At 44.5% G+C, this 117,516-nt stretch overlaps 1 protein-coding gene and 1 non-coding gene across 2 annotated transcripts; both read right to left on the bottom strand.

Annotated features, from left to right (window-relative positions):
• Positions 1-28,368: 28,368 nt before the first annotated feature.
• Positions 28,369-28,441, bottom strand: trnav-aac (transfer RNA valine (anticodon AAC)). Its single transcript has one exon. It is a non-coding gene; the product is annotated as a tRNA-Val (tRNA).
• Positions 28,442-29,473: 1,032 nt separating this feature from the next.
• On the bottom strand, positions 29,474-113,058 carry LOC132896173 (solute carrier organic anion transporter family member 4A1-like). The gene is made up of 12 exons (XM_060936888.1): positions 112,648-113,058; positions 112,164-112,539; positions 101,376-101,466; positions 100,743-100,864; positions 98,178-98,289; positions 94,951-95,105; positions 87,661-87,892; positions 81,744-81,909; positions 79,569-79,744; positions 79,410-79,474; positions 51,230-51,378; positions 29,474-29,626 (listed from the first exon to the last, which is right to left on the bottom strand). Exons 1-12 carry the CDS (start codon positions 113,056-113,058, stop codon positions 29,474-29,476), a joined length of 2,208 nt encoding a protein of 735 aa, XP_060792871.1.
• Between the last annotated feature and the right edge of the window lie 4,458 nt (positions 113,059-117,516).

Here is a 117,516-nt window from a genome sequence, read left to right as displayed (position 1 = left end):
ATGCTATTAATATCAAGATGTGAGTCATGAAACATGAAATTAGGATGATCAGTTCACAAGCACAATAACATTGTTTTCCCTTTGGTTGCTGCAGCATGCAGCCCACCTGCTAAGAGACATAACACCTGAATAAATAGAGAAGAGAAGCTGGGGTCAGGTTTCCACAAACTTTTATATAAACCTGATTCTATAGGAAAATAATTTCAAAATTGTGCCTAGAGCAGACAGCATTTGATGAACAAATCCATCTACGTGTAACACTTGTGAAGTAAATCCATGTAACAGTTGTGAGCCAGAGGCCATAGGCAGTTTTTTTATTTCAGCATTTGGAATTATCATGCTCAGAAACGACAGCAGGGGCCAGATGACTGATAGAAAATAACAAAAAAAAAGTGGAAAAATAAGATACAAAATAACCTTCAGAACTAGACAGTCTTGTCAGAAAAAAGTGGATGGATGAACAGGAACACAATGTGTGAGACAGAGGATATCAGAAAGCAGAAGCAGAAAGCATTTGATGAACAAATCCATCTAACGCTTGTGAAGATACACCCTTCCTCTCTCTTTCTCTCTCTCTGCATGTACAGTGGTGCTTGAAAGTTTGTGAACCCTTTAGAATTTTCTATACTTCTGCATAAATATGACCTAAAACATCATTAGATTTTCACACAAGTCCTAAAAGTAGATAAAGAGAAGCAGACAGCAATGGTCCAGTGCACCATTCCTTCCATCTCCAACGTTTTAGGCAATAAAATTAATAATGAATAAATTACATCATTATTAAAAGGAAAAAAACATGCCTTGAGCCTTATATCAATAAGACATTTGGTGAGAGGCACAACATTTCTGGTCATTAATAAATGTATGATTGGATTCTCTGATCCTTAGATACTGTAGGCATAGTCAGACTTATATCTACTTAAAATGCAATTTTCCAGATTAGTCAGCCTTTACTAAAGCTCTGCAGACTATTTGACTACTCTTCAGCTCACACCGGCTCTCATGGTTTGACTGCATATATTTGAATGTAAGCTAGTTAGGTCATTGAATTGTACATCTGTATTGTCTACAATTGCAATGCTTTCTGCTTTCTGATTTGTCTAGTTACTATAGTTATATCCTCTGTCTCACACATTGTGTTCCTGTTCATCCATCCACTTTTTTTCTTTTTGTTTTTCTTTTTCATCCATATTCAATTACTAGCCCATAATGGGTACCACCCCATCCTATAACCAGTGTTAATCACCCTATAACAAGTGTTTAAATGATTTCCAATCACGGAAAGTCAATATTTTTTACAGGCCACACTTCTTCTGCAAAATTGACAGTTCACCACTATCCTTCCAAGTTTTAATTAGAATTAGCATTAATTCCAGCAATCTCCTTAGTTGTTTTGCTTTGATGCAAGCCAATAATTTGCCCCTTCTGAAACAGGAACATTTTTTCCATGACCACAGGACACATCCTCCCACACGAAAGTTTAAGAAATGAGGATCTCATTGCATCAGTTAGAGTTGTCACGGTTCCAGACAGATACACCTTCCTCTCTCTTTCTCTCTCTCTGCATGTACAGTGGTGCTTGAAAGTTTGTGAACCTTTTAGAATTTTCTATACTTCTGCATAAATATGACCTAAAACATCATTAGATTTTCACACAAGTCCTAAAAGTAAAGAGAAGCCAGTTAAACAAATGGGACAAAAATATTATACTTTGTCATTTATTTATTGAAGAAAATTATCCAATATTACATATCTGTGAGTGGCAAAAGTATGTGAACCTCTAGGATTAGCAGTTAATTTGAAGGTGAAATTAGAATCAGGTGTTTTCAATCAGTGGGATGACAATCAGGTGTGAGTGGGCACCCTGTTTTATTTAAAGAACAGGGATCTATCAAAGTCTGATCTTCACAACACATATGTCTGGAAGTGTATCATGGCACGAACAAAGGAGACTTCTGAGGATCTCAGAAAAAGCATTGTTGATGTCCTGACATTTTTCTTTAGGCTTGAACGAGTGAGCAGGTGTCCCCTGGATCCATGGATGGTCAATACATTTTGTCAGGGCTGGTTATAACTGTCAAACCAAAAATAGAGTCAATAGTGCATATTTATTTACAGTGCAGATGAAGCAGGGTGAGGAGAGAGTGACTATTGGAGCAAGGATCAAACCCAGGTTGTAGCAGGAGTTGAAGCTGTTCTGTATGGAGGAATGGGCTAAAATTCCTCCTGCACATCAGGCTGGAAAAGGTTACAAAACCATATCTAAAGAGTTTGGACTCCACCAATCCACAGTCAGACAGATTGTGTACAAATGGAGGAAATTCAAGACCATTGTCACCCTCCCCAGGAGTGGTTGACCAACAAAGATCACTCCAAGAGCAAGGCATGTAATAGTCAGCGAGGTCACAAAGGACCCCAGAGTAACTTCTAAGCAACTGAAGGCCTCTCTCACATTGGCTAATGTTAATGAGTCCACCATCAGGAGAACACTGAACAACAATGGTGTGCATGGCAGGGTTGCAAGGAGAAAGCCACTGCTCTCCAAAAAGAACATTGCTGCTCGTCTGCAGTTTGCTAAAGATCACGTGGACAAGCCAGAAGGCTATTGGAAAAATGTTTTGTGGACGGATGAGACCAAAATATAACTTTTTGGTTTAAATGAGAAGCGTTATGTTTGGAGAAAGGAAAACACTGCATTCCAGTATAAGAACCTTATCCCATCTGTGAAACATGGTGGTGGTGGTGGTGGTGGTATCATGGTTTTGGCCTGTTTTGCTGCATTTGGGCCAGGATGGCTTGCCATCATTGATGGAACAATGAATTCTGAATTATAACAGCGAATTCTAAAGGAAAATGTCAGGACGTCTGTCCATGAATTGAATCTCAAGAGAAGGTGGGTCATGCAGCAAGATAACGACCCTAAGCACACAAGTCGTTCTACCAAAGAATGGTTAAAGAATTATAATGTTTTGGAATGGCCAAGTCAAAGTCCTGACCTTAATCCAATCAAAATGTTGTGGAAGGACCTGAAGCGAGCAGTTCATGTGAGGAAACCCACCAACATCCCAGAGTTGAAGCTGTTCTGTATGGAGGAATGGTCTAAAATTCCTCCTGCACACTGGCTTGTACTGATCAACAGTTACTTGAAATGTTTAGTTGCAATTATTGCTGCACAAGGGGGTCACACCAGATACTGAAAGCAAAGGTTCACATACTTTTGCCACTCACATATATGTAATATTGGATCATTTTCCTCAATAAATAAATGACCAAGTATAATATTTTTTGTCTCATTTGTTTAACTGGGTTCTCTTTATCTACTTTTAGGACTTGTGTGAAAATCTGATGATATTTTAGGTCATATTTATGCAGAAATATAGAAAATTCTAAAGGGTTCACAAACTTTCAAGCACCACTGCACACCATCCAGCTACCAGCCTGCCACTCCCCACCATACTCACTCCTTGCCGGATTGCTGACCTTGCTCCAGCCTGCTTTCTGTCTCAGGTCTCCACTGGTGCATTGGAAAAGTGTTACACTCTACCTGCTACAACCTGGGTTTGATCCTTGCTCCAATAGTCACTCTCTCCTCACCCTGTTTCATCTACACTGTAAATAAATATGCACTATTGACTCTATTTTTGGTTTGACAGTTATAACCAGCCCTGACAAAATGTACTGACCATCCATGGATCCAGGGGACACCTGCTCACTCGTTCAAGCCTTTTCCAGGATGCCACGAACAGTGCCTTCAGCAGGTCACTGAGAGCCTCTGCACTCTAATTGTGAGTCAAATTCCCCTACGTGCCATCCCAGGGAACCAACCACACCAGACCAGCCAGCTTCCCTTCCTGCTGGTGTTCCAAACCAGGGAGCCTCCAGTACCAGCACCAGCCACCTACTTCAGAGAGCTGGGAAAGTGCTGAGGCTTCCTTCTAACCTTCCAGCAGCAGATAGAGACCTTCCACCCAGACCTTCCACCCAAGATCACATTTATACTGGGGGCTTCTGGGTGGTCAAACCTTAGATTTGGCCACAGCTGTTTGGGAGAATCAGTCTGATGTGTGTACCACTTTCCAGGATTTGGTTCCTCCTTTCACAGAGAAGCAGAAGGTCTTTGACCTGTCAAAAGCAAGATGACTGCTTACTCTCTGCCAAGGCTCTGGGATTGTTGCTGAGTATGATGTGGATTTCTGGACACTGGTAGCAGATTCAGGGTGGAATAGCAAACTCCAAGTGGTCTTTCATAATGGGCTTTGTGACCAGATCAAACATAAATCATGATCAAGATCAAGGATGAACCCAAAGGGCTCAACTACCTAATTTTCCTGTCCATCTTACTCAACAGTTGTCATAATGAGAAGCAGGGTCATTTTCCACAGGCACAATCAACCATGCCTCCAATCTCCCTCTACCCTGACTGACTCTCATCTCTCTCTGTCTCAGGTCTCTGTTGTCACCTCACACAATGTGGAACCCATGCAGCTCAATCGGTCCCGTCTCTGATCCTCAGAACATTCCTGGAGACTCAAGGCCATGTTGTGCCAACCAATCCATTTCCAACTGTCCTGTGCAGCTTAAGAGGGCAGGCAGACCAGGAAGTCTGGAGAGTCCCAAGGTCCCCAGCCTTGCATCCAATTCCCAGGCACACTCATTGGACTGGCATTTCTCGGGATCCTCTCCTCTCACCTATGCAGGTGAACATAACTGTTTGAGCACGTCACCAAAGCGAGCTTATGACCGACCTTGCAGTGAGTGCTCCTCCTGATGCTGCTTCTGTCAAGGAAAACCCACCTTGCAGCTCAATAGCTCCTAGCCCCAAATCTACTGGAGTATCCAGACCTGATGCAGGCTATTTTCACTGGAAGAGACATTCCAGCTGGCAGAAGACTATTTGGTGGTGTTTCTGGGAACAGGCACCCTTGCCCTTCTCTCTCTCTTGCTTTTGCTTTGCCTGTGCAGGGCATTGGGAAATGCACAGTTGGTGAAGGTGAGGTGTGTACATGGGGATGAAAAACATAGTGTCGAGGTAGCGGTTAGTCCTTGCCTCAATCATCCACTAATTTTGGGAACCAATTGGCTTGGGTTTCAAGCCTTAGTGAAGCATTTATTTGTGGATGGGTCCTACTACAGCAAAACTCAGAGGGATTCCTATGTCAGGGGGACATGGAGGGTAGGGAGGTTTCCAACCCTCCATGGACTTCCCTTTGGGATTTCCCTTCGGGATTTCCTGTTGGAGCAGTCGAGACAAAACCCTGAGGCATGCTTTTAAACAACTGACAGTAATCAGTGGTCAAAACCTCAAAACCTAACATTGCACTTTCCTACCCATAGTTTTCAGTTATTAAAGATAAGTTATATCAAGTGACACAGGGCACTCAAACAGGAGAGGTAATGACCTAGTTGTTGGTCCCAAAGAGTTGTCGGGACCAATGCGGATCATCATACTTTTCCATGTGGCTCATTATAATCCCATGGCAAGGCATTTAGGATGGGATAAAACACTGAGCTTTCTCATGGCCCATTTGTTTTGCCAAGGCATTCATGGCAGTGTTTGCAAGTGAACCCACTGGCCACCTCAAAAGTGCCATTGTGCCCTTTACTAATCAAGATCCCCTTCAAAAGAATTGGTATGAATTGGTATCTTGTCAGGCCAATAGATCAGACTGCATAAGAGCATCGCTTTGTTTTTGTCATAATGGATCATGCAACACGACCTGGAAGCAGTGCCTCTATGCACCATTTCTGCATGCAGTGTTGTAGAAGCACTCTTCCACGTTATCTCCCAAGTCTGGATCCAGAAAAAGATACTGATTGATTAAGGCACAACATTCATGTCATGCACACTTTATGAACTGTACAAATTACATTAAATCAATTGACAGAATGGTGTTTTCGTGTTTTTTGTGTTTTAAAACAGTATCTGTTCGTCTTTGTCGCGTCCATCAGTGTCAAGGCGCACATACTCCCATGAGTTTCTACTCAACATCCGCAGAACTATATTCATGGATATAAATCCAGCAGACATGGAAGTGCTATGCAGTTATGGTTTGCTCCGGAGGCCTGCTCAATCACCGACCCCCACTCCTGCATCCAGCCCGCAGTGGAACTGCCACAGGCGGAACATGCGGAAGCAGAAGAGAGGCAAGTGTGGAGGTATCCGAGCTAGGCTAGCGGCTAGCCCTCACCGGCCGGCTATCCCTACCATCACTCTGGCCAACGTACGCTCGCTGGACAACAAGCTGGATTATGTCCACCTACTCCGCTCATCTTTTAAGTCTGTGAGTGAGTGCTGTGTCCTTGTGTTTGTGGAAACATGGCTTAATGACAGCATCCCGGACTGTGCCATTCAGCTAGCCCGGCTAACATGCTACCGGACAGACAGAGCGCTAGTCGAGGGGGGGAAGACTCGCGGCGGAGGATTCTGTGTTTACATCAGTGATGCCTGGCGCCGTGATGCTGTCGTGTTCTGCAAACACTGCTCACCACTGGTGGAGTTTATGATTATTAAGTGCCGGCCATTCTACCTGCTGAGGGAATTTACAGCCATATTGCTGGTAGCATTATACATCCCTCCTGGCTTCAATAACAACAAGAGTGAAGCACTGAATGAACTCTATCAGCACATCAGTGAGCAGCAGACAGCCCACCCAGATGCTTTCCTCATCCTGGCTGGGGATTTCAATCATGCAAACCCCAAAAGCGTGTTTCCAAAACTCTATGGACATATCAACTTTCCCACACGTGGAAACAATACTCTGGACAATGTTTACACCATACATGAAGATGCCTACAAAGCCCTACTCCTCCCCCACCTTGGGGCCTCAGATCACTCCACTGTTATGCTAATGCCAGCATACAGGCCGCTGGTTAAAGTCACCAAACCAGCTACAAAACAGATACGTGTGTGGCCAGAGGGGTCCTCAGAGGCACTCCAGGACTGTTTTTCCACCACTGACTGGAGCATGTTCAGACAGGCGGCCACCTACAGCAACATCACAGATCTCCAGGAGTACATGGAGACCATCACTGCCTACATGAGGAAGTGCATGGATGACGTTACGGTCACCAGAACCATCTTCATTCGGGCCAATCAGAAGCCATGGCTGACAGGGGAAGTCCATAGGCTCCTGTGGGCTCGGAATGGCACCTTCAGAGCTGGGGACGAGGTGGGTCTGAGGACAGCTAGGGCCAATCTGTCACGAGGCATCAGGGTGGCCAAGAGACAGTATTCCAGGCACATTGCTGACCATTTCAATGACAGCAGAGACACCAGGAACCTGTGGCGGGGGATTCAGACCATCACAGACTACAAGCCCTCGCCACAGACCTGTGACAACTCCATGTCTCTGCTGAATCAGTTGAATAACTTCTTCGCTCGCTTTGAGGCAGACAACAGCACCACAGCACAGAAGACCCCACCACCTCCCGGCGACCAGGTGTTGACACTGTCCCCAGACAGCGTGAGGAGAGCTCTCAGGATGACAAATGCACGGAAAGCCCCGTGTCCTGATAACATTCCTGGTCGTGTCCTGAGAGACTGTGCCGAGGAGCTCACAGATGTCTTTACAGACATCTTCAACATCTCGTTGAGCCAGGCTGTTGTCCCCACGTGCCTCAAAACCACCACCTTCATCCCAGTCCCGAAGAAGCTGTCTCCATCCTGCTTCAATGACTACCGCCCTGTCGCACTCACTCCCATCCTCATGAAGTGCTTCGAGCTGCTAGTCATGCGGCATATCAAGTCTGCCCTCCCCCCCCCCCCCCCCCCCGCCCTGGACCCATTCCAGTTTGCATATCAGTCCAACCGTTGACCGATGACGCCATCTCCACTGCCCTCCACTCAGCCCTCACCCACCTGGAGAAAAAAGACTCGTATGTCAGAATGCTGTTCATAGACTTTAGCTCAGCATTCAACACAATCATTCCTCAGCAGCTCATTCATAAACTGGACCAGCTGGGACTCAGCACCTCCCTGTGCAACTGGCTGCTGGACTTCCTGACGGGGAGACCACAGACTGTATGGGTCGGCAGCAACTCCTCCAGCACCATCACACTGAACACGGGGGCCCCCCAAGGATGTGTGCTAAGCCCCCTCCTCCTCACTCTGCTGACCCACGACTGCACACCAACATCCAGCTCAAATCTCTTCATCAAGTTTGCGGATGACATGACTGTGGTGGGTCTCATCAACAATGGCAATGAGACAATCTACAGGAGTGAGGTGAGCCGCTTGGCCGTGTGGTGCAAAGACAACAATCTCCGTCTGAACGTGGAGAAGACGAAGGAGACTGTTGTGGACTTCAGGAGAGAGCACACCCAGCATGCTCCACTATCTATCGACGGTGCTGCAGTGGAGAGGGTGAGCAGCACCAAGTTTCTGGGTGTGCACATCTCTGAAGACCTGTCCTGGAGCAACAACACCGCATCACTGGCCAAAAAAGCCCAACAGTGTCTGTACTTCCTCCGCAAACTGAGGAGAGCAAGAGCCCCAGCCCCCATCATGCACACTTTCTACAGAGGCACCATCGAGAACATTCTGACCAGCTGCATCACTGTGTGGTACGGCGCCTGCACCGTGTCCTGCTGCAAATCTCTGCAGCGCATCATGAGAGCAGCTGAGAGGATCATTGGTGTCTCTCTCCCTTCTCTAATGGATATTTATAACTCCCGCCTCACCCGCAAAGCCATCAGGATTGCAAGTGACCCCACCCACCCATCTCACAGCCTCTTCAGCCTGCTGCCGTCGGGGAGGAGACTGTGGAGTCTCCAGGCCAAAACCAGCAGGCTCAAAAACAGTTTCTTTCACCAGGCGGTCAGGAGGCTCAACTCCCTCCCTGTTCTGCCCCTCCTCCTGCCACAGATTCTGCTCGCATACCCCCCTGCCCCCCCTTCAGCATCTGACATGTCATCCTCACAGTTCCCCCCCCAAACACACACACACACACACACATACATCTCATCGTTCATTAACACACTGAACTCAGGGACCGCACATCTCACTTTACCATGCTCATTTGCACTATTCTGCACTACCTCATCTTAACAGCTGCTAGTTTGTATATACTGCTTATTTCAGTGTTTACCTGCTATACCTCAAGTGCCCTTGACTGTTTGTTTATTGAACCAATTTATACGTATATATATATATATATATATATATATATATATATAATCTCATCTCATTATCTCTAGCCGCTTTATCCTGTTCTACAGGGTCGCAGGCAAGCTGGAGCCTATCCCAACTGACTACGGGCGAAAGGTGGGGTACACCCTGGACAAGTAGCCAGGTCATCACAGGGCTGACACATAGATACAGACAACCATTCACACTCACATTCACACCTACGGTCAATTTAGAGTCACCAGTTAACCTAACCTGCATGTCTTTGGACTGTGGGGGAAACCGGAGCACCCGGAGGAAACCCATGCGGACACGGGGAGAACATGCAAACTCCGCACAGAAAGACCCTCGCCGGCCACGGGGCTCGAACCCGGACCTTCTTGCTGTGAGGCGACAGCGCTAACCACTACACCACCGTGCCGTGCATATATATATATATATATATATATATATATATATATATATATATATATATATATATATGAGTGTTTAGTCGGGGCGGCACGGTGGTGTAGTGGTTAGCGCTGTTGCCTCACAGCAAGAAAGTCCTGGGTTCGAGCCCTGGGGCCAGCGAGGGCCTTTCTGTGTGGAGTTTGCATGTTCTCCCCGTGTCCGCGTGGGTTTCCTCCGGGTACTCCGGTTTCCCCCACAGTCCAAAGACATGCAGGTTAGGTTAACTGGTGACTCTAAATTGACCGTAGGTGTGAATGTGAGTGTGAATGGTTGTCTGTGTCTATGTGTCAGCCCTGTGATGACCTGGCGACTTGTCCAGGGTGTACCCCGCCTTTCGCCCATAGTCAGCTGGGATAGGCTCCAGCTTGCCTGCGACCCTGTAGAAGGATAAAGTGGCTAGAGATAATGAGATGAGATGAGTGTTTAGTCTACGTCTAGTTCTAGTTCCTGGCCCGTAGCCAGGGGGGATCGGAGGGTTCGTTCGATCCCCCCGCGACACCGCCCCCCGGACACACACGCCCCTCAAGATTACTCAAGATTTATTCATTTGTTCATGTCCGATGAATATACATTGATTCACATTTAAATTTACAATATCAAATCCAGACTAATCAAAAAAGAAAAGTAGACTAAGTGAGGACGAGTTAGAAAAACGGGTTAATTTCTCCTATGTTTATGTTTACACGTTTTGTTCAGACTGCTTTACACCCCAATCCAGTGGGTGGCGGTAATGCCCCCATTAGACCCCTTTCACTGACGTCACCCGAAACCGGAAGTAAACAAACCCTGTGCCATATTGGAAGACCAACAAACTCGTGATTAGGGGGAAATAACGGCAGCGCGCGGTATGTGAACCCATGAGGCACTTGGTTCATCATAAACCTACAATGGTAAACTTTTGTGCTGTGTTAGGGTGTTCCAACAAAGCTGATGGGAAAGGTGAAAAGAAGTCTTTCTACAGAATACCAGCTGTGATTGAGACACAAGGGGAGCAAACTAAGGAGCTTTCTGCCAGGAGACAGAGAGAGGATTTAGCTGCTTTCTGCAGAGCGGATCTGAATACTTCAAGTCTATTTTGTTACTGGTAAGTCACTAGGCTAGAGTGTTGTAGAACATTTTTTTAAATGTTTACTGAATAAAAACATCCTTAATTTTATCAAATATACTCTACTCTATATTTCATTTCTTTCTTTTGTTTTAATTTTCCTCCCTCCATCCCTCTTTGGATTTTAAATATAGTTTTTCCCCATGTCCAAATAATTCAAATATATATAAATAAAAACAGATAAGTAGTAAATTAAAAATAAATTATGAAATAAAAAAAATCCACTCTCCCTTGCCCCGAGTCTTATCATATGGGTCAAACCCATCAATCACAGCCAGTTTCTCCACATACCGTGCCCTTTCTGCAGCTGGTTACTCACATAACCGGAATTATCAGCCATCGTGTCACTTTACTCTCGCTCGTACTTTGTTTTATATTGTGAGTATGTATGTATGCATGTACTTGGTCTTCCAATATGGCACCCTAGCACAATCTCGCGGTACGGTGACGTCATGCAGTAGCCCTCTATAAAAGAAGATAAAGACAGAAAACGCAAGAAATCTGCTGCTACTTTGTCCCAAAATATTGGCGCCATGTTCCAAAAAAGGGCCAAAATGGGTAAGGTGCTGAGTGCAGGACTTTGTTTTTCTTTTGTTTACAACAGTAGTGGTAGATCGATCTGTCAGAGTGATCAGTGGGGGTGGGGGGGGTAGCGTCAGCCCGTCCGTCAGTCTATGTGTGTCAGTGACACGCACACACAGAGATGAGTTAGGTGGCTCGATGGCTAGGTACTAGTAGCGTCGGACCTGGGGCTGCTTTTATTTTTTTTTCAGCTTGGGAAATCGGAGCTGTGGTGTGAAGACAGTAAAATGCGAGACTTTAAGAGCACGTGTTTTTCAGTCGTCATGGTAACATGACGCCCTGTCAGTGGTTTGGCATTTGGATCAGAGTGAAAAGAAACGTGTGCACTAGCTGAAAAATGAAAATGTTCAGACCAGTGTGTGTGAAAACACCCACTGTTGCTGCATTTGGGCATTTTTAAATCAATTGTCCTTATAGGGCTGTGCGATATTATTTCAATCTCAGGATTACTTGAAACATTTATCTCAATTAGAAATTATTGTTGTTTTTTATGCTAAAGCATGGGCAGATCAGGAGTGTTCTGATGCCATAAACAACAACTGAAGTGAGCAACAGAGACAGACAACAACAGACAGACAATGAAGGAGAGTAACAACAGACAGACAATGAAGGAGAGCAACAACAGAGACAGACAATGAAGGAGAGCAACAACAGAGACAGACAATGAAGGAGAGCAACAACAGAGACAGACAATGAAGGAGAGCAACAACAGAGACAGACAATGAAGGAGAGCAACAACAGAGACAGACAATGAAGGAGAGCAACAACAGAGACAGACAATGAAGGAGAGCAACAACAGAGACAGACAATGAAGGAGAGCAACAACAGAGACAGACAATGAAGGAGAGCAACAACAGAGACAGACAATGAAGGAGAGCAACAACAGAGACAGACAATGAAGGAGAGCAACAACAGAGACAGACAATGAAGGAGAGCAACAACAGAGACAGACAATGAAGGAGAGCAACAACAGAGACAGACAATGAAGGAGAGCAACAACAGAGACAGACAATGAAGGAGAGCAACAACAGAGACAGACAATGAAGGAGAGCAACAACAGAGACAGACAATGAAGGAGAGCAACAACAGAGACAGACAATGAAGGAGAGCAACAACAGAGACAGACAATGAAGGAGAGCAACAACAGAGACAGACAATGAAGGAGAGCAACAACAGAGACAGACAATGAAGGAGAGCAACAACAGAGACAGACAATGAAGGAGAGCAACAACAGAGACAGACAATGAAGGAGAGCAACAACAGACAACTGAGGTGAGCAACAGAGACAGACAATGAAGTTACAGCACAGTTGTAGGAAGATAATAATAAGTTAGACAACAGAGAACTTATAACGAATAAAAAATGTCTAAATTAGAAGATTTGAAGTGTGCTCGTGTATTTGGGGGGTACGGGAGTAGAAGTCCACTTTTGGGGAAAAAAGATCCCCCCCCTCCACAATGCTGGCTACGGGCCTGAGTTCATATCTATATCTAGAGTGTTTATACTGTTTATATTGTCTGTTTGAGTGTTTAGTCTTTGTCTAGTTCTTGTCTAGTGTTTACACTGTTTATATTGTCTGAGTGTTTAGTCTATGTCTAGTTCTTCTTATCTAGTGTTTATACTGTTTATTTATACTGCTTATATTGTTTGTCTGAGTGTTTAGTCTATGTCTAGTTCCAGTGGTGGCTGGTAGCCTTTCAAACAGGGGAGGCTGGTCGGTTACGATATTTCCAGATTTTAAAAGAAAAAACACATCAATTTTGCCCATACTCTTGCGTCTGATCTGGCTGATTGTTGGCAGGATCACAAACTGTGAAATAACAGGTTCTTTTGGCCCATTAGCCTACTGTCCAATATACATGATGGTGGTGTTGGGGGGAGGGGGGTATATTTTAACATTTTATATTTTAAAATTGTGGCATGTGGCATGTTGTTTAAAAATTGATCATGATTGAAAGCAGCTCTTTGTCAGGAACCTCAGCAGTAACAGCAGAGTGTTCTGGAATAGGCACAAGCACTGACCTTGGGGAGCCAAACACAGAGCTGGGTGCCGCACATTTCATTCAATGACACTTTCCCTATATTTTACTTATTTTGACTGAGAAATGTTTTATTGACAATTTTGATAACCCTTCACTTTTAATCCAGGTCTGTAGTGTGAAATGTTCTCGGCTGTGTTTTTGTTTAAAAATGTTTTCCAAATTGTAGCTGTGTTTAATTCATACCCAGAAAAATATATATTCCAATATAATATACTCAGCATAAACATTTTAAATAGATTCTATATTTTTGGTCCATCCATGACATAAGTAGCCTATTTACTGTTGTTGATGTGGGTCACGTATTATTCCCTACCTTTTTCACCAAGTCAATTTGAGGCGTTGGTCCACCCTGCTCTTTAATTTGAATTTTTTCCTCGAAAGGAAGACTGGCAAATGGCTTCGCCAAAATTAAATCAGCAATGCTCGGCATCCGTGCGCAGCTTTCTTGCTAGCTGACTAGCCCCCTCAAGTTCAAGTTCAGTCACTCAAATAAACGAAATTTCTGGAACTAAGATAGCAAACTTGACAACACTATATTTACACTTTATTTACAATGAAAATATATACAAACTAAAAAAGCTGGTAGAAACCGTATGTAATGAATGAAATCGAAATGTAAGCTGATCTCTTACAATACGCCACACCACTTGCGAATCCTCATGGGACTGAACTGAAATTCACCGCTGCCTGTCTATAGTTGAAACGAGCTGTCAATCAAAGAAAATATCCGGCCGCTTTCACCAATCACCAGTCTCCTCGCAGAAAGCTTTGCCGTGTCCCTCCCACTGTGAGGCTGGGAGTCCAGGGGCGGGTGTTTTCGCAGTATTTGTCCAATAACCATCTTGCATTTTGATATTGAAAAGCGCATAGCTCCCAAATGCTATTGAAGTCCACTGAGGCTGGGAGTCCATGGGAGTCCGTGGGCGGGCATTTTCGCAGTATTTGTCCAATAATCGCCTTGCATTTTGAGATTGAAAAGCGCATAGCTCCCAAATGCCATTGAAGTCCACTGAGGCTGGGCTGCATCGCGTTGTCACGAGGGGGAAAAACTCATGCACACATTAGGCGAACTGGGGAAAGTTATAACGGAATGATTTTGCACTGTAGTTGGGTTGAGCACATATATTTCTATGATTCTGGATCTGAAATAGCAATATTATAAGGTCGGCTATAACATAAGCCTAGCGCAATTCATCCTACACAATGTTCGTCATTTTTAGAGGAGGCTGAGCCTCCCTCGTTGTCTTCGAGCAATCGCCCGTGTCTAGTTCCTATCTAGAGTGTTTATACTGGTTATATTGGTTTTTTTTTTCAATTATTCTATTTTTATTTTTATTTTTATTTATTGCATTGCCTGTTTGCACCGTGGCTCAGAGAGGACTGAAATTTCATCTGTGCTGTAGGTCGAGCATGTATAGCATATTTGACAATAAAGTTGACTTGACTTCACTTATACCAGCATATATCATCTGGGGGTGGCACGGTGGTGTAGTGGTTAGCACTGTTGCCTCACAGCAAGAAGGTCCAGGTTCGAGCCCCGTGGCCGACGAGGGCCTTTCTGTGCGGAGTTTGCATGTTCTCCCCGTGTCCGCGTGGGTTTCCTCCGGGTGCTCTGATTTCCCCCACAGTCCAAAGACATGCAGGTTAGGTTAACTGGTGACTCTAAATTGACCGTAGGTGTGAATGTGAGTGCGAATGGTTGTCTGTGTCTATGTGTCAGCCCTGTGATGACCTGGCGACTTGTCCAGGGTGTACCCCGCCTTTCGCCCGTAGTCAGCTGGGATAGGCTCCAGCTTGCCTGCGACCCTGTAGAAGGATAAAGCGGCTAGAGATAATGAGATGAGATGAGATATATCATCTGCAAACAGATGGGCTGGTCAACCAGTTAAAAACATGATCTGTAAGTTTGTTCACAGGAACACTAGAAATTGGGTTAGATGGCTGGAACACCTCTTATTAGCAGTATGAAAGGTCCCGCAAGCCTCCACAAGCTTGAATTATTGTATATTCACAAGCCTCATGGCATCTTGAATGTTATTAGGGAAAATTGGGAGGAGGGACGCAAGTAAAAATGAAATTCAGTATGTTCTTGACCTGAGAGCAATACTCCACACACTAAGTCACCTAACCCAGGAGAATTCACTACAGGAGCAAGAATGGCAATCCCATCTGTATAATGGGGGGGGCTCAGCTATGGGAATTTGCACTGAGAGATAAAGTGCTTGTTTTTCTACCCATGTTGAGCTCTAAATTAGTCACAAAGTAGCAAAGACCCACTGAAGTCACATGGCAAGTTGAAGAAGTCGACCATGAGGTCAATTGAACAGATTGAGGTGATGCACTTCAGATTTACCACCTCAATCTCCTGAAAGTGTGGAGAGAGGACGCTCCTGTGGCTCCAGCAATGGTGTTTCCTGAGAGTGAAGAGCTGGGACCAGAAGTAAGTCTAAAAAGCATGGCCCAATTCACCCCGGGCCCTGTTGACACCACCTTTTGCTGTCCCAGAAAACACAGGTTTTCAGTTTGCAGGAGGAATTCTCTGATGTGTTTTTTTCATCTACCTGGTTACACTAATCTCATAGAACACTACATTGAGACTCCTCCCAGGGTGGTGGTAGGCAGCCACCCGTATCAGCTACCCGAACACAAAGTGGTTCAGGATAAACTCAAGGCTAAATATGGGGGAAATTGAAGAGTCACACAGCAAGTGGAGCAGCCCAGTGGTTTTGGTTCCCAAAACTGATGGGCCGGTTCTGTGTAATCTTTACAAAAGTCGATGCAGTGTCTAAGTTTGACACATATCTAAGGCCTTGCATTGATGAACTGCTCGATCAGTTAGGCACGGCTTGCTTTGATTCGACACTGGTCTTAAACAAGAGATATTGGCAGACATGTTCCTATTTAAGTAGATGGTAAGTGTATAGGCCTACTCCTCAATATTCATGAGTTTCAATACCTTTTCATTCAGTTACACCTTAAAATGCTTGGTAATATGCTGCATTAATTATTTATACAGTACATAAGGGATATCCTGATAATGCTAAACAGACATGTGAATGTCTTAACAAATTAATTCTGGTCATCTCACACAATATTCCATATTCATAAATAGGAAAAAGACTTGAGATATGTTTCTTTCACATAGGGTTTAAGCTTGGTAATTGGTCAGAGTGTTGAATCATTCAGAGGATGCTCAGAGAAGCTGAAGAAGGCAGCTGTGTATAATCACTACAAAATTATAGTGTCTCAGTGATGGTGGCAGATAGCATAAGAAGAGCTCTTGTACACTGAAGTGGAGACACAGAGTTGATTATTAGAGACCATACCTACATCCTTTCTCTAACCAACCTCTCCTATACAATTTCATCTCCTTTTTTTTCCACCCTGCTTTGTTCCGCTGCCCTGAGATGTAACGGATGCAAATGAAAATGCAAACCAAGTACAGACTACAAGACAGTTGCTCCTTTGATGCTTTAGTTTGGGTCTTAAGTGCACTGAGATAATATCAGTCAACATGTTGGGGCTTGCTTTAGAATGTTTGTCAAAATTTGTGTCTGTCACAGAGGTCTGTGGAGGTTAGCCACTAGTGTTGCGCGGGTCAACCCAGAACCCGCGGGTCGGGCGGTCCGGGTTGTTTTTTAGGAGGAAAATGAGGGTTGCGGGCGGGTTGGGTCAAAATCTCAATCATTTTACCTATTCGAGTTATGTATCAGTTCCTTGGTGTGTGAGAAAATGTTCTCCCCATCTCTTCCCTGCTCTGTCTCACATGCATGCAGGCTGCACATAAGAGACTGCATCTCCCGCCCATAAAGGCTGGTGCCCACTGAACACAGCGCTTCAGATAGCGGCTATGGAATGCATCTAATGTTCTGATATTTCCATTCACAGTGCTGCCATCAAAACGTAGCAAAATGACACAATTTAGCGATACTTTAAGGCATAACAAAGACAAAAACACATTGTTTTAATGCTATTAAGATAGACATTGGCTTTGTGAACGTTACTATGCAATTAAATCACCATTTTTATCAGCCAAATATGAACTAGATCATTGATATTGCATTAGTTACTTTTGTTTACTGATGGCAACAGCTGCTAAGGGAAGAAAAGTATTATTTAAAACAAACGGTATTATTAGCTTCAGCCTAAATGGTCGGAAATGGCAAATATACACAAATTTGTTAGAAAACCAAGCCATTTCTATGGGCTTGACACGCAGGTTTTAGAACAGTTTTCTAAACCTCTGCAGCAGACGCGCGACTGACGTTTCCAGTGGGCTTTGCTCCATTAAAAACGATGGAGTTCTAAGTAGTGTGCTTGCCAAAGGCAAGCACACTATTGTTCTTCTTAAGTTTACTTATTCTGCCTTATTCCGACACGTTTTTGGATCCACTCCTCCTCCTAGGGCGTTCAAGATAGAGACACCATTCCAACTCTGAGACGTCTGGCCCGAAATGGTGTAGTGTGCTTGTATACAGCTTTTGGATCAACGTGCCCATTTTCTTATTCTTGTCGTTTTTCTTTTGTTTTTTTTTCCCATAGAGAATGAATAGAGCTCATGAATCGAATCGTCCTCCTCGGACATGCTCCATCGCAGATGCACCAAACCTCATGTGATACTTCAGGCCAACTCCCCCGACACATACATGCAATCGGTTCTGACCCGCACTCATATTTTTCCTTTCTTTTTGCTCATCCCTTTTTCCTCCATAGGCTTGCATTGATTTTTGGCCCCATTGAAAATGAATGATGTTTCAGGAAAAAAACTTTCACTCTCCATCAATTTTTTTAACCAAGTGACCAAACTTCAAGAAACTTCACTTGATGCCTCAGGCCAAGTCCCCGCACAGATCCATCCCTTCATCTGAGACCTGCACTCGTCTTTTCCTTGGTTTTCACGCATCTCTTTTTACCTCCATAGGCTTCCATTGATTTTTGACCCCATTCAAATGAATGGAGTTTTGCTCAGTAACACTTCACCACACATCCACCAAACTTCATATGGCACCTCAGGCCAAATCACCCATCACACACATGATATCGGTTCTGACCCGCACTCGTCTTTGTCTTGCCTTTCATCCGTTCATTTTTTCTCCATTTTGCCGCTAATCAATGGAAGCTTGACTGAGTCATTCCTCCCGTCCCCCATAGGTGATGATGCATTTGGCAAGGATCTGCTCATTTGAGACTTTGACAGCAACTTCAACTCAATGGCCACTTTATTAGGAATACTTACACGCACACATGATAGCAATTATCATATAAGCATTCACATGTTACCATGCTAGCTGTTAGCATGTTACCCATTACGATATCATGCCTGCTGTTAGCTCGCGAGTTGTTAGCATGTTCACCATTAGCATGTTATCATGAGAGCTGTTAACATGTTAGGATTAGCATGGTAGCATGCAGAGTTTGCATGTTTGCTGTTAGCGAGTTCGCCTGAGCATGTTAGCATGCTAACTGTTAGCATGTTAGCTGTTAGCATGTCACCCTCAGTGTGTTAGCCTACTAAAAGTTAACATACTAGCCATTAGCATGTTAGCCTGTTAGCTGTTAGCATGATAGCTGTCAACATATTAGCCTTAGCTCAGCAAGCACACTTTGCATTTTCTCTGCGGAAATGCAGTCTAGTTTTTTTTTTTTGGTCGCGTTGCGCTGCATAGCCTACATGTCCAGTGGGCGTCCGCCTTCAGTCTCCTATCAATCATTTGTATAGCGAAAATAATAGCCTGTCATGCATCTCCTAAGACTTATCCTATATCTGTCTTTTACAACGAAGTGCAATAAACGAGTAAAACAGGATATAATTAGGCAATATATTCGTTTCCCTCTCTCTCTCCCTCTCACACAAGTTCACAGAGGAACAGAGTGATATTTTCATTAAGGTCAACATATGGCAAAAACTTTAATGTTTTTTGTACGCTCTAAACAGCAGTTCTCAATGGGAGATTCTAGCAAACAGTGGTGTAATAATGAGCTATCATCACCTTGTAACTTTTAAATATAGTTATGGTCTGGCATTAGGCCTAATTTTATATTTTTCCATAAAACTGCATTTGCATTTTAGTCATTCGTCATTTTAGAATATAGTTTTCCCCTTACTGATATCCGTACCGCTTTTGTTTACACCACCAAAACTTGACAGTTTCTTCAACAAACAATATGGTTGAGCTAATAAGACAGAAGCTTAAAGCTGGTGATGCCAAGGTAATTAAAAAAGTAGACCAAAAACGTAAAGTCTGGGAGAGATTTGGGCAGGTTGTGCTATCCGATGATACAGTAACAGATTACGTCAGCTGCTTCAAATGCAACACACTCTACAAATATGACAGTCGCAAGACAGGGACATCCAACCTGAGTCAACATTCATGCCCGGAGCCAGCTGGATCTTCCTCCAGGCAAGGTCCATCTACCCAGCAGCCCTTGATGTCATCATTCCTGAAGGGCAAATTGCCACTTGCCGCTAAATCCAAACTAGTAGATGTAGATTTCTGCTGCACTGATCTACACCCATTTGATATAGTGTCTGGAAAGGGGTTCAGTTGTTTGGCACAGGGGCTAATAAATATTGGTGCACGTTATGGAGCAGTGGAAGCTGATTCTGTCATACCTCACAGACAAACCATCTGTGACAGAGCAAAGGGTCATGCAAAAAAAGAAAAGGCAAAGCTCTGTGAACAGATGAACAAAGCTCTAGACAGCGGCATTGGTATCACTACCGATATGTGGACAGATAGTCACAGTATGAGGTCTTACACCATGCTGACGTGCCATTTCATTGATGAGAATTGGTCTCTCACAAGCAGAGTAATTTCCACTCTGGAATTTGACAGCTCGGTCAGAAAGACAGCAATAAACATCCATGATCAAATTAGTAAGGAGCTATTGGAGGTGAGCATATGAGCTGACAAACTGTCCAAAGTGGTTTTTGTGAGTGATCAGGGCCCTAACATCAAAGCTGAGCTAAAAAACTATGTGTGGATTCCGTGCGCAGCGCATGTAATAAATACAGTCCTAAAACATGCCTTCGATGATAAAGATGTGCCCACATTCATGCAAGAGGTGACAGATCAAATCACCCAGTGCAAACATCTGGTCACTTATTTGAAAAAGTCAGGCAGCACACTCAGCCTCCCTTGCGCTGTCATCCAGGAGTGCAAGACCAGATGGAACAGTAAAGCTGCGATGCTCTCCTCCATCGCCAAACAGCACCAGGAGATATGGGAGCTACTGATGGACAAAGGACAAGAGTACCGTATGGAGGGGATACAGGTGGAGGTCCTGACAACACTTTCTGAGTTTTTGGCCCCCTTCAGATGCTTCGGAGGACATGGAGAGTGACCGTTATCCCACCATAAACACTGTACTACTGTGGCATCACAGACTCAGTGCACTGTGAGCCCTGATACAGTGACCCCAGCTATATGCAACACATTAGATCTCATGCAGAGGAGCTACTGAAGGAAAAGTTCAGCATCACCCAGACACACAAGATTGCAACCTTCCTCTCCCCACGCTTCAAATCCCTAAAATTGCTCTCCCCTGAGGAATGTTTTGCCGTTCAAGTGGAAGCAAGAGCGTTGACCACAGCCCTCATCCCGAGCCTACAGGCCCAGTCTGTGGAAATGATTGAAGGTAACGTTGAGCGTATAACCTCCAACCATGTTTTAACAATTTTAAATAATTAATAAGCATAATTAAAGCACAACGACAACATCATAATAAATAAAGATGATGTACATCCTGATTCACACTTCATAGACACAATGGAGGACAGGAACGTGACAGATCAGGAGGAGGCTCTGGAGGGTATGTCCCGAGCTATCACCTGGCCAAACATATTAGGCTATTTAAAAAGACTAAATAAACTGAACCTCATCGGCCTTTGTTTAATTCATTGTATTGACAGATCATGCAGTAAAAAGGAGAAGGACATTCCTGGAATGGGAAGACACTCCTGATCTCATCGGGCCAGATGAAGTACAAAGATATGCACAGTCACACTTCAGTCTGGAGGACTGCCATGACAACGTCCTTAATTTTTGGAGGGATCACCAATTTGAATATCCTCTACTCTCCATGCTGGCTAAAGCGGTCCTTTTGCATTCCAGCAACGAGCGCATCCAGTGAGCGGGCCTTCAACTCGGCTGGTCGTGTCCTGGAAGCACACCGTAACCGATTAAACCCTGACAGTGTTGATTCCATTTTCTTCTTACAGTACATAGTGCGGGCAAAAATAGGCCTACATAATGGGGAGGGAGTCTATTTTGTTGGTTCGCAAATGGGAAATTTAGCCTGCCATGTTACACCATTGACCTGTTCTGATATAGTCTAGCCAAATGTTTGTGAGATTATGTTTGGGAAAAACTGAGCATTCGGCTTCTTCTGTGTGAAACATTTTGCGCCTGCCTAACTTAGGCTAGTTTGTTTTCTGTCCTATAGCGGAGCAAAATTGTAAACCCTTTCGGGTTTTTTTAGTATTTGTGTTCACAAAGCGAGTGCAGCCAGCCAACTGGTCAATGTTCTTTGTGCTAAAAACGATGGTTTTTGATGGTGGTGATGACGGATGAAAAGTCCAGACCGGTGTTATTATATGCGCGTGTTGGGGGTGTTCATGTGTGCGCTCATGTGTTTGTGTGTAAGTGAGTGAGAGAGATACTGTACTGTACATTTATTCTCATGTTTAAAATGTTTAGTTTGTTCCCCTATGTATTTCAAGAATAAAACAATCTTTTTGGATCATTTTGCCGTTCCTTGATAACTAAGTTAAGATTCAGTAGAATCGTGGAAGTTGCGTGAGTAGGCTATCCACCTATCATATAAAAAATTATGACCACCAAACAGCAGTGCAAGGTGAGCTAATTCCTCTTGTAAGTAGGCTAGGACTAGGTTACCATATATTTTTCTCTAGGCTATCGCAACTCACAACGTAGATTCACTGGCTTCTTTTTTTCTTTTCTCTCTCCATTTTAGCGGGTTGGGTCGGGTTGGGTTAAAAATCAGTGCATAATTTTGCGGGTCGGGTGGTTCGGTTTGGCTGTCATGACGGGTCGGGTTGGTGTGGGTCTTAAAAATCCTTGACCCGCGCATCACTAGTACCCTATGTTGTCGCAAACCTGTCTTCCAATTCCTCATTCCCTGGAGCTGCTAGTGTGTTACAAACACATTTTAATCATTCAACTAATGACACTTTTTAACTTCTTATTTCTTAGGTTCTTAATTCTTCTTGAATTTAGGATCTCTATTTCTAGGACTGACCTCTTCCTGTGTTGTTTAGATTTGCATTTGTTTACCCATTTGGCCTGTTTTGACACCTCCTAGGCATCATAACTACAGTGCATACAAAATACCTAATAACAAAATAAACAATGTGCTTACAGCATGTCCAACTGCCACTGAATCCAGTACAAGAGCCGGATTTTGCCAAGTTAATTCAGTCACTATTATTCTTTTTACTAAACTTGACTAGCTCCGAAGCTTCGTATTCCCTTTTCTGAATTAAAATCTTGTTAATCTTGTGAAAGACACATCATGACTGTATGTCTTCATGATAGATATTGTGCTTACTCTTGTAGGATAGCACTTGTTATTTGTTATTTGTAATTTCTGGAAAAAATGAGATGACAGATGTTGGCTAGTGACTTGAATCAGGTGACCCAGAGTATCCTATGCGTGTCTGGCCCTAGGGAATTAAAGGCATTGTTAATGATCTTTAACCTTAATCACACAGAGCCATGAAGCCTGTCCTCTTTCAGACCTGACCTTTAGAGCCAGCTTCACAACTACTATAGAGGACTAACACTGCTAAGAAAGAACTGTTCATTCACTCCTCTAAGTGAGAAGTGTGTGTGTGTGTATGTATATTCATGTACAGTATGTGTGTGTATGGCCATTTTTTTTTTAAAAAATCCCTTAATAGGAACCAAAATATTTGTTTAATGATAGGATTTTCAGACAGGTTTGACCTTTTTGGAACATTTCACAAAAATTTCCAATTTTTTTTTTTTTTGTGTGCGTGTGTGTGTGTGCAGATAAGTTGTACATTGTTCTTCAATGAAGCCTCTATTTTTCTTCCTCTTTATCATAAGCCTTCCTTGTACTTATGGTTATGGAGAGTCATCATCATCATCATTGGCACCTCAGTCTCGGAAGACCATACGGGTAGCGCCCTTGGAGTGTCGTCTGTCTCTGGGTTTCTGGCATTGTCTGCTGTGACTGAGCAGGCCAATGCGTGAGTTGCAGTCCCTCTTGCAGTTGGTGCAGACGTACTGGGATGTCTGTGTTGCTGGGGTTGCTGCCGCACTCTTCTGTCTCACTCGTTTCTCTGCAGCTTGCTGGCCTCTCCTCACATCGGCATCTGCTATGCCCTTTCGTACAAGCTGTCTCCAGGTTTCTCGGTCCTTGGCCTGCACTTCCCAGCTGTCAGGAGGAATGCTGCATGTCTTGAGGTCCCTCTTACACACATCCTTGTAGCGGAGTGAGGGGCGGCCGACTCTTCTGGTGCCGGTGGCCAGCTGTCCATACAGGATGTCCTTTGGTATCCTCCCATCCTCCATATGCCGGACGTGTCCCAGCCATCGAAGGCGGCGCTGGCTCAGAAGGGAGTATATGCTGGGGATGTTTGCGCGCTGCAGGATCACACTGTGTGGGACGTGGTCTTGCCAGCTGATTCTCAAGATGCACTTGAAGCACCGCGTGTGGAAGGAGTTGAGCTGGCGTTCTTGTCTCATGTAGATGCTCCAGGTCTCACTTCCATATAGCAAGGTGCTGAGAACGCAGGCCTGGTAGACACGGATCTTGGCGTGCTCTGTCAGCACGTTGTTTTCCCACACTCTCTTCGTTAGCCGAGCCATGATGGTGTTCACCTTTCCAAGCCGTTTGTCCAGTTCTACGTCCAGCGAGAGAGTGTTGCTGATGGTCGACCCCAGGCATGTGAAGCTTCTGACTGCTTCCAGGGTGACACCATCAATTTTGATGAAAGGGTTAGTAGGTGTATCCTGTGTGCTGACGTTGGTCTTTTTCAGGCTGATGGTGAGCCCGAACTGCTTGCAAGCATCGGCAAAGTAGTCTCCGAGTCTCTGGAGGGCATCCTCGGTGTGGGTCACAAGGGCTGCATCGCCCACGAAGAGCATCTCCCTGATGAGCACCGACCTCACCTTTGTCTTTGCGTGCAGTCGTGCCAGGTTGAACAGCCTCCCATCGAACCTGGTGTGCAGATAGATGCCATTGGTGGACGAGTCAAAGGCATATGACAGTAGCAGGGAGAAGAAAATCCCGAAGAGGGTCAGTGCCAACACACAGCCCTGGTTTATGCCACTGTTGATGGGGAAGGAGTTCGAGGATGAACCATCATATAAGACTGTTCCTTTCATGTTGGCGTGGAAGGAGATTATCATGCTGCGGAGTTTTGGGGGGCAGCCGATCTTCCTGAGAAGTTCAAAGAAGCCCTTCCTGCTGACCAAATCGAAGGCCTTGGTGAGGTCAATAAACATCATGTAAAGTGGCTGGCCTTGCTCTCTGCTCTTCTCCTGTAGCAGTCGAAGGGAGAAGATCATGTCTATTGTTGACCTGCCTGCCCTGAAGCCACACTAGGATTCCGGATACACACGGTCTGCCAGGAGTTGCAGCCTGTTGAGGAGGATGCAGGCATACAGTTTGCCAACAATACTCAGGAGCAAGATCCCTCTGTAATTGTTACAGTCACTGCGGTCACCCTTGTTCTTGTAAAGAGTCACAATGGTGGCGTCGCGCATGTCTTGGGGGACTGCTCCTTCCTCCCAGCAGAGACAGAGCAGCTCGTGCAGTGGCTGAAGCAGTGCTGGTTTTCCACGTTTGATGGCTTCAGGTGGGATGTTATTGCTGCCAGGTGCTTTGTTGTTCGGGAGGGAGTCGATGGCTTTGCTGAGCTCCTCCAGGGTAGGCACTTCGTCCAGCTCCTCCATTGTGGGCAGTTTCTGAGTGCTGCTAAGGGCCACATCTGAGACTGATGTTTCTCAGGAGTACAGCTCTGAGTAGTGCTCCACCCACCTGGCCATCTGCTGCTCACAGTCTGTGATCTTCTCCCCTGTCAGAGTTCTCAGGGGGGCAATCCCTTTCACTGTGGGACTTAGCACCTTCTTGATGCCGCTGTACATTCCATGGATGTTTCCGGACTCAGCACAGTGCTGGATTTCCTCACAGAGTTGCTGCCAGTCCTTGCTTGCGCACTGCCTGGCGAGACATTGTGTGTTGCCGCGGGCGCTTCTGAGTGCAGCAATTGACTGTCCGTTTGGCAGTCTCTTGTAAGCCAGGAAGGCTTCCCGCTTGGCCTCAATCACTGGTTCCATCCTTGGAAGGTATGCATTGAACCAGTCCTGGCTGGGCCTCTCCTTCTTGCCAAACGTGGACATGGCTGTGCTGTATATGGCATCCTTCATGGCATCCCACTTGGCTGTGGCATCATGCTCTGGCAGGTCCTGGAGAGCCTGGTCCAGGGTGGACACGTACACTTCCACCTTGGAGGAAACCGTCATCAGTGCGGTGTTGATGCGAGGGTGACCTCTTGTCTTGGCGTGGTGTAGCATGCGAGGCTGCAGGCACACTCTGCTGCTCACGAGGGCTTGGTCAGTGTTGCAGTCAGCACTGTGGTAGCTGACTAAATATTTGCTTAATGATAGGATTTTCAGACAGATTTGACCTTTTTGGAACATTTCACAATTTCCAAATTTTTGTGTGCGCACGCAGATAGGTTGTACATTGTTCTTCAATGAAGCCTCTATTTTTCTTCCTCTATCATAAGCCTTCCTTGTACTTATGGTTATGGAGAGTACACAGAGCAATACACTCATATACAATGCTTTCCGTGGGCGGCACGATGGTGTAGTGGTTAGCACTGTTGCCTCACAGCAAGAAGTTCCAGGTTCGAGCCGTGTGGCCGGCGAGGGCCTTTCTGTGTGGAGTTTGCATGTTCTCCCCGTGTCCGCATGGGTTTTCTCCGGGTGCTCCGGTTTCCCCCAAAGACATGCAGGTTAGGTTAACTGGTGACTCTAAATTGACTGTAGGTGTGAGTGTGAATGGTTGTCTGTGTGTCGGCCCTGTGATGACCTGGCGACTTGTCTGGGGTGTGCCCCTGCCTTTCGCCTGTGGTCAGCTGGGATGGGCTCCAGCTTACCTGCGACCCTGTAGAACAGGATAAAGCAGCTAGAGATAATGAGATGAGATGAGACAATGCTTTCCAGAGATGGGACTCATTATTTTCATGATTTTAAGCACAATGTAACATGTAACACACAAATTTAAGATTAACTGGTAACAGCTTGTGCAACATTACAAAACAAGAACAAAACAAACAAATAAAAATGGACTAAACTGCTAAATGGACTTGGGCCAAGCCTGTATCTTATATGTTTTGCCATAATTTCAAAATTGACAGGAATTTCTCCCTTGGATCACCACTGGCACTGTGGTATGTGGTCCAGATGAGAACACACAGTTGGGGCATCATATGGCTTGTGAATGGAATCAAACATGGTGTATAGTTTATAGCTAAAAATCTACTTAGAAATCTTGTCAAGCTACTGGTATTTTATGTTAGTTAGAAAGTTAGTGGTAATTACTGCATAGGATATCACAGCAGTTAATAAAGTGTACTAAAGCAGTATATTATGTATCATGTACTGTATGTTCCATGTATATTTGGTGCAAGTTAGTTCTACTGTGCAAAATTTGTTACATTTCAAAACTATTCTATCATCCTGGTGTTCCTAAATATCTCAGTTGTCCATTCAGTCAGTTATTGAACATGTTATCACTGACTAGATTATTTATTTATGCAATTCATTCATTAAACTTCAGTAATTGCTTTATTCTGTTCAGGGTCATGGTAGATATACACTCTTTCCCAGGAACACTGGGCACGAGGTGAGAATACATGGCCTGTATTTCATCTTAAAAGTTCTCCAAATAAACTGATGTTTTCCATCTTTAAATTATACATTCTTGTATTCAAACTGTCAAATATTATATACTCACGAAAGATGCATTATACATACATGAGGATGCGATTCAATGAAACATAATATACGATATTATGTGTGTTCATTTTCAACCACACAGTTCTTTTTGTCTTATGAGTATGTGGTGGTTTGCTATAGGGGGACAGGAATTACACCAATATTATTTCATACTTTGCGAAACTGACAATAACATTTGAACAATAAATGACACATTAGAGGCTGCAATAACAATTTCCCAGCTTGGGATCAATAAAGTAAATCTATCTATAGAATCCTCATTGTTGTGCAAAGCTGTCAACTAGTCTGTATGGTAGGGGGGAAAAACAATAGTAAAGCAGATAAAGAAATTGCCAGGTAGATGCTGGAAGCAGATGCAAATACAGTTTAGAGTGTTCATTAGAAACAACAGACAGATCCAAAACATGACTGAAAATCGTGGTCAAAAACAGGCATACAGTAGATTCAGACAATAAGCAAACAGGATATCAAAGGCTAAAGACAGAATTCGTGAATCAAAGAATCAAAACAAAGTCAAACCAGGAATGTACATGAGAAACAAAGGCTTGGTAAAGTCAGGCAAACAATGACAGTAAGCGTTTACTTCCCAGTTTGTGAATGGAAGTAATGGAAGTCCTGAAGTATTATGACTGTGATTGTGTAAAATGTGGAACAGGGATAGATATGCCTTGCATGATCAGAAGTCTGTTGACCGTGAACATGATAGTGAGAAGAAACCTTTATTTGTCACATGCACACTTCAAGCACAGTGAACGTGCGCGCACCCCCCCAGAGCAGTGGGCAGCCACACACAGTGCCCGGGGAGCAGTCAGGGGTTCGGTACCTTGCTCAAGGGCACCTCAGCCCAAGGCCGCCCCACGTCAACCTAACTGCATGTCTTTGGAGTGTGGGGGAAACCGGAGCACCCAGAGGAAACCCATGCAGACACGGGGAGAACATGCAAACTCCACACAGAAAGGCCCTCGCCGGCCGCTGGATTTGAACCCAGAACCTTCTTGCTGTGAGGCGACCGTGCGAACCACTACGCCGCCAAAATAGAGATTAACTTGTTCCCGCCTGGTTTCAAACCAAGGACCTTTCACGTGTTAGGCGAACATGATAACCACTACACTACGGGAACTGAGCATCATGTACAGTATGTGTGTTGTAGTCTGTGACAACCATATTTGTAGACCACAGTATGTTTTGTTCATTGCAGTCCAGAATGACTGGGCACAAATTACTTTCTTGGGTAGTCCCAGGATGGACTTGGTATGTCTAGATGCAATGTGTGGCATTCTTGGCAGAGTAGCATATCTATATATACCCCCCCCCACACACACACACACATGTACACAGTACTGTGGAAAAGCCTCTATTTTTTAGTACATTTTTTAAAAATGACTTCTACATTCTCTGGTTTCAGTCTACAGTCCAAAGACGTGCATTAGGTCAACTGGCTATTCTAAATTGCCCATAGATATGAATGGGAGTGTGACTAGTTGTTTGTCTCTGTGTAAGCCCTGTGACAGACTGGCGATAGATAGTGTCTTTAAAACTATAGTATGTACTACACTATAATAAAATAATTTCCTGCAAGAATAATGGCTATACTGCTTGCACTGGCTCAAAAATATAATTGTATACACTGTTTAAAAATATATATATATTTGGTTTGGTGCCTTGGGTCCCTTCTCCCTGCTCCAAACACACTCAATCCAACTCATGAGCAATTTATTAAGCCTGGCATAAGTTCGACTTGCTGTGTGAGGTGGTGGGCCCCTAGCACTGTGCTTAGAATCACTGCTTTATGATCATTTGGGCTGTCCAAAACAATCTGAATAATTAAAATATATTGATCACATTAGGTTATTCAAACATGAATATTTAATATATGACCCATGTCCCTTCTTTTGCATCGTTCAGCATTTCTCAACAGTTCATTAAATGTGATCCATCTGCAAGATGTTTGCAGTATCAGATGATCTTCATGTATCAAATGTATCATATTTGTGCAAGGCATATCAAGCCCAATTTGTCTGCAACTGAAGAAAAGACATCATACCACATCATGTGTCTGGGGTTGCGATAAAGTTGATGGACACACATGTATTCACACACTCATGCAGGTGTGCGTTTGGAGTTGGAGGTCACAACTTGGCATGTACATTGGCTATGATCTCAGGTGGGAGGTCTGTGCCAGGTATCCATCCTCTATGCGTCTGTCTGTTGCACTGTAATCTGTGTTCTCACAGCTATTCTGAGGAGATTCTGGAGGAGGCTTATACATCACACTTGCCAATATGAAGAATACAGCACCCAAAAACTGGGAAACAGAGAGAGAGAGAGAGAGAGAGAGAGAATAATATGATTGATAAATGTACTAACTACTGTTTTTAAATCCCTCAGAAATGTATCACATCTTATTCACCGTTTGGCAATATATTTCCTCTTAAGATTAGTAATCCTTCTCTTTTCATTTTATTGCAGTAAAACAAATGTGAGGCAGTTTGTAAAAACCTGCCATGGCTGAATTATGGAAAACAGAAATTGCACCAAAATTCCTCCAGATTCCTTGAATTGTTCAATGATTTTATGCACTGTAGAGGGTGAAATATCCAAATTCATTTGTTTTTTTCTTGGAGGAAGATTATTTTTAAACATTTCAATAATTTTCTCATGCAATTGTTGACAAACTGGAAATCCTCAGCCCATGTTTGCCTCTCAAAGACCTTTCCTGGCTACTGATTTTGTTCCAAATCATGTTTACAAACGCCTATTGACATCACCTGTTTCAAACTATATCATTCAAATTGTTTTACTTCATTACTAGCCCTAAATTGCCCCATCCCAATTTTGTGTTGCAGGCTTGAAATATAGGAATGGATGTATATTATCAAAAATGAATTGAAGTTGACCAGATAAAACATGAAATATCTTGGGTTTGTACTGTCTGCAATGAAATAAAAGTCAAAGTAAACTTAGAAATTAATGCTCTCTTTTTTATTTGCATTTCCCATACCATCCCAACTTTTTTTGCTTTGGGGTGTAATTGAAGTAATAAAAATGGCAGAAATTGTTTTTCCACAATAGTTTAGGTTACTAATCAAAAAGCAGGATGACTTACAGTGGAATTTTCACTTTATGGGATAATCAAACTAAAATGTGGAGCAACAGCTTGAGAAAATACCTGCCATCTCTCTTTATTGCTGCGCACACTACTACTCTGATGGTGCTTAAGCCACAGCATCATTTCAACACCTGTTTTGGACCGCAGTATCCAGCATAACCATAGGGCAGAGCCAGCCAAACACACACACACCTGACTCCACTTAAGTGGCACCACACTCTGCCCTCCTCAAGCAGCCAGGGGAGTATAAATAGGCATCACCAACAGTCCAGGGATGGGTTTCCTGAAAGCATCTTAAGGCCAAGAGAGTCTTAAATGGCCTCTTAAGATCCATCGTCAAGCTAACGTGGTTTTCCCAAACATCGTAGCCCTTTAGCCCTTCTGAATTTATGAGCGACCCGGACCACTCATTCAAAACAAAGAGCAACTTGCTCGCCAACGAATACACAGAATGTGCATGCGTCTCCAAGGGACTCTCACAGTCAATGGGGGAAACTAGTGTTGAATCTGCTGCCAGTGTTCAATTATTTTCTTGTACATTGTAAGTACATCGAGTTAATTATTAAATAAATATACGCAAAACACTATCAATATATTATGGAATTAGGTATGGATATTGGAATGTCACATTGATATTCTCATCTCATCATCTCTAGCCGCTTTATCCTGTTCTACAGGGTCGCAGGCAAGCTGGAGCCTATCCCAGCTGACTATGGGCGAAAGGCGGGGTACACCCTGGACAAGTCACCAGGTCATCACAGGGCCACATTGATATTGCTACATTTTAATCAAATCTAACTCTATAAGGTGAGTGATTAACTAATTTAGTGTCATAAATGAGACATTTCTGCACCTCTAATGCCGCTTTTCCACTACAAACGCGGCTGAGTCGGGCTGAGCCGTGCTGAGTCGGGCTGAGCGGGGCTGTTGGAGTTGCATTTCGACTACAACCGTGCTGAACCGTGCTGGCTGGAAGTGGGTGGACACATTGGGTGGAGTTAGCGAAAGTGGGTGGACGTCAGGTGATGTCGTTAAGCAGCGCAAACAGTGACATCAGTGAGCTTTTAAGCGGTAGTCTCACGACCCGAATAGTAAACAATAAACATGGAGGACATGGAGTCGTTAGTGTTGCTGGTCTTGGTGCTGTGGCTTGTTGTCACCGACAACGCGGACAGATACTGGCAAGAGCGTATAGATGAGGCGAGACGCATAAGGCTTCAGAAATCCTCGTAATTCGTAATTCTTCTCCTTCCGGGTTTACGGTGTTTACAGATCCCAGCGTGCTCGCGGGGCGTGTGTGGGCATGTGAGGACACTCCTCCTCACCAATCAGTGCACAGGGGAGTGTCTGCTCACGCCCCCAGCCTCACTCGGCTCGCTTTGGCTCGCTTCAGCCCTACTCCAAAACGGTGCGAGTTTTAGGGGCTAAGCAGGGCTGAAGCGAGCTGAGTCGTGCTGGTTTTTGGTAGTCGAAACGCGAGCCGTGTCGGGCTGAAGTGAGCTGAAAAAGGGTAGTGGAAAAGGGCCATAAGTGTGTGTGTGTGTGTGTGTTACCCCCGCGTGTGCGAGAGAGAGAGAGAGAGAGAGAGAGAGAGAGAGAGCGAGCTCCTTAGGCACACACCACACAGGTCAAAATCTCTCTCTCTCTCTGCACACGCGCACTTATAAGGGAGAACATCATTGGGGCGGGGGGGGTTATGATGGGAGTCCTTTGACTACTTATGGTACAAGGAAGAAAAGGAAAGAGTAGTGTGAATAAACAGCCCACTGCATGCCTTTGTTTTCCCTTATTAAATCCTGCTGCATTCCTTCATCCTGGCACCCCGGTGGCATCCCTTTGTACTGTAGGTGGGTAGCACCAATTCACACCAAAACTGATGCAAATTAGCCTGGCCCTGACGTCACCGATTGCCTCCGCTTTCCGGAATTTTCCTTATTTGGCTTATGCAGAACTGCAAAACCCATCACTTTTAGTAGACAAGCTGATTTATGAATATTCTGTAGACTAATTAACCCATTGCTGTGGTAACTGTCTAGACATGTCTGGTCTCTTTGGGTACTCACACCAAAGCAGGGACCCTGTGACAGCAAGGCTATGACAGTGTCACTACATTTGTACCTGCCTGATAACTCGTGTCCTGTCTGGATGGCTAGATAGCGTTCACGAGGTGTACAAGCAGTTTTGGGTGCCCAAAAACTTGATGCTGCTCGAATTCTACATGAATTCGCTTGGTGCCCTGACCAAACCCGTGGTAAGAGGGTATTATCCTCTCAACGATACTAAGTAGACGTAATTATATGGGATCATTGGTTCTGTTTCATATAGAAAAAAAATACATGGACAAAATGTACTCTAATAGAGACATTAAACTTCGCTTTACTCCACCAAAATGTGCCTCTCAAAATGTGGGAAATAGCGTTTTAGAGAGTTAAAAATTCTAAAATTTCCTTGGGGGCATACCTCCAGACCCCCCTAGATTTGATGCGCGATACGTCACCCCCCATCCAAAACTTCCTTCTGCCACCTCTGAACATTGCCCACTTGGCATTGTGGATAACAGTTGAAATAATCCTGACTGCATGATCGGGGGATAACAGTGAAATGAGCAGGCATGGGGAATACATTTACCTAATTATTTAGCTTATTTGCTCAGTCTTTCATGTACATGTTTGTTCATTTAATTAAAAACACCCTTGGAATAAAAAAAATGCCAAAAACATAAAATAGTTTAATTAATTAATTACCACATTATATATGCAGTGCTTCCAGATGATACTATATATACTCTATATATTATCTTATTTCATTAGATTTTGGTTAAAAACGAATACCATCTGACTTTATCAACTGGATTTAGGAACTACTAATGCCTTCAGCAACAACAGTAATGACTGCCTTTAGCAACTACTAATGCCTATATCGGGGAAGTGCATTGCAAAGATGCTCTTCATCCTGTTGCTCTTTAGAGTCCTTCTTACAAGGGAGTTTGGGAAAACCACGTACAGAGACATTTGTTGCTTAAGAGAGTCTCTCAAGTCTCCCTTTAGAGCTAAAGAGAGACTTGAGAGACTCTCTTAAGCAACCCTCTTTCCCCTGGTAATGGCGATGCTGATGACAATGAAAAATAAATTTTACTGCCTGTGAGAGTGCTTGTGGCTCGACTCTCCTGCTCCAGTGTCGGATTAAAACCTAGCCATTCCCAATATTAAAGGGCTGATGACACGAACATGACTCTATGCAATTTCTTAAATAAACTATACAACACGGCAAACATGTTAGATTTCTGTTATAATTACGTGAAAAGAAGCTGTTGTTACGCGAATATCCAACTTTTAATTGCACAGCGCAAGAAAACTGGGTCCGTGGCTCGCGGCCATGTTGTGACGTCAGCGGAAGAACACGCTGCGGTTCACTGGCTGTTCTACTCAATGGAAATGGCGCATGAAAACGCCAGTGAACTCTCTAGTGCTAGCTCTTCCTCTTCTGGGAGTCTAGAATTGTGTTGATCTCTTCCGAATAGAATCTATGATAGCCTACCCTCTTTACCCTTTGCCTCTCGTTGCTAGGCGGCAGTTACATGAAAGCCACAAGCTTTCACAAGCAAATACATGACTGATATCATGCCGACTTTATGATTACATTTATGATTATCATGTAGAATCTATAGCTCTACGTACCTTTATCTTATGTCGTTTCACAACACATGTTCTGACAGGAGGACTGTCTTTTGGATCCAGCATAGCTACTAGTAGACCCCCCTCCGGAATACTGGCAGTGTTGCCAGATTGGGAGGTTTCCCGCCCAGTTGGGCGGTTTCAAGTGCATTTTGGTGGGTTTTGAACATATTTTGGGCTGGAAGACTTCAGCAGTATCTGGCAACAGATACTGCTGACGTTTTCCAGCCCAAAATATGTTCAAAACCCACCAAAATGCACTTGAAACCGCCCAACTGGGTGGGAAACCTCCCAATCTGGCAACACTGTGTAGGCACTGCTGATGGTAGTAACACACGTTTGTGCTGAACTGAACACCCAAGAGATTCCTTTAAGCTGGGAAAGGTGTCAAAACAATCCAAATCGAAGTGTTCAGAGCACAGAATGGATGTTGGTGAGGGCTCCCACTTGTCACGAGTGTGCCTGACTTGCTTCACCCACTTCGCATGCAGCTCGGGATCTCTGGGAAACTTGAATAAACTTACCCCATCCTTGTGGGTTTTGGAGCAAAAGCCAGCAACAGAACGCAAAGGCATAATAACTATATATATAATTATTATGCCTTCGCGTTGTGTTGCTGGTTTTGATATAAAATGTATAATAATAATAATGACAAACTGAACACCTGTCGCATCAACAACAAACTGGTAAGTTAGGAGGAAGGTTCTTTCGCTGACGTCATATAGCTCCTCCTCCTCCTTCATCTCCTGGGTGCTCTAACCCTGTCAAATTTGCCCAAATGGCCGCGTTTTTTTATCATAACTTGTAAAATAGGCACCTTCGTGAATTAATATATGGATCATCGGGAATTACTTTTTATGTTATAAAACATCGCCAAAGATGTCAAAAATGTGTCATCAGCACTTTAATATTTCTAATATCATTTTAGACTGAAAAGTCACCTGTCCCTCAGACATGCCAGAACACAGTCTTATCACCCAGACTGCCCTTCCAGAGGTTCCAAATTGCTGAGTTGGAAGGAAAAACACAACCTCCTTTGTTTCAAACACCATGCTGATTCCTGCAGTCTTTTTATCTATACCAAGCTAATTTACAACTTTGGCAAACACAAGATGTTTATGTTAAACCCAGTCTGAATGGCACCTTCCTTAGTAGATGTTCTTCTAGAGACAATGATTTATAGCCCCTACTGACCTCAAGCTGATGACCTCTGGACCCTCACAAAAACCTCAGAACAAGAAATATTTTATTCTTATTAATGAAACAGCCACTTAATCAATTCAACTGACGTTTTCAACTACCTTAGCATTTTATGCTGAAATGATCGTTACCTCAATGAACAATTATTTGCATGAACACCCACCCACACACACCATGAGGTCAACATGTGCCAGGACAAAGAATGCTTTTCCCTGGGTCAGAGAAATGTGTTTAAGAATGAAACTAATCTGTATTCTTCATCTGTATGTTTGTCTAAAGGTTATAACAATTAGCATTTTAATTAATGTGAATGTGTTTTGCCCATTTTTAGTCTAAAGTATTTTTATGCCGAATAACTAATAATTTGTGAGTGGATATAAATTACTAAAGTGTGTTTGATGTCATTGTGAAGGTCTGAGTCTTCCCAGTATAAATCTCATATGTAATTTGAATGTGTGTTTATTGATAAGTTTTATAACCAAGTATAAAACTAGTTAAAAAAAAAACGTGCCCCTGGAATGGCTGGATCACATACCCCTAGACCATCTCCCAAGGGTGGGGTCAAAAGCCCATTGGCCAGATCACTGTTTTGCATTATTAAGTATGCATGACTAGCTCAGAACAAAACTATCATGCACACTCAAATCTTTGAGCTCATGTTTCCATGTATGAACTTCCAAGCTACAATCAAAGAAACTTGGAGCTCTTTGTTGTTTACCATCGAGACAAACCTCCAATGCTGCAAATGCACTACCTGCAGCTACAATATAAAGATTAACCATCCAGGAAACTTGGAGCTCTTTGTTTAATGGAAGCCTCACTGACCTATTCTATGAATCTCCAATTCAAGAAACTTTTAGCTCTTCATTGTTTACATTGAGACAACCCTCCAAGCTGCAACACAAAGATTCACTGCTGCCACCTGGAACACAAAGACTCACTCTTCAAGAAACTTTAGACACAAGACCCATGGAACTCTTAAAACCTCAAGATGACATTAAATGCTCCAGCAGCAAGCTCCTCTTCAAATTAGCATGAGAACCTCCAGACAAAAATGCACAAGTAACAAACTTCCACACAATCATTTGATAACTTGGATGCTTTTTGGTTGTTTTCTCTATAAATTCCTCTACATAAGTTGTTACTCTGTTTAAATCTACCAGCATTGTGCTGTGTTGGGTCTCAGGCTTCTAACTGGTAAAAACAGTAACTTAGCCTTATCATAAAATCGAGCTTTCATAATTTCATTTTCACAATCGATCCATTCCTTTCATATTTTTGTGTTTGTGCTTTTTTTTTTAAAGTGTTTGTGTCTTACTTGTTTCGTAGTTTAGGAATGTTATACTGTATAGGTCTTAAATATTTGTGACTCAGTGTCTCATGATTTTAGTCCCTAGATTACTTGCTTTTCAGTATTAATTTTTCCCCTAAGTTACAATGGAACTCTCTTTGACTGTGCAGTTATGCCGCTTTTCCACTACAAACGCGGCTGAGCCGTGCCGTGCCGAGTCGAGCTGAGTCGGGCTGAGCGGGGCTATTGAAGTTGCATTTCGACTACAACCGCGCTGAACCGTGCTGGTTGGAAGTGGGTGGACACATTGGGTGGAGTTAGCGAAAGTGGGTGGACGTCATGTGATGTCGTTAAGCAGCGCAAACAGTGACCTCAGTGACAGTGGCGGAACAAGTCAGAGCCGGGCCGGGGGCGGGGCAAATGACCGGGCCCTTTATTAAAGCTTATCATAACATCATTTTAGGCTACAAAATGTCCGCAACTGCGGTGTTTACCAATTTCAACACTACCGGGTGCAACTATGTTATTTAGTACATCAAGTCCTTCAAACGAACATGTAACTCAGAAACAAAAAACATTAGGATACTGTACATGGCTCATAATAAAACATCAATAGCCTATACTGCGCACATTATTTGAAGGGCATACGAATGAGCGCTCAGAGTGGTGACAGGAAGAGTCAGAAATAAAAGGAGGGCGGTGCAAACCTCACTGAATGCACTGTGTTTACCAATTTCAACACTACGGGGTGCAACTATGTTATTTTGTACATTAAGTACTTCAAACGAACATGTAACTCAGAAACAAAAAAACATTAGGCGACATACTGTACATGGCTCATAATAAAACATCAATAGCCTACTGCGCGCATTATTTGAAGGGCAAACGGCGAGCCTTGCGCTCCGCGAACTCGTCCACGATGCTCTGACTGATTCAGTGAGCTTTTAAGCGGTAGTCTCACGACCCGAATAGTAAACAATAAACATGGAGGACATGGAGTCGTTAGTGTTGCTGGTCTTGGTGCTGTGGCTTGTTGTCACCGACAACGCGGACAGATACTGGCAAGAGCGTATAGATGAGGCGAGGCGCATAAGGCTTCAGAAATTCTCGTAATTCGTAATTATTCTTCTTCCGGGTTTGCGGTGTTTACAGATCCCAGCGCGCTCGCGGGGCGTGTGTGGGCATGTGAGGACACGCCTCCTCACCAATCAGTGCACAGGGGAGTGTCTGCTCACGCCCCCAACCTCAGTCGGCTCGCTTTGGCTTGCTTCAGCCCCACTCCAAAACGGTGCGAGTTTTAGGGGCTAAGCAGGGCTGAAACGAGCTGAGTCGTGCTGGTTTTTGGTAGTCGAAACGCGAGCCGTGTCGGGCTGAAGTGAGCTGAAGCGAGCTGAAGCGAGCTGAAAAAGGGTAGTGGAAAAGGGCCATTAGAGGAGTTTTGTTTCAGTCTTATTTCAGACACCTATTTATAATTAATTTCAGTGGACAGAATAGCTCCCATTTAGAAGATGTAACAATTCTGTGTTACTATTTGAGTTCCCCTTTAATTTGAGCTAAATTTATTTACACCAGCAACAGCCTGTGGAGCTCTGGAGAAATGACATGCTCACCTCAAAGCCCGCCTATGACCCAGCATTCAGACAACTCAACTCAGTGTTCATCTCCCCGCACAAGCTTCAAGCTTGGGGCTCCTGCCCCTCACCAAATGTACCTTAAGATCCCTTCACAACCTTTTTTACCTACTCTGAACAAAACCATACATAAAAGAGCACTATGCATGCCTTATTCTTGGGTCCTGTGCGTGTGCAGCCGTGAGTTGCCACACATTTTATAATTTCACTTGTGGTTGAGATACATGCAAAAAAAAAACATTCCAGGTCAGAAAAGCTTTTATAAGTATACATAGTAGAAAATATCAAACTTTTATAATCTGAATGGTTTTCCCATGCTGATACACAAATGCTATGTCAGTCTTAATATTTTGCCATTAGCTATTCTTGAACTATTTGAAGTACAGTCATGGCTTTGGTCTTTTCTTAAACGTAACACTGAAAATGTTTTTTTTCTGAAACTTTTTCTGAAATGTTTTGCCCTCAACAGTCGGAATCACCATAAGTGCAACTGGCATTAAAAGGGCATATTCTGGACCAATTTCTTTTTTTTTTTAATATGAAAGTATGTCCCTTTACACACTCATCCAGAAGGGTAAATTTTGCACAATGCCATCTGTCTACAGCAGAAAAAAATAAAACAACAAAACGTGTCTGGAAAAATCCCAAGGGAGTCTAGAGCCAGAATCATGACGTTATCTGTGGAAGCGCCAGCAGGCTGCATGAGCTTTGCATGGTTTAAGTGCACAGCCTGTGTAGACCAAGCTTCTCTCTAATTGTCTGGTCTTTTGGGAAACAATGAATACTAATCCCATCAAGATTGGTGTTGCTACACCCTCCTATGATACATCTGTTAACCATTTTAATAATTATGCGATAACGTTGAAGAAATTTGCAGAAAACCACCAGGTCGTTTTCTCAAACAAACTGGTGCTGATGTAGGATTCAGAGGGAGGCATCCCGCACATGACGTCACGAAAATCAGTGTTTGCCGGGAAATCCAAATGCCAAGTTTTTTCAGAGGTGGACCAATTCGCCTCAAATGGCTTGATTTCAACTCAATTTTTCTGGTATTGCGCAAGGTAAAAAAAATTGCACAAAATGCAGAATGTGACAGATATTTGACCAAAGTTTAATATAAAATAGGAGAATTACATTGATCTTGCTCCTGAATTTACCCGTGATATGCCCTTTAAGTAATAGAAGTTTGAACATGCTAAAATAGGTTTTTCTTTGCATCTTTTATATATATATATATATATATATATATATATATATATATATATATATATATATTTATTTTTTTTTTACAAATAGATGCCTGCAGATGGCTATAGCTGGGACTTTTTAGCTGGAAAATACACCCGGGACCTGCTGTTCATTCCTCTTACAGTGCTCCTTAACCATGGAACTTCAGGCATCTGCCTTCCCATCTGAAAGCTTCTGTGTAGCTTTGGTCATCACACTCTTAACAGGAAAGGCATGGGAGTAAGGAACAGCTGTTTGGGATGCCAGGGCACCCTGCTGTTCAAGTTTCAGGGAGTTCACTGAGGAGATGCAGAAAGTTTTTGACCGTTCCACTAAGGGCAGGGAGACAATGAGACAGCTGATGGGGCTGAAGTAAGGTACTCATTCAGTTCATGATTACACCATCAAATTCCCGACTCTTACTGCAGCAGTTGACTGGAACATTAGTGCCTTGTATGACACCTGCTTTCTTGGGCTAAATCATGCCATCTTGGATGAAATTGCAGCTCATGACCTTCCTGACCACCTGGACGGCTTGGTAGACCTGGCCGATTGGGTGGACGCTTGCCTTCTGCTGTGCAATCAGAGAAGGGATTGGAAGTGGAGCTGAAGGGTGGAACTCAGGACCATCTTCTCTCCATTGAATGGTGCCATCCCCAGTGAGTTGGAGCCCATGCAATTAGGCAGAACCTGGGTAACCCCAGAGGAAAGAAGATGCCATCAAGAAACTATTTCCTGTTTTTACTGTGGACAGTCTGGACATTTCATCTCCCACTGCCCAGTGGCCACCCACAAGTAGATGCGGGGATACAGGTGGGTGTCTCTACACACACTTCCCCTGCTGCAAGGTCAATGTTGGCCATCCATCCATTATCTGTAGCCACTTATCCTGTGCAGGGTCGCGGGCAAGCTGGAGCCTATCCCAGCTGACTATGGGCGAGAGGCAGGGTACACCCTGGACAAGACGCCAGGTTATCGCAGGGCTGACACAGAGACAAACAACCATTCACACTCACATCTACAGTCAATTTAGAGCCACCAATTAACCTAACTTGCATATCTTTGGACTGTGGGGGAAACTGGAGCACCCAGAGGAAACCCACACAGACACAGGGAGAGCATGCAAACTCCACACAGAAAGGCCCTCACCGGCTGCTGGGCTCAAACCCAAGACCTTCTTGCTGTGATGCGACAGTGCTAACCACTACACCACCATGCCGCCCAATGTTGGCCATTGAGATTTCATTCCAAAACAAGGTCCAGTCTGTTCAAGCCCTCATTGATTCTGGTACAGACCAGAGCTTTATCAGGACTTCCTGGGTGGAGGAATTGGGCATCCCCTTGCATCAGCTAGGTTGCCCCCCTGTTACCAGAGCTCTGAATGGGGCTGAACTCAGTCCCATGCCTCTGACCCAGTTACTTTGAAGGTTTCAGATAATCACATCGAATCAATTTCGTTCTACACCATGAATGACTCCCTTGAGTTTATGGTCCTTGGCCTTCCCTGGTTACATCTCCATAAGCCCCACATTAACTGGAATGATGGGACCATTCTCTCTTGGAGTACTCGCTGCCTGGCCTCCTGCTTATCTTCCACTCAGACTGCTCTGGCCCCTCTTGTCACCAGTCCTGATGAGACAATAGATCTTTCCAATGTGTCCCCCCAAATATATGGACCTTCATTTGGTGTTCAGTGAGGCTTGCGCCACCTTGCTTCCTCCACATTGGCCTTATGATTGCGCCATAGAGCTATTACCTGGAACCACTTCTCCCAAGGGTTGTTTCTACTGTATTCCCTTTTCCCCCTGGAGCAGGAGGCTATGGACAAATACATCTCAGAATCTCTAGTGGCTGGCATTATTCATCCATCATCCTCTCCAGCTGGGGCAGGGCTCTTTTTTTGTGGAGAAGAAATACAAATCCCTCAGGCCCTGCATTGACTATTGGGGACTTAATGCTACCACTGTCAAGAACTGCTATCCCCTACCACTCACATCCACTGCCTTTGAGTTACTTCAGGGGCTCAGTTTTTTTTTACCAAGTTGGACCTCCGCAGTGCCTACCACTTGGCGCAAATAAGAGACGGAGACGAGTTGAAGATGGCATTTACCACTTCTATGGGCCACTATGAATATATAGTTCTTCCATTTGGGCTCACTAATGCCCCTGCTGTCTTTCAAGTCCTGATCAACAGTGTCTTATGAGATTTTGTTAACCGGTTCACCTTTGTTTATCTTGACGATATCCTCATCTTCTCCCCCACATTGGAGGTCCATCGGTTTCATGTCAGACAGGTCCTGCAGTGACTTCTTGAGAACCAACTCTTTGCTAAAGCAGAGAAGTGCAAGTTTCACAAGTGCACCTTGTCCTTCTTGGGCTTTGTGATTTCCCCTGGGATGGTCCAAATGGACCCCAACAAGGTCAAGGTGCTCTCTGTGTGGCCTGTTCCCTCTTCCCATAAGGAGCTGCAGTGCTTTTTGGGGTTTGCTAACTTTTATCAGAGGTTTATCATCAAGAACTACAGCACCATTGCCGCTCTCCTGACCAAACTCAAATCTTCCAAGCACCCCTTCTTGTGGACCGACCATGCTGAGAGTGCCTTCTCTTCTCTTCTCTTCTCTTCTCTTCTCTTCTCTTCTCTTCTCTTAAGAGCAGATTCACCATGGTGCCAGTTCTCATCATCCCAGACCTTGCCATTCAGTTCATCCTCAAAGTGGATGCGTCAGACACAGGCGTTGGGGCTGTCCTGTCCCAGAGGTCAGCCTTGTATAGCAAGGTGCACCCCTGTGCATTTTTCTCTCATTGCATGACTCCAGCAGAATGCAACTATGGCATTGGTGATTGAAAACTACTAGCTATTGAGCTGGCCCTGGAAGAGTGGAGGCACTGGTTGGAGGGGACTGATCATAAGATCATCATATAGACTGATCATAAGAACCTTGAGTACCTCAGGTCTGCTAAACACCTCAAAGCGTGTCAAACCAGGTGGTCATTGTTTTTCTCCCACTTTAACTTTGTGCGCTCCTTTAGACCAGGCTTTAAGAACATCAAGTTAAATAGCCTTTCCAGGCAGTTTCCTCTGAACTCTCAGCAAGGTACTGCTGAGCCCATCTTCCCTGCCCATTGTCTCATGGCCACCACCCAGCTTGACATAGAAACTGCTGTTCAAAATGCCCTGCCCAGATCCAGGACCAGGTAATGGTCCACCCAACTGTCTGTATGTGCCTCCTTGCGTATGCTCCTAGGTGCTTCAGTGGGGTCACAGCTCCCCCCTAGCCTGCCACCCCAGGGCAGCCTGGACCCTTGTCATCCTCAGGCAATGCTTCTGGTGACTGACCATGCGGTGAGATGTTAGGACCTTTGTGGCAGTCTGTGATGTCTGTTCCAGAAACAAGATAAGCAACCAACCTGCTACTGGACTATTAAGACCCTTACCTGTACCTCGGCATCCTTGGTCCCACATTGTGGTGGATTTTGTCACTGGCCTTCCCAGCACCAAGAGTAATACTTGCATCATGACAATTGTCGATCGTTTTTCTAAGGCTACTTACTTTGTTCCCCTCCCTAAGCTGCCTTCAACTAAAGAGATGGGAGAACTGTTTATCAACCATGTGTTCTGGATTCACGGTCTGCCTATGGACACTGTGTCTGACAGAGGTCCTCAGTTCTCCACTCACTTCTGGAAAGAGTTCTGCAAGCTCATTGGGGCCACTCCCAACCTCTCTTCAGGTTACCACCCCCAGACTAATAGGCTGATGGAGCATACCAATCAGAAGCTAGAGGTCGCTTTACAATGTCTAACATCCCATGATTCTTCCTCCTGGAGCCAGGTGCTTCCTTGGATTGAATACACTCACAACAGCCTCTTCCCATCATCCACCAGACCGAGTCCCTTCCACTGTTGCCTCGGTTACCAGCCCCCTCTTTTCCCCAAACAGGAGGAGGAGGCATCTGTTCCTTTGGCTCAAGCCTTTAACCAACGCTGTCACAGAGTGTGGGTGCATGCCAGATGTCACCTGTTATGCACCAATCACGTATACAAGAGGATGGCAGATCGACATTGCAGGCCGGCTCCTGTCTACCGCCTAGGACAAAAGGTTATGTTGTCCATGGCCAATCTCCCTCTCAGGGTTCCCTCAGGTAAGCTGGCCCTCCGGTTTGTTGGCCCCTTTCCTATTTCTAAGGTCATTAACCCCATGACTGTGAGATTGGCATTGCCCAAGTCTATGCAGTGCCTCCACCCATCCTTTCAAGTTTCCCAACTGAGACCCATGGTCTCCCCCCCCCCCCCCCAAGGCTCCTCCCCCTCCCAAGATTGTTGATGGAGGGGAGGCCTACACAGTCAGGAAACTACTAAAGGTCTGTCAATGTGGTTGGGGGTTACAGTATCTGGTCAACTGGGAGGGCTATGGCCCAGAGGAGAAGTGTTGGGTGTCTGCATGTTTCATCCTTGACCCTGTGCTCATCAGGGATTTCCACCACAAGAACCCAGGATTTCTGTCTAAGACGTCCAGAGGTGTCCATGGGGGTGGGGGGGTTTATGGTCACGATCCAGCCCGGAACTTCCAAATCCTGACCTGCACCTTTGCGCTCCATTCCATGTTTTCCCTGTTCTTCCCGCGCTGTGCTAGCACACCTGCTACACATTTGCCATTAGCCACTCTATAAACACACTGAAGAGAATTACACAACTCAGACAAATACTCGCCGTAAGTTTTATGAAGTTCACATTCAGTTTCCCGACTTAGATTACATTTTTTGGACTAAGGTTTTTGCCTACCGATTTTGGGGATTTGGGACTTTGACTCAGGACTCTGCTTGTTCTAGCTCCATTTTTCTCCTGGGATTATTGTCATCTGTTACTCTACTCTGTCTTCCTGGGATTTTGCTAATAGATTTTCACACTATGATGCTGTGCCTACTTCCTGCCTGTTCTCCTCATGAGCTTACTCATCAAGTACGCCTCAGTTCATTTCTAGTAGTTACTCATTGGGTTCAATCTGTTCCTGTGGCCTCCAGGTCGTGACATGAAGGCATGTATTGGGATTTTAGAGAGACATATGTTGCCATCAAGGCAACGCCTCTTCAGGCCAATTGAGAATGCAAGGGCGCAGATGGCACGGGGGACGGGGGGGGGACATGTCCCCCCCAGATTTATAGTGACCCCCATCTGTCCCCCCCACCCACCGTCCCTATGTAAGGCGCCACACATAGGTAGAAAAAGTGAGGATTAATGTTCCGTTAGTTAGGCTAACTTACACTGCAGCACAAAGTTGAAATGGCAGCAGCAGCAGCCTTGTCTGTGATCAATCCACATTTTCCCCTTCTTGAATCGGTGTACGCTGGAGCAGATCCTTGCAGAGTTGGGAAAGCAAGGTGTTCATTTTCCACGTGATTCTGGGTTAATAACACTGCACAGCTCATCCATTTGATAGCAGCGGTGTTTCTGCTACGACTAATGGTGCGTTCAGTTGTACTCGTAAGTCGGAAGTTTGAAGTCAGAAAAGCATTGAAATCTAACATCTACCAGCATAAACGTTGGGGTTTTCGTTTCATTTCATTAACTGTCCATTTTTTTAAATTCCATGTTTCATGATGTCCCAGTTTTTAAACTGGGAAGCGCTCAGTTCTGAGGTTATGTTGTTCGGAGCTCCAAATTCCGACTTCCAATATAAATGTAACGCACCATCTCGACCCCGGGGTCCTAAGGGGAGCTGGGGACTTTGCCTGTCGCGGTAACCATAGTGATCATAAACAACTGTCTAATGACCAAGCTGGTGATCTTTCTGCCACATTAAGCCAGAGAAGAGGGAAAAAAAATCACAGCGTTTCAAGAGCCAAAAGATGTAAATATCCTTTGCCTGTTGCCTTTCCCAGATGTGACAAATACTTGTTTTGTAATGTTGAGTAGCTAGTCTGATAATAATAAGAAGGAATTTGGACTTACCTGAAGTAGGCTAAATGTAAAATAACAGCATTCTAGGCTGTAGGTGAATATCTTTTAATGTTGTTATTTTTATGTATAGTTATTTTAGTAAGCAGCAACTGTTAACTGAAATTATGAGATTCAAGATGTTAACATTGTCCTCCTGGCCTGCAGGCAATCCCTGGTAGGGTCAACAATGAAAAAACAAAAAACAATTACAGCGTTTTTTTCAAAAACCGAGCAATGTTGACCAGGTAGGCCTTTGTCTACCAATGTTCATTCAGTTAGAAAACTCACAGTTCGAATGTATATTGAAGCTTCAGTACACACACACACACATACATATATATATATATATATATATATATATATATATATATATATATATATATATGCATTTACACAAAATGGAATCATTTGCTGACAGCTCAGTCCCCCCCAGTTCAAAAATCCTATCTGCACCCCTGTGAGAATGTATGGTGCATCATGAAGAGGAGAAATAGACAAAGGTGACCATGGACTTTTGAGCAGCTGAAGTCTTATATCAAGCAAGAATGGGTAAAAATTACAATTGCAAAACTTTAGTATCCTCAGTTCCCATATGACTAGAAAGTGTTATAAAAAAGAAAGGTGATGGAACGCAGTGGTTATGATGCCTCTGTCCCAACTTTGAATGTGTGGCAGGCATAAAATTCTAAATTAATTTATATTTACAAAATACAATGAAGTTGTTCAGTAAAACTATTGAAAATCTTTTCCTTATACTTTTGTCAGTTATGAAAAAAGTTCACATGAATTAACAAACCACAGATTTTTTTTTTGCATTTTGGAAAATATCACAGCTTTTCTGGAAATGGGGTTTGTTTGTGTGTGTGTGTGTGTGTGTGTGTGTGTGTGTGTGTGCATACACACATACATACACACACACACACACACACACGAGGGTAAGTCAAAAAGTTCTAAGACAAATGAAAAAAATCTTTATTTATGAAAATAAAGCTATTTCTCTACATATCCTCCATTTAAGTCTAAACACTTCTGTAAGCGATGTTTCCATCAGATAATTTGTATTCCTTTTTATGAATTCCTTTTGAAATTATAACATCTGTCTTAGAACTTTTTGACTTACCCATGTGTCTCTCTCTCTCATATATATATATATATATATATATATATATATATATATATATATGAGAGAGAAATCCTTATGGAAACATAGGACCCTTTGGACCCCTGGTGGACACCAGAGGCTCTGCACCTAGGAGGAATATTGCTGAGATGAGTGAAAAAGCAACTGTTTCTGCTGCCCGATGGTGCCACTGGTTGCCTACTGATATACCAGTTTACTTTCCTGAACCCCAAACCCTCATTTTCCGCTTTGTGTACACTTTGAAAACAATTACAATTTCCAGAGGTGGACAGTAATGAAGTACATTTAATTGAGTACTGTACTTAAGTACACTTTGAGTATCTGTACTTTACTTGAGTATTATTTGGTTTTTTTGTTTTGTTAAACTTATGACTTTAACTTCACTACATTTGAAAGGCAAATATCATACTTTTCACTCCATTATATTTCTGTCAAAGTCCTCGTTACTATGAAGCAGCTTTGAAAGTGGATGTTTTTTTCTTTTCTTAAACATGATTTTTTTTCCACAGGTGATGCTGAGGCAGCCTATCAGTAATCACTCGGGTCACGTCATGTCCATAGACTGTATAAAATCAAGTTCAGTGATTTCTCAGCAGCATTATTTGAACACAATCAGTTGATGGCAGAATGAAAGGAGGCGGTTCTTCTGGAGAATGCATGCACCTATGGCCATACCTAGAACCCATGTTTCAATTTTCTGAAAGAAATAAAGATTTAAATGTTTGCTTTGTTTGCTGAAAACGAACCACATCACAGCCTACAAAAACTTGACAACCAACCTGCGGAAGCATATTGAGGTATATAAATGTTTTATTCCAAGAGAAAGCTTGCAACGATGTTGTCTGTGCTTTTAAAGCTAGTGATAATGTTGCACTAGCTATGCAGTCTGGTTAGTCGAATGACTTTCTATGGATTTGCCTGTCAAGTTGCCATGGCCTTGTCCATGGCTAACGTTTACACATAGCTAGTTAACTTGTAAAAACGGAGTTACGCTAACATGAATAATGTTAACTTATCTGAAGTTCTTTCAGAAATATGTTTTAGCATAATCTTGCCAAATAAACAATGTAGAGATCTTTCTTTTCTAGTAGCATTAGCAACCCAACATGATTTCGAGTTTGAAAAGAATTTGCTAGCATGTCACGTGGAGTTTCACTGACTAGTTAGCTTAACATTAAACCACCATGATGGCACAGTGTGTGTTCATTTTGTGAATTCACATTTCTGTCTTTGGTAACAGCATTAGGTATTGTAAGTGTTGTGGCAATAATACAACGATGCATTGACAGAAAATTCACTTTTAATACCAAGTATTTTTAAAAGCAAGTACTTCGGTACTTTAACTTCAGTAAAAAATTTGACTGTACAACTTTCACTTGTATCGGAGTGACATTTGACCAGTGGGATCTGTACTTTGACTTAAGTAATTAAGTTGGGTACTTTGTCCACCTCTGACAATTTCTAGGCATGCTTTACACATGTGTTTCATGTATTTCCTAGGTGACGCAATGTGTATTCTTTACATGAAAAAAGAGGGGCATGCACTTCTTTTCAGCACAGACTCTCACTGGCTATTTTAGGCTGTGGACAGTACATGGAAGCCCGTACTGGGTCAAATGAGTTGTCAATTGAAAGGTCAATGTTCAGCCACCATTTTGATGCCAAGATACATAATTTGTTTTCATGCAAACTGGAGTTATGACTGAGAACATGTAGAAGATTTGGCATGTCTTCTGGCTAATCTGAAACGATACGATAGCAGTCCATTGGTATTTATTGATATAACAACATGTTTTACACTCAATATTTTACTGAATTGGACTTTCTGGACCTTTCCCAATGTAATAAGACTGTTTTTATCAGGATGTTATAGATCGGTGGATTACTATGAAACTTATAGATGAGTTACCCAAATTGTTACTATTATAGTTTAGTGACTGGTCAGCTGACAGAGGCATTGATTGTACCTCCTGTTGTGATTGTATCTTGAAATGGTTTGCATCAATTGAATCAAAAGAAACTTAGCTTTTCAAAGATATAGTGCATGAGTACCTACTTAACATATAATTTTTGTACTTTTTCTGACAACCCACATGTAGCCCCTGCGGGCCGTCAGAACTTTAGTCAAGTCAAGTTTATTTGTATAGTGCTTTTAACAATAAACACTGTCACAAAGCACATACATGTCAACCTTTGGTCAATCAAACCTGTATAACCAACCTCCAAAATCCGTATTTCCCTTATAAAATCCTTATAAGATGTAAATTAAAATAATTTACCTAAAATTTGAATGATAATTAACAATGATATATCCAAGTTACTTTTTATTCAATATTAATAACAATAAACCTTCAGAATGAATACAAAGCTCCAATGTTTGACAAAAACACAAAGTGTCACTCTAATGTTCTGAATTGTACTCCATGACAGCTTTTTAGCAGTCTGCACCAATACCTCACTAGGCTGCATGTCACAGCAAGTGTCTGTGTTGATCTTGCCGGAGTGCCCATTCAGAATCTTTTCAGTCGCTAGTGAAAGTCGCTCAGGTGGAAATACGCGTTTCAAACAAAATGTTACTTCCCGGTTGGCGGGATTCTTGCAATGCGGTGTGCCCATGATCAGAAGTGGAACGAAGTCTCGCTACCACAAGATAACGCGCGATTTCATAAGACTCTTTACTGGCTGTTTGTGCTTTCTGTGGTGTACAGTACGTTTGTAAATGTTATGCGCTCTTATCATCGTGGGAATTGATTATAGCTCTAAATAAATATTGAAGTTTTTTTTAAAGAATCCGTATAACTTTATTTGTACGCCCGTATACAACGTTTATTGAATCAAATCCGTATAAAATACGGACATTCCGTATAGGTTGACATGTATGAAAGCAGCTTTTCAAAATTTGAACGACTTAAAATATGAGCTAATTTTATCCCTAATCTATCCCCAATGAGCATGCCTGTGGCGATGGTGGCAAGGAAAAACGCCCTCAGACAACATGAGGAAGAAACCTCGAGAGGAACCAGACTCAAAAGGGAACCCATCCTCATTTGGGCAACAACAGACAAGATGACTAACATGAACAGTCCTAACATAAAGTCAGCTTCATTGATGCTATAAACCCCCCATGGACGGAAACCCAAGCGCAAAACCGTTCATGACAACCGCAGTCCCAAAGTCAGCAAGTCAACTGCAGTCCCCAGCCACAAAAGCACCACTGCAAGAGTCCAGAGCGTCCTCCAGGCGCGACCCCCAACTGTCAACATGGGGCCGTCCTCCACAGGAGTGATGCGATGAGACTCCAACCAGACACAGGGCACCAGGATGAATCAGACAGGTCCGAGGAGCAGAAGAGGTCAGCATCTCGATCCCAGGACCGACATGTAATTCAGAGGGACACATTTGGGGGGTGGGGGGGTGGAGGGGAGAGATTAAAATACAAAACAAAACACAGGTTGTTAGGTATGCCCAATATCATCTGAATAAGTAGGAACAGTATACATATTGCACTGAGTACAAGCAGGGACTCTGGCAACTAACTATGACAGCATAACTAAAAGGGGAGAGCCAGAAGGTAACACTGGCATGAGGAAGCCCCAGGACATAAAGCAGCAGCCACTACACCGTCAACAAACTCGAGTGAGCAAGTGAGTGGAGGACTGACAGCATCCATACATCCCAGTTTACCAAAACACTCTGTCTGAGGACCCTCCAGATCTACACCTTTACCTCATAAAACACCATTAACAAAAGGCTTGACTAAACAGATATGTTTTCAGCCTAGACTTAAACACTGAGACTGTGTCTGAATTCCGAACACTACTTGGAAGGCTGTTCCATAACTGTGGGGCTTTGTAAGAAAAAGCTCTGCCCCCTGATGTAGCCTTCACTATACGAGGTACCAGCAGATAGCCTGCACCTTTTGGTCCAAGTAGGCGTGGTGGGTCATAGAGGACCAGAAGTTCACTCAGGTACTGTGGTGCGAGACCATTCAGTGCTTTAAAGGTCAATAGTTGTACTTTATAATCAATACGAAATTTGATTGGGAGCCAATGCAGTGTGGATAAGACAGGGGTGATGTGGTCATATTTTCTAGTTCTAGTAAGGACTCTTGCTGCTGCATTTTGAACTAACTGGAGCTTGTTTATGCACTTATTGGAACATCCAGACAGTAAAGCATTACAATAATCCAACCTGGAGGTAACGAAAGCATGAACTAGTTTTTCCGTGTCATGTAGTAACGTTAAATTTCTTATTTTAGCCATATTTCTAAGATGATAGAAAGCTATCCGGGTAATGTTATCAATGTGAGTTTCAAATGAAAGACTGGGGTCAATAATCACTCCGAGGTCTTTTACTGCTGCACGTGAAGAAACAGAAAGGCCAACCAGAGTTACTGTGTAATCAGAAAACTTACTTCTAGCTGCATGTGGTCCTAGTACAAGTACTTTAGTCTTGTCAGAGTTAAGCAGAAGGAAATTAATAAGCATCCAGTGTCTAATGTCCTTTACACATTCCTCAATTCTATTAAGCTGGTGTCTCTCATCAGGTTTTGCAGAAACATACAACTGTGTGTCATCAGCATAACAGTGGAAACTAATACAATGTTTACGAATAATATCCCCTTTAAGGGGTTAAAAGATATTATCAGGTGTGATGAACCCCCACTCATCCAGTTCAAGTGTCAAAGTTGATTGTGCTACCTTGTAGATGGCGCCAGTAATGAGTGTGTATCGGCTCATGGCAGAATTCTGGTAAAGGTAACAGGACCCACGTTCTCCACACTGTTCTTGCCACAGCAGACATGAGATGTCAGTCATTGAACCAAATGCTATTGGACCTGGGATGCTACCTGCAATGACACAGAAATGAGTTACAAACCAGAAAGCTTCACCACACAGAGTTGAAAACATTAACAAAAGATGACGACATTAGCAGTAGATTTTCATTCAGTTTACCTTTCTTGTTGTTAATGCTCTTTTATTCTGCCAAGTTATGCAATTTAACTTGCTGCTAATTTACCATTTTAACATGGATTCAGAGTTGCCTATGTAAAATCTAGCCAAATACCTCATCTCATTATCTCTAGCCACTTTATCCTGTTCTACAGGGTCGCAGGCAAGCTGGAGCCTATCCCAGCTGACTACGGGCGAAAGGCGGGGTACACCCTGGACAAGTCGCCAGGTCATCGCAGGGCTGACACATAGACACAGACAACCATTCACACTCACATTCACACCTACGGTCAATTTAGAGTCACCAGTTAACCTAACCTGCATGTCTTTGGACTGTGGGGGAAACCGGAGCACCCGGAGGAAACCCACACGGACATGGGGAGAACATGCAAACTCCACACAGAAAGGCCCTCGCCGGCCACGGGGCTCTAACCTGGCCCTTCTTGCTGTGAGGCGACAGTACTAACCACTACACCACTGTGCCACCCTAGCCAAATATCAACAAGACAATTTTCAATTCATTTTTATTTGTATAGTGCCTTTAACAATGGACATTGTCACAAATTTTCCAGAAATATATAAATTATGGATATAAATTTTAAACATTAATTTTTAAATGTATTCCTAATGATCAAGCTAGAGGTGACAGTGGCAAGGAAAAAATTCTGAGGCGATATGAGGAAGAAACCTTGAAGGAACCAGACTCATCTGGGTGACATCAAATTATGAGATTGTTTTTACAGTGCTCTCCATGATTACTGGCACCCTTTGTAAAGATTACTAAAAAAAAGGGTTAGAAAAAATATCAACTTTTTGGTGAAGTAGCTTCATCTCACACTGAAAAAAAAATGAGGAGAAACCTTAACTATGTAATAGGCGAGAGACCCAGGGCTACTAAAATGGAGATTGGCACCACCTGATGGGCTTTATGGCATGGGAAGGACTTTGATTTGAATGTAACTGAAGCATGTTTCCCATTTAAATTGTACATATTTTAGTTGATTGGAGTATGCAGGAATGTTCAAGCTATAATCCATGAGTTCCTGATTAACTGGGGTATAAATATGAGGTGAAACAGAGGCCAAATTCCTGTAGTCATTCATCAACATGGGAAAGATAAGAGAACACAAACCAAATGTTAGAGACATATTCCAAGAGACGTGTTAGAAGTGTGTTGAACTTCATAAGACAGGGAATGTTTATATAAAAATAATAGATACTCACCTGAAAATGACCATTTCTCCTGTTATGGCAATAATTAAAAAAAAAAAAAGTGGACACAAACTGGAACTGCTACAAACTTGCCTGGAAGAGGACTCGAGTTTATTTTGTCCCAATGGTTACTGTTGGCGAAATCCAAGAAAGACTAAAATCTTGGGGTTTCCAAGTCTCCAAAACCACCATCAGATGCCATTTCCATGCCAACAGATTATTTGGAAGGTACAGTGTCTTGCAAAAGTATTCATCCCCTTGGTGTTTGCCCTGTTTTGTCACATTACAAACTGGAATTAAAATGGATTTTTTTGGGGTTACCACCATTGTTGTTTGATTGTGACACAAACAATAATTAAGATGAAAAAACACAAATCTTGAGTGTGCATAGGTATTCACCCCCCAAAGTCAATACTTTATAGAACCAACTTTTGGTGCAATTACAGCTGCACGTCTCTTGTAGTATGTCTCTATTAGCTTAGCACATCTAGCCACTGGGATTTTTGCCCATTCTTCAAGGCAAAACTTCTCCAACTCCTTTAAGTTAGATGGGTTGCATTGGTGTACAGCAATCTTTAAGTTATGCCACGTTTTCTTAATTGGATGGAAGTCTGGACTTTGATTAGACCATTCCAAGACATTTAAATGTTTCCCTTTAAACCACTCCAGTGTAGCTTTAGCAGTATGTTTAGGGTCATTGTCCTGCTGGAATGTGAACCTTCATCCCAGTCTCAAACCTCTGGCTAACTCAAACAGGTTTTCCTCCAGAATTGCTCTGTATGTAGTGCCATCCATCTTTCCTTCAGTCCTGACCAGCTTTCCTGTCCCTGCAGATGGAAAATATCCCCACAGCATGATACTTCCACCACCATGCTTTACTGTAGGAATGGTGCTCTCAGGGTGTTGGGTTTGTGCCACACATGGCATTTCCCATGATGGCCAAAAAGATCAATTTTTGTCTCATTTGACCAGAGAATCTTCTTCCATGTGTTTGGGGAGTCTGCCACATGCTGTTGGGAAAACTCCAAACATGTTTTTTTATGCAATGACTTTTTTTCTGGCCACTCTTCCATAAAGCCCCACTCTGTGGAGCGTAAGGCTTAAAGTGGTTCTGTGGACAGACATTCCCATCTCTATTGTGGATCTTTGCAGCTCTTTCAGTGTTATCTTTAGTGTCTTTGTTGCATCTCTGGTTAATGCCTTCCTTGCCTGGTCTGCTAGTTTTGGTGGGAGGCCTTCTCTCGTCAGGTTTGTAGTGGTGACATATTCTTTCAATTTTGCTATAATGGATTTAATGGTGCTCCATGGAATATTCAAAGTTTGGGATATTTTTTATAACCCAACCCTGATCCATACTTCTTCACAACTTTGTCCCTGGCATGTTTGGAGTGCTCCTTGGTTCTCATGTTGCTTGCTGAGTAATGTTACAGAGTCAGGGTCCTTCCAGAACAGGTTGATTTATAAAGACATGTAACAGATTGTGTGACACTTTGCACACAGGTGGATCTTGATCAACTAATTATGTGACTTATGAAGTGTTGGTAACTCGCCAGCGCCCCCTATAACGATCCCACAATTTCCTTGCGCGCTCCACCCGGATGTGACGTGAAGTGGAACTGCTTTAACTGTATCGAGAGCGCCTCGATTCGCTCTCTCATGTTCTGACTACTGGAGTGGTCGGACGGACTGTAGGCACGCTCGCCTACAGTGTTGAGACTAACCGCTATTGTCTGAGAACAGCCTGTTCAAATTAGTTTCGGCCGAACTTTTGAACGACCCGCTAAGTTTCAGCGATATAGTGGTTTCGATTCTAAACCTTTGCAAAGTTTAACTACAGTTAAGTAGTTTTCACACGCTAAGAGGCATTTGCGGACAGCTTCGCTCCTCTCAGCCTTTTTCTCGTCGACGCATCACCGGAGGTTTCTCCTGAAGCACCGTGGGCCAGCTAGGCCTTCATCTCCCTGCTTCGTTAGCCGCGGTTGGACGCAACGCGCCGCTAACCTCCTCTCCTCGGACTGCGACCCTCAGCGCGGACATCGGAGAAAGAACTTCCATCGCATTGAGTAGGCACTTGGGCAAATTTTTAATTTGTAGCTTATTCAGATGGTTGTTAGGGTCATGTTTAAGCTTTGAGCTATTTAGCATACCCGCTCAGACACGGAAGGTGTTTGTTTGTTTTTATTGTTTGTTTGTTTGTTTGTTTTTATTGTTTGTTTGTTTGTTTTTATTGTTTGTTTTGGTTCTGTTTTTTTTTTTTCTTTGAACTTGTTAGACAGGGTATCTTGCATGATATCTTTCCTTAACTCCATTGCTAGCTTCCCTATCTGATTAGCAGCGCAGCGACAAGTTTGTTATTTTAAGCTCCGAGGCTAGACCGCTACAAGGCCTAGTTCTCTCCATCCAACACATATACACACTCTCTCACACTCTTTCTCTCTCTCTCTCTCTCTCTCGCGTTGAGTTCTTTGCCTAGATAGTCTGTTGGAAATTGTTGTTAAGTGCAGTGTTTGGATCCAGCTGTAGCGTGGTCAGATTCTCCTTAGCAACTTATTGCTAGCTACCTCAGGGTGATACGCTAGCTGGTAGGCTTGTGTTCTCGACTAGGCCTGCAGGCGCCATTTTTCCGACGCCATTTTGATACCTTCCTCATTGAGTTACCTGTGATACGACACCTAGGCACTGACCGCCATTTTGTTTAAGCATTGCCAGAGTGGCTAGCATTAGCATCTGCCCACAGATACCTACACAAAGCACACATTAGCCACAGAGCTAATCCTTTGTTCTATTTAGCTAACATTCCTTTGTTTTAGCTAACATTCCTTTGTTTTAGCTAACGACAAGCTAGGTCACACACACACACGCATCGGCTTGCCCTAGCCTCACACACACGCACACACAAGGGATTCTTTTCTTTTTTTTTCCTTCTATCTCTTTCTCTCTCTCTTTCCCTCAAATTTATAGTCCAGGTGTAATTGTTCCATTGTTTTGTCTTGTTATTACCTTTGCTGACATTGAATGTATTTTGAGTTTATTATTATTAGTGAGTAGTAGACAAATAAAAGCTAATAAAATTGAATTGCATTTTACTTGTTCCTGTTGTTTATTCACAAGGTCAACTATTTAGAACTCCTTTTTCCTTCAGAATTTAGCTTTTGTACACAACTGGGTTTCCCCTCTAATACAGAGCTACCATTAATCTTGAATGTAACCATTCATGGTGAGTATTAAGATTAATAATTTAAGATTTTATGAGACTGATCTTTATTTATAAATTGATTAATTTAATTATCAATTATTACATAATTTATAATTTAATTAATCCCAATTCAACCTACATTAAAGTGGTGCCCCGTGTGAGGATTAGTTTAATGACCTTGTGAATCTCTCAACAATAACTTGTAAACTGCTGTATACCCAAAATCAACTGCCAAGGTATAACACAGATGACTTTAATGGTGAATCATTAACAGTGTGTTAATCACAGAACTGAAATTCAGCTGCCAACCACAGTTAGCTGATAAACTGGTTTAATTGATTAGTACATTAGAGTAATATCTAATCCAAGTACTTAATTAATATTATTAATAATAATAATCATTATTGTTAACTAATTATTAATTGAGCTAATTAATACAAGTGAAACATTAGTGAAAACAAAGTAGCTAAGAAACCACATCAATTATTTAGCAACTTGGATTAAATTAAATTCTAACCTAATCAACCCCTAGTATTAATTTCCTTTAAGTTAATTAATACATTTCGAACAAAATGTCGCGTTCCCCATCAAGGGAGTCAGAAGGGCCCCTCCTCTCTCTCTTCGACGTTGTAGGTGATTTAGGCCAAGTCCTGGAGGATAGGAGAAATTACTTCTGTGATCTGGACCAAAAGGCTCGCTTTGATGAAATACACATAGCCGTTAGGGAACTTAAGGAGCGTACTATGACTCTCCCAGAAGGGCTACCCAAATTGTTCATGATCTACTATAAGGAAATGGAACATGTGTGTATGACCCTCGAACAAGAGAAAAGAACACTAAAACGACAACTGGCCGAAGCTCAAAGGAGAGCAGAAAGCGCGGAGAGTAGCCTCGTGGGCCTGAGAGCCACACAAGATGAACTAAAGCGCGAAATAGAATACCTCAGAGAAGAAGTGACGCAAGCACGTCGCTCAGATGAGGGATCGGCCAAACCCTCCCAAGAACAGAGTTCCGCTCTGGAGGAGGAAGAACCTGAGCTTAGAACGGTAGATCAGACACCGCACTCAAGCTCAACTCGCGTGAAAGTCGCGCGATCGCCACCTCGTGGCGCTGGGAGTTTTTACTTTACTCCCCACTACACCCCCTCGCGCTTCAATATCGCTGCAGCCTCTAGCCCGCAGAAAACGCCGCGCTACGTACCCTCAGACTCCTCTGACGGAGAGGCCGCCTCCAAGCCGAAACGCAGACATAGGCGATATGAGAGCAGCTCAAATAGCGAAGACAGCGAGGACCCCTACGGGTCAAAATCAAAACGCCTCGTCGCAGAACGCAAAACTAGGATCCGCCAAATCGACGTCCTTGCGAAAGACATAGAGCGTTTTGAGCCGGAAAATCATAGACACCGAAGCGTTAATGATTATTTCCGGGAAATCGAGCGTAGCCTCCTGGACCTGCCAGAGGCTACGTCGCATGAAAAGGCCAGACTAGTCTGGAAAACTTTAGGTAGTGGCGTACGAGCATTCGTTGAGACCTTACCGCAGTCAGTCCTCGACAACTACAAGAAGATACGCAAGTACTTGAAAGAGGAATACTCGTTGTACGAGGACGAGACTGCTGCGACGATGGGTGCCATTCTGATCAGACAGAAACGAAGCGAACACCCTCGCGAGTACTACCGTCGGCTCCGTGCAGCGTACTTTCAGGGCAGAAGCGAGCCCGGGCTAGAGGAAGATCGCAACTTCAAGTCCCTCTTCCTCCATAACCTTCACCCGTGCATCCGTAACCAAGTAACACTCGCGTGTCGCCAGCGCCCCCATACTATGAGAGAAATGCGTCGCACCGCACAACTAACGTGGGAGACGTTCGTCCGACCCACAGACCGCCACGAGGACGATCCCAGAGTCCTCAGCCTATATGAGCAGGAAGGTCAGTCCTTAGGCCTAGAAGGGGATGAAGCCCCAAACCGCGGGCCCCCTTGGGCGAACCCAAACCCCGGCCACCAGACGTCGAGTCAACCCAAAGGTAACTGGAAAGTTCGACAAGCTGGAGCCAAGGGGGAACAGGGCCCCAACGCCAAAGGGCAAGGTAACCGCAAACCTGGCAGTCACGGCCCTAAATCTCAGAATAGCGGACAGTCAAGGCCCCATCGCAACTCCTCTCGAAGGGAGCGGAGCCCTAAGCTAGCTACCGCTAAACAAGCCAACCAAGAGCCACTTGGGATGGCAGAACTGAGGGCTGAATTAGCACGGATTAAACAAGCCAACCAAGAGCCGCTTGGGATGGCAGAATTGAGGACCGAATTAGCACGGGTTAAACAACTGCTGAGCAATAAGAACAGGAAGGGTAAGCCGAGCAAGGACAGGGACGAACCGTCAGCATGACTAGGCCGGGACCCATCCCCACCACCACCGCGTGTCTACCTCGTGGGGTGGGGAAAGGACCCCTGCCCAATAGGCAGCGATGAGTTGAAACCACCCCCTCCGTTAGTGAAGCCTGACCCGCAGGATGCACCCCTGACGCAGTTTCTTGGAGATTTGGTTAGGAAAGGCAACGCCAAGCGTATCTATACCCCAGTTGTGGTAGAAGGCAACGTTTCCCTCCAAGCTCTCTTAGATACCGGGTCAGAAATCACCCTGATGTGTTCCAAAGTCTTCGCAGAGGTTTCTGATGCGCGGCGCGCGCAAGGTAGACCCATCAGAACCGAACGTTGTGACGTCAACTTGGTTAGCTTCACCCAGAATCAAGCCCCAGTAACAACCATTGCATGGTTAGAACTCACCTTCCAGGGCATGTCCATCACTCACCCCACTTACATCTGCTCTGTTGGGGTAGAACCGTTCCTCATTGGCCAAGACCTACTAGATAGGCTAGCGCCCCTCATTGACTGTCGTCGTGGGCAACTGTGGGCCCAGGTCGCGTCCCCACAGACCCCAGATCCTCGTCGTCACGATCGAGCCTGTTGCGATGAAGTTAGCGTGGAGGCTACTCCACCGATAGCTGAGTCAGGGCAGGTCCCCGAGAACCTCGAGACCACTCCGCTCCACCCTGAGCCGAGTCAAGACGCACCAAACTCAACCGACACTCTTCTCAACCGCAACGCGCTTGATGGCCACCCGTCTTTCCTTTGCTTTCTTGGCGAATCTGCCCCAACCAGGTACTACCCCTGGATATCTGGCAACATTGCTGTCAACGGCGTCACGGCACCTGCCGTCAGGTTAGCGCTTTGGTCAGAGAAGTCAGCCATCAGCCAAACGTGGTTCGACATAGTGCGTCAGAGCACTCCTTCCGCTGTCTTTGTGCAGAAGAGCCACCGGCTACTGTCAGCCGAACAACCCCAGAGCCCCATCAAAGCCACAGGCGTCTGCGCCGTGTCGCTCGCCATCGGTCAGAGAGAATTCCTTCATTTCTTGAGTGTCGTCCCCGGACTTCCTGACCCACTGGTCATTGGGGCAGACATCTTGGTCAGACTGGGAGCCCAACTGGACCTAGTCAACCGGGTCATCTGGACCCAAGCCGACGCTGCTAAGCACCCGTTCCAAGCTGACCCGGAACAAATGCGGTCAGGACAAACGATTCCCCAAGCCTGCCATGTCACTAGCGAATTTGACATTGTCATTCCCGCTAGGACTGCTGGTTCCCCTCTTAAGCTGGTCATCATGAAAGACCAACAGTTTCGTAGCCCCCAGGCGTTCTTCCAGCCTCTCAGATTCTTCATGGAGCTCGATTTAGCCGTGTGTGGGACTCCGCTGCTTGAAGTGAGTCATCGTTCCGCTTACCTCCTGGTTCAAAACTCCACGCGGGACGCCATCACGATCCCCGCCCGTCGGCCTTTAGGCCTTCTGATAGACCAGGCATTCCATGACTTTGAACTCACCATTCCAGTCATCGGTGAGCTGCCAACGCCGGACACTCATTCCGATCCAGTGGAACCTCCCTGGATCACTCTTCCTTTCCACATGATCCACGTCGAACCTCACGACATGCTTCGCGACGAGCGCATAGTCATGACCAGAACTGACACCCCGAAACACATGCTGGTGTATGCTCTTGCCACGCAATCGAGCAACGACACCCCTGCAACTGAGGTCGTTGATTCAGCTCTAGGTGAACCGTACCCAGGCTTTGAACGAGAAGTTCAACAACAGCTGGTGAAAGCTGACAGCCTGACCACGGATGCCCAGAGACGACAGCTCCGTGAACTGTTCTACGACTTCAAGGCGATCTGGGCGCGAGATTCCAATGACTGCGGAGTCACGGACATCCACACCGTCCGAATCCCAACAGATCCGAACGCTCCACCGACGTTCGTGCGGCAATACAAAATCCCGTTAGCCGCATACGACTCAATACAAGAAACACTGGACACTCTGCTGGAAAAGCAGATCATTCGTGAGTGTAACTCGACTTACAACTCCCCCTTATGGCCAGTGCTGAAACCGAACGGCAAGTGGCGTCTCACCATTGACTATAGGCAGCTGAACAAGCAAGTGCCCTTGTCAAGATGGCCCATGATCCATCTGGATCAAGAACTTGCCAAGGTGAAGGGTGCAAAGTTCTTCTCCACCGCCGACGTGGCGAGTGGATTCTGGACCATGCGCGTGGATCCAGCTGACCAGCACAAGCTGGCCTTTTCCTTTGGGAACCGCCAGCTAACTTTCAACCGATGTCCGTTCGGCTACGCGAACTCCCCCGCTGAATTCAACATCTTCTTGCATAAGGCAATGAGCGATGCCGCAGCTCGTGGCAACTTGATCTATGTCGATGACATCCTCATTAGGTCACAGACTTTTGATGCACACCTCGAAGAGATACGCCATGTTCTGTCCCAGCTGTCCAGAGCAGGAGCGAAGCTCTCTGTCACCAAAGGGCAGTGGTGTCGCACCAAAGTTGAATACGTTGGACTGTGCGTCGGGCCAGATGGCATTGAACCCCAGTCAGGGAGGGTGCGGGCTATCCAAGATATCAAAGCCCCATCCAACGTACCCGAACTCAGGAGCTTCTTAGGGGTCTGCAACTACTCCCGACAGTTCATCGAGGACTACGCGGAGATAGCACGACCGCTCACTGAGCTCCTCCGGAAGGATAAACCCTTCCAGTGGAGTGAGCCTCAAGAACTCGCGTTCAAGAGCATGAAGCAGAAGCTCTGCTCTGCTCCCTGCCTCGCGTATCCCGACAAAGACAAACCGTTCTTCTTGGAGGCTAGTTTCTCCACCCACTGCCTGAGCGCTGCACTGTCACAGCAGCATGACAAAGATCGCCGTGTCGTAGCATACGCCAGTCGGTCCCTCAGTGCTGTGGAGTTGAAATTTTCAGACTGCGAAAAAGCCCTGCTGGCCACGGTCTGGGCCGTTGAACACTTTCGCAGTTACATTGGTGGCCAGAAGGTGGTGATAGAGACCAATCATCAACCGGTCTCGTTCTTGAACAGCCAGAGGCTGAGAGAGGGAAGAGTTTCGAACAGTCGCATCGCAGCTTGGATGATGGCACTACAGGGCTACGACGTCGAGGTGAAGTACGCCCAGAACCACAAGATGGCGCTTGGCCGAGGCCTGGCGGAATGCCAGCATTGCGACTGCGAGAATAGTCCGGATCAAACCGAACTAACAACCGTACCTGCTCTCCCCTCCGACCACCACTACTATGACGAGAACGTCTGCAAAGACCTCCCCACCGCTTACATAGATGGATGCTCATTCCATCATGAACGCAAAGTCCAAGCCGGTGTCGGTATCGTATGGGCGAACGGCCCTATACAAGGGAAATACCAACATCGACTCGGGGCTAAGACTAGCCAATATGCGGAGGTAGCAGCCGTGCTCATCGTCCTGCAACAAGCTGCCTGTCAGAACATCAAGCGGTTAGTCCTCTGCTCTGATTCAAATTATGCCAGGCATAGCTTCGTCTCACACTTTCCCTCGTGGAAGGTGCAGGACATGAAAAACGCAAGGGGCAAGGAAGTGAAACACTCCGAACTCTTCGTAGCATGCGATCGACTCGTAACCGAACAGGGAATGTGCGTCTATTGGAAGAAGGTGAAGGGACATTCTCAAGTCCCAGGACCTGACAAAGTCGGTAACGATGAGGCAGATGGCCTCGCCAAAGCGGGAGCCGTGGACGGCCCCCTTTGGGAATTCCAGCCGTCATGGCTTCCCGAGACGCCACGCCATAACGTAACCGCGATTACTCGCCGACAGGCTAGAGCAGGTCAAACTGACGCAGTACCCCAAGCAGGAACCGTGCAACTCGGCCGACTGCCCCAGGACGCCGACCTGGTGTCTATGCAGGAAAGGGATCCCGTGATCCACCAAATCCGTAAGTTCCTTGCGGACCCCGTGGCGTCCCCAATTTCCCCACAAGAGTTGCAACAGTCCCGAGACTTAAACCACCTTCACAATCTCAAAAACGGCTTAAAACTCGAGAAAGGACTCCTGGTGTACACACCACGCAACCAGGGACCTCCCCGGTGGGTCGTGCCCACAGATCATAGGGGGGTCATGTTGCAGTACGCTCACGACAGCCCGTGCGGGGGCCATAGGAACGCTCAGGCGACCTACCAGACACTCCAACAGATTGTCTATTGGCCCTTCATGATTCAGGACGTTACCGAGTATGTTAAAGGGTGCTTGATTTGCTGCCAATTCCGACCAGCCCAACCGTTGAACCGCGCCCCACTGCAAAGCAAAGGCATCTCATTCCCCTGGTCTAATCTCCAGATAGACTGGGTCGGACCGGTGCCGAAATCAGCTCGAGGTAATAAGTACCTCCTGACCGTCACTTGCGCGTTCACGAAGTGGGTGGAATGCTTGCCCGCCCCAAACGAAACCGCAGAGACCACCGCTCTCCTTCTTATGAACCATGTGTTCAGCCGTTGGGGCTTGCCCCTATCCATTGATTCCGACCGAGGTACTCATTTCACCGCAGAGGTCATGAGAGTGTTGTGGGAGATGCTCGGAGTCGAGGCAAAATTCCACATCGCGTATCATCCTCAGTCTTCCGGTCAGGTCGAACGCGCCAACCAAACCATCGTGAGCATGCTTCGCAAGTATGTGAGTCACCATGGCAAAGATTGGGACATCAAACTCCCTCTGGTGCTGATGGCCATTCGGTCCACTCCTCACCGCACCACCGGAGTCACCCCGTTCGAAATGATGACTGGCCGTGAAATGGTTCTTCCCTTACACCTCCTCTACCGACCAGAGGACCTAAGCGTTGCCACTGCGTACACCGCACACCAGTACGTCACCGACTTGCAACGCCACTTGCAGGCCACATTTGCGTGGGCCCAGGAACACCTCGAAAAGAGTGCAAAAGGACAGAAAGCTTACTACGACAGAAAGGCGACACACCGTGAGTACGAAGTAGGCGACAGAGTCCTATACTTCAATTTCACCAAACCGGTAGGAGTAGCCAGGAAATTCTTACCCCGTTGGTCCGGCCCTTTCGAAATCGTCGGTAAACTGTCCCCCGTCGCCTACCGCATCAAAACTTCGAAGCCCAGCCAGGCGCCTTCGTATAGATGGGTCCATAGCAACCAAATAAAGCTTTTTGAGCAGTCCACACTCCATAGGGGGGTGGACAAACAGTAAGTTATAGCCTGCCCAACTTAGTTGCATGCCTCTCAATCCATAAGCGTGCATCTATAAGTAACCACCCTTGTTACCACTCAAATCGGAATAACAAACTCCTGTATGTTGCAGAAATCCAGGGTAGACTACTAACTCAACAGGAGGAGCTGCAGGGCCTAGGCAAAACCCTGCAGGGAACCATACTAACCGTTAACATGCATTCTACATTAATCAAGAACACAGTACATGCCGTAGACAGGCTAGCAGCAATCATGAGAAGCGAAGTCAAGTACGTCCGAGTAATCCGAGACCTAATGCAGGACCTGATGAGAGAAGTAAGTAGCTCTCTCAGCACCCTGAGTGGACGTAAAATCCCACCATATTTGATACCCCTCAGCATGGTTGACAGCATACTCCGATCTACTACCACGACTAACGTTTACTCATCACAGATTCATCTGGCTTATAGTCTTGGCAGTGCTATCCCCATTTTTGTGAACCCTCAAAACCTAGAAATAGGCTTCATCCTCAATCTCCCCGTTATTGAACGGCAAAACATATACAGAATCAAATCTGTCCTTAATGTAGGTTTCTGGAACAACGACGTACACGTACGTTTGCAGACACCTCCCACCATAGCCTATCACGATGACAACCCCTCTATCTACCTCGTCCCTAACTTAGACATGTGCATCTCTACCAAAGATATCCACTGGGTCTGCCCCAGCAATCCCTTTATCCGAGACACCACAGACCGTCTCTGTGGATTGACAAAAGTCCCCGAGCAGAAGTGTGCAGGCAAATTGTCTATTAAAGATGAAGGAATAGGAACTAGAGTAGAAAGAGCTGGTAATCGGTGGCTAATCAACACTCCCCAAACTGAGATTCTGGTATCATATGATCAACATAACACTGCCACTAGAATGAAGATCCCTAACGAAACCTCTCTCCTAAGTGTCCCACTAGGAGCCACTGTTCACGTGGGTGACATCACCCTCCATCACCTTAGCGCTGACCAGTATGAGACCGAGATAGAAATGCCCGATGCCTTCCCAGGTCACGAACTTGAGATAAACTCCACCCTCCAAGCACAACTACTGCTGGAAGGGACCAAAACCGTGCAATTCGATCTTAAGCCCACTGGCATCGCTACCACTTTCTTGAATAACCGCGCAAACCCTTCGTCCGATCAAGGATCTTTAATAAGCCGAATTGCGCTGGGATTTCTAGCTAGCGGTTGGGTTATCACAGTCTTCATAGCCATCACTCTACACAGGTACATACTGACACTACACCGCAAACTGGACAAAACGATCTACGCACCTGAGAAATTAGATCGTGGCATTGTCCGATTCTCCATCAGGCCTAAGGCCTCCACTAACTTTCTTGAAGAGTAGGCTTGCTAACACGCTAACTAACCCCTCTTTTCCATTTTCCTTTATGGAGTTTTGACTATTTTTGTTTGCTGTGTGAAATATTGTATGTAGAAGGTAGTTAAGTAGCCATAGTGTAATTGTTTTCATGTCCAAGTGCCTATGCTTTCATGCCCAAGTGCCTATGCATCTTATGGACTGTATGAAATGAATTGAACTGTTGAACTGTGTCTGAAAGACTTTTCACAGAAAGGACCCTTGGAACTACCTCATTGTGGAACTACCTCATTGTGGAACTACCTCATTGTGGATTACTAGGGACCGTGGGTCGCAGACTAAACACCATGTGCCCATAGGGTATCACTCCTTTCAGCGCCTATGGCCAAGGGGGGAATGTTGGTAACTCGCCAGCGCCCCCTATAACGATCCCACAATTTCCTTGCGCGCTCCACCCGGATGTGACGTGAAGTGGAACTGCTTTAACTGTATCGAGAGCGCCTCGATTCGCTCTCTCATGTTCTGACTACTGGAGTGGTCGGACGGACTGTAGGCACGCTCGCCTACAGTGTTGAGACTAACCGCTATTGTCTGAGAACAGCCTGTTCAAATTAGTTTCGGCCGAACTTTTGAACGACCCGCTAAGTTTCAGCGATATAGTGGTTTCGATTCTAAACCTTTGCAAAGTTTAACTACAGTTAAGTAGTTTTCACACGCTAAGAGGCATTTGCGGACAGCTTCGCTCCTCTCAGCCTTTTTCTCGTCGACGCATCACCGGAGGTTTCTCCTGAAGCACCGTGGGCCAGCTAGGCCTTCATCTCCCTGCTTCGTTAGCCGCGGTTGGACGCAACGCGCCGCTAACCTCCTCTCCTCGGACTGCGACCCTCAGCGCGGACATCGGAGAAAGAACTTCCATCGCATTGAGTAGGCACTTGGGCAAATTTTTAATTTGTAGCTTATTCAGATGGTTGTTAGGGTCATGTTTAAGCTTTGAGCTATTTAGCATACCCGCTCAGACACGGAAGGTGTTTGTTTGTTTTTATTGTTTGTTTGTTTGTTTTTATTGTTTGTTTGTTTGTTTTTATTGTTTGTTTGTTTGTTTTTATTGTTTGTTTTGGTTCTGTTTTTTTTTTTTCTTTGAACTTGTTAGACAGGGTATCTTGCATGATATCTTTCCTTAACTCCATTGCTAGCTTCCCTATCTGATTAGCAGCGCAGCGACAAGTTTGTTATTTTAAGCTCCGAGGCTAGACCGCTACAAGGCCTAGTTCTCTCCATCCAACACATATACACACTCTCTCACACTCTTTCTCTCTCTCTCTCTCTCTCGCGTTGAGTTCTTTGCCTAGATAGTCTGTTGGAAATTGTTGTTAAGTGCAGTGTTTGGATCCAGCTGTAGCGTGGTCAGATTCTCCTTAGCAACTTATTGCTAGCTACCTCAGGGTGATACGCTAGCTGGTAGGCTTGTGTTCTCGACTAGGCCTGCAGGCGCCATTTTTCCGACGCCATTTTGATACCTTCCTCATTGAGTTACCTGTGATACGACACCTAGGCACTGACCGCCATTTTGTTTAAGCATTGCCAGAGTGGCTAGCATTAGCATCTGCCCACAGATACCTACACAAAGCACACATTAGCCACAGAGCTAATCCTTTGTTCTATTTAGCTAACATTCCTTTGTTTTAGCTAACATTCCTTTGTTTTAGCTAACGACAAGCTAGGTCACACACACACACGCATCGGCTTGCCCTAGCCTCACACACACGCACACACAAGGGATTCTTTTCTTTTTTTTTCCTTCTATCTCTTTCTCTCTCTCTTTCCCTCAAATTTATAGTCCAGGTGTAATTGTTCCATTGTTTTGTCTTGTTATTACCTTTGCTGACATTGAATGTATTTTGAGTTTATTATTATTAGTGAGTAGTAGACAAATAAAAGCTAATAAAATTGAATTGCATTTTACTTGTTCCTGTTGTTTATTCACAAGGTCAACTATTTAGAACTCCTTTTTCCTTCAGAATTTAGCTTTTGTACACAACTGGGTTTCCCCTCTAATACAGAGCTACCATTAATCTTGAATGTAACCATTCATGGTGAGTATTAAGATTAATAATTTAAGATTTTATGAGACTGATCTTTATTTATAAATTGATTAATTTAATTATCAATTATTACATAATTTATAATTTAATTAATCCCAATTCAACCTACATTAAAGTGGTGCCCCGTGTGAGGATTAGTTTAATGACCTTGTGAATCTCTCAACAATAACTTGTAAACTGCTGTATACCCAAAATCAACTGCCAAGGTATAACACAGATGACTTTAATGGTGAATCATTAACAGTGTGTTAATCACAGAACTGAAATTCAGCTGCCAACCACAGTTAGCTGATAAACTGGTTTAATTGATTAGTACATTAGAGTAATATCTAATCCAAGTACTTAATTAATATTATTAATAATAATAATCATTATTGTTAACTAATTATTAATTGAGCTAATTAATACAAGTGAAACATTAGTGAAAACAAAGTAGCTAAGAAACCACATCAATTATTTAGCAACTTGGATTAAATTAAATTCTAACCTAATCAACCCCTAGTATTAATTTCCTTTAAGTTAATTAATACATTTCGAACAAAATGTCGCGTTCCCCATCAAGGGAGTCAGAAGGGCCCCTCCTCTCTCTCTTCGACGTTGTAGGTGATTTAGGCCAAGTCCTGGAGGATAGGAGAAATTACTTCTGTGATCTGGACCAAAAGGCTCGCTTTGATGAAATACACATAGCCGTTAGGGAACTTAAGGAGCGTACTATGACTCTCCCAGAAGGGCTACCCAAATTGTTCATGATCTACTATAAGGAAATGGAACATGTGTGTATGACCCTCGAACAAGAGAAAAGAACACTAAAACGACAACTGGCCGAAGCTCAAAGGAGAGCAGAAAGCGCGGAGAGTAGCCTCGTGGGCCTGAGAGCCACACAAGATGAACTAAAGCGCGAAATAGAATACCTCAGAGAAGAAGTGACGCAAGCACGTCGCTCAGATGAGGGATCGGCCAAACCCTCCCAAGAACAGAGTTCCGCTCTGGAGGAGGAAGAACCTGAGCTTAGAACGGTAGATCAGACACCGCACTCAAGCTCAACTCGCGTGAAAGTCGCGCGATCGCCACCTCGTGGCGCTGGGAGTTTTTACTTTACTCCCCACTACACCCCCTCGCGCTTCAATATCGCTGCAGCCTCTAGCCCGCAGAAAACGCCGCGCTACGTACCCTCAGACTCCTCTGACGGAGAGGCCGCCTCCAAGCCGAAACGCAGACATAGGCGATATGAGAGCAGCTCAAATAGCGAAGACAGCGAGGACCCCTACGGGTCAAAATCAAAACGCCTCGTCGCAGAACGCAAAACTAGGATCCGCCAAATCGACGTCCTTGCGAAAGACATAGAGCGTTTTGAGCCGGAAAATCATAGACACCGAAGCGTTAATGATTATTTCCGGGAAATCGAGCGTAGCCTCCTGGACCTGCCAGAGGCTACGTCGCATGAAAAGGCCAGACTAGTCTGGAAAACTTTAGGTAGTGGCGTACGAGCATTCGTTGAGACCTTACCGCAGTCAGTCCTCGACAACTACAAGAAGATACGCAAGTACTTGAAAGAGGAATACTCGTTGTACGAGGACGAGACTGCTGCGACGATGGGTGCCATTCTGATCAGACAGAAACGAAGCGAACACCCTCGCGAGTACTACCGTCGGCTCCGTGCAGCGTACTTTCAGGGCAGAAGCGAGCCCGGGCTAGAGGAAGATCGCAACTTCAAGTCCCTCTTCCTCCATAACCTTCACCCGTGCATCCGTAACCAAGTAACACTCGCGTGTCGCCAGCGCCCCCATACTATGAGAGAAATGCGTCGCACCGCACAACTAACGTGGGAGACGTTCGTCCGACCCACAGACCGCCACGAGGACGATCCCAGAGTCCTCAGCCTATATGAGCAGGAAGGTCAGTCCTTAGGCCTAGAAGGGGATGAAGCCCCAAACCGCGGGCCCCCTTGGGCGAACCCAAACCCCGGCCACCAGACGTCGAGTCAACCCAAAGGTAACTGGAAAGTTCGACAAGCTGGAGCCAAGGGGGAACAGGGCCCCAACGCCAAAGGGCAAGGTAACCGCAAACCTGGCAGTCACGGCCCTAAATCTCAGAATAGCGGACAGTCAAGGCCCCATCGCAACTCCTCTCGAAGGGAGCGGAGCCCTAAGCTAGCTACCGCTAAACAAGCCAACCAAGAGCCACTTGGGATGGCAGAACTGAGGGCTGAATTAGCACGGATTAAACAAGCCAACCAAGAGCCGCTTGGGATGGCAGAATTGAGGACCGAATTAGCACGGGTTAAACAACTGCTGAGCAATAAGAACAGGAAGGGTAAGCCGAGCAAGGACAGGGACGAACCGTCAGCATGACTAGGCCGGGACCCATCCCCACCACCACCGCGTGTCTACCTCGTGGGGTGGGGAAAGGACCCCTGCCCAATAGGCAGCGATGAGTTGAAACCACCCCCTCCGTTAGTGAAGCCTGACCCGCAGGATGCACCCCTGACGCAGTTTCTTGGAGATTTGGTTAGGAAAGGCAACGCCAAGCGTATCTATACCCCAGTTGTGGTAGAAGGCAACGTTTCCCTCCAAGCTCTCTTAGATACCGGGTCAGAAATCACCCTGATGTGTTCCAAAGTCTTCGCAGAGGTTTCTGATGCGCGGCGCGCGCAAGGTAGACCCATCAGAACCGAACGTTGTGACGTCAACTTGGTTAGCTTCACCCAGAATCAAGCCCCAGTAACAACCATTGCATGGTTAGAACTCACCTTCCAGGGCATGTCCATCACTCACCCCACTTACATCTGCTCTGTTGGGGTAGAACCGTTCCTCATTGGCCAAGACCTACTAGATAGGCTAGCGCCCCTCATTGACTGTCGTCGTGGGCAACTGTGGGCCCAGGTCGCGTCCCCACAGACCCCAGATCCTCGTCGTCACGATCGAGCCTGTTGCGATGAAGTTAGCGTGGAGGCTACTCCACCGATAGCTGAGTCAGGGCAGGTCCCCGAGAACCTCGAGACCACTCCGCTCCACCCTGAGCCGAGTCAAGACGCACCAAACTCAACCGACACTCTTCTCAACCGCAACGCGCTTGATGGCCACCCGTCTTTCCTTTGCTTTCTTGGCGAATCTGCCCCAACCAGGTACTACCCCTGGATATCTGGCAACATTGCTGTCAACGGCGTCACGGCACCTGCCGTCAGGTTAGCGCTTTGGTCAGAGAAGTCAGCCATCAGCCAAACGTGGTTCGACATAGTGCGTCAGAGCACTCCTTCCGCTGTCTTTGTGCAGAAGAGCCACCGGCTACTGTCAGCCGAACAACCCCAGAGCCCCATCAAAGCCACAGGCGTCTGCGCCGTGTCGCTCGCCATCGGTCAGAGAGAATTCCTTCATTTCTTGAGTGTCGTCCCCGGACTTCCTGACCCACTGGTCATTGGGGCAGACATCTTGGTCAGACTGGGAGCCCAACTGGACCTAGTCAACCGGGTCATCTGGACCCAAGCCGACGCTGCTAAGCACCCGTTCCAAGCTGACCCGGAACAAATGCGGTCAGGACAAACGATTCCCCAAGCCTGCCATGTCACTAGCGAATTTGACATTGTCATTCCCGCTAGGACTGCTGGTTCCCCTCTTAAGCTGGTCATCATGAAAGACCAACAGTTTCGTAGCCCCCAGGCGTTCTTCCAGCCTCTCAGATTCTTCATGGAGCTCGATTTAGCCGTGTGTGGGACTCCGCTGCTTGAAGTGAGTCATCGTTCCGCTTACCTCCTGGTTCAAAACTCCACGCGGGACGCCATCACGATCCCCGCCCGTCGGCCTTTAGGCCTTCTGATAGACCAGGCATTCCATGACTTTGAACTCACCATTCCAGTCATCGGTGAGCTGCCAACGCCGGACACTCATTCCGATCCAGTGGAACCTCCCTGGATCACTCTTCCTTTCCACATGATCCACGTCGAACCTCACGACATGCTTCGCGACGAGCGCATAGTCATGACCAGAACTGACACCCCGAAACACATGCTGGTGTATGCTCTTGCCACGCAATCGAGCAACGACACCCCTGCAACTGAGGTCGTTGATTCAGCTCTAGGTGAACCGTACCCAGGCTTTGAACGAGAAGTTCAACAACAGCTGGTGAAAGCTGACAGCCTGACCACGGATGCCCAGAGACGACAGCTCCGTGAACTGTTCTACGACTTCAAGGCGATCTGGGCGCGAGATTCCAATGACTGCGGAGTCACGGACATCCACACCGTCCGAATCCCAACAGATCCGAACGCTCCACCGACGTTCGTGCGGCAATACAAAATCCCGTTAGCCGCATACGACTCAATACAAGAAACACTGGACACTCTGCTGGAAAAGCAGATCATTCGTGAGTGTAACTCGACTTACAACTCCCCCTTATGGCCAGTGCTGAAACCGAACGGCAAGTGGCGTCTCACCATTGACTATAGGCAGCTGAACAAGCAAGTGCCCTTGTCAAGATGGCCCATGATCCATCTGGATCAAGAACTTGCCAAGGTGAAGGGTGCAAAGTTCTTCTCCACCGCCGACGTGGCGAGTGGATTCTGGACCATGCGCGTGGATCCAGCTGACCAGCACAAGCTGGCCTTTTCCTTTGGGAACCGCCAGCTAACTTTCAACCGATGTCCGTTCGGCTACGCGAACTCCCCCGCTGAATTCAACATCTTCTTGCATAAGGCAATGAGCGATGCCGCAGCTCGTGGCAACTTGATCTATGTCGATGACATCCTCATTAGGTCACAGACTTTTGATGCACACCTCGAAGAGATACGCCATGTTCTGTCCCAGCTGTCCAGAGCAGGAGCGAAGCTCTCTGTCACCAAAGGGCAGTGGTGTCGCACCAAAGTTGAATACGTTGGACTGTGCGTCGGGCCAGATGGCATTGAACCCCAGTCAGGGAGGGTGCGGGCTATCCAAGATATCAAAGCCCCATCCAACGTACCCGAACTCAGGAGCTTCTTAGGGGTCTGCAACTACTCCCGACAGTTCATCGAGGACTACGCGGAGATAGCACGACCGCTCACTGAGCTCCTCCGGAAGGATAAACCCTTCCAGTGGAGTGAGCCTCAAGAACTCGCGTTCAAGAGCATGAAGCAGAAGCTCTGCTCTGCTCCCTGCCTCGCGTATCCCGACAAAGACAAACCGTTCTTCTTGGAGGCTAGTTTCTCCACCCACTGCCTGAGCGCTGCACTGTCACAGCAGCATGACAAAGATCGCCGTGTCGTAGCATACGCCAGTCGGTCCCTCAGTGCTGTGGAGTTGAAATTTTCAGACTGCGAAAAAGCCCTGCTGGCCACGGTCTGGGCCGTTGAACACTTTCGCAGTTACATTGGTGGCCAGAAGGTGGTGATAGAGACCAATCATCAACCGGTCTCGTTCTTGAACAGCCAGAGGCTGAGAGAGGGAAGAGTTTCGAACAGTCGCATCGCAGCTTGGATGATGGCACTACAGGGCTACGACGTCGAGGTGAAGTACGCCCAGAACCACAAGATGGCGCTTGGCCGAGGCCTGGCGGAATGCCAGCATTGCGACTGCGAGAATAGTCCGGATCAAACCGAACTAACAACCGTACCTGCTCTCCCCTCCGACCACCACTACTATGACGAGAACGTCTGCAAAGACCTCCCCACCGCTTACATAGATGGATGCTCATTCCATCATGAACGCAAAGTCCAAGCCGGTGTCGGTATCGTATGGGCGAACGGCCCTATACAAGGGAAATACCAACATCGACTCGGGGCTAAGACTAGCCAATATGCGGAGGTAGCAGCCGTGCTCATCGTCCTGCAACAAGCTGCCTGTCAGAACATCAAGCGGTTAGTCCTCTGCTCTGATTCAAATTATGCCAGGCATAGCTTCGTCTCACACTTTCCCTCGTGGAAGGTGCAGGACATGAAAAACGCAAGGGGCAAGGAAGTGAAACACTCCGAACTCTTCGTAGCATGCGATCGACTCGTAACCGAACAGGGAATGTGCGTCTATTGGAAGAAGGTGAAGGGACATTCTCAAGTCCCAGGACCTGACAAAGTCGGTAACGATGAGGCAGATGGCCTCGCCAAAGCGGGAGCCGTGGACGGCCCCCTTTGGGAATTCCAGCCGTCATGGCTTCCCGAGACGCCACGCCATAACGTAACCGCGATTACTCGCCGACAGGCTAGAGCAGGTCAAACTGACGCAGTACCCCAAGCAGGAACCGTGCAACTCGGCCGACTGCCCCAGGACGCCGACCTGGTGTCTATGCAGGAAAGGGATCCCGTGATCCACCAAATCCGTAAGTTCCTTGCGGACCCCGTGGCGTCCCCAATTTCCCCACAAGAGTTGCAACAGTCCCGAGACTTAAACCACCTTCACAATCTCAAAAACGGCTTAAAACTCGAGAAAGGACTCCTGGTGTACACACCACGCAACCAGGGACCTCCCCGGTGGGTCGTGCCCACAGATCATAGGGGGGTCATGTTGCAGTACGCTCACGACAGCCCGTGCGGGGGCCATAGGAACGCTCAGGCGACCTACCAGACACTCCAACAGATTGTCTATTGGCCCTTCATGATTCAGGACGTTACCGAGTATGTTAAAGGGTGCTTGATTTGCTGCCAATTCCGACCAGCCCAACCGTTGAACCGCGCCCCACTGCAAAGCAAAGGCATCTCATTCCCCTGGTCTAATCTCCAGATAGACTGGGTCGGACCGGTGCCGAAATCAGCTCGAGGTAATAAGTACCTCCTGACCGTCACTTGCGCGTTCACGAAGTGGGTGGAATGCTTGCCCGCCCCAAACGAAACCGCAGAGACCACCGCTCTCCTTCTTATGAACCATGTGTTCAGCCGTTGGGGCTTGCCCCTATCCATTGATTCCGACCGAGGTACTCATTTCACCGCAGAGGTCATGAGAGTGTTGTGGGAGATGCTCGGAGTCGAGGCAAAATTCCACATCGCGTATCATCCTCAGTCTTCCGGTCAGGTCGAACGCGCCAACCAAACCATCGTGAGCATGCTTCGCAAGTATGTGAGTCACCATGGCAAAGATTGGGACATCAAACTCCCTCTGGTGCTGATGGCCATTCGGTCCACTCCTCACCGCACCACCGGAGTCACCCCGTTCGAAATGATGACTGGCCGTGAAATGGTTCTTCCCTTACACCTCCTCTACCGACCAGAGGACCTAAGCGTTGCCACTGCGTACACCGCACACCAGTACGTCACCGACTTGCAACGCCACTTGCAGGCCACATTTGCGTGGGCCCAGGAACACCTCGAAAAGAGTGCAAAAGGACAGAAAGCTTACTACGACAGAAAGGCGACACACCGTGAGTACGAAGTAGGCGACAGAGTCCTATACTTCAATTTCACCAAACCGGTAGGAGTAGCCAGGAAATTCTTACCCCGTTGGTCCGGCCCTTTCGAAATCGTCGGTAAACTGTCCCCCGTCGCCTACCGCATCAAAACTTCGAAGCCCAGCCAGGCGCCTTCGTATAGATGGGTCCATAGCAACCAAATAAAGCTTTTTGAGCAGTCCACACTCCATAGGGGGGTGGACAAACAGTAAGTTATAGCCTGCCCAACTTAGTTGCATGCCTCTCAATCCATAAGCGTGCATCTATAAGTAACCACCCTTGTTACCACTCAAATCGGAATAACAAACTCCTGTATGTTGCAGAAATCCAGGGTAGACTACTAACTCAACAGGAGGAGCTGCAGGGCCTAGGCAAAACCCTGCAGGGAACCATACTAACCGTTAACATGCATTCTACATTAATCAAGAACACAGTACATGCCGTAGACAGGCTAGCAGCAATCATGAGAAGCGAAGTCAAGTACGTCCGAGTAATCCGAGACCTAATGCAGGACCTGATGAGAGAAGTAAGTAGCTCTCTCAGCACCCTGAGTGGACGTAAAATCCCACCATATTTGATACCCCTCAGCATGGTTGACAGCATACTCCGATCTACTACCACGACTAACGTTTACTCATCACAGATTCATCTGGCTTATAGTCTTGGCAGTGCTATCCCCATTTTTGTGAACCCTCAAAACCTAGAAATAGGCTTCATCCTCAATCTCCCCGTTATTGAACGGCAAAACATATACAGAATCAAATCTGTCCTTAATGTAGGTTTCTGGAACAACGACGTACACGTACGTTTGCAGACACCTCCCACCATAGCCTATCACGATGACAACCCCTCTATCTACCTCGTCCCTAACTTAGACATGTGCATCTCTACCAAAGATATCCACTGGGTCTGCCCCAGCAATCCCTTTATCCGAGACACCACAGACCGTCTCTGTGGATTGACAAAAGTCCCCGAGCAGAAGTGTGCAGGCAAATTGTCTATTAAAGATGAAGGAATAGGAACTAGAGTAGAAAGAGCTGGTAATCGGTGGCTAATCAACACTCCCCAAACTGAGATTCTGGTATCATATGATCAACATAACACTGCCACTAGAATGAAGATCCCTAACGAAACCTCTCTCCTAAGTGTCCCACTAGGAGCCACTGTTCACGTGGGTGACATCACCCTCCATCACCTTAGCGCTGACCAGTATGAGACCGAGATAGAAATGCCCGATGCCTTCCCAGGTCACGAACTTGAGATAAACTCCACCCTCCAAGCACAACTACTGCTGGAAGGGACCAAAACCGTGCAATTCGATCTTAAGCCCACTGGCATCGCTACCACTTTCTTGAATAACCGCGCAAACCCTTCGTCCGATCAAGGATCTTTAATAAGCCGAATTGCGCTGGGATTTCTAGCTAGCGGTTGGGTTATCACAGTCTTCATAGCCATCACTCTACACAGGTACATACTGACACTACACCGCAAACTGGACAAAACGATCTACGCACCTGAGAAATTAGATCGTGGCATTGTCCGATTCTCCATCAGGCCTAAGGCCTCCACTAACTTTCTTGAAGAGTAGGCTTGCTAACACGCTAACTAACCCCTCTTTTCCATTTTCCTTTATGGAGTTTTGACTATTTTTGTTTGCTGTGTGAAATATTGTATGTAGAAGGTAGTTAAGTAGCCATAGTGTAATTGTTTTCATGTCCAAGTGCCTATGCTTTCATGCCCAAGTGCCTATGCATCTTATGGACTGTATGAAATGAATTGAACTGTTGAACTGTGTCTGAAAGACTTTTCACAGAAAGGACCCTTGGAACTACCTCATTGTGGAACTACCTCATTGTGGAACTACCTCATTGTGGATTACTAGGGACCGTGGGTCGCAGACTAAACACCATGTGCCCATAGGGTATCACTCCTTTCAGCGCCTATGGCCAAGGGGGGAATGTTGGTAACTCGCCAGCGCCCCCTATAACGATCCCACAATTTCCTTGCGCGCTCCACCCGGATGTGACGTGAAGTGGAACTGCTTTAACTGTATCGAGAGCGCCTCGATTCGCTCTCTCATGTTCTGACTACTGGAGTGGTCGGACGGACTGTAGGCACGCTCGCCTACAGTGTTGAGACTAACCGCTATTGTCTGAGAACAGCCTGTTCAAATTAGTTTCGGCCGAACTTTTGAACGACCCGCTAAGTTTCAGCGATATAGTGGTTTCGATTCTAAACCTTTGCAAAGTTTAACTACAGTTAAGTAGTTTTCACACGCTAAGAGGCATTTGCGGACAGCTTCGCTCCTCTCAGCCTTTTTCTCGTCGACGCATCACCGGAGGTTTCTCCTGAAGCACCGTGGGCCAGCTAGGCCTTCATCTCCCTGCTTCGTTAGCCGCGGTTGGACGCAACGCGCCGCTAACCTCCTCTCCTCGGACTGCGACCCTCAGCGCGGACATCGGAGAAAGAACTTCCATCGCATTGAGTAGGCACTTGGGCAAATTTTTAATTTGTAGCTTATTCAGATGGTTGTTAGGGTCATGTTTAAGCTTTGAGCTATTTAGCATACCCGCTCAGACACGGAAGGTGTTTGTTTGTTTTTATTGTTTGTTTGTTTGTTTGTTTTTATTGTTTGTTTGTTTGTTTTTATTGTTTGTTTTGGTTCTGTTTTTTTTTTTCTTTGAACTTGTTAGACAGGGTATCTTGCATGATATCTTTCCTTAACTCCATTGCTAGCTTCCCTATCTGATTAGCAGCGCAGCGACAAGTTTGTTATTTTAAGCTCCGAGGCTAGACCGCTACAAGGCCTAGTTCTCTCCATCCAACACATATACACACTCTCTCACACTCTTTCTCTCTCTCTCTCTCTCTCGCGTTGAGTTCTTTGCCTAGATAGTCTGTTGGAAATTGTTGTTAAGTGCAGTGTTTGGATCCAGCTGTAGCGTGGTCAGATTCTCCTTAGCAACTTATTGCTAGCTACCTCAGGGTGATACGCTAGCTGGTAGGCTTGTGTTCTCGACTAGGCCTGCAGGCGCCATTTTTCCGACGCCATTTTGATACCTTCCTCATTGAGTTACCTGTGATACGACACCTAGGCACTGACCGCCATTTTGTTTAAGCATTGCCAGAGTGGCTAGCATTAGCATCTGCCCACAGATACCTACACAAAGCACACATTAGCCACAGAGCTAATCCTTTGTTCTATTTAGCTAACATTCCTTTGTTTTAGCTAACATTCCTTTGTTTTAGCTAACGACAAGCTAGGTCACACACACACACGCATCGGCTTGCCCTAGCCTCACACACACGCACACACAAGGGATTCTTTTCTTTTTTTTTCCTTCTATCTCTTTCTCTCTCTCTTTCCCTCAAATTTATAGTCCAGGTGTAATTGTTCCATTGTTTTGTCTTGTTATTACCTTTGCTGACATTGAATGTATTTTGAGTTTATTATTATTAGTGAGTAGTAGACAAATAAAAGCTAATAAAATTGAATTGCATTTTACTTGTTCCTGTTGTTTATTCACAAGGTCAACTATTTAGAACTCCTTTTTCCTTCAGAATTTAGCTTTTGTACACAACTGGGTTTCCCCTCTAATACAGAGCTACCATTAATCTTGAATGTAACCATTCATGGTGAGTATTAAGATTAATAATTTAAGATTTTATGAGACTGATCTTTATTTATAAATTGATTAATTTAATTATCAATTATTACATAATTTATAATTTAATTAATCCCAATTCAACCTACAGAAGTGAATTGGTTGGACCAGCTCTTATTTATGGGTTTCATACAAAAGGGGGTGAATTCCAATGCACACTCCAGATGTCTGTTTTTTTCATTTTAATTATTGTTTGTGTCACAATAAAACAACAATTTGCACCTTTAAAGTGGTCAGCATGTTGTGTAAATCAAATGGTGCTAACCCCCCCCCCAAATCCATTTTAATTCCAGCTTGTAATACAACAAAACAGGACAAACACCAAGGGTGATTGTGGCAGCAGGGGCGTGGCCAACCATTGTTTTGTGAATGGAGGGCGGGGTCATGGAAGGTGAGTGGCCAAGTCATTACACCTGTTGTCAATTAATGTGTGTGTGTGTGTGTTTGTTTGTTGCAGTGATGGCGGAGCATAAAAGGAGGGGTAGCAGAGAAGAGGTCTCTCCTGACCAGAACCCATGTGTGTGTTCGTGTGTGGCTGTCTGTGAGCAGCGAGTGAGTGAAGCTGAAAAGCAGCAAAGTCACAGAAAATAAATTGTGTGAGAACTTCAGCTCCCACCTGCCATGCTTCTGTACTCCACCCACATCATGGACATATTACAGGGATGAATACTTGTGCAAGAAACTGTATGCCAGAAAAAGCCTTTTCTGTTAGTTAACCACATGCGTGCTTGAAGTTTGCAAAATGCTTCTTTTCTTCCTTTTTTACTTAAAGTCAACCTGAAATCAAAAGTGGCCTTTTTGTTTCCTTATTTATGGAACTGGTCATATTGCACAACATTGAGAAAATTGTTCTGAATCAGTCAAAGTTCATGTTTTTTTCCCCTAACCTTTCATCAAAATACAATTGTTTTCCCGACCTTTTTAATGTCTTCTACAGTCACCACAGAGAAAGCAATATTGCCAGTAGTAGTAGTAGGCATCCGTCTATTTTGTGAGATAATGAGTTGCACATTAGTAGCAGTCAGTCCTGTTGAGAGCAGTGTCTGGAGTGACTCAGCAGTCCAATCCTTGCATGACAATGTTTCCTGCACAGGTTGCGGGTGAACTGGGAATGCGGATTGGGGACCTGGGTTTCTTGTCTTTGCTGTCTCTGCTTCCTGTGTTGTCTTCTTTCCTCTGACTGTTGCTTGAGCTTTTCCTCACCTGTTTTGATGCCTTCATATATAGCATGGTACCAACCTCTGTGGTCACCAGCAAGTAGTTCCCATCTATCTTGGTCAATTCCAGTGAGTTTCATATCGTGCTTGCAGACATCTTTAAAGCACAGTGCTTGACCGCCTACAGGGCAAAAACCAGTGGCCAGCACTTCGTATAAGATGGCCTTAGGAATTCGACTGTCTTGCATATGGTATATGTGCCCACAGAGAAAGCAATATTGCCAATATTATACCAATATTATGAGATTTGAATGTACCTAATGTTCGCACCAGAATCCACTGAATGCCCAGTCCAAATGACCTCTGACTGTCAGGAATACACCTAAAAAGGAATGAGAGAACTTCAAGTCATAATTGTATTCAAGTGTGCATGACTGTACTAAAATAGTAACTGTCTCTGTGCCTGTGGGCTTTACCTCAGTGTAGCTAGGAGAGCAGGAATACTGCACAGAAAGGTGAAGAAGATGATGATGAAGAATAATATGAGGAAGGCTGGCATGTGATTACAGGAGGAGCTACACTTTCCTGCTATGGCCAGGCCTTCCTCACCTCTTGATAAATTACCCATAATGCAGCTACAGTCTGTGAACATCTAAAATACACACACACATACATAATGCATGAATTTTTGGCAGTGCTCTGGAAGAGCTACAGTTAACATGAAAAAAAAATCCAAACAATTGCTTTATATACTTCATTCACTGAAGTATATAAAGAAATATTTAAATAAGTATATTTAACAGTCATTCACTGAAGGAGAAGTGAATATCAGTGAATAATAACCGAGATGAAGTAGAGGTTATTTATTCATTGATATTCATTGATCCTGATGTGGATAATTGTTTTAGTATAAATACATACTGTAGATGATTATTTAAAAAAAATCATATTAAAAAATAATTTCAAACATCAAAAGCAGCATGCAAATATAATGCGCACAGACTTGTATCACTTATCTATACCGACTCACATAAAATACAGCCACAATTCCATAAATTTGGGATACTGTGTAAGACATAAATAAAAAAAACAGAGTATGATGATTTGAAAATCTTGGAAACCCTATATTTCATTGAAAATAGTACAAAGACAGCATTTTAAATGTTGAAACTGAGAAATTTGATTGTTTTTTTTTAAATGTCTTTGTACTATTTTCAATGAAATATAGCATTTCCAAGATTTGCAAATCTTCATATTCTGTTTTAATTTACGTTTTACACAGTGTCCCAAATTTATGGAATTGGAGTTGTACTTTATTTTCATCTCATCTCATCTCATCTCATTATCTCTAGCCGCTTTATCCTTCTACAGGGTCGCAGGCAAGCTGGAGCCTATCCCAGCTGACTACGGGCGGAAGGCGGGGTACACCCTGGACAAGTCGCCAGGTCATCACAGGACTGACACATAGACACAGACAACCATTCACACTCACATTCACACCTATGGTCAATTTAGAGTCACCAGTTAACCCAACCTGCACGTCCCCAGACTGCGGGGGAAACCCACGCGGACACGGGGAGAACACGCAAACCCCGCACAGAAAGGCCCCCGCCGGCCACGGGGCCCGAACCCAGGACCCCCCCGCCGCAAGGCGACAGCGCCAACCACCACGCCACCCTACTTTATTTTGAAACAGAAAAAAATAAATCTCAAGTCAGCCTTAACTTTGAATAGTTTTAGACCAAACTTCGTAGCTTCTTTAGTGCTTTTATGAACAGCATTTTCTTTCATAATTTGTAATTCTTCCTCACGTATGGTGACTGTGGCAGCGGGGGCGTGGTCAAGCGTCGGTCAGTGAATGGAGGGCGGAGTCAGGGAAGGTAAGTGGCAGAATCACTGCACCTGAGGGGAATTAACCTGTGTTTGTGTGTCTTCCCCAGTGACCACGCCCTATAAGAGGAGAGGGAGAGCAGAGGGAGGGAGCTCTCCCCAGCCTGAACACTGGTGTGCATGCATGTGGCTAGGAGAGTGAATGGTTGCAAAGCTGAAAAGCGAAATAAAAGAGTTAGTGAGAACTCAGTTCTGGCCTGCCGTGCATCTGTGCTCCGTCCCGGGTTTCGGCACCACTGTGGAAATGGTTTAAGGTGGGTGGAGCATAGAAGCACAGCAGGCCAGAACTGAGTTCTCACTAACTCTTATTTCACTTTTCAGATTTGCAACCATTCACTCTCCCAGCCACACACATGCACACCAGTGTTCAGGTTGGGGAGAGCTCCCTCCCTCTGCTCTCCCTCTCCTCTTATAGGGCGTGGTCACTGGGGAAGACACACAAACACAGGTTAATTCCCCTCAGGTGCAGTGATTCTGCCACTTACCTTCCCTGACACTGCCCTCCATTCACAGACTGACACTTGACCACGCCCCCGCTGCCACAGTGACAAAGCAATTGGCCACCATTTTGTCAAGTCACTCAAGGTGATCATCGAGAAATAGTCCGAATTTTTCAACCAATCATTTTCTATAATTGTGATTTTCTATAATCACCTGCGTATTTATACTAAAATTTAAATACAACTTATTTTCATAATACAGTATTGTATGGAATTAGTCAGTCCAGTTTAACAAATGGTGGTATGGATTGTATGCAGTACCTGTCTTCCTGTGGTGTGCCTGTGTGTGTTGTTGACAGCACTGCAGCCAGCATGGCAGGCAGAGTAGTACATCACACCATCAGCTCCACACACTGGGTTGTACAGCGCCTCCACACAGTGACAGTCTGCATTACAGCCTCCAGTCAAATTCTTACCTACTCCAAAACTAAGACAGAGTGTGAGAGAGAGGATGGGGAAGAGAAGATATTCAGCTCAAATATTGTGTGCTTGTGTGAACACTATTTAGTATTATGAAAACAGAGTGCGAGGGCAACCAAACTGAGCATGTAGAACAGTGTTATATGAGCATATTAAGTGTTGTGATTAGCAATCATTCAAAGAGTTTTCCAAGGCGACACTCTGCTCATGAGTCAAGTTGAATTTTGAGTCTTTTGTACCATGTTCCCATGACTTTGCCTGATCTGTCTCAACCAATCCAATTTCTTCTGAAAAAGACGTTGATCTCATTCAAAGTAAAATGGCAGAAATTAAAGAGATCGCAAAAAAACTCATCTCATTATCTCTAGCCGCTTTATCCTGTTCTACAGGGTCGCAGGCAAGCTGGAGTCTATCCCAGCTGACTACGGGCAAAAGGCGGGGTACACCCTGGACAAGTCGCCAGGTCATCACAGGGCTGACACATAGACACAGACAACCATTCACACTCACATTCACACCTACGGTCAATTTAGAGTCACCAGTTAACCTAACCTGCATGTCTTTGGACTGTGGGGGAAACCAGAGCACCCGGAGGAAACCCACGCGGACACGGGGAGAACATGCAAACTCTGCACAGAAAGGCCCTCGCCGCCCACGGGGCTCGAACCCGGACCTTCTTGCTGTGAGGCGACAGCGCTAACCACTACACCACCGTGCCGCCCCGAGATTGCAAAAAAGCTTCAATTTAAATTGTGCTACAGCCAAACTAATGTACATAGCTAATGTATGTAGAATAACTTGATACAGCTTGTGTTATTAGATTGTCAACATGAACCAGCAGGTCACCATTTGTGTGTGTGTGTGTGTGTGTGTGTGTGTGTGTGTGTGTGTTTTCAGTTTCCCTGAGAAAAGTAAATTGGTGAATGTAAATGTCCCCTGTAGAACTTCTCAGCAGACACTGTTGACAGGAGGAAGTGAATTAACCACAGAGGTCCTAGAAATCCACATATCTTTACAATGTGAGGAAAAAAAATACAAATTTCTTTATCTTTTCATTAGAATACAATAACTGTACACTAATTTTGAGTTTGACAAATACATTAACCAGATTCAGTTCTGCCATTCTGGGAATTTTACTTCAAATGAACTCAAAGTCTTTTTCCAAAAAGAAATGGGACTGATTGAGAAAATCTCTTATTCCTGCCTCCAAAGTCTCAAAATTTAGCATCACTCACAAGCGGTGTGTAGCCTTGTATGAGCAAATAAGAGTGTATCAAGCACACATGCCATTGCTGAGTGCAGACAGTGGTGCTTGAAAGTTTGTGAACCCTTTAGAATTTTCTATATTTCTGTATAGGCCAATTCTTTTATTTTGGTATACACTGAAGACACGTTTTTGAGATCAAAAGATGAATATCAGACACTTCCTGATATTTACAATGATGCTTGAAAGTTTGTGAATCTGATAATTTTCCTCAATAAATAAATGACTAAGTATAATATTTTTTTCTCATTTGGTTAACTGGGTTCTCTTTATCTACTTTTAGGACTTGTGTGAAAATCTGATGATGTTTTAGGTCATATTTATGCAGAAATATAGAAAATTCTAAAGAGCACAAACTTTCAAGCACCACTGTACAGAGGCCTGGATACTGTCCTGTGGACAGCCTACAAACTAACAAACAAAGGCTCTGTCCATCTCCTATCCTCTTTCCCCACATGTTAAGTATTCATGCCTGGTAGCCAATGTTAATAAAAGTAACATAAATAGATCACCAAAGTGATTTAATATATACTAACCTATATTTCAAGAGCAATATTTAGCATTTTTATTAGCATATGGCTACATGCTACAGCGCTACATGCTGCTATATTTATTAATTACCATGACCTCTGATTTTCAAAATAATGTCTCTTGGGCAAATTTTTCAAATGTGTAAAAAAAAAAAGCTATTTTAATTCCATATTATTTATGTATTTATTTGTTTGTGCCAACCATTTATGTATGCTAATTAATATTAATGTCCCAGTCTTTATATCTGATACAAATGTTACTCATGCTAGGGAAACACTATCAAAACTATTTAGTCATTTTTATATTGTGATTATAATGACAAAATAAAATATATTTTGACATACACTGTTAAGGTTTATTAGAAAGTAGAGCATTTGATCATAACTACCTGTACACAGATATTTTTGTTAGGCAATAACCTACTGTATATTGAATACAGTGTGCAACATATTACATAATGCTATACACAACTAATGTATATATTGTATACATTTTATTTGTTAGGTATCTACACTACCGTTCAAAAGTTTGGGGTCACCCAGACAATTTTGTGTTTTCCATGAAAAGTCACACTTTTATTTACCACCATAAGTTGTAAAATGAATAGAAAATATAGTCAAGACATTTTTCTGGCCATTTTGAGCATTATAATCGACCCCACAAATGTGATGCTCCAGAAACTCAATCTGCTCAAAGGAAGGTCAGTTTTATAGCTTCTCTAAAGAGCTAAACTGTTTTCAGCTGTACTAACATGATTGTACAAGGGTTTTCTAATCATCCATTAGCCTTCTGAGGCAATGAGCAAACACATTGTACCATTAGAACACTGGAGTGATAGTTGCTGGAAATGGGCCTCTATTGAGGTATTTCACTCACGTGACCAAGTCATGTGACGCTGCCATTTTGGACGGCACGGCTCGAATCAGTTTGAATGCGAGGAAGGCGACAAACGAAAAACATAAAAGAAAAAGGAGCGAGATGCAGAAAACACCTTCACTATCCAGCGACGTAGGGCATTTACAGGGCGAGCAGAGGGAGAGGTATTTGCAAAAATTGAGGTTAGCAGGCTTAGAGAACGACGTTTACCTGCTTCCACCAGGATTGTTCACTGACGTACGGAAGTACACGAAGCCCTCGTCTTTACCTGACTTCGGCCCACAGGATCTGTATACCTACGTCGTTAAAAACCCATCGCCATACACAGGTATTGATCTGAAAGCGTATAAGAGTTTGGATGCCTACAAATATTTTGTGTCAGGCTGGGTAACATGCCTACATCAGCGGGTCGTCCCTGGAGCCGGTGGTCTTCATCTGATTACAGCTAAGGTTTGTTCACATTTTCATTTACTTTCGGGCCTCAGGATAAACAAAATGTTATTAAATGTCATTGAAATAACTTCTTAGTCTGTTGAGACATGGCCCGTTATAAATTTGCTGTTACCAGGCAATGACCAAGAACTGTATTATTAGGGTCGGTGTAGTTGTAGCAGTGTATTAGCAACTAGCTGTTAGCACTAGCTAATGTCAACAACATAGTAGCTGGTATGTTACTGTAGCAATGTTTACGTTCAGTCATTTGGATGACTGTTAAAACCTTTCAGTCTCAAGTTTTTCCTTTACTGGATTTACTAGTTTACTGAGCCATCGCGCGCTCTCCGGCCGAGCCCGGAGCCATCGCGCGCTCTCCGGCCGAGCCCGGAGCCATCGCGCGCTCTCCGGCCGAGCCCGGAGCCATCGCGCGCTCTCCGGCCGAGCCCGGAGCCATCGCGCGCTCTCCGGCCGAGCCCGGAGCCATCGCGCGCTCTCCGGCCGAGCCCGGAGCCATCGCGCGCTCTCCGGCCGAGCCCGGAGCCATCGCGCGCTCTCCGGCCGAGCCCGGAGCCATCGCGCGCTAGCTCAGTAAACTAGTAAATCCAGTAAAGGAAAAACTTGAGACTGAAAGGTTTTAACAGTCATCCAAATGACTGAACGTAAATATTGCTACAGTAACATACCAGCTACTATGTTGTTGACATTAGCTAGCTTGCCGTCCAAAATGGTGGACACCGGGGCGTCACGTGACCCTGTGACGTCAGGTGAAATACCTCAATAGCCTGGGCCCGCCCATCCTAAGTGTGACGCAACACGAGGGCCTGTTGCGAGCTTAGTCTGGCAAGGCAAGCTATCTCCAGCTCTTCCAAGCTCCCGAAAAATCGGGAGCCAATCAACTTTGAGCATCTCCAACGGCCCTGGGTAGAGGCGTGTTCAAGGCAGTGACGTAGTAGAACTGCGACCGGAAGCCATAGATTGTTTACAGAATCTATGCCCGAAGCGCTTCATTCACTAGAAACATTACGAACATGGAGCAGCGGCAAGCCTTTGACACAGCGGTAGATACTGTATTGAAAGCATTCAACGGGAAGTTCTCATTGAAAACGGAGCAAAGAGCAGCCCTGGAGGTATTTATCTTCTTCCTGTTACTCAAGCAGTTTCCGTCGCGTCACATACGTCAGAGGAAAGAGTGATGTGATTGGTTTAAGCTTCGTCACAGCCTTTTCTGGCTTCGACCAGTAGCAAACTGAGGCATTTCAGGGAGGCGGGTCAACCACGCGCTTTGGGAAACGGTTGGGCTTAATATCTTTGCCAGACCAATGCTCGCAGAGCTTTGAAGTCGCGTTAGCCAGACTAGGGCCTCTATACACCTATGTAGATATTGCACCAAAAACCAGACATTTGCAGCTAGAATAGTCATTTACCACATTAGCAATGCATAGAGTGTATTTCTGATTAGTTTAAAGTGATCTTCATTGAAAAGAATAGTGCTTTTCTTTCAAAAAAGGAAATTTCAAAGTGACTTTTGAATGGTAGTGTATATTCTCTGATCACTTAAAAATGTTCAAGAATACTGGGTGGTGAGGTGTGTCTGACAAACAAACAAACAAACAAAAAAGCCTGAATGGTAGTACATATTAGGCTGTACTACCTCACATGTCCTGTAGAGGGAGTTGCACCTGCCCCTAGAGCAGGGGTGCCCAATTTCTTCCCCATGGTGGGCCGAAAGTGAATATTGTTGGTGGGCCACGGGCCAAACACAAACGTGTAACATGTACTACCACCTTAAATCTAATTAAAATCTCATTGTATACAAGATGTGAAAAAGCAAATGTACATGTATGTATACAGTATCTCACAGATGTGAGTACACCCTTCACATTTCTGAAGACATTTAATTATGTCTTTTCACGGAACAAGAGTCGGATATGTCGGTACTCTCATCACACGCAATGGAAAAAGCAGTGAATCCACTTGCCTTGGCAGTAATTTGTTCACGGATGTCATTTGCCATGTCCTCAAGTCGCCGGGTAACGGTGTTTCTTGACAAGCTTATCTGTGAGAATGCCCGTGTCTGACTGGGGCAAACACACTGTGCAGCCACAGTAAGGCACCTTTTCATGAATTCGCCACAAGAAAACGAACGTCCCTCTTTTACCAGTTCTTCAGTGATGAGGTAGCTTGCTCTTGTAGCAGTTTCCTGAGCCGATGACGGCTGTAGCAGAGTGCATTGTTGTGTTTTAAGCTGCGCTAGTAACTGGTTAGCTTTTCCCGTCCTCTCAACGCCTTGGAATTTAGTGAACTCTTGGTGTTTTGTTTCATAATGTCGGCGAATGTTGTATTCTTTCAGTACTGATACCTTCTGCCTACAAATTAGGCACACAGCCTGAGAATTGATTTCCGAAAAAAAATACCGAGTTTCCCACGAACTTTTAAACTTTCTTTTGTCAGTATGCCACTGTCTAGCCCTCACCATTCGCTCCATATCTGCTCTTCATTGTCACCCCCCAATGCCAAACCTCTTCTAACAGAAACTCAACAGCGCCACTTTGGCAGTGGCACAAAAGGTGCGGGCCAAAAAAAAAAGCTTTGCAGGCCAAATTTGGCCCGCAGACCCCAAATTGCCCCCCAGTGTCCTAGAGAGTCATGTACCTGCTCTGTGTATAAACGGAGCTGATGTTTTGAGAGCTGCTCTGGTATGGTGTGGTCACTCCAGCCATAGGCACGTTAGGGCAATGTAGGAGGAAGATAAAGACTGCCACAAGGGTCCCCAGGGTACAGAGCATACAGAAGCGGATGATGCCACGGCAACGGAGGTTCAGCTTCTTCACAATGTAACCACCTAGGAAGGTGCCGCCCCCTCCAGCAGGTACCACCATGTAGCCTTGGAAAAGAAAATGCTTGTTAAAGTATGTTTTGCATCTTTGCTCTGAACTTGGTCTATGTTTGTGTATCATAGGTGATTGCTTTAAGATTACATGGAAAGTATGGGTTCCCTTAAAATTGTATTAAAATGAGGCAATGAAGCATTTAGTAATGTGTCTATATTATTCCTCACTCTTGATGAAATTCAATATTTTAGTGAATCAAAATATCAAATGTTTCACTGTAGTATCTAGCTGTCCTTTCATCATGCAAAGTGTTTTTGATGGACAGTGCAGCCTGCATGAAAAAAATTCACCATTGAAACCCATAGACACACATTAGATAGAAATCCACTAACGGATGACTTGAATGGGCTTCTGGTTAAAGTAAATTGTGTTTTAATTGGATCAAATATTAATGCTCACTGGATAACAGGCTTTTAATACCGGTATATCAATTTCTGTCTTGCCTGGATGCATGGATTCTACGATTCAATGAGTGTTTGGGTGGGTGGATTTTGCATAGAAAAAAATCAACATTTATTAGATGATTTATTAATGGCCACTACCACCTTCAGTGAAATGCAGCTAACTAGTTAGCAGCTGAGTTGCTTTTTAGAACAGCATCACAACACAGGTAATTTTGTGGAACTGATTTTGGAAAACTATTTGATGTTGTTCCTTGTGAGGTGAGACTAGGGCTGACCAGAGAAGAGAGATTGTGTGGTCACTTTAAGACCATTGAAGTTAAGGCAGATATTCACTCTCACCTACAGTGTCAAATAATTTCAAGGCAGAGAGGTTACATGAGTGACTTTTATATTTATTATACCCCCAATTATTTAACCACTGGATCAAGTCTCTTATGTACACATCACCTGACCCTGAAAAAAAATGGTGTATGTAATCCCATTTATTTGTATAGTTTTCATTTGTTACTAACTACAGTCATTAATTAATTCATTTGCTCTACTGCTTATCCACTACAGGTCGCAGGTGGGCTGGAGCCAATCCCAACTGACATTCCTCCCAAACATCTGGTTTTCTATTATCTCTCAAAAATATGGCAGTAGATGGATGGGAGGCTATATATTGTCCACTCAATGTAAATAAGAGAGAGGTGCCCTGTGATAGACTGGTGCCTCATCAAGGGTGTTTTCCTCCCTCACACTCAGTGTTCTAGGGACACACTCAGTGTTCCTCTGCCTACCCCATGACCTCTACCAGGATAAACAGTTCCTAAAAATGAATGATTTTATTTATATAAATTTTCACTTTTTGTTATTCTATCACAACGGTGCATTATAGTTTGAAGCCGAGTTTATTAAAATCAATTCATAACAAACATTTTCTTTGGTGAAATAAAAAAAGGAAAAATATTAAAGTTAGGCCAATTCACAAAAGATGAGTACATACACCCTGAAGGGTAAGGTGAAAAAAGACAGTTTGTCAAATCTCTACTTTACAGTCTCTGCTTTGTGCAATGTAGCAAAAATAATCCTCAGCATTCATTTTACTATTTTACACAACAAAAATTCTTGCCTTCATTTTTATTTATACAATTTAAGTAAAATGGAAAAATAATAATAAAGCGAGTTAATTGGCTAATTACCGTGTTATATCAACTAACCACAAGGGCAGCTGACTATTGAACTGCAGGGAGAATTTAGCTCAATGACTAAAGGCTAGCAATTATCACAGTTTTTAACAACAAATTGCAAAATGTAGCTGCATTTTTAATTTTATGTTGCATGACCAAGTGCGGCGGCACGGTGGTGTAGTGGTTAGCGCTGTCGCCTCACAGCAAGAAGGTCCTGGGTTCGAGCCCCGTGGCCGGCAAGGGCCTTTCTGTGCGGAGTTTGCATGTTCTCCCCGTGTCTGCGTGGGTTTCCTCCGGGTGCTCCGGTTTCCCCCACAGTCCAAAGACATGCAGGTTAGGTTAACTGGTGACTCTAAATTGACCGTAGGTGTGAGTGTGAATGGTTGTCTGTGTCTATGTGTCAGCCCTGTGATGAGCTGGCGACTTGTCCAGGGTGTACCCCGCCTTTCGCCCATAGTCAGCTGGGATAGGCTCCAGCTTGCCTGCGACCCTGTAGAAGGATAAAGCGGCTAGAGATAATGAGATGAGATGAGATGACCAAGTGCTGCATTTTTTTTTGGAAAAGTACCATTATTAACATGGCTCATGAGTGATGCAATATAAGTGTTCTCCCTATTGTTGGGAGATCAATCACAGGTTTGAATCCTGATGATGCCACAGTCATCTGTGGATGGAAGTCAAGAAAGCAAAGTAGTTGTAGAGTGATAAGGGAGAGCTAACTAGTGGTTGGGAATTGGCAAGACCATATTGGGGACAAAATGAGGGGGAAACACCATAAGTGAATATTTTTAAGGCTAATGAGTTTTCAGCTGTTTATACAAAGCAGAAATAACAAATGGAAAATTCTTCACTGTGCTCTTTGTGTGAGTAATTGTGGAAAAGAAATTAAGCCAATTAAATCAGTTCTCTTAGATACCTATACTATTTCTTTTCCAATGTGAATTGTAACCTACATGCCAATAAAGCACTGGTCAATTAAAGTAAATTGGAGTGTATTCTAAAGTAGGAACAGTTTTGCACTCAAGTCTCCATCAATGAACAGTTGATAACATCAACAAAATAGACTTCATGCTAAAACTATAATGAATTTCCTGGTTACACAGTTGTACTTTGTGACTATAGGGCACTGTTATAGAAGCAAGTTATTTATAATCATTTTATCTGTTATCCCCCAAATGAGGATGGGTTCCCTTTTGAGTCTGGTTCCTCTTGAGGTTTCTTCCTCATATCATCTGAGGGAGTTTTTCCTTGCCACCGTAACCACAGGTTTGCTCATTAGGGATAAAATTAGCTCATATATCTCATCTCATTATCTCTAGCCACTTTATCCTGTTCTACAGGGTCGCAGGCAAGCTGGAGCCTATCCCAGCTGACTACGGGCGAAAGGCGGGGTACACCCTGGACAAGTCGCCAGGGCTGACACATAGATACAGACAACCATTCACACTCACATTCACACCTACAGTCAATTTAGAGTCACCAGTTAACCTAACCTGCATGTCTTTGGACTGTGGGGGAAACCGGAGCACCCGGAGGAAACCCACGCGGACACGGGGAGAACATGCAAACTCCGCACAGAAAGGCCCTTGCCAGCCATGGGGCTTGAACCCGGACCTTCTTGCTGTGAGGCGACAGCGCTAACCACTACACCACCGTGCCACCTAGCTCATATATATTCAGCAAATTTGATATGGCGGCGCATGATGAGGATGCTGCGGCTACAAGCTCTCCCTACCTGTGCACGTTTTTTATGTTTTTTGTGTGTATTTTTGCATGTTGTTCGTCTGTACCGGACTTCAATATCCACTACAACTGTATGGACTTACTGGACATCGGTTTCCAGCAGAAAATGACGGTTTGTAGTGACTTCCATCGCATGCACAACATTCCGGACGAGATAGCGAGACCAGCGGGGTCTCCGTGGATTGTTATTGGGTCTGGCAGGTGAAGGAGGTGGTGTTGGGAGAGGAAGCAAAAGCGACGCTGCAGAGCCGGCCTGTTGACTAAGCTCAGAAAACAGCCACTCAAACCTCCACTGCCAAGCCTCTACCTCTCCAATGCCAGATCCATGGTAAACAAGACGGACGATTTGGAATTACAGCTGGCTGGAAATCGTTACGTTCGAGAATGCTGCACGTTAATCATCACAGAGACGTGGCTACATCCACAAATACCCGACGCTTCGGTGCAGCTAGCAGGCCGCACGCTACACAGATCGGACAGGACCAGCGACTCTAGAAAAAAAAGAGGTGGTGAGCTTTGCATCTACGTGAATGAAGGTTGGTGTAACAATAGCACTGTACTGGACAGACATTGTTCCCCAGACTTAGAATTCATGTCGGTGAGATGCAGACCCTTCTTTCTGCCCAGAGAGCTAGCCGCCGTTATCATCACTGCCGTCTACATACCACCGGATGCTAATGTAAGAACCGCTCTCTCTCTACTGCTTGACGCCATAAACAATCACCAGCGTGCCTACCCAAATGGCGCACACATCATCGCAGGAGATTTTAATCAGGCAAATCTCAAAACTGTTTTACCGAAATTTCACCAGCACGTGAAATGTTCAACAAGGGAGGATAAAACTTTAGATCATGTGTACTCGAACCTCAAGAGTGCATACAGAGCCATACCCCTCCCTCACCTGGGACAGTCAGATCACCTCTCACTGTTCCTGGCTCCAGCATACACCCCCCTCAGCCGACAAACAAAGCCCAAAAGACAGACCATTATCACCTGGCCTGACGACGCCCTCCCCCGACTCCAGGACTGCTTTGAACAAACACAATGGGAGACTTTCCACCATGAGGACCTGGCCACATTCACAGTACTGTCTTACATCAAGTACTGCATGGGTATGGTCACTGTGGAAAAGACCATCCAGGTGTACCCAAACCAGAAGCCGTGGATGACCAGACAGGTCCGCTCACTTCTCCGGGCCCGTGATGCAGCCTTCAGATCTGGTGACAGAGCACTCTACAGCACAGCTCGCGCCAACCTGAGGAGAGGCATCAAGGCCGCCAAAGCAGACTACAAGGGGAAGATAGAAGGGCAACTCAACAACCCCCGACAGGTGTGGCAGAGCATACAGTCCCTCACCAACTACAAGGGCTGTGCTGTGACACCTGGGGACTCAGACGCGGCACTGGCAGAGGAGCTAAACAGCTTTTTTGCCCGCTTTGAGTCCCAAGCTCAGAACTCAGTCACACCACCCCAACCCCCACTACAACCCACACCAACCTCTGACACTACCCCACTCACCATGGAGGTGGAGGACGTGAGACGTGTGCTCCGTGCTATCAACCCCAAAAAGGCCACAGGACCGGCTGGAGTACCAGGGAAAGTACTCAAGGCATGTGCTGACCAGCTAGCACCAGTCTTCACTGACATTTTCAATCTGTCACTGGAACAAGCCAATATCCCAGCCTGCCTAAAATCGGCCACCATCATCCCAGTCCCCAAAAAGTCACCTACAACCAACCTCAACGACTTCCGCCCAGTAGCACTCACTCCAGTCATCACAAAGTGCTTTGAAAAACTGGTGATGAGACACATCAAAGCCTGTCTCCCCCCCACCCTCGACCCACAACAGTCTGCATACCGGCCAAACAGATCCACTGAAGATGCAATAACCACTGCCCTCCACACTGCACTGAGCCACCTCGAGAAAAGGGGGAGCTATGTCAGGATGCTCTTCATTGACTACAGCTCAGCCTTTAACACAACAATACCAGACATTCTTATCCCCAAGTTGGCCAATCTGGGGCTCCCACCCTCCACCTGCTCCTGGATTAAGGACTTTCTGGTCAACCGACCCCAGCACATGAAGCTGGGTCCCCACCTCTCATCTGCCCGCACGCTCAGCACCGGCTCGCCCCAAGGCTGTGTGCTGAGCCCACTACTCTACTCACTCTACACGCATGACCGCAGACCCACCCACCCTGAGAACATCATTGTGAAATTCGCAGATGACACAACGGTGGTGGGGATGATCACAGAGGGGAACGAGGCGGCCTACAGAGATGAGGTCCTTAGACTCAGCGAGTGGTGTGCCTTCAACAACTTGGTGCTGAACATCTCCAAAACTAAGGAACTCATCCTGGACTTCCGACTGAACAAAGCCACCCCTGCCCCCCTGTACATCAACGGCAAAAGCGTGGAGCGAGCGGAGTCCTTCAAATTCCTTGGGGTCCACATCTCTGCTGACCTGTCCTGGGCAGCCAACACCACCGCACTGGTTAAAAAGGCACAGCAGAGACTACACTTCCTGAGAGTGCTCAGGAAGGAGCAACTTGACACGAACCTGCTGGTGACCTTCTACCGGTCAGCCATTGAGAGCCTGCTGACTTATGCTGTGTCAGTGTGGCACTCAAGCTGCACAGAAGCGGACAGAAAAAGACTGCAGAGGGTGACTAACACAGCACAAAAGATCATCGGCTGCCCTCTACCTCCCTTGTCTACCATCTACAACTCCCGGTGCCTAGGCAGGGCAAAGAGCATCATAAAAGACTATACACACCCTGGCTTCCACCTGTTCGACCTGCTGCCCTCTGGCAGGCGCTACAGGGCCATACCAGCCAAAACAAACAGACTCAGGGACAGTTTCTTTCCAAGAGCTGTCACAATACTCAACTCAAGTTTGCACTGAGGAACTGTCATGCTTGAACACCACTGACAAGGTCACCATCACCACAATGCTGCTAACCACTTGATCTCAAATCTAGTCTCTCCTTGTCAGACTGTAAACTGTCATATTTGCACTGTAAATGTCACAAGACTGTCATATTGCACTATCATATCAAGTCAGTTCATCTGTTCTTAGACATCCTCTTCCTTTGTCATTTTAGGTACTGTAAACTGTCATATTTGCACTGTTAATATCATAGCTATCTGTAAACTGTCTTATTGCACTATTATACCAAGTCAGATCATCTGTTTTTTAGTTGCCTACATACTGAAAATAGGCGTCTGTACATGCCAATGCTACCTCTATCACTTGATGCAGCTAGTTACTTTATTCTCAACCCTGTTACTGCTATGCACCTGTGTTCTTTCAGGGACTTGCACAAGTTTATGTATAGTTTATGTATAGTTGTCAGTAGTTTTCTAGTAGTAGTTTTATATTAGGAAAATATGTACAATAAAACTATGTTTATTTTAGTATTTATGTGTGCACTTTATGGTGAAGCTTTAAATCTCATTGTACTTGTATAATGACAATAAAGGCTTTCTATTCTATTCTATTCAAATCTTTAATTTTCTGTAAAGCTGCTTTGTGACAATGTCTGTTGTTAAAAGCACTATACAAATAAACTTGACTTAATTTAGCTTGATTCAGGGACTACACTGATTGACAGTTAAATTCACCCAAAGCAGACACACTCTCTCTCTCTCATGCATGGCTGAAAACAATTCAATTCAGACTATGGTGAGAGGCACTGAAATGAATGATGTGATGGTTCAGCATGACTGTCTTACCAAACCAGGTGGCTGCCTCAGAGGCACTAAGACTGAACTGCGACTCCAGGAACTTGGGCCCAAAAGTGGACATGCCAGCAACTAAAGTTGCCTCTGTAGCACCGGCTAGACATAGAAAAATAAACGTAGGGTTCTTTAGCAGGAGCAACGCTGACCTGTGTTGAGAGAGGGGGGCATGGAGAAAAATTATTAAATGATCTTGTGGCCACTAATGTACTGTGTAATGTACAGTGTGTTATATCCAATATTCAATCAACCAATCAATGCATAAAATCATGCAGATACAGGTTCTGCAGATTTCAGGACACATGCAGAACAGAACTTCAGTTCTTCAGTGTTTAGGAATCAAATCAAATGTCAGACTGGGAAAAAAAAAAGTGTTCTCAGTGACTTTGACTGACATGGTTCTTGGTGTCAGATGGTTTAAGTATTTTTGAAATGGCTGATCTCCTGGGATTTCACACCACAGTATATAGAGTCTGAACAGAATGACAAAACCACTCAGTGAGCTACAGTTATGTGGGCAGGAGGACCTTGTTGATTAGGGAGATCATAGGAGAAATGCCAAACTGGTTTGAGCTGACAGGAGGTATACAGTAAATGAAAGCTCTTGCAAATGTGGTGAGCAGAAAAGCATCTCAGAAAGTGCAACTCATCAAACGTTGAGGCAGATACTCAACATTTAATGAGAAGACCAAATTGTATGTCTATTTCTGTCAGCTAAGAACAGGAATAGAGGCAATAGTGGGCCTCTCTCCTCACCAAGGTGCTTCTATTCATAGAACTGCAGCCCACTGGAAGTTTGTTTGTTTGTTTGTTTTTTGCAGCATTCTGTGTAAACTCTAGACTATCATGGGTGAAATTTCAAATCACCACTTTCTCAAATACTCATACCTGCCCAGAGGTGGGTAGAGTTCTACAATGGCTCATGTAGAAGTAAGAGTACTCACTAAAAAAGAATCTCATGAAATGAGTAGTGAGTAACTTCATATGATGATTTATTATGTCTATAATTTCATACATTCAAATGTATCAGAATATCAGTTAATGCCCAAAATAAAAAATTTAAATGCTTGTCTCATAAATACAACATAAAATCTGCTTATTTAAGTACAATTAAAAATCTCATCTCATCTCATTATCTCTAGCCGCTTTATCCTTCTACAGGGTCGCAGGCAAGCTGGAGCCTATCCCAGCTGACTACGGGCGAAAGGCGGGGTACACCCTGGACAAGCTGCCAGGTCATCACAGGGCTGACACATAGACACAGACAACCATTCACACTCACATTCACACCTACGGTCAATTTAGAGTCACCAGTTAACCTAACCTGCATGTCTTTGTACTGTGGGGGAAACCGGAGCACCTGGAGGAAACCCACGCGGACACGGGGAGAACATGCAAACTCCACACAGAAAGGCCCTCGCCAGCCCCGGGGCTCGAACCCAGGACCTTCTTGCTGTGAGGCGACAGCGCTAACCACTACACCACCGTGCCGCCCACAATTAAAAATAATAATCATAAAATATTTACCAAATAACATAAATGAAGGTGTCATGTAAAGTGGCGGTAGACAGATGTCAGTGCAGGAAGAGTTTATTGTGAAAGCAAAAATAAGCAGGCATACAATCCAAATTGTCAGGCAGAATCAGAAACAGGAGAGGGTCATGCAAAGCACAAACAGATGGGTGTAGGCAGAGACAAAAACAAAACCCAAAATACAAGTGCAAGTCAGTAAACCAGAACAATAATGTAAACGAAAGGCTTGGTAAAGTCAGACAAAAGAGTACTGAGCACATTACTTTACATTATGTATTTCGTTGCTGCCACATGATTGACTGATTGGATAACTGCATGAATAAGCATGTGTATGGGTGTTTCTAATAAAGTAGCTAGTGAGTGTATATTTTATTTCTGTAAGCCCTGTTTGAAAGTTTATGAAGGTATAAAGGAATTACTGAAAGCATGTCATGTAAAAATTGTTCTTAGTCCACCAGAAACTCCAATCAAGGTCATAATATAATAATTTTAAGATACAAAGCTATCATGGACAGCTGAATTTTTTCCAGGAACACGACACAATCAGGCTTGTCAGGTTTTATAATAAATTATTAAACACCACCTCCATGACACAGTTGTTTGAAAACTGTCCTTCCTGACAGCAACCTGTGGTCTGAATTGCACATAGCAAGAAGTGTCCAAGATCCATCTGTTTTCCATCTTGTTCAACATGACAGGAAAAGTTTTTTTTCACTTTGAAGAAATATAACATGTTTGGGTAATTAAATTATAAGGGTTAATAGTTTTTGAAGTAGCTGTGAGGTATGTAATATTAAAAAGTATATCAATACACTTAATTATTTAAGTATGAACATATTTTAATATATTGTATATTATTCTCTTGGGTGGCACAGTGGTGTAGTGGTTAGCACTGTCACCTCACACCAAGAAGGTTCTGGATTCGAGCCCAGCGGCTGACAGGGGCCTTTCTGTGTGGAGTTTGCATGTTCTCCCCATGTCTGCGTGGGTTTCCTCTGGGTGCTCCGGTTTCCCCCCCACAGTCCAAAGACATGCAGGTTAGACTAACTGGTGGCTCTAAATTGACCGTAGGTGTGAATGTGAATGATTGAGAGGAGAACACCTCTATGATAATCTGGTAGAAGGCAATGGGAAACCACTACTGTAATGTTCCCTAGAGACTTTGATGGCTGAAGCCATCAGAGCGGCTATGTCACTGTAGTGATATGCCAAAATGGATGGACATTATTCTCTTATTTGTGAAAGACTACTGTAAGATTTATAGTAGCAATTATACTGTCTGATTTAAAAGCTTTTGCTCTTCCTTCTTAGCTGTATGACAATAAAGACTTATCTGTGTACTAATCATGCTTTCATGAGTCAGTTATTGTGCGATGTTTAAAAAAAAAAAGCCCACTCCATGACAATAACCAACTTAACCTTAATGAATGAAGCAGAAGTTCATAGAGGAGCTGTGTCACACTCATTTGACCCAAAACTCTACTTAGACTTGACCACACAAGCTTGTTTTCCCATCTGCTCTCGGTGTGTGGTACCACCCTCTGTTGTCCTTTCAGTTTTATTTAGTTTGTCTTCCAAGTATTCTTGTTCCTGATTTTAAGCATCACTTGGATTTTCTCTTATCATTATTCTTGATCAATGAGGATACTCATTTTTATATGTTTTCACTCTTGAGAAGTTGCATGTACCTCGGCATGTCTTTTACTGTCTTGCCAAACTGGGGATCAGAGGCGATCACTTGACTTCCATCGTTCAGCTGATGAGTCTCAGACACACGCATGGCTATAAAGCGCTGAGAACCTGTTTGTGTTTGTATGTGTGTGTATGAGAGAGAGAGAGAGAGAGAGAGAGAAGCTGACTGCCCTCATTTATCACTCAATAATAACAAATATATGGATAGTCATGTGTCATCTTATATATTTCTTCTATATTTTTTCCGTGTTGCACCACAAACAATTTTTCAATTCACTGCAGTATATTTGTATATGAATGGGATACAATACATGAACAGTTTGACTAACTAAAACATTTTATATCCACCAGTGAACTAGAGTGGATATAAAAAATCAACACACCCCTGTTAAAATTGCAGATTGTCATGTGAAAAAAGAAACCTAGATCATGTTTTTTTCCCACCCTGAATGTGATTTTTAAAACTTAAACATATTAGGAAAAACGAAAAGGAAAAAAGAAAAAAAAAACATTTACACTCATCTGGTTGCATAAGTGCGCACACCCCTTTAACTAATACATTGTTAAAGCACATTTTACTTGTAATACAGCACTCAGGTTTTTTTTTTTTTTGTATATGCATCTACCAATTCTGTCATTATCATGCTGGAAGGTGAATGTTTCTTCATCTTCAGCTGTCTAACACATGCCTGCAGACTTTGTGCAAAAATAGACTGGTATTTGGAGTTATCCATGATTCCCTCAATCTGGACTAGATAGTCCCAGGTGAAGAGAAGCAGCCTCATAGCATGATGGTGCCACCAGCATGCTTCACCATTCATGGTATTCCTTGGATGATAAGAAGCTGTTTTGTTTTTACACCAAACATTTTCTTTGATAATTATGTCCAAAATGTTTTTTTTTCTCCTTAAAGTCAAATAATTCTTTTTTCTCCTTAGAGTCTAAGGCTTAGACCATAACACATTTTAGCAAAATTTAGACAGCCTTGTATTTTTCCCCCCCATGAGAAAGGCCTTCCCTCTAGCCACAGCCAAAGTATTTGAAGAATAAGAGAAAATATTTTCACATGCAGGGAGTGACCAGTATGTCTCGGATATTCCTGTAGGACCTTTAACGTTGCCATAGGACTTTTGGCAGCCTCTCTGATAATCTTTTGTATTGTCCTTTCATTAATTTTAGAGGGATGTTTTGTTCTTGGTAATGTCACTATGGTGCCATATTTTCTCCACTTGTTGATGATAGTATTCTGTGTGTTCATAGTACACTTAATGTTTTGGAAATTATTTTGTACTCCTCTCCCAATTTATACCTTTCAACAGTGAGAGCCTGTACATCAGGGGTCTTCAATCCTATCCACAAAGGGCCAGTGTGGCTGCAGGCTTTCATTCCAACCAAGCAGGAGCTACACCTGATTTCACTTGTTTAATCATTTCACCCTCGTCTCCAGTCAACAATCAAGTGAGCCTCCAATTTGGCTGTAATGAAAGCCTGCAGCTACACCGGCCCTTTGCGGATAGGATTGAAGACCCCTGCTGTACATGCTTTGTAAGCTCCTTGCAGATCATGGCTTCAGCAGTTGGTAGAAACAAGATGATACCAATAAAATCCAACAGGAACAGATCATCTTTATTTTGAGTTAAAATAATTTTAGTGCTGACAGGTGTATGATAATTACTTTCTATTTACTTTTTGCCTGAATTTTGTTGGTTGCTATATTATATTAAAGATGGAAATACACTGTCTGGCCAAAAACAAGTCACATACTGTAATATTTAATTGGACTGCCTTTAGGTTCGATTATGGTGTGCATTTGCTATGGAAGGCTGCAGATTTAAGCCTTTTCTTCCGATTAGCCTCACTAACAAGTACTTTTCTTATGGCCACACAGCTCTTTAGTCCCAGTCCTTGAGTTCTCATTGCATTGTGCATGTGGAAATGCTCTTACTTTCACTATTAAACATTTTTTTACAATTTGACTTCACCAAGAGTTTAAGTGAGCTCCGATCACAGTCAGTGAAGATTTTTTTCTAACCACATTTCTTCTGTGAAGTTGATGATTCACCATTATCCTTCCAGTTTAAATAACACATTGGACAGTTCTTAAGCCAACTCCAGCATTTTCAACAATCTCCTTAGTTTCCTTTGCTTGATATAGGCCAATAATTTGACCCTTATGGAACAGAGGGACATCTTTTTGCAACCACAAGATATGTCTTCTGACATGGTTGTTTAAGAAATGAGAAGCTACTCACTGTGTCAGTTATGGATTAAAAAATAAGTAAGTAAGTAAATAAATAAATAATTGCTGGTAGCTAAAACATTAATCATTGCAGTAATTATCCAATAAAAAGTCTTAGGTATTTACTTATTTAAAGCCAAATGGTGATTATTTTTATTTTTTGCCAGGAAGTGTATATCCAGCATGATTTATTTTTATTATTGTTTTTATATCACAAAAATCAGCAAGTATAAAATAGGTGTGTCAACTTTTTATATCCATTGGACTTTGATTTTTGAATTGAATGAACTAGGACTATTTGGGGTGGACTAATGGATTGTACCTGGTAGTTGGCGAGGATAGCCCAAAATAGGTACAGCAGTGATGAGAGCAGCGGCTCCTCCTGCCAGGAACCCAAGCCACCATGCCCCCACCCACAGTGGGCTTTCTGGGGTCAGCAGAGTTCTGAAGAAATAGAAGGAGTGGAAAGTATATTTTTATATGTAGTTTCACTGATCAAACATAAGGAGAAATATTTTTTCAAATGCATTTTGAAAACATTATACAACTCAAAAAGTAAAACTTGCGAAACAGACCTGCCCTTCTGTAGAAGGCGAAACATCCAATGATTATATGAAAGTTGGCAATAATGTTGTTATTGATGAACTTGAAGGCTATTTAATTACATTGCTGTAGCATGCTAGGTTTGTGCAAGACAATGATTTAATTGTCTCCACATCACAAGCAGGGAAAACAATATTACACAAACCTATATCGCACGCAAAAATGCAGTAAAGAAAAACTCAGTTATAGACCAGGATCACTTGATCCGAGATGTGTGGCCATTTCTCCAGCCACCGAGTATTTTCCTGGAACATTCCTACCTCTTCTGTTACCTCACAATGATCTTAGGGACCTCATGGTCCTATTCACCCCAGAGCCCCCTGATGACCTTAGGCAGGTATAAAAGACTCACATTTGGCCAATTTCTGTGTATATGTTGAGGAAGTAGCCACCCAGCAGGTATCCAGCTGCTGGGCCTATAAGAGCTGCCGTGTAGAAGACACCTAGGGAAAATAAGGCATGTTAGTTTAGTAGGATACCATGTTAGTACTATATCTGTCATGGCTCACCTCCTGAGTCTTAGAAAAAACTCCATTGTTTCATTTCACAGAATCCATGTTGGACTTTTGATCTCTACTCAGGTTGGACTATGTTTATAAATGGAAACTAGAGTCCAGAGATGCAATTGTCTGTGAATGCCTTTGAAATGTGCATGGTGGGGACTGGGAAGCAGCACAATTGTAGGACGCTTTATTGATGTTGAAAGTGGAGCCTGCCAATAAAGGTCAATAATTATGCTGCTGGATGGAGTGTTTACAAGGTGTATGCAAAACATAATACGCAAAACTGCAAGAATCACAATTTAAAATGATTGCAAATTCATGTAGATTTGAGTTTTATATGCAACATTCCAAATTAAATGAGACTGAGTGCTTTGGAAGCCCACTTCTAATGCACATATATACCCCAATATAAGCAACCATGCAGGACAGCATGAGTTCACACTGCACCATGTTTGGAGTTCAATAAAATGACTGAATTAGTTCTAATTTTTTCATGGTTTTTAAAAACACCATTTACATGAAATGCACTTTTGGAGGACTGAAGTGTATGAGTGCTTTTATAACTCATGTTTAATGCACACATACACACAGCCCATGTTGCACTTCAATTAGATTATTGACTCTTTTTTAGAAACCTTTTCATAAACTTTTAAAAAGCATTTAAACTCCATTTACAAGAAATACACTTCACATGTCACAACTGGAGCGGCACGGTGGTGTAGTGGTTAGCGCTGTCGCCTCACAGCAAGAAGGTCCGGGTTCGAGCCCCGTGGCTGGCGAGGGCCTTTCTGTGCGGAGTTTGCATGTTCTCCCCGTGTCCACGTGGGTTTCCTCCGGGTGCTCCGGTTTCCCCCACAGTCCAAAGACATGCAGGTTAGGTTAACTGGTGACTCTAAATTGACCATAGGTGTGAGTGTGAATGGTTGTCTGTGTCTATGTGTCAGCCCTGTGATGACCTGGCGACTTGTCTAGGGTGTACCCTGCCTTTCGCCTGTAGTCAGCTGGGATAGGCTCCAGCTTGCCTGCAACCCTGTAGAACAGGATAAAGCGGCTAGAGATAATGAGATGAGATGTCACAGCTGAGACTAGAGGCTAAACAAGGAAGCCTTTTATACGAGCTCCACCCCACACACACACACACACACACACACACGCGCGTGTACGTACACACCCACTAAAAGACAGGTTACGTTTTTCTCCACATAAAATTGCACTGACTTAAAAAGCTAGCCTTTCAAATGAACAGAAAACTGAAAGAGTCTGTGACGTCTATAAACTCGTTCTAATGTAGAAACCCGATACAGTTATTTGTTTTTCCAATTAAAGATTTATCTGGAATTTACAAGCTTGATATCTTTGCAAGGTAATCTTCTTGTGTTAAACTCTATACAGTACATACAGATAATTTTCACTCAGCAACCCAAACTATTTTGAGTAAGAAGGCTAATGGATATCATGTGCCTCAGCTGACCTTTTTACCCCCTTTTTGCTCAACAGTTCTGTAATAATTGTGGTTTGACCTACAACACAACAATACCGACAACACCTCTGGTGATGTGATCCAACATGCAGTAAACACTCACAAAATTATCTGAGTTCCATAAGGGGTCCATACAGTACCAACACAGTGATACCTGTTTCAAATACTTTTACCAAAAAATATTTCAAACAATAAAATGTACATTGTCCCAGAATACACCGCATCCTGCAGACAGGGCTGCCGCAGACTGCAACACACATGCGCCACCCTCTTTGTTGTGTTTACAGTCACTTTACTTCTAAACATGCTGTTCAAGATCATAGCAAAGAGACAATTTAAGGACTCTGTACTCACATACATACTGTGACATATATGTTTAGTTCACTGCTGCGTAAAAGTGAAGTCAATGACTCTCATGTTGATGTTTTTGATTTTGGTCTAGTTCCAGTTTTTTGTTTGTTTGTTTTTGTATTTTTGGCATTTGCTCTTGACCTTGAACCATGTTTTGGATGTGTTTGACTTATGCTGTTAATAAAGCATCATGAATCTGCACTTGCATCTGCCTTGTCTTTTGTCTTTGCCTCTCCCTGACAATAACTATGTTACACAGAATAATCTTTTTGGTTTCTTTGGGGTTTACAGGATTGTTTGTTATGGTAATCAAAATATATGAAAAAATATATAGAGGATATTACATGGTGGTACAGAGATATGAAATTTATCTTTGAGTGGTGAACATATTTCATGAGTGAGCACAGCGAACTAGTGAAATATTTTTCAACATGAGAAGATAAACTTCATATCTTCGTGCCACTGTGTAATATTAATTTTATTATATAGACACATCCACAAAAAATGCAAGTTAATCAAAATAATTTTAATTTTGAACTGGGTCGCCATTTTGACAATACGCATCAAGTCAGCGGAAAAACAATGGGAGTGATGTCATCGGCGTGAATATACTGGAAAGCATGTCACTCAGGTCTGGGATGTATTTCATATGAAAAATATGAGCTTTTGAACACAAGAAGATGAACTTCATATCTTCAAGCCAACGTGTAATTTCCTTTTTAATATAGAGACACATTCACAAACAAAGTGGGGGTATTGGAAAATATGTTACTCAATATCCCGGATATTGTTCATAAGAAAAATACGAGTGGCATATTTCTCAGTAAAACACTTGTGTCTATATAATAAATAGAGGCTATTACATGGTTGCGTGAAGATATGTGTCATGCTCCGCCCCAGACATCCACTCCAGAGATTTATTATCTCTCAGTTCAGCGCTAATCCAGATCCGGGACGGGACTTCCATCTGGCCTGTATTCATTTCCTGGTTTTCTATGCTGTGTATTTAAACGCCGTTCTCAGAAGGGGACTTTGCCACAACGTCTTGTTGGTTTTTCACGGTGTCTCTGCGCCCTTATTGCTTCTTGGATTTTTGCTCTCTGTTTTGCCTGTTCATTGCCACAGTTTTTTGCACTCACATCTTACCTTTTTTTCATGTTTTTTTGTGCTACATTTTTTGTCTCCAGTTTTTTGTCAGGACTATTTTTTATGCTTTTTCATGCTAGCATTTTTGTCCTTGCCTGCCTTGTTTTTTTGTCTGGATTATTTTGCTATTTTAAGAAGAAACCTTTATTCGTCACATGTACACATCAAGCACAGTGAAATTCATCCTCTGCATTTAACCCATCTGAAGCAGTGAACACACTCAGAGCAGTGGGCAGCCACACCAGAGCACCCGGGGAGCAGTCAGGGGTCAGGTACCTTGCTCAAGGGCACCTCAGCCCAAGGCCACCCCATGTTAACCTAACTGCATGTCTTTGGATTGTGGGGGAAACCGGAGCACCCGGAGGAAACCCACCTATTTTTGTTTGTTTACTCTTTGACTTCAATTAAATCATTTTTTATTTATTGGATTTTCTGTCTGTGTTCTGCTTTTAGATCCAAACTCACCACATCTTGCCACCCCTAACAGTACGTTCTGGCCAACATGGATCCAGTGGAACTGAACCATCTGAGAACGGCTATGCAGCAGCAAGGAGCCCTCCTCGGGACCCACCAACAGGAACTCAAGCAGATCACCCATAACTTGGCCACCCTGTCCAATTCACTCAACCTCCTAGCCATCCAACTTCAGCACTCCCAAGCCGTGTCTACCCCTGCCCAGCTGTCTCTTTCCTCACCTCCTGCCACCGCCACTCTCCACAAACCAAGACTCCCTTCGCCTCAGCCCTACAGTGGAGAACCAGGTACCTGCAGATCTTTTTTGTCACAGTGTTCACTGATCTTGGAGTTTTAACCTCTGGCTTTCCCCACAGAACGCTTCTAGGTAGCTTATACCATCACGCTCCTCACCGGCAAGGCCAGGGAATGGGGAACAGCGGTCTGAGACGCCAACGAGCCCTGTTCCAGCTTCAAGGAATTCTCTGAGGAAATGAGGTGAACATTCGACTGCTCTCTGTCTGGCCGGGAGGCAGCAAGAGAGCTCATGGAGCTGTGTCAGGGGGTCCTGATCTACCTTGTATTATGCCATCAAGTTCCAGATGTTGGCAGCGTCATGCGATTGGAACGAGAGTGCCCTGGTTGACATGTTTTTACATGGCCTGTCCGATGCTGTTAAGGATGAACTTGTCTCTCACAAACTGCCGTCGGACCTCTCCAGCCTGATGGACCTTGCCAATCATATTGACACTCGGGTTCAACAACGGAGGAGAGAAAGGAACCACCTCAACTTCAACCCCTCTCCACCTCCCACCTCGTCTGTCGAACCCATGCAGGTATATCAGGTATGGGTATCAGCGGAGGAACGACTGTGCTGATGGAGCACTGGGGCTTGCTTCTACTGCAGTCAGCAGGGACACATCTGCCGAGCCTACCCACTAAAAGGACGAGCCCACCAGTGAATCGAGGGGCCCTGGTGGGCAATGCTCAGAACCAGTTCCCTGCTGACTGACCGTTACTCCCCGTTATCACTCTCAACAACCAGCATCACTATCTTCAGGTGCTCATCGACTTGGGGGCGGACAGGAACCTGATCTGCTCCGTCACTGCCAAGGATCTCGGAATCCCGTTACTTGCCCTGGAGGTCCCTCTCACTGTCCTGACACTCAATAGCACTGGCTTGACCACCATCACTCACCTCACCACCCTGCTCACCCTAAGGATTTCAGGCAATCACTCTGAAATGATACAACTTTACGTCATGAACAACTCTCACATTCCTGTTATACTTGGATTGCCCTGGTTGATGCAGCACAACCCCCACTTAAACTGGACTGACCACACCATCTTAGGCTGGAGTCCTTCCTGCCTGGCCTCTTGCCTGAACTCCACTCTGCCTCCCGCCAAACCACCACAGCCCTCAGCCAGCGAGTTTCCCTGACCTCTCTCATGTGCCTCCGGAATATCTGGACCTCAAGCCTGTCTTTAGTAAGACCTGAGCAGTGTCCCTTCCCCCTCATAGGCCCTATGACTGTGGTATCAACCTCCTGCCCAGGACGGTGCCACCCAAGGGATGTCTCTACTTTCTTTCCCCCACCAAGAGACAAGCCATGGAGAAATATAATCACTGAGTCTCTGGCAGCTGGGATCATCTGCCCTTCCTCCTCCCCAGCAGGGGTGGGATTCTTCTTCGTGGAGAAGGACAAGTTGCTCCGCCCCTGCATTGACTATCGAGGTCTCAACGCCATCACAGTCAAGAACCACTACCCGCTACCGCTCATTACCACAGCCGTCGAACTACTCTAGGGAGCTAAGGTGTTTACTAAACTGGACTTATGCAACACCTATCACCTAGTTAGGATCAGGGAAGGGGACGAGTGGAAGATGGCCTTCAACACCACCACAGGCCACTATGAGTACCTTGTAGTCCCTTTCAGCCTGACTAACGCGCCCACGGTACTCCAGGTGTTAGTTAACGATGTCTTGAGAGACTTTAACACCTTTTGTCTTTGTTTACCTGGACGACATCTTGATTTTCTCTCGCTCCCTGGAGGAACATCGGGGTCACGTCCAGCAGGTTCTTCAACACCTGCTAGAGAATAAGCTGTTCGTTAAGGTGGAGAAGAGCGAGTTCCACCAAGGCTCTGTCTCATTCCTGGGGTTCATCATCTCTCCAGTGAAGATCCAGATGGACCCCCTCAAGCTGGAGGCAGTCGCTGACTGGCCCACCCCACCTTTGAGACAAGAGCTCCAGCGCTTCCTGGAGTTTGCCAGCTTCTGCAGGCGCTTCATCCACAACTTCAGCACGGTGGCCGGACCTCTCTCAGCCCTGACCTCGACCAAGACCAAGTTCAAGTGGGGGGGAGGAAGCAGATAAAGCCTTTTCCAGTCTCAAGCGCAGGTTTACCACAGCACCCATTCTCACCATACCTGATTCAACCAAGCAGTTTATCGTCGAGGTCGATGCCTCTGGGTCAGGGGTCGGAGCCATCCTATCCCAGAGGGCCAACGACAACAAGGTCCACCCATGGTCCTTCTCCCGCCGGCTATCCCCAGCCGAACAGAACTACGACATCGGTGACCGAGAACTACTGGCCGTGAAGCTAGCCTTGGAGGAGTGGAGGCACTGGCTCGAGGGGTCTGATCTCCCCTTTGTTTCCGGTTGAGAGTATGTCATGCGCATTCTGGCTGCCGCTTCTCAGCGGAGCATTTTTATTTTATTTTCTCTCCTTTTTTATTTTAATTTTTTTTTCTTTTTTCTGTGTTTGATGTTTGTTTTTATCCACTGGTTGCGGTGTAGCTCCGGACCCAGTTTTGGGTGTCGGTTCCCTCCAGGCCTTGGTTCGCTGTGGGTGATGCCTGTGCTCCCAGCTGTGGACTGCAGTGAGCTCGTTGCTCATTTTAACATTGTGGTTGTCCAGCACTGTGTGCTTTAATGTTTGGCGTGATGTTTCCGAGCGATGTTGCTCGGTGGCATCGCAGCAGCTGTGCAGGTGGTTTGGGACATACCAGCGCTCTGTATGGCGTGCTTCTGTGCTTGCTTTGTGGATCCATGGTGTGGTGTTCGAGCGATGTTGCTGGCGGCGTCACGGCGGCTGTGCTGGAGATGTGGGACTTGTTTTCGTGCGCCTTTTGGTGGGACTGTGGCTGCTATACCACTGGAATGATATCCTGACCTATTTGGTGGATTTTTTTTTCTGCCTATTATTGTAAAGCAACCTTGGGTTTGAGAAAGGCGCTATATAAATTGACATTTATTATTATTTATTATTCCTAGTCTGGACTGACCATAAAAACCTGGAGTACCTCAAGTCCGCCAAATGTCTCAATTCCCGTCAAGCCTGTTGGTGTCTCTTCTTCTCCCGGTTCAACTTCATGCTCTCCTACTGCCCAGGCTCCAAAAATGGCAAACCCGACACCCTGTCCAGGATGTTCTCTTCTCACCAAGAGGAGTCCAAGCCACCCAAGACCATCCTTCCTCTACGCTGCCTGGTGGGAGCTGTCATTCTAGAGGTTGAGACGCTCGTGCAGAAGGCCCTGGAGCAGGACCCTGGTGAAGGTAACTCCAACAACATTCCTCGTAACCATCTGTTTGTTCCCGGTCCTGTGCAAACCCAGGTGCTGCAGTGGGGTCATGGCTCCAAGCTGGCCTGTCATCCGGGAGCTGCCTGAACCCTGGATCTCCTCCAGCAGCGCTTTTGGTGGCCATCTATCAAGGAGGTTCTCCAGGAGTTCGTGGCAGCTTGTGACACATGCTCCCAGAACAAGACAGCCAATCGACCCCCTGCTGGCTTACTAAGACCCCTTCCAACTCTGCATCGACCTTGGTGTCACATCACCCTGGACTTCATCACAGGACTCACCAACTCAGGTGGCAACACATGCATCCTCACTGTTATTGACCGTTTTTCTAAGACCGTCCATTTCATTCCTCTGCCCAAGCTCCCCTCAGCCAAAGAGACTGCAAAACTACTTGTCCACCACGTTTTCTGCCTACATGGTCTGCCTACTGACATTGGTTTGTTTGTTTGTTTCTGACCAGGGTCCTCAGTTCACTGCACAGTTCTGGAGAGCCTTCTGCAAACTCATCGGGGCCACCTGTAGTCTCTCTTCAGGCTTCCACCCACAGACCAACGGCCAGGCAGAACGCGTGAACCAGGCTTTGGAGGTTGCACTCAGGTGCATGGTGTCCAGGGATGCCAGTTCTTGGAGCAAGTACCTACCCTGGATCGAATATGCCCATAACACACTCTTCCTCTGCCACAGGTCTCTCTCTGTTCCAGTGCTCACTAGGTTACCAACCACTACTGTTCCCCAGCCAAGAGGAGGAGGTCGCTGTACCCTCAGCCCAGCTTTTTATACGCCGCTGCAGGAGGATATGGGCATTGGCCTGGAGAAGACTCATTCGCTCCGCACTCGCATCCAAGAGGCAGGCCGACAAACATCGCTCCAAGGCACCCACCTACCAAGTAGGTCAATGAGTTATGCTCTCCACCTGCCACTTAGGACCGTCTCTCGCAAGTTAGCACCCAGGTTCCTTGGACCCTTCCTCATCAAGATGGTAATCAACCCATGTTCTGTTAGACTGGCATTACCACTCACCATGGAACATGTTCACCCTACCTTTCATACATCTCAGCTTAAACCTCTGGTCTCTAGTCCTTTGCTCCCACCCTCCAAACCCCCTTCTCCTCCTAGGCTCATTGATGGTGGCGAGGCCTACACGGTCAAGAAATTGCTGAAGGTGCAGCAGCGAGGTAGAGGATTCCAATACCTGGAGGGTTACGGTCCCGAGGAGAGAAGTTGGGTCCCTGCCAGGTTCATACTGGACCCAACACTTATCACTGAGTTCCACCGGCAACACCCTGACGCTCTTCCTAAAGCGCCTGGGGGTGCTCATTTGGGTACTGTCATGCTCTGCCCCAGACATCCACTCCAGAGATTTATCATCTCCCAGTTCAGTGCTAATCCAGATCCGTGACGGGACTTCCATCTGGCCTGTACTCACTTCCTGGTTTTCTATGCTGTGTATTTAAACGCCGTTCTCAGAAGGGGACTTTGCCAGAACGTCTCGTTGGTTTTTCACGTCGTATCTGCTCCCTTATTGCTTCTTGGATTTTTGCTCTCTGTTTTGCCTGTTCATTGTCAGTTTTTTTGCACTTATGTCTTACCTTTTTTCAATTTTTTTTTTTTTGTGCTACGTTTTTTGTCTCCAGTTTTGTCAGGACTATTTTTCATGCTAGCATTTTTGTCCTTGCCTGCCTTGTTTTTTGTCTGGATTATTTTTGCTATTTTTGTTCGTTTACTCTTTGACTTCAATTAAATCATTTTTTATTTATTGGATTTTCTGTCTGTGTTCTGCTTTTGGATCCAAACTCGCCACATCTTGCCACCCCTAACAATATGAAGTTTATTTTCGAGAGGTGAATATTAAACTTGATATTTTCATGTAACTGTGTAATATTCTTTGTTATATAGACACATCCACAAAAAATATGCAAGTTAATCAAAAGAATTTTAATTTTGAACTGGTTTGCCATTTTGACGAGTGTCAAGTCAGCGGGAAAATGTTGGAAGTGACATCATCGGAGTGAAATATCGGGAATTATTATACATACAGGACACTTTTTTTGATGGAATAAAAACATGTATTCTATTCCCTTCTAGCAGATTTCATTCATTTGGTTTGACAGCATGCAATATTGTTAGCATATCACTTATCCTATGTGTATTACGTCACTCTACCCAATGGAGAATGAGTGTTGAATATGGTTTACGATATTGCATGGTTGTCTAGACAACATGACATCACACATCAGTGCTGACACAAATATTCAATAAGAGTTTTCTGCTGCGCATGTGCAGAAGCATTGCTTTGTTCACCAGGAAAGAGAAAGATGCTTTGAACACCCAAAAGGCTACCAAAACTTCATTAGATATTCTTCATGCATATTTACAAGAGAAAAACATGCCAATGGACATCAAAAAAACGGAAAAGAGAGTGTGTATGTCAGTGGTGAACCGTTACTATGAGAGCTGGGACTTCAGCTCAGCCAAAACTTAGCCAGACACACCAAAAAAAACAAGGCAAAGAATCTTGCAAGGGATTAGTGGCAGGGTGCCAGATAGTGTCATTGTGTGTAGTTGTCAATGTTGATTTTAAAAGTAATTCAGTAAATTACAGAGGGAAATGAATACTTAAGTCTGGGTGAAAAATACTGTGGCAAGCGTGTGTAGAAAAAGAGTCTGGAGACAGAAATCTTAGTTTCTCAGTCATTAGCCTGTGCTACTTGCTCTTGATACCACTGGCTTGACCACTTTATTAGTATGCTAACACTACTGATGAACACTACACCAGCTGGAAGGTTACTTCACTGCAGCGCTGATGGCATTGACTTGCGGTTAAGCTCACACTGGCCTTCGAGAATGCCTAGGGTGATAAATTTTTGGTCCCTCCCACTATAAATCAAAATCTGATTGGTTAATTCATCTGTCACTTCCTACATAAGCATACATTGCTATGGCCTTCTGTCCCGGCAATGAAGTCCTAACCAATGAGTGAGCCAGCTCTAAACTCTTCTCAGCCCAGAGACAAACAAAAAAAAAAAGCAAATTGGCTAACCCTATTTTCATGTTTTCAGGACAGTAACCCTTTCATTTCTGAAGCAAATTTGATAGAAAATGAGGCCAAATTAAAATTAGAAGAGAATAATTATAATGAAATTATGAAAGAAATTAAATATAACATTTGAAATGTTGATATGTTTGGGCCTTCTCTGAAGGCCTAGAAGGCCCTGACAGTTCCTCTCTGGTGTATGAATAATAATAATAATAATAATAATAATGGCTTTTTTCATGGTATAGCAGATATATTCCATTCAGGTAGCATGATATTGAACCCGTCTTTGACTTGTTATAACAGATAGAGCATATTTCATGAAAAAAGCCAGTCAATATTATTTCAATATGTCACTCAGATCCGGGATGTATTTTGTATGAAAAATTAGAGTTTTTTTCAACACAAGAAGCTAAACTTCATATCTTCAAGCCAAAATGTGATTTTCCTTTTACTATATTGACACATTCACAAAGTACCCAAATTTATCAAAACAATTCATCGAAATTCTCACTGCACCAACTGCAATCACAGTTATCAACAAGGATTCACACAATGTAATTTTTTTTCACGCCCTTGTTATGCACTTACCGATGTAGACAGGTGCATATTTGGACTTGACATTCTCATCCAGGTATGTAACACCAAGTGTGTAGAGTGGTGTAGCACCAACACCATGCAGAAACTGGCCCAGCATGAAGATGTAGCGGTACAATGAGAGTGCAGTTCCTTTGCTATTCCCACACTCCTCTGTCTGATTGGCTGAGCATAGTCCAGTATGCTCCAATACTCTTGGCTGATAAGCTGGCGTGATGAAATGTGGCAGTGCAAACACAACTGAGCCGAGAGCCATTATGAAAACTCCCCAGCCCAGCCAGCGGGGCTTGTGCCCTGTGCCACCAAAATAGCTCACAAACGTTAGGCATATGCAGGCAGCAATGTCATAGGAGCTTGCAATGAGTCCAGCCTGCAATGACAGTAAATAGAAAAACAGTATATACCATTTACTTCTTCGCCGAGTTACTCAAAATTAGTTATCTTTAGTTGTCCCTTTATTATAAAAATCCCCACAGACCTGATAGCTGCGCAGGTCAAAGCGTCTTTCAATGGACGTGATGACAGTGTTGATGAAACCATTAATTATCATGCCCTGGAGGAATGAGGCCACAGACAAGAAGAAAAGCACCCAGTGGGGCGTGTTGAAGCATTGGATGAAGTCGGGGGTTAGAGCTCCCCATCCATATAGGTTCTCCGTGTCCAAAGACAGAAAATTAACCCCTGTTGCCCCAGGGAGATTAACAGTGTTCTTGGTTGTCTTGATGGGGGCAGCTATGGATGGACGGTCAGGGGTGGAGCCAGCCAGTGTGCTGACCTGTGACTCCAATGGGCTTGGCAAGCCCACACTGGGACCCACAGGGCCATCCTGCAGGTCAAGGAACTTTTGCCTGGAGCTGAAGGAACTGTCATTGTTGAATAGGCAGGACATGGCCCCTTTGGGAAAAACAGTAAAATTTTACTTTGGGGTAAAGTCAATAAATAAAGTCCAGCTTCCTGGTTCCTGATTATTTTTTATGTTGTCTTTCTGTGCCTGAGCTGAGACCTGCAGTTCAGATATCAGTGCTTCACCAAACCCTGAGGAGGCAGAGAAGGACTTTTTAAGTTGGAAGACATCATTCTGAAATGAAAAGACTCTGACTTACAAACATGAAAAAAAGAACATGATTCATCGATAAAAACATTCAAAAGATGTTTTATGATTATCTAGGGAACTCTCAACAACAATACATCCATAACAACAGATTCCAAAGTTTGGCTATGATGCTCACATTTGCAATGAACATTTTTTATAAGAACATACAGAATCCAGCAACACTGAAGCAGTAAATGGGAATTTTAGAGCATTTTTTAAAAGTAGTGCTTTTAAATATTTTGAAACTTAACCAAATAGAGTTATAGGTGAAATAAACAGCTATACAAAAAAAGAGGAGCAGTGGAAAAAGGGAACAATTTAATAGGGACATACAACCCCAATTCCAAAAAAGTTGGGACGCTGTAAACTGTAAATAAAAACAAAATGTGATGATTTGCAAATCATGGAAACCATATATTTCACTGAAAATAGTACAAAGACAACATATCAAATGCTGAAATGGAGAAATTTTTTGTTTTTTGAAAAATATATGCTCATTTTGAATTTATCAGCAATACATTGTAAAAAAGTTAGGAGAGGGGTGTGTTTACCACTGTGTTGCATCACCTCTACTTTTAATAACAGACTGTAAACATTTGTGAACTGAGGAGACCAAGTGCTGTAGTTTTGACAGTGAAATGTCCCATTTTCCCCTGATGTACAGTTTCAGTTGCTCAACAGTTCAGGGTCTCCTTTGTCATATTTTGCATTTCATAATGCACCAAATGTTTTCAGTGGGAGACAGGTCTGGACTGCAGCAGGCCAGTTTAGCATCCACACTCTCTTATTACGGTGCCATGCTGTTGTTATACTTAAAGAATATGGTTTGTCATTGTCTGTCTTATTGAAATAAGCAAGGCCTTCCCTGAAAAAGACCTCATCTGAATGGCAACGTGTTGTTCCAAAACCTGTACATATCATTCATCATTAATGATGCCTTCCCAGATGTGCAAGCTACCCATGCAATGTGCAATAATGCCCCCAATACCATCACAGATGCTGGCTTTTGAAATGTGCGCTGATAACAAGCTGGATGGTCTCTTCCCCTCTTTAGCCCAGAAGACACAGTGTCCATGATTTCCAAAAAGAAATTTAGATTTCAATTCATCAGATCAGAGGACAGTTTTCCACTTCGCCTCCGTCCATTATAAATGAGCTTTGGGCCCAGGGAAGGGACGGTGTTTCTGGATATTGTTGATATACAGTACAGATTTAACTTGCATTTGTGGATGCAATGATGAACTGTGCTTACAGACAATGGGTTTCTGAAGTGTTCCTGAGCTCATGCAGTGATTTCCACAACAGAATCGTGTCTGTTTTTAATGCAGTGTTGCCTGAGGGTCAGAAGATCACAGACATCCAATGTAAGTTTTCATCCTTGTCCCTCATGTACAGAGATTTCTCTGGATTCTCTGAATCTTTTAATGATATTATGCACCATAGATGATATTATCCACGAATTCTTTGCAATTTTACATTGAGGAATGTTATTCTTAAATGGTTGCACTACTTGCCCATGCAGTCTTTCACAATGTGGTGAACCCCTCCCCATCTTGACTTCTGACTCAGCCTCTCTGGGATGCTCATTTTATACCCAATTATGTTACTGACCTGTTGCCAATTAACCAAATTAGGGTTTTGGGGGGCTTTTTTGGACAACTTTTTTAGTCTTTTGTTGCCCCTGTCCCAACTTTTCTGAAATGTGCTGCAGACATCAAATTCAAAATGAGCATATATTTAAACAAACAAAAAAACAACAACACAACAATAACATTTCTCAGTTTCAACATTTGATATGTTGTCTTTGTAATATTTTCAATGAAATATAGGGTTTCCATGATTTGCAAATCTTCACTTTCTGTTTTTATTGATGTTTTACACAGCATCCCAACTTTTTTGGAATTGGGGTTGTAGCTTTAACCACCAAAAATGGAGTGGAACAGGCAGACAGTGACGTTGACACACATTTGAACATTAAAAAAAAAAGTGGTTACAAGATAAATACCTGTTGAAATAGGAAACTGAAAGAAATGTGTTGTGACAGAAGTCTTGCAAATACAGATGTATGTACAACTAGTATACTGGGAGGATAAAGCTTAAATTCAGCATTTCCAGGATAGGCTCTGGATTAATTTGTCACCCTGTCAGGATAAATTGGTTGCTGAACATGAATGAATGAATGAATGAATGAATAACAATGAATTAATTATTAATTAATTGATTAATTAATTAATTAATTAATTTGGCTGAATGGACTTGAAAAATTGTTAAATACATGCAAATTAGTTTTGAGACCTCATACAATTAGTTGTCATGTTTTCAGCCTGCCGAGATATTCATAAAGTTGTGCCATTAGCTTGTTTTTATGCAACAGACTGTGAAAAATAAAGACTAAAAAATGTATCACTTTATCATGAGTTAATGAATTACATTTACATGATCACACAAAAGAGTAAAAGACAAAAACAGAGAGAGTGAGAGAAATGAAGAGCCACACAGTGGTATATTTCAGAAAAGTGGTTACAAGATCCATCCATCCATTATCTATAGCTGCTTATCCTGTTCTACAGGGTCGTGAGCAAGCTGGAGCCTATCCCAGCTGACTATGGGCGAGAGGCGGGGTACACCCTGGACAAGTCGCTAGGTCATCACAAGGCTGACTCATCGAGACAAACAACCATTCACACCTACAGTCAATTTAGAGCCAGAAACCAGAGGAAACCCACGCAGACACGGGGAGAACATGCAAACTCCACACAGAAAGGCCCTCGTCGGCCACTGGGCTTGAACCCAGGACCTTCTTGCTGTGAGGTGACAGTGCTAACCACTACACCACTGTGCCGTTCCGGTTACAAGATCCATGTCTAATGAGATAGGAAGCTGTGAAAGAAATGTGCTGTGGGAAAAACAAACAAACAAACAAACAAACAAACAAAACTGTGTTTTGCATGCAGTGATGGACTAGACTCATTTTCAGTCCAATCATTCGGGTGAAATTATCTCATCTCATCTCATTATCTCTAGCTGCTTTATCCTGTTCTACAGGGTCGCAGGCAAGCTGGAGCCTATCCCAGCTGACTACGGGCGAAAGGCGGGGTACACCCTGGACAAGTCGCTAGGTCATCACAGGGCTGACACATAGACACAGACAACCATTCACACTCACATTCACACCTACGGTCAATTTAGAGCCACCAATTAGCCTAAGGGTAGTATCTCACTGGGCTGCGACAGCTTGCGACAAATTACGAACGTCATTCACGAGAGAGTTTCAAAAGTGTCTTGAAACATTTGGGGGGCTTCTCAATTTCTTTGCATGAGTCGCAAAGTGTTGCTCCTTCGTCACTGAAATTTTGAACATGTTCAAAAAATTTGTGCGACAAAATTTTTCTCAAAATAGCCACAAATGCGTAGCTGGTGTCGCAAAGCCATCACGAACCCTTCTCAAGTCAGTTTCCGTGAGACAGGAAGTGCGAGCCAGTATCTCACTGGGCTGCGACAGCCTGCGGCTAGTTGGAGACACAACAATTGCGGTAAAATATGCGAATATCAATTCAGTGTGATTCCAAGTGAAAATTGTCGCTAATTTGCATATTTTATCGCAATTGTTGTGTCTCCAACTAGTCGCAGGCTGTCGCAGCCCAGTGAGATACTGGCTTAACCTGCATGTCTTTGGACTGTGGGGGAAACTGGAGCACCTGGAGAAAACCCACGCAGACACAGGGAGAACATGCAAACTCCACACAGAAAGGCCCTCGCCAACCACTTGAACCCAGGACCTTCTTGCTGTGAGGCGACAGTGCTAACCACTACACCACCATACCCCCTATATATATATATATATATATATATATATATATATATATATATATACACACACACACACACAGTATATATATATATATATATATATATATATATATATCCAGTGTATCAGCAGGATTGTGCAGAGTTGCAGTGTGACAGTTACACATTGTGATAAATCAAGCTTACAATTTTGTACAATTGAAAATAAAACTAGACTGCATTTCCACAGAGAAAATGCAAAGTGTGCTTGCTGAGCTATAGCAGAACAGCTATCATGCTAGCGTGCTAAAAGCTAGCATGCTAACAACTAGCATGCTAACAGTTACCGTGGTGCTTGAAAGTTTGTGAACCCTTTAGAATTTTCTATATTTCTGCATAAATATGACCTAAAACATCATCAGATTTTCACACAAGTCCTAAAACTAGATAAAGAGAACACAGTTAAAC

The sequence above is a fragment of the Neoarius graeffei genome, chromosome 13, assembly GCF_027579695.1.
Source record: "Neoarius graeffei isolate fNeoGra1 chromosome 13, fNeoGra1.pri, whole genome shotgun sequence".
Classification (NCBI taxonomy): Eukaryota; Metazoa; Chordata; class Actinopteri; order Siluriformes; family Ariidae; genus Neoarius; species Neoarius graeffei.
Note: the sequence above shows the minus strand (reverse complement) of the source record. Positions and strands in the feature narration are given on the sequence as shown.

What these genes read in the sequence shown, in the direction of transcription:
- LOC132896173 (XM_060936888.1), bottom strand. Translation starts at nt 113,058, where the DNA reads ATGTCCTGCCTATTCAACAATGACAGTTCCTTCAGCTCCAGGCAAAAG. An exon ending in CTATCCTCGCCAACTACCAG is followed by an intron (nt 98,290 to 100,742) that starts GTACAATCCATT and finishes AAACACAAACAG; the next exon opens with GTTCTCAGCGCTTTATAGCC. An exon ending in GCTCTCCTAGCTACACTGAG is followed by an intron (nt 79,475 to 79,568) that starts GTAAAGCCCACA and finishes ATTCCTTTTTAG; the next exon opens with GTGTATTCCTGACAGTCAGA.